The 111,730-nt window shown below is 35.2% G+C and overlaps 6 protein-coding genes, 1 non-coding gene and 1 pseudogene across 9 annotated transcripts; 5 read left to right on the forward strand and 3 right to left on the reverse strand.

The window, feature by feature from the left end:
* Positions 1–666: 666 nt before the first annotated feature.
* Positions 667–7,836, forward strand: LOC126973901 (uncharacterized). The gene is made up of 5 exons (XM_050821269.1): positions 667–775; positions 3,666–4,430; positions 5,629–5,833; positions 6,848–7,001; positions 7,602–7,836. The coding sequence occupies exons 2-5, from the start codon at positions 4,061–4,063 to the stop codon at positions 7,773–7,775; spliced, it is 903 nt and encodes a 300-aa protein (XP_050677226.1). The 5' UTR covers positions 667–775; positions 3,666–4,060; the 3' UTR covers positions 7,776–7,836.
* Positions 7,837–10,030: 2,194 nt separating this feature from the next.
* Positions 10,031–14,882, forward strand: LOC126973881 (UDP-glycosyltransferase UGT5-like). The gene is made up of 4 exons (XM_050821239.1): positions 10,031–11,314; positions 11,482–11,704; positions 13,567–13,786; positions 14,568–14,882. Exons 1-4 carry the CDS (start codon positions 10,496–10,498, stop codon positions 14,827–14,829), a joined length of 1,524 nt encoding a protein of 507 aa, XP_050677196.1. The 5' UTR covers positions 10,031–10,495; the 3' UTR covers positions 14,830–14,882.
* An 8,579-nt stretch (positions 14,883–23,461) lies between these two features.
* On the forward strand, positions 23,462–43,659 carry LOC126973746 (UDP-glucosyltransferase 2-like; annotated as a pseudogene).
* Positions 43,660–62,375: 18,716 nt separating this feature from the next.
* LOC126973747 (uncharacterized) lies at positions 62,376–67,356 on the forward strand (the record flags this gene model as incomplete). The annotated part of the gene is made up of 4 exons (XM_050821069.1): positions 62,376–62,952; positions 63,572–63,776; positions 64,781–64,937; positions 66,913–67,356. Coding segments are annotated over 4 exons (1,107 nt in total), but the record flags the coding sequence as incomplete, so codon positions are not given.
* Trnad-guc (transfer RNA aspartic acid (anticodon GUC)) lies at positions 65,559–65,630 on the reverse strand. The gene has a single exon. It is a non-coding gene; the product is annotated as a tRNA-Asp (tRNA).
* A 3,907-nt stretch (positions 67,357–71,263) lies between the features above and the next one.
* On the reverse strand, positions 71,264–90,530 carry LOC126973907 (myeloid leukemia factor). Of its 3 annotated transcripts, XM_050821277.1 has the most exons (9): positions 90,247–90,530; positions 87,986–88,152; positions 85,320–85,411; positions 84,133–84,235; positions 82,581–82,701; positions 81,277–81,384; positions 79,346–79,429; positions 77,087–77,120; positions 71,264–75,714 (listed from the first exon to the last, which is right to left on the reverse strand). In XM_050821277.1, the coding sequence occupies exons 1-8, from the start codon at positions 90,303–90,305 to the stop codon at positions 77,096–77,098; spliced, it is 759 nt and encodes a 252-aa protein (XP_050677234.1). In that variant the 5' UTR covers positions 90,306–90,530; the 3' UTR covers positions 71,264–75,714; positions 77,087–77,095. The 3 variants fall into 3 exon arrangements, with proteins under 3 accessions (XP_050677234.1, XP_050677233.1, XP_050677235.1); XM_050821276.1 differs by lacking the exon at positions 77,087–77,120; XM_050821278.1 differs by lacking the exons at positions 77,087–77,120; positions 79,346–79,429 and having other exon boundaries at positions 90,247–90,529.
* A 1,355-nt stretch (positions 90,531–91,885) lies between these two features.
* LOC126973857 (uncharacterized) lies at positions 91,886–95,322 on the reverse strand. The gene is made up of 3 exons (XM_050821204.1): positions 95,163–95,322; positions 92,238–94,317; positions 91,886–92,156 (listed from the first exon to the last, which is right to left on the reverse strand). Exons 1-3 carry the CDS (start codon positions 95,231–95,233, stop codon positions 92,034–92,036), a joined length of 2,274 nt encoding a protein of 757 aa, XP_050677161.1. The 5' UTR covers positions 95,234–95,322; the 3' UTR covers positions 91,886–92,033.
* Positions 95,323–100,306: 4,984 nt separating this feature from the next.
* Positions 100,307–105,832, forward strand: LOC126973874 (sterol carrier protein 2). The gene is made up of 2 exons (XM_050821227.1): positions 100,307–101,855; positions 104,946–105,832. The coding sequence occupies exons 1-2, from the start codon at positions 100,749–100,751 to the stop codon at positions 105,444–105,446; spliced, it is 1,608 nt and encodes a 535-aa protein (XP_050677184.1). The 5' UTR covers positions 100,307–100,748; the 3' UTR covers positions 105,447–105,832.
* The last annotated feature ends 5,898 nt before the right edge of the window (positions 105,833–111,730 follow it).

The following is a 111,730-nucleotide window of genomic DNA, read 5'->3' on the forward strand; positions in this document are numbered from 1 at the left end:
ACATGATAAAAATTTGCTTTGAAAGTGCTACCATCTATTCTATTAGGTACGCTGCAAATTCATTAGCATGGCGATCATTTTACATACATGATAGATGGAACTAGTGATAGCAAAAAACTTACTTAAGTTACTTATTTAAAACAAGACTTGACTATCGTGTGGTTATTAAAGTATCTCAGCGCATACTCCATAGGGAGTGCCGCTTGCGCCTCTCTCTCCCCTAGAGTAGGTCGCCTTCGATGAAGGCTTAGAGGGCACCTGCCCAAAGCCAAAATCATCTAGTGTTACTTGTATATAGCTGTGATTATAGCGAAATTATTGAATATATTATATTCTATTCAAGTGGTTCGTAAAAGTGTTTTTATTATAATAGTTTAGTTATCCTTACTCATTTTGAAACACATATTATTATAATACAAAAACCTCAATAAACTTACGTTTTAGCATATCTACATATGCTTATCTGAATATTTAAGAAATCTATATTAAATTGTATTATGTTAGTACCTTTATGTAAAAAGTTCTACAACTCTCTAGAAACGCTCGGTCTGTTTACATATCTGCATTCTCAATTATCACGCACACATACAAAGAGTATTACGAATTACGAATGACGCACCGACAGATGTGCGAGGGGTGAAGCTGAGGGGAGGCGGGGACGGTTTGGCATAATGATTGGTTTATATAGAGCGCGGCTGCGATTCGCCAACCAGTTTCATTCAAGAAGTAAACAAGGCAACAAATACCACTTGGACTTCGCGGATTTCCGTTATGGGTATGTTGCATATCCGTTATCCTATCTCTAAATTATTATTTCATCATATTGTTGCCAACCAAACTATTTAACGTTCCCTTCTTTATGAAACACAATATGTTATTTTGCATAACTAAATAAAAATTATGGAAAATTACCTTTTTATTTTATTTTCTGTGAAGCCTACAACTAAGAAGTATTAATTATTATAAACCAAGAATTGGGTTCTGATTGTATGGTTATTGTTATATCGCGCCATTGCGCCTCAGACAATGCCGAGTACCTATCAGATATAAAAAAAACGCTAATCCTAAAGATCCTGTGTATGGGTAATGGGACCGACAGAATATTTCAAAATTATTGCATTTCCATCGGTGCTTGATCAATGTATAAAGTTCCAAATAAATCTGACGTTTTGAAAATATACGTTACATACAGACAAACATACCTCATGGGTTATTAAAAGCCAAATGCCAAATTCCAATTCAATCTGACGTTTTACGTTCGACGAAAATCGCGTTACATAGGTAGGAACCTACGAAGCTAGTTAAACCATGTTTATAAAAGTAAATGATTATATATATAGCACTATCGATATATTCCGATATAGGTAATAAAGGGTCCAAAATTATAAGTTACCTAAAAAAAATCATGTCATAAACTAGCTTAATGATTTTTTTTTATTTTTTTTTTATCTTAGATCATTTATAAGTCTAGATAGACTATGGCAGCTTTGAATACGTGGAAAAAGATTTAGAACCAACGTCTATTTTGAGCAATTCACGCACACTAACACAAAGTGTCATACAAAAACCGAGTGTACGTAGCTTGTCATGCACACTAAATTAATATTTCTGTTTTTATCGATTGTCTAACAGCAAGAGACCCTATCTAGACTATAATAAGTCTATATAAGATTTTTGTTTTTCACGTGTTGTTTTTGTTTCGTGAATGCTGAATACACTTTAACAGATGTCACACTTCGAAGTGATCGGAACTATAGTTAAAGTTTTGATTAGATATATATTATATTCAATAGTGTATCGTAATCAATAAATGGATAAATAAATTCTATTGTCACGCTTACCTTATTTGAATAGTTAACTAATAACAATACAACTTTACTTGAACGCGGTTTGAGATAGTATTTTCTAGAATACTGGGGTTACGGTCACGGCAAGTCATACCTACAGGGTTTCCCCTCATGCAGTTATTGAAGAGGATGTAACCAGTTTAAACTGGCTCACATATTTGACGTTATATGTATTAAATGAGTATTTTGAAGCTGTAAGAACAATCTTAAAGCATTATTGTACATTTATCTCAATAGATAGGGTAATAATTTTATATCTTTCAATACCTTTATTGATAAACATTGCGTACCTAGCTACTTTTAGAGGCTATACATACCTAAATTATGATTCGAAAATTAAATCTTTCGCATACGCACATAGAGATCTAGAATCCTTTAGTTTAGATTATCTGTGAATAGGCATATTTCTTTACGCGGTAGTGACTTTCTTTTACGAGCTTGATCATTAATTTTACAGTTCAGTTTCATCAATTTAAAAGGTTTTGTAGCAAGGACTTTTCATACATAAATAAAATCGGATAGATTTTATACCCAGAAATATGAATGAGTCCGGTAAATACTGAAAATTCTTTTAAATGGTTACTAGTTACCAGTTTTAAACAATTATCAATAATCGAAAAGGCTGTAGGTATATACGTGCGTCTACGTACGTACGTATGTAAAAAAAAAGTCGATGGCAAAACGCGCCATTTTCTGAAAGTAGTTAGGTATGTTAAAATTGAGAATGAGAGTAAAATATGTTTCATTATTTAATTAATTTAACTTATTATAAAGGATATTCTTTGATTTGGTAGTAATTCCCATAAGTGTACATATTTTTTTTTTTTTTTTTTTTTTTTTTTTTTTTTTTTTTTTTTTTTTTTTTTTTTTTTTTTTTTTTTTTTTTATGGAATAGGAGGACAAACGAGCGTACGGGTCACCTGGTGTTAAGTGATCACCGCCGCCCACACTCTCCTGCAACACCAGAGGAATCACAAGAGCGTTGCCGGCCTTTAAGGAAGGTGTACGCGCTTTTCTTGAAGGTACCCATGTCGTATCGTCCCGGAAACACCGCACACGGAAGCTCATTCCACAGCTTCGTGGTACGAGGAAGAAAGCTCCTTGAAAACCGCACTGTGGAGGACCGCCACACATCCAGATGGTGGGGATGAAATCCTAACTTGTGGCGTGTCGTGCGAAGGTGGAATTCGGCGGCAGGAATCAGGTTGAACAGCTCTTCGGAACACTCCCCGTGATAGATGCGGTAGAAAACACACAATGAAGCGACGTCTCTACGCAACGCCAAATGATCCAGCCGTTCACAGAGTACTGGGTTCCCGACAATTCGAGCTGCTCTGCGTTGCACGCGGTCAAATGGATCGAGCTGATACTGGGGTGCGCCAGACCAGAGATGACAGCAATACTCCATGTGAGGCCGGACCTGCGCTTTGTAGAGCGCTAGAATGTGGGCCGGCTTGAAGTATTGCCGTGCTCTATTTATGACGCCCAGTTTCTTTGAACTTTGAACATAAAACACGTTGTGTGATACACTGGTGTGTGTAGGTTATTGTGCAAACTCGCAACATTACAAACCCTCGCCTTCGGGTCGGGCTTGTTAATGAGAGCTTGTATCACCATGATTTATTCTAAGCCCGTTAACATTTCACTCTCATTTATACTATATAGTAGGTAAAATAACTGAATTTCACGATAACTGTCTATAATAACCAACCGAAATGTAATATTCAAATAACAAATATAACATACCTACCGACGAATTAAGAACCTCCTTCTTTTTATAAAGTCGGTTAAAAATAGATTTTGTTGGAATGTTTTCAGATACGTTAAATATAAAACCGTTAAGTGAGGCCAGTGAGTGGTCTCAGGGTGCGCGAGGCAGCGCGGAGACCGCTCGGGAGGGGGGAACCGGCCCCGCTCCCACAGAGATGGCGTCCAGCTCGAGCGAGGAGCGCGCCCTCCGCCGCGTGATGGGCCGCTGGGGCGCCGAATGGTTGAGCTGACTCGGGTCAGAGTACCAGAAACCCGCCGCGCCCCAGTGGCCGGCGAACCACCCTCTGCCGCCGCCGCGGTGGGGGGTCACGCGCCCCACTTTGAGTCTCTCCCTCCAGCAATACGAGGATTTAGTGGCAAAAGCTGAGGTGCTATTGGGCAAGCTCGCTGTCTCCGAAAACTATGACTCAGTCAACAACTTCATCGCTCTCTATGACTCCTACATGGCGTCTCCTGCTGAAAACCTGGAGGAATTTTTCCCGAAGTACAACCCACCTATTCGTGCTCACAAACACACCTGTGTCGGTCTGGGTATTGAGACAATGAAACGCTTGAAAGTCCTCGAGAACGATTTCCCTGGAATATCGAAGGCCATGATGCTGGTGTCGTGTGACGAGAATATCAAAGACCTGGATGATTATACTACAGCTTCTCCGGGTCCTCAAGGTTTTCTGATTGAGACAGAGAAGGATCACGTCATGGTGTGTATCAGCATCAGGGTGAACGGCCGGCCTGGAGTGTTCCTCTCGGACCTGGGATACCATGTATCACGCGTCGTCACTGTGATGGCAGACCGCTGTTACCCACACACAGGTTCGTTCACTTACTACTTATTGTTACTAATTTTGATATGTAAAACCATTAAGTGTGCTTTTTGCACTTAGCTAACAAAATATGCAACACTGTAATACATCATCATCAGCCGGAAGACGTCCACTGCTGGACAAATGCTCCCCCAAAGATTACGACGACGGTCCTGCGCTGCCCTCATCCAACTATTCCGGCGATCTTGACCAAATCGTCGGTCCATCTTGTGGGGGAGCTACCAACACTGACTAGTATATATCTTCGAAATTGATAGCAATTATACATATCATACAATAGAAGCCTACATGAGTTAAATATTTCTCAAATGATGTTGTATTACATCGACCCAACATCACTGTGTATATTATAAAGTGTCCGAGCGAAATAGTTTCCTACCCCAACCGAAATTGAATTTTCGTTTTTTGTTGAATTTTTGGCCGAAACCAAACTACCTATATTGTTTACCTACTGAGTTTATTATTATTATTTGATTGTGGCCGATACTTCGATAGATTTTCCGCTGAAACCCAAGACTTGTGCCGAAGCTAGGTTTTATGCCGATACTTGTCGAAATTTAACATCACGGGGAGTGCTCAGAGGAGCTTTTCGGGTTGATTCCAGCGGCCGATTTCCAACACTGGACATTACGTTAAAATGAAAAATACCACCCGCAAGAAATTTCTTGCATCGCACAGCCACTTAGTGGAATCAAAGACCGGCTGCTGTTTTCCCGAGCCAATACGGCTTAGGGACCTTCAAGAAAAGAACATACTCCCACCTTAAGGGCTGGCAACGGATCTCTTAACACCTATTGTTGCGGATGTCCATCCCGTTGCCCGTTTGCCCCCTCTTATATATAAAAAAAGTGGGGCCCAGAGGCGCGGAGAATGTACATAGTACTATCTTCGCGCCTCAATAAGGCTATTGGAAACCCAAGCGCTGGCAGCTATTTCGGTCAACGGATCAGCCTAGGCTAGCTAGGATAGCTAGCTATCCAACGTGGAAATGCTGCCAGTATTCTTGGTACGCATCCCCGTAATGATAGTTTTAATTTTATCTTATCATAGTATTGTAAATAAATTTACAAGATTTATTTTGTTTGAATAAAAATAGTGTACCTACTTTAAAAAATCTTGAAACCGAATATTCAGTCGGGTTATTCGGCTCTTAAGGAAAGTTTCATAACATCTTATTTTTTCTACAGGTTGGTTTATTCAATCCGATGAGCCTCACAGCCGGAAGGAGTACAACTACCAACTCAACCTGAACAACTCCAACTACGTGGAGTGGCATGAGAGGGACACCAGGGGTTCCACCGTCAATGAACGTCTGTCACTAATCTATGTCGCCAAGCCATATCTTACTGCTATCAACGTTACTGAGAAGAGGAATTTGGTCTGGGATTTAAGGTAAGGACGAGCTATTGAAAGCTTCTCTTAGCCTTTCAGAAAAATACAGCAAATATCGTGGCAGCACGAGCTCCACATACGCTCCATGTCTACTGTGCTCCAGTGCATAAGAGTAAACGGCAAGCGTTTCAATAGTCCTATGCCCCGTGTCCCCGTGGACATGGCAAGACAGCCGTCAAAAAACTGCCAATATCTACGTATCCCTAGATAAAAACAGCAGAGAGATTTTTTTACCGGGTGTATTATTAATTGCTCTTGGTTCAGCGTGGAGGAGGAGAGCCATAAAACAAAGATCATAAATCCCGTTTTTTGTTTATTATAACCAAGCTTGTTTATCTAGCAATCCGTAACATAAAGCGCATTATGACTCGACTATTGTAAACACAAGTGGATATAGCGTCTCAAGTGGTCAGGTCGGGTTTGGCGCCAATGACGTGTTGTTGTATCAGAGGTTCAGCTCACCTGGTGATTAATGACAGTTCTAATTTAATTTGTTTGTCGTATTAATGCCTCATTCTAATGATACGAAACAGTATATTGATCTTTTCCAGTCAATTCTGATTTCCAGTATATGATAATTTCATTCAAACTTAATTTATAGGAAATGTTATTTCAAATCCCATGTTAATTTCCCTTAAATTTCATTTCCTGTAAATGTAAATTCATTGAAAATATTGTTTACCAGTTGATTTCTTATTAATTATAGTTATTCAGCACCTATAAGCACTTTACAAAGTCCCTCTCCTTTTTCCGGTTTACTACTATTTCATGTAAAAACTTTGCATTTCGATAAAAATTGTCTAAAACTAGTCATCAGTTACACATGTTCTTAAGACACTATCCCCCTTATTCATAATGGTCCGCTAACTTAAAACAGCCGCTAAGGAGTGTTTTTTCTCATTCTGATTTAGGTCAATAGAAGAAGACAGAGTGAGAATTAGCAATGCTTTAAGGTGAATAAGGGGGTATAAGTCTAACTGGTAATTTTACTGTAATTCCTTATTTTTGTTTCAGGAGTCTTCTGGCCAGGAATCCTAAAGGCCACCTAATTGCGGGTATCTACTTCCCGGTCAAGGAGAAGACTCAACAATTCACGATATTTTTCGACGGCAACAATGGCAAACAACGCAAGAAATTGAAGTTTGAATCTTTCTTACAACTGCAGAAGGTACATTGTTGATAAAAATATGAGTATCTCTAAATTCTGATCTGTAAGAGTTCCGTACCTCAAAAGGAAAAAAGCGGATCCAAGACCCTTTATCTCGGGAACGTGTGTCAAGTTGAAATTAAAACGTAAAGGCCTCTACTGTCAAGTCTACAGTCGCCTGAAGCTGTACTTGCAAGCATGTTTTCTTTTTATGACAATAAGGGACGACTCGAGCAGGACTTTCAGCTGATGGTTTTTGATACGCCCTGACTATTACAATGCAGTGCCGCTCAGGATTTTGGAAAAACCCAAAAATTATGTGCGGCGCTACAACTGCGCTTGTCACATTGAGACAATTTCACTAGCTTCGGCGCCCTTCAGACCGAAACACAATAATGCCTACACATTACTGCTTCACGGCAGAAATAGGCGCCGTTGTGGTACCCATAATCTAGCCGGCATCCTGTGCAAAGGAGCCTCCCACTGGTGAGGCGATTAATTGACAATCACAATGTAGTCATACATATAATCTTGTAAAATATGGAAACTTACTGTAATTTAATTACAATGCAAATGTAAAAAGATCGATTTAAATAAATTATTCTTATTTTCTATTTTCAGATCCCAGAAGAGCTTGTCAATGAGGTAGAGCAGTGTAATGAACAGTTGCGGCTGAGGGATGGTGAATTGCTGTCAACCCTGAATAAGCTGGCTACCATCATGGCTGACGAGGAATACGTGAAGGAGCTCCTCGCAATCAACAGTAAAGTTGTTGAGTTATCAGCGGGTCATTAAATATATAAGAGACACGTAGAGTTTAGAGTAGTTACGGGGCGGAAATAAATTGTAAAAATTATATTGATTGTTTTATTCATTACCAAAACTTTATTAAATTCCCGCTAATTTGAAAATCTCAGATAATTCTGTAAGTTATGGGTTAAACCCCATTTTTCGAAATGGAGTTTTCATCAGATCTCGACGTTTTAAGGTCTTTGGAAGCTTCCCTGACTATTCCCGCGATGGTGTCCGTACGTACTGTATGTGTGTGTGTGTGTGTATGGATGTATGTAAACCTCTTGTAACTTTTGAACGGCTCGACCGATTTTATCGTGGTTGGCTAAAAGGATTTTAAAGGTTCATAAACCTGTAAACTATTTAAGATTCAATAAAGGAGACCCTTTCATACATTATTGGGCCAAGATGTAAAAGGATGAAATTGGTGTTAATAAATAGCTTATAAATTTAAAAAGCATCACTGAGAATTTGAGGATTTTTGACAATCTAAAAGCAGAGTTATATGAGGTTTTGTAAAATTGAGGTTATGCAATATATGGGCAACAATCTATATTAAAACAGCTGATTTTTGAAATGCGATTATTTTTTTGTTGTACGATAATGATCGTACAAGTTTAGCATTATCAAAAGTCAAATAGAAAGAAGGTAAATATTAATAAAACAACGGGAAACACTCAAATGACAAATCGCGTAACAAACGATACAACAAACGAGTGATTGACAATTGACATTCTCCACAATTCTATAGCTGTGACTGTTAGCACAGATAAAAAATACAGAACGAGATTCAGAATCGACTTTTTCTTCGATCGATTTCTTTGTATTTAATATTAAGTTGATATTTATTTTTTTATAGTGTATTTTTCGGTACTTTTATTGAATCAATCATCTGGTGCAAGTGGTTTTGGGTTGAATTGTATTAACTCATTCAAATTAATCGACTATAGTTATCAATATCCCATTTTAATCGTGAATTTTAAGATAATGAAATCTTAATGTTAAGATTTCTCGTTTTCTAGATTGCGAATCAGGGTAATTTTCTATACTTTGAAATAGAAAAAAGTGACAATTTTTTTAAACCATATCTCAACTTATTACATTTTGTCCCAGAAATCCCCGTCTCCTTTATTATTTTAAGAATAAAGATACCATAACAATTAAATAAATAAATAAAAATCAATTTTATAATAATTAAACATCCATAAAAAAGTGTCAAGCACTACCGATAGATTATTTTATAATTTTTACCCTATGCATTAAATAAATACTCTATCACTTTTAATATGAGACAAACATTTATTGGTATGTATAGGAATGTCTAAAGTTTGTTGTTAATATTGCTGATAGCGCTGTAAATACAATGATTACCCTCATATAATGTTAAGCAGCCTTGCAAATAAACGCGGGAAGCGTTATACGTCCGAATTAGGTCTCCATAAACCAATCATAAGCAAAATGTCTATTTGCACAGAGTAGGGATAGATACTTACCTACCTATTTGTAAAATTTTGCATATTTTTGATTTATTCTCAGGTATAACTTTATACCAAATTATAAGGCCGTAATTAGGCACGGTTGTGTTTCAAATTATAAAATTGTCGAGGTTCACTATTAACTGCAATAATAACTGAACAGACTATCACTTAGGTGTTTGGTTAATGAAAACGACTCACATCAAGGAACTTAACTTATATTCACACCATATTAACTCGTTACATTACATAGCTTCCCCAAGCTAAAATCTCTATTGCCAACCTGACGGGCATAATAATAAAAACTTAAATCTAGTGTGGCCAGGCGAAAATATAGTGGCCGCCACAAAATAAAAATAATAATAATAATCTTTATTAAAATAAGAAAACAACTATTATACAGCCTCTTAATATATAGGCAAAATTAACTAAACACAATATAACTAATTATTATTCAAAGTCAACTTTCATTATTATAGATAACTTAGTGGCTGTCATTAAACTGATTAACCCTATCGTTTCGTACTCGTAAAAACTGTTATAAAAATAATAGTTAATTAGTTAAAACCGCTTTACACAATTAATATTGAAATATTTTATCTCGCAACATAATTATAATTCTTTTCCATACAATTATTTTACATTAATTTAGTAACACGTAGTTTACCTATTTGGATAATAGTTGTACAGGTGTTCTCTGTACTAACAGACGACGTTAATAATTGTTTGTCACTTGACTTTAAAAGTGAGTGCCCAATTTTTTGTGGATCATTCTCAGGCATTCTTGGTTGAGTTTTCGTACCGAACATATCACCAGTTAAGTAATTTTCCTGTTCCGTAAAAGTGTGAAATTCGAAAATAATCCTACTAATTTATATACGTATATTTATGTAGTGATCTTCCTAAAATGTTGTGTGAAATAAATAAATAATAAATAATCATAATTATTAAGGATAATAAATCTAATCTAATTAATCATTCAAAATATATAAAGTTAATTGATAAAAAAACACTCTTGTATATTAAAGGCTTAGTTTCAATGTTAATGCTTTTAAAATATATTATACTTGCCATATCTTATTTGCTTCATTCTTATTCTTGTAATTTACACTACTATTACCAATATCAATCACTCGATGCCCACGAGAAAACTTAATTTAATTAATCATAACAAAAAAAGTAACTTAAGGTCCATAATTAAACGGAGCCCTAGCAACTATCAAAGTGTGGTTAGTTAACGTTCTAAAGATGTATAAATTATTAATAATGACAATAATAATAGGAAGAATAAGTGCATCAAGAATACTGGCAGTAATTCCAACACCATCAATAAGTCATCAAGTGGTATTTCGCCCCTTGGTGCAGGAATTAGCTCGTCGTGGTCATGAGGTGAACGTTATTACACCCGATCCAGTGTTCACAAGTTCCAAATTTGAAAATCTAACAGAAATAGATGTACATGATGTTTCATACGACATATGGACAGAAAAGTATATTGACCATCATGAGTTCGGTGCCAAGGATTTTGTTTTGAATAACGTTTATAATCTTTTAGACGTCCACTTAAGGCTTATTGAAGTGCAGTTATTATCAAAAGGTGTTCAAGATATAATAAATAATAAAAATATCAAATTTGATTTGATAATACTTGAAGCTGTTTCCAGACCATCTTTGATATTTTCACATTTGTATAAAGTTCCTGTAATACAAATAAGCTCGTTTGGAATGATGTTGGGCAGTGGTGATATTGTGGGAGCGCCTATACACCCTTTATTATACCCAATAGCGTTAAGTCAAAGAATATATCAGCGTTCATTTTTGGAAGAAATTTATGAATCATATAAATATTGGAAAGTCATGAAAGCCTATTATAATTTCGAAAAGCAGGAACACAATATTCTTCAGAGAATTATTGAGAATGATTTACCGAATTACGATGTACTGAGAAACAATATAGAAATGTTATTTCTCAATATGCACCCTATATGGGTAGATAACCAACCAATTCCTGAAAACGTCATTACTATATGGGGTATTTATGAAAAGCCAATGCATGATCTACCACAGGTAAAATATATTGTGTAGTAGAGTATATATCAAGCAAAGGAATCAAGGAGTCATTTGATTACAATTTATAGCCGTGTTAACTGTTATCTGCTACTTCATTTATTTATTATTATTTTCCTAGAGTAATTGATTTATCGAATTCATCACTTTCTCTTTTCATCTTTAAGGACCTACAAGATTATTTGGATTCATCTAAAAATGGGGTAATATACTTGAGTTTCGGTTGTAATGCACAGTCGTCGAAATTACCCCGAGACAAAATACAAATGTTCATACGGGTATTTTCAAACTTGCCGTATGATATCTTATGGAAATGGGAGACAGACGAATTACCAGGAAAACCTCCAAATATTAAAATATCGAAATGGTTGCCGCAATCGGACCTTTTGTGTAAGTTTATTTCCCTCAAATTATATCATGTTGTGGACGAAATTTCAATTAAATATACTACATGATGTGTTTACTATATGATAGCCAAATAGACGTAAATTGGTTTTCGATTTTTAATTTTTATTCGTCCAACTTACCATATAGTTAAATAAATCAATCATGATTTTTGAACAATGTTAATATTGGACTATTGACCGCGACAACATCCGTGCGTAAGGAAATAGGATCGTTGGAATTATAGCCCACAAAAACGCGGTTTGGAGAACCTACAGCATAATCCAAGAATATATATATGAAGGTCACCAGTTGATCAACGACCGACAATACGGCTTTCGCCATGGTCGGTCGGCAGGTGATCTTCTGGTACACCTAACACATAGAAGGGCGGTGGCTATTGAAAGCAAGAGGGAAGGCCTGGCAGTTAGCCTGGATATAGCGAAGGTCTTTGATCGTGTATGGCACAAGGCGCTCCTCTCAAAACTTCCATCATTTGGGCTTCCCGAGAGCTTATGCAAGTGGACCTCCAGCTTCCTCGCTGGGCGCAGCATACAAGTCGTTGTCGACGGTTTTTGCTCGAATCCCAAGCCCGTGAACGCTGGAGTGCCCCAAGGCTGTGTGCTATCTCCCGAGCTGTTTCGTCTGCATATCAATGATATGTTGGACACCTCCAACATACATTGCTATGCAGACTACAGCACTGGTGATACCGTATACACGGGCCATGCAGGTCTCTCTCGGGAAAGCGTTGACCAGTGCCGGGAGAAACTTGAGTCTTCTATCGAGTCCTCTCTCGAGAAGGTCGCGGAATGGGGTAAATTGAACCTTGTCCAATTCAACCCCCAGAAGACTCAAGTTTGCTCGTTTACCACTAAAAAAACCCCATTTGCTGTATCACCGCGCTTCGACAACACTTCCCTTAAAGCCTCGCCTAGTATCGGAATACTGGGTCTCGAAATCTCGAGCAATTGAAAGTTCCGTGGCCACCTGGAGGGCAAAGCCAAATTGGCTTCGAAGAAGCTGGGCGTCATCAATAGAGCACAGCAATACTTCAAGCCGGCCCACATTCTAGCGCTCTACAAAGCGCAGGTCCGGCCACTAATGGAGTATTGCTGTCATCTCTGGTCTGGCGCACCCCAGTATCAGCTCGATCCATTTGACCGCGTGCAACGCAGAGTAGCTCAAATTGTCGGGGACCCAGTGCTCTGTGAACGGCTGCATCACTTGGCGTTGCGTAGAGACGTCGCTTCATTGTGTGTTTCCTACCGCATATAAGACGGGGAGTGTTCCGAGGAGCTGTTTAACCTGTTAAACAGCTCCTCGGAACACTCCCCGAACATAAATCAGGATTCATGCCGCCGAATTCCACCTTCGCACGACACGCCACAAGTTAGGATATCATCCCCACCATCTGGATGTGTGGCGGTCCTCTACAGTGCGGTTTTCAAGGAGCTTTCTTCCACGTACTACAAAGCTGTGGAATGAGCATCCTTGTGCGGTGTTTCCGGGACGATACGACATGGGTACTTTCAAAAAAACCGCGCGTAAACCTTCCTTAAAGGCCGGGAACGATCTTGTGATTCCTCTGGTGTAGCAAGAGAATGTGGGCGGCGGTGATCACTTAACACCAAGTGACCCGTACGCTCGTTTGTCCTCCTATTCCATAAAAAAAAATATACGAACAAATTGAATATCGTGTAGTCGTAAATTCTAAGTAATTTTACTTTATTAAACTACTCAACCAATATTCTATTACTCTTTTATTAAATACTAATAATCATTACTAATTATAACGTTAAGTTTTTCATTATTAATTTGTTTTTAAGAGATTATTTAAAGAAAATATGAATATATTTTCATTTTAGATCACCCAAGCGTAAAACTATTTATAACACAAGGAGGTCTTCAATCTACAGAAGAAGCCATCAATGCGGGGGTTCCTGTTATTGGTATTCCAATGTTTGCTGACCAATGGTATAATGTGGAGAAATATGTTCACCACAAAATTGGATTGAGACTTGATTTCAAGACTTTGGATAAAGAAAAACTCAAAACTGCAATCGATATAGTATTGAACGATACTAGGTTAATTATATTAAAATAATTAAATATTCACTTAAAATCGTGTCAAATCTAGTCATATTTACTTATATATTTGCTTGTAGGTACATTTCTTAACTCGCAAATCCGTCGTTGAATATGTTAGTTTGTTTTTGGTTTTAATAGGTGTATTTTATTTTTATTTTAAACCATATTCATGGTCCGATTGTAAAAAAAACTTAGGTCTGGTGAAGAAAACCACGGGTGATCGAGGGAGTAGACACATGATAGCAAAAGTTCAAAGATGCAAATGGATTAATGAACCACCTAACATCACGGTGTCGATTTTGGGTTTCAGAGATCGCGCGCGTCCTAAAAGTTCACTCTGATCTAGTACAGTACGTCGCTTCTTGCTTCGGATTTTATTTATGTTAAACTGTTAGATGTATATCTTAACAGACATGGATACTTTTACTTTGTGACTATTAATGACTTCTTCTCAAAATTCTGTAATGATGACTATAACGGCTTTAGTGGTATTATTTTAGAACACGTGACTCCCTAAATTGTTAACAAGAATATGTAAATTTCTATGTATGTAGATTTCAATGTACAGTATGTTTCGTTTGTGGCTCATTAAAGTAACCTAGAACACGGTGCGGTCCGGCTCGTCGTTCAGCGTCCATTTGTTGCGATAGGCAGTCACTTAGTGGACATCCAGTGGTCCACGAGTGGATATCGCAGAGCCCAAATCTAATCATTTTCTATTTAATATCTTTTTAATCAAGTTAGAGGTGTCATTTGAATTTAATAATTTGTTTTTCAGCTATAAAGAAAATATGGTTCTACTTCGTGACTTGATGAAGGATGAGCCGCACAGAAGCCTGGAGCGAGCGGTGTATTGGACGGAGTACGTGCTGCGTCACGGAGGAGCAAGACACATGCGGGCTGCAGCAGCCAACATGTCCAGGGCGCAGTACTACGAGATGCAGTTTATATTGACGATGTTGTCACTTGTTGGTGCATCAGCTGTTGTAGTAGCTGTTGGAATACGTCTTATGTGGAAATATGTGATGCGGACCTTATAGCGCAAACCAAAATTAAGACTTTGATTTTGTAATAAAAGTAATTTCTGATAACAGTTAGCTTTTTATTATAAAAGAAAGTTTCCCGCCATTTTAATTTTTTTTGTTCAAAGTAATCATGAAGTTGTAGCACCAATTGTCTCGGTTTTCCTTTCAAAACACGTCCTTTTGGCATTTAACGATCAATGTACTCAGCCCAATCTAAACATTCCCAAAAGTTGCACCGAGGAATAAACATACTCAACTCGAGGTATAACAAATGCGGAGAACACTCAGCGAACGTAAATGCGTGTGACTATTGGTATTGGGTAAGAGGCTCCTGTTTCCGCATTTAGACCGCTAAGTTGGGTTCATTTTGCGTGCAGTGTTGGCCAGTCATTTCAACCAGCCCAGCTCCTTCCAGAAGTCCAGAACACTTCAGGGGCATTCGCAGGCTTCCTGGAGCGACCTTGTATTTACTAAGGTTTTTGCTTGTTTTTTGGCCACCCCAGTACATTCCAGGATTGACCGTTTCATCTGCACTGCACTCAGGACTGTCCGTTCCATCGGGTGTAGTGTAGGTTGTTGGTGAGAGATTGTATCCATGACGGGACGGGCATTTGGCTGAAGGGCAGTGGCCCCGGGCCAGCCATTTGGGTCTCTGATCCCCGCTGGACGCTGGAACGAACCGCTGGGTCCATTGATCTGTTGCAGAGTTACCCAGTTGTTAGAGGCAGCTCGTTCTAAAGGTTGGTGACACTTGTATATCAGCGCTGAGTTATAAGTATTGCTCCTCAGCGCAGTCAGTACCGCCATCCTATCGGATAGAATTCGGATATTATATCGATGTACTTTCCTTCTTAGTATCGCGTTTGCAGCTTCCTTGATGGCTACACATTCGCATTATAATATGGAGCTGTGTGTGCCTAAGAGTATTCAGGTGTGTAGATATAGTTCATGTGAGAAGATCCAGTTCCGGCTACCATTTTCGAACCGTCTGTGTAAATTTTCAGTTCATTTACTCCTGACCGGTCTTATCCCTATAGTCTATAATCTCAACAGTTGAATATGAAATTCTTTTGAAAGATGATGTTTTGGGTATTCTATCACAGAGTGGGAAATCCTATCTTACTCTGTTCCAGAGATTTCCTATAAGGCAGTCTTCATTCTGACATACACCCATAGCTTCAGGCGGCGAACCGGCATTTTCACCACATGCTGAATTTGTATGTCAAGCGGTGTTAGCTCCAGAATGGTTTCTGTTGCATACATTGGCATAGTGCGCATGCATCCAGTAATGGCTGTGCAGCCCAGCTGCTGGAATCACTGCAACTTGGTTTGTATGGTCGCAAGCTCTGTCCTGGGCCACCAAGCTATTGTTCGGTAGGTGATAATTGGTCTAATGACTGCAGTATAAAGCGATCGACTATGATCAGTATGCTCTGCTAAGGACTCGCTCAAAATTATTGATGAACCAATGTTTCCGGTCTTTTATAATATGTAATATAGAGTGCTGTCTTAAAAATAATGTGAAAGCATTTTGGCGATATACCAAATCTAAGCGTATTACCAATGATCTGCCTAAGTCAATTAGATATTTGAATAAAACTGCTAGCTCTGGAAATGATATATCGAATCTTTTTGCTGAATACTTCTCATCTGTTTACAAATCTAATAACTCAACCACAGCGTATAATCCAGATTTTCCAAGTTCCAGTTACTCAATATGTTCAATTAAATTTTCTGAATATGAAGTATATAAGCACATCAACAAAATCGACATTAACAAAAGTAGTGGACCAGATATGATACCACCAATATTTATTAAGATCTGTGCGTCGTCTTTTAAAGTAAAAATGACAATTATTATAAACAAATCACTTAGTAAAGGGGTTTTTCCTTAGCTATGGAAAATTGCTAAAATCACTCCCATACATAAAGCAGGCGACAAAACTGACTGTTAACTGACTAACTGTTTTGCCAAAATATTTGACAGTATGGTTTATAATTCACTCTATAATAATTTCAAGCATAGACTTAATCTGGTTCAATATGGCTTTGTCAGTGGTTAGTCTACTGCATCCAATCTGTTAACATATTCAAATTACTTATGCAATCCTTTAATAGTAAATCCCAAGTTGACTCAGTGTTTATTGATTTTTCTAAAGCTTTCGTTCGTGTCAATCATTTTATTCTCTTAAACAAGCTAGAACACTTAGGTTTTAATGGTAATCTTCATCGTTGGTTACATAGTTATCTCATGAATCGTTGCCAGATAGTTGCATTGTATGATTTGAATCTATTCCTTTTGAACCCACTTCCGGGGTCCCTTAGGGCTCAAATTTAGGACCCCTGCTATTTTTGCCTGCATCAATGACCTTCTTGATAAAATGACATGTAAATGTTTAGCTTATGCTGATGATATTAAATTATACACTCAGGTATCAAGAATTGAAGATTGCTATTTACTTCAGGATAACGTTAATACTCTAAATGAATGGTGTTAAACTAACGACATGTCAGTAAATATAAAAAAGTCAATTTATTAGATTCACGAAAAAAAGAAACACAATAAATTTTAACTATTCCATAGATGGTACCAATTTAGTCAGGGTTGGTGTTGTACGTGATTTAGGTGTGTGGTTCGATCATCATCAAGTTTTAAACACCACTATGAAACCATCGTGAAAAAAGCAAGTAGGATGCTAGGATTTATGATGCACACATCAAAACCATTCAAGCATATAGATTCGCTAAAGATACTTTACACCTCACTAGTAAGACAGCAACTTGAGTACTGTTCCTCAGTCTGGGCATGGCATTAGAGAATTAAGTAAGAGAATGGGATTGAGACGAGCCATACCTGAGTATGAGGACCACTTGGTATATTTTAAATTTAAAACTCTTAAATGCAGGCGAGAAATTGCTGACATGGCTATCCTACACAGGATTGTGCATGGGACTTTCATGGGCAATGATTTATTAACAGATGTTCACTTTATTACTCGCAAGAAAATTTGTGTGGTACAAAGCTGTGGAATGAGCTTCCTTGTGCAGTGTTTCCGGGACGATACGACATGGGTACCTTCAAAAAAAGCGCATACACCTTCCTTAAGGCCGGCAACGCTCCTCTGATTCCTCTGGTGTTGCAAGAGATTGTGGGCGGCGGTGATCACTTAACAACAACCCGTACGCTCGTTTGTCCTCCTATTCCATAAAAAAAAACCAAGAGCAAGCCACTCGTGTGCCTTAAAATTTTTGCAACCTCTTACAACAGTGTCGCATATAATAATCCACTTCATCGTATGTGCCAATTATGTAACGAGTTAAGTAGTAATAAAAATTGTGAAACCGACATATTTAGTCAAAGTTCATATAATTTTAAAATAATAATTAAGAAGCACTGTACCATAGAACTCAAATATTAGTTGTACTTACATATTTTCAATGTGAATGTAAATACACTACTTAGATTTACAATTTTATAGTGATAAGATCTTTATTTTTATATTTCATATGTTTTACTTTGTAATCGTTTTTGTACCTTAATTAAATAAATAAATCTACATATCTTTGGAGCAAGAATCCAGGTTCTCCCTACGAGTCTTCTGCACTGCAAAAATATGATACATGTTTTTTCCAGCTTGTGATCTGTGTATTTATTCCAGAACAGCTTACTGTTCAGTATGACCCCCAGGTCTTTAACTTCCTTAGTAAGGCTTATCTCAGTATTGAACAATTTTGCTAATGTAAGATTGCTTAGCTGCGTTTGTTGGTGAAGACTATTAACTCCGTCTTTGATGGATAGAAGCGGTTAGTCGATATTGTGTGCACCATTCTTCAATTATTTTAAAGGCAGATCTCATGAGACGACATAAAACATTCTCAAATGGTCCTGTTATTAGAACGGCGAGATCGTCCGCATAGCTTACTATGTGCAGTTTCTTTTAATTTAGCTACGCGATGAGCTCGTCTACCACAAGGTTCCAAAGAAGTGACGAAAGTAACCCTCCTTGTGGACATCCAGTTGCCATCACATATCTTGTGCTGGTGATCACAGTAAAGCGTATCGCTCTGTGCCTCAACATGTTGTCTATCCACCCAGCAATTGTAGTATCGACATTGCTCAGCTAGCGCTCGGCCTATTCGAGTAAAAGGGATTTGTCAAACGCGCCTACAATATCAATAAATGCGCCTAAAGTTGATTATTTGCGTGATAGACGTACAAGCGATGTTACACAGTAAAGGGCAGATTCGGTTGACTATAGGCATGTTGTTTGATAAGTAGGAGAGCATTTTTCCTAATATCCCTATCGCAAAGTCTCTCTAAGGTCTTCATCAGAAAGGATGTGAGGCTGATTGGTGTAAACCATAGTTTCTCAACCTTATTTTGCTCACCGTCCACTTTGAGAATATGTTTTTTTCTAGAGTATTTTCGTGTATTTTTTTGCCTTTTTAGACTATATTTTTTAATCTACCCACGCCCCATCTGCGCCATCTCAATGCCCCCTAATTTTCTCTGGGTCTTCTACTGCCCCCCCACGAAAGTCTCATACGCCAACAAGGGGGCGTTATCGCCCACGTTGAGAACCTATACCTAAATTATTTGATATTCGTGAAGTCACTCTTGCCGGGCGTAGGAATAAATACTACTTTCACCTCCCTCCGGAGTGGCACGTATCGCCTATCGGTATGCCATACAAGTCCTGTATATAGCAGTGAGATGCAAGGTCAGTAACCCGGTGCCACTCCACTGTAGCAACCCAGGAAAAATCCCGTTTAGGCCGTCTGTTTTAAATGGAAGAAATCTATTAATTGCCTACATTTACTTGTCTGTGTCTACCACCCTGTGAGCTGTAGTCCAATCCGTCTGGTCCGGTGTGTTGCTACGCGACGTCTCAGCCCACGACTGGTTCACGAGTTAGGATTATTATATTGTTCTAATATTACACCAGACCACCAGAAAAATAGAATACCTTCGCCGAACCTCGGTTATACCTACTAGGTAATACTGAACTGAACGGCATGGTATGAAATGGTATGTAAAAATATGGCGCGACATATTATTAACCATTCTTAGGTTATCTATCTACCTATAAAACAAGTCAAAAAATAAGATATACAAGTTGCCTCCGATAATAATTTGTTCCACCTTACTTAAAACTTACTTTTTTTAAATACTTAATTTTTTGATACCATTTTGAATCTGATATTTTGAATGAATGATATCAGAAGTGAAACTTCTTAAGCAAAGTAATTTTTAAATCTTGTTTTATTTAAACTTAAACGTAATCTGTGCTCTAAAGTGCAGTCCATGTTATAAGAAATAATTTTCAGGATACTGTGGAAGCTGCATCCCACTCGCTGTCGTAATGAGGCGTATTTCAAGCAGATCACCGCACGAAAGTCGATGTGTGCTACAGCGAACATCGAAGATGCACTGCACTAGCGAGGCAGTCGCAACACCACCCTTTTGCTTGAAAAAAAAAAACATAATATGTACCAATGACTGGAATATAAGAAACACAGGCGTCGCGGTAAGTTAATATTTGACAACCGACCTCACTGACTCATCTACCTCGAATACTCACGTCATCTTTATAGTTAATAATATTTGGCACACGGACGAGTAAAAAAAGAAGGACTCCACGCCGTGATATTAGCAAGTGGCCACAAATACTTTTATAGTATCGTATACTTTTTCACTGAGATTAAGGCAAATGTATGCGCCGCAATTGTTTATTTTCTTTGTTGTAATTTTGTTATGGCAAATTAGAGTACAGTAGCCTGTAGAAAAAGAGAGATGCCTATAGACAACAGACGCATCGGTATCTGATTTAACCAATTTGTTATGTTTTTAAAGTGATATGAATGGCCCTCACTTCTAGAATTAATACTAGAAACAATTAATTAATAATACACAATTAAAATTTGAAAACAAAATTTTATGAACGATGCGGGACTCGCGTATTTAACAAAGCATACAAGATTTTATGACAATACGTAACTCGAACGGTTAGCCCAGTTGGAAGAGCACTCGCAATGCGCGAGAGGCTGTGGGTTCGAGTCCTGCATAGTTCATTAAATTTTGTTTTCAAATTTTATTTGTGTAGTAACAAATTTGTCACCGAGCATCGAACAGTCGCACTCAATACGCATACTAATTAATACTTCATCAGTGGTCAACGACCCAATCCCATCGCATCAAAGTTGTCGGTGTAATCCAATTCACATAATTCACATTCTACAAACGCCGAGAGGATAGTAAAGCAAGTTTAGCACCAGGAGTTCCTAGAGGATTAGCGGGGGCCCCCAGCTGCAGACCATCTCTTCCTCGGAATCTCAGGTCATGTCAGTCTATTGTTTCGCCATCACTGATTTTCATTTTTAATATCATATGTTTTCCTACGCACGCGCTTATTCACCAAGAATATGCAAAATGTTGACTATATCGCTGATAACACTGTAAATACAATGATAATTCTCATATAATTCTGAAGTTTTCCGAATGTCAAGCAGCCTTGCAAATAAACGCGGGAAACGTTATACGTCCGAATAAACCAATCATAAGCAAAATTCCAATTTGCACAGAGTAGGGAGGGATCGGTTTAAAGACATTTATTCTAATAAGATTTAACATGAAATACTTGAGAATTTCGCGTTAATATACAATACAAAATAGGTAATATGACTAAGCAGGCAAAACAAATAAAGTAAACAATTATAAAAAATTAAGGTACATAAAAATTGCTCAACAAAACAACATCATGTGGCTAACGATCTATATAGACAATAGTTGAAGTAAACTAAAATATTACCTACGGTTTGAACAATAGTACAAGTAAGCAAACATAAAGAAAATAAATACATGTTTATTTGTGTGATTGTGCAATCGAGCATTTTTTTAATCCATATTAATTATTATAATGATAATATTTATATTATTATTCGAAACAAATTTAAGGTTAAAAAATACTTAGAAACATAAAATTAACATTATTTATTAAATTTACTTAAAATTATATATAATTATTATATTCATATAGCATTGTTATTTATAATATGTGCTTTTAGTTTTTTTTTTAAATAATGCGGTACTTTTAATGTCTTTTATAGTATATGGAAGTTTGTTGAGTTCATTTTACCGTATTATATCTTGGTGGACGTAGCATTAAGTTATTAAAACTTCTTAAGTTTTTTTCTTAGGAATACTTCTTCTTTTTGAACATTAGTACTTATACAAATCTTATACTTTTATGTCCAAATTGAAAGAAACGGTAGATCAAAACAGTAGACGCGGTCTATACTGACTATTCAAAAGCGACTGACAAGGTAAACCATTCGCATTGGATTTTTACATAGATTCGGAATAAACACCAACCTTCTAAAATGGTGTGCTTCCTACCTTTCAAAGCGATGGGCGAGAGTATTAATGGATGGAAAAGAAACTCAACCATTTGTTGCGTCTTCTAGTATACCTCAGGGCTCCATTCAGGGGCCATTGTTTTTCAATCTCTTCATCAATGTCATAACACGAGCTGTAAATCACAGCGACGTTTATCTTTTAGCAGACTTTTTGAAAACAAAATTTTATGAACTATGGGGGACCTATGTTCCGTGCGAGTGCTGAGACTTGAACAAAGTATACAAGATTTTATGACGATACATCACTCGAACGGTTAGCTCAATTAGAAGAGAACTCGCACGGAACGCGAGAGTTCGTGGGTTAGAGTCCCGCATCGTTTATATAATTGAATTGAATTTTATTTGTGTTTTAATCCTATAAGTGAAGGCTATCACATTAAAAACATAACAAATTGGATAGTTAATTAGTTAAATCCACTTATTCACATGCAAATCTATTATTTCGTAACATAATTATCATAGTTCTATTCCGTACATTTATGTCGCATAAACATATTTGTAACAAGTACTTTATCTATTTGGTTAATAGAACTTGTTCAGGTGTTCTCTGCACTAATAGATGACGTTAATTATTATTGTTTGTCACTGCCTATAAAAGTGAGTGTCCAATGTTTTATGGGTCATTCTCAGGGATTTTTGGTTGAGTCATCGTACCGGACATATCACCAGATAAGTAATTTTCCCGTTCCGTAGAATTGTAAATGTAGAAAATTATATTATAACTATATATACGTATGTTGTGTGAAGTAAATAAATAATAAATAATTATAATTATTAAGACTAATAAATTTAAATAGTAATTCAAAGTAAATAAAGTTAATTGATCAAATACTCTCTTGGATAATAAAGGTTTAGTTTCAATGTTAATGCTATTAAAATATATTATACTTGCCATTTATTTGCTCCAATCTTATTCTAATAATTTACACCACCATTTTATTTCACACGCGCTCGGCATGATTTTGTACCTAAAGTGCAGAGTGACACACGCCTAACATTAAACTACTAATCCAATATCAATCGCTCGGTGCCCAGTACAAAACTTAATTTAATTGATCATAACAAAAAATTGTTATATAAAGTCTTTAATTAAAAGGAACCCTAATAACTATCAAAACAGATATCTTTTAATGATTATTTAAAGAGTCTTAAAGCCAAAGTCATCACGTACAATTAAGAAATCGAATCATAAGTTTACTTAAGGTTAGTGTGGTTAGTTAACGTTCTAAAGATGTTTAAATTATTGATAATTATAATAATAATAGGGAGAATTAGTGCATCAAGAATACTAGCTGTAATTCCAACACCATCAATAAGTCATCAAGTGGTATTTCGCCCCTTGGTGCAGGAATTGGCTCGTCGTGGTCATGAGGTGACCATTATTACAACCGACCCAGTGTTCACAAGTTCGAAATTTGAAAATCTAACAGAAATAGATGTACATGATGTTTCATACGACATATGGACAAAAAAGTTTATTGACCATCCTGAATTCGGTACTAAGAATTTTATGTTTGATAATATTTATGATCTTTTAGAACTACACGCTAGGTTTATTGAAGGTCAGTTATTATCAAAAGGTGTTCGAGATTTAGTAAATAATACAAATATCGAATTTGATTTACTAATTTTGGAAGCTGTTTCCAGACCATCATTGATATTTTCACATTTGTATAAAGTTCCTGTAATACAAGTTAGCTCGCTTGGGATGGTATTTGACAGTGGTGATATTGTAGGAGCGCCGACACACCCTTTATTATACCCAATGATGATAAGTCAAAGAACATATCAGCATTCATTTTGGGAAAATATTTATGAATTATATAAATACTGGAAAGTCATGAGAGCCTTTCAAAATATAGAAAAGCAGGAACTTAAGATACTTCAGAGAATTATAGAAAATGATTTACCGAATTACGATGTACTGAAAAACAATATAGATTTTTTTTCCTCAATATTCACCCTATATGGGCAGATAGCCAACCAATTCCTGCAAATGTCGTCTTTTTATGGGGTATTTATGAAAAGCCAAAGCATGATCTACCACAGGTAAAAATTATTGAGTAGAGAATCCTGGTGACAATTTTTAGCCGTGTTTCTGTTATTTCTTCTGCTTCATTTGTTTAATATTGTTTTACTAGAGTAATTGATTTATCGAATTCATCACTTGCTCTTTTCTTCTTTTAGGACCTCCAAGATTATTTGGATTCATCCAAAAATGGGGTAATATACTTGAGTTTCGGTAGTAATGCACAGTCGTCGAAATTGCCCCGAGAAAAAATACAAATGTTCAATGGGGTATTTTCAAACTTGCCGTATGATATCTTATGGAAATGGGAGACAGACGAATTACCAGGAAAACCTCCAAATACTAAAATATCGAAATGGTTGCCGCAATCGGACCTGTTGCGTAAGTTTATTTCCCTCTAATTAAATCGTGTTACTGAATTAATTTCAATTAAATGTTACTACAACGACAGTAGTTACTAAGACATGATGTCTTTGCTATGTGGTCACCAAATGGACGTAACTTGTTTTAGGGTTTTTAATTTGTTTTGTTTGTTCAACTTACCGACTTACCATTTTGTTGAATAAATCATTCATGATTTTCGAACAATGTAGATATTGGACTGTTGGCCGCGGTAACATCCGTTGGGTTAGGATCAAAGACGCGGTTTTGTGTACTCGTAAATTCTCGGAAGTAATTTTACTTTATTAAATTACTCAATCAAAGTTCAATTACTCTTCCATTAAATACTAGTAATAATCATTGCTTATCATTACGTTCAGTTTATCATTATTAACTTGTTTTAAAAAAAATTAAATAAAATTTGAATATATTTTCATTTTAGATCACCCAAGCGTAAAACTATTTATAACACAAGGAGGTCTTCAATCTACAGAAGAAGCCATCAATGCGGGGGTTCCTGTTATTGGTATCCCAATGTTTGCAGACCAATGGTATAATGTGGAGAAATATGTTCAGCACAAAATTGGTTTGAGACTTGATTTCGAGACTTTGAATGAAGAAAAACTCAAAACTGCAATCGATATTGTGTTGAATGATACTAGGTTAATTATATTTAATGTTCATTTAAAATTGTGTCAAATCTAGTCATATTTTCTACCGAATTCAAAAACGAGGAGGTTGCTATTCGCTTGTATGTTTCTTACCTCACAACTCCGTCGTTGAATATGTTGGTTTGTTTTTCGTTTTATTGGGTGTACTCCCATATCCATGGTCCTATTATAAAAAAACTTCGATCTGGTGATGTAATCCACGGGTAATCGAGGGAGTAGAGACAAGATAGCGTCATGGAAGCTTAAGTATGATACAAATGGTTTAATTAATCATCTACTAAACTACCACTAAACAATACTTTATAATCAAGTTAGAGATGCCATTTAAATATAATAATTTGGCCATGTAAGAAAAAGAATAGTGTATTCATAACTTTTCTTTTTTTTCAGCTATAAAGAAAATATGGTCCTACTTCGTGACTTGATGAAGGATGAGCCTCACAGCGGCCTGGAGCGAGCGGTGTGGTGGACGGAGTACGTGTTGCGTCACGGAGGTGCGACACACCTGCGGGCTGCCGCAGCCAACATGTCCTGGGTGCAATACTACGCGATGCAGTTTATATTGACGATGTTGTCACTGCTTGGTGCATCAGCTGTTGTTGTAGCTGTTGGTATACGCCTTGTGTGGAAATATGTGATGCGGAACTTAATAACGCAAATCAAAATTAAGACTCGCTAGTTGTAATAAAAGTAATTGATGATAACAGTTAGTTTTAAATGATTTAAAAGATGCCATAAGAGATGAGATTTTAGACATGAAAGATAAAATAAATGTAAATGTTGATTTAAAAGCAGTAATAACTTTTAACCTTAACTTTTAACATTCATAAGTGACATTTCTTTGACCAAAATCATTGAATAAATCACCTATTATAATTCGTTTCGTCGTCGTCCATTCTTAATAGTTTTTTGACAGCTCAGGTACTGCCACTTGAGGCCAGGTTATTCCGTTTATGCCACTTTTAGAATTCATTTTTGATAGGTAAATAATAACATTCAGAAACTGAAATAAATATAGATTTTAGGATCCACTCTTTCTTCTTACCATGTACCCGTTTAATACACGATACAATACAATTTTCTCGATAGAAAAAAATCCCGAACGCACTTCGATTTACAGTTTTTTTTCAAAACAAAGTCCATTTTAAACATGTTATAAAACTCCTTTTCTCCTATAATTAATATCACTTTATAGGTTATTAATGTTGGAATCGATTCTACCTGATCGTTTTTTTTTCATTACATTTATTTTTTTATGGATTATTCAAGTGATTTTTGATCCGTTTGTCGTTCGCCAGTGTCTCGCGGGACGTTATCGAGGTGAGACCTGCGTCAAATTATTGCGCGCGCGCTTCTTTTCTGTTCCGTAAATAGTATACGATATAAAATAGATTGTGAATTTATTATTTTGCGTTATTGTATTTGTAAGGATAAAGTTTATGTGATTATTTCTTATTAGTTATTGTGTAAATATTTTGTATAGGTACTTACAACTCTTAAGACAGTATATTTGTGATTGTTTTTTAAAATGGCAAATAAAAGAAATAAAATTAGGTGTAAATCACATTTGAAGGCGAAAAGAATTGCGAAAGAAATATGGTGAGTTATACTTTTTATTCATTTATTGCTATTGACCACAGTAACAGTATTAAAAACAAATATTACCCTCCAGTAGTGAAACGCATTCGATGTGGGTTCCAATCTTTTATAATACTATATTCTATTGTTTCAGTTCAAAAATGACTCGAAATAAAAAAGGTTTATTTGTTGGAAAAAGAAACAAGGAGGAATAGTAAGTGCTCTCTTTATTTTCTCACTCACTCTCGCTCCCTCAGAATATATAGTAGAAAGCACCTACTAGAAAGCGCACAAGATACCTAACTCTGCGCCCGTGTTTGAACTTCAAGAATATATCCCTGCCAGTATTTGTAATTACATTCATCAATGATAGCGAATATTTACTTTGGAAACACTGAACACATCAACACCCATATATTGATATGGCAATAGACGTAGTCAGAGAGATCTCGACGAATTTTGGGATGGTTCTTTAGGCAAGTTGAAATTGTGATAAAAAAAAATTTCGTCGTTCGCTGAAACTAGCCCCGCAAGTCTTTTAGCGACTCATGCAAAAATTAATTGAATATTTTTTTGCAACTTCATTTTTTTATACAGCATTATAAAGAAGTGTTTTATTTCAGAAAACCGTGTAACGATACGTCTAGTAAGACTCACGCATCTTATATAACATTAGAGCCTGTTGATTTGCAACCCTCTGCGAATAAGTAAGTTTTTTTCTGTTGTCGTTCAGAGGCATAAAAAAATAAAATTGGTTTTACGCGGTATCTAATAAACATTAATAGTAAACAAATAATTATTATTCCAGGACATCGAAAACACCGAATTATGATACTATACAAGATGTACTCCTACCAATGTCTTCGTTATCTACGCAAGAACCAATAGTACATTCTGAAACTACTCAGTAAGTTATCAGTACTGACATAACAAATACACACGTTTTTACGATTTTTATTTTTATATTATTATTATTATTATTCATGATCAACGTATATAAACTTTGTCTTGTATGACTTGTCTATTTAAAATTGTGTTCTATACCTAATTATAATAACGACGGAGTTCTAAAATTCCATGATATTTTTTATAAAATTGTTTTTCAACATCAGTTCTGTAGGTTCCACGTTATACTATCTCAAAAACTTATTTTATATTGTTACAGAGAAAATGATGGAAATGAAGGCGCATTCATAACTGAAATGTATAACAAGGAAAGCCATTTCCAACCCTTATCAGGACGGCGAATAATTGATATAAATTATTTTTTACAAAAATTCCAAGAAAATGCACGCCACATTGATCTATTTGATTGTAAATCAAGCAATTTCTGCTTAGTTGGTGAAAGAAGACATGGACTGATTTCAATCTTTAAATTTAAATGTAATATGTGTAAAGAAATTTGTTCTATTTCATCTGAAAACACCAAAGATACCGAGCATGTAGATGCTAATATAACTGCTACCACTGGAGTTGTAGCCTCTGGTATAGGTTTTTCTCAGATTGAAGAGTTATTTTCAGCAATAAACATTCCTATATTTTCTACAAAATTCTTTAATCAAATGCAAAATAAACTTTATAAGAAATGGGAAGAAACTGCATGTGAAACAATGGAAGCCGCTACCAATAAAGAAAAAGAAATTGCTATAGCAGATGGCCGGACCAAAAACGGTTATGCTGTCATAGATGTCTATGTGGATGGAGCATGGTGTGCCAGGTCATATTGTTCAAACTATAAAACTTCATCAGGTGCAGCAGCCATAATTGGCAGAAATACGGGTGAAGTTTTGTACTTCGGTGTCAGAAATAAATATTTTCTCGTATGTGCCCGAGCCGAAAATAAAAAAACTGCATCATAAGACCACTTGTGTTTCAAAAATTTTCAGGGATCGTCTAGTTCAATGGAAGCCGACATAAGCGTTGAAGGTTTCAAAAGCTCAATTTCCATGTATGGTATAATATATGGCAGAATATATATAGTAGGAGATGGTGATTCTTCGACCTACTCTAAAATACTTGTCTCAAATCCTTATGAAAGTCAAAGTTTGACGGTTGAAAAATTAGAGTGCCGCAATCATATATTGCGCAATTTTCGCAAAAAGCTAAGAGTAGTCACCACAGAAACTAAACACATATTGGCGCACCGAAAAACCCTCACAAATCAAAAAATTATGACAATGCGAATGGCAATAGTGAAATCTATTATACATCACAAGGCCTCGCAGAGTCCTAAAAATGTAGCAATATCCATTTTGCACAACGATATTATTAACTCTTTATCTCATGCTTATGGGAATCATCAACTATGTCAAAATTAGTTTTGTGATAAAGATAAAAACTGTGGCGGCGAACTGCAAAAGATTGAAAATTCCACATTTATATTTAGAATAAACGCTATTGTGTCCAACGTGGCTTCAAAGTCACGTAGATGGATTGAAGACGTGAACACAAATACCGTAGAGTGCTTCAACAGCGTTATAGCAAAACTTACTGGAAGTAAACGTATCAATTTTACTTTAAAAGGGGGCTATCAAGGAAGATGCGCGGCAGCCGTTGTTTCCTTCAACACAAAATCTGCAGTATCAACAATACAAAAAGCTATAACAAGTAACGCTCCCGGAGGTTTAGCTGAAGAAATTGAGAAGAGACGTGCGAAAAAACGAAAATTAAACATGGAACACCCAGTAAAGAAACGTAGAGTTCTAAAAGATTTAAATAAAGTGCAACACGACTATGGTCCAGCTTGTTCATTGCCCGATATGTCGCAAAAAGAATATGACAAATCAAAAGAACATTTTCTCAAAAATCTGGAAACACTAACATCTGATCGACACAAAGTAGAGAGGTCTACAATATTACTAAGAGACAGTAGCGAGTGGCTCAAAATAAGAAAAAATATAATAACTGCTTCCAACTTTGGACCAATATGTAAAAGAAAAGACACATTAGATACAGCTCCCCTCGTTAAAAACCTATTGTACAAAAAAAATTTGGCCCATCTCACATCTATCGCACATGGAGTTGAGCATGAGCAGCAAGCTATGCTGCAGTTGCAGCAGCAGGAAAATATTATCATTGAGCCATGTGGTTTATTTATAGATAAAGAATACCCTTTTATTGGGGCAATGCCTGATGGTTTAATTGGAGAAGATACTATAGTCGAAGTTAAGTGTCCAATTACAGCACACAAAAAAGGACTTTCTAATTGTATGCAAGAAAACAAAATAGAAATTTTAAAATATAATATAAATACTAAAACTACAACGGTAAATAAAACTCAAACTGGTACTATCAGATACAAGGCCAGCTACATATGTCAGAACGACAACAGTGTCTTTTGGCTTTATGGGCAGGCGAGAATGAAAATGTATACACAAAATTCATAGAAAAAGATGATTTATTTTGGGAAACTAAAATGAAACCGAAATTGATAAAATTTTACATGAAATGCTTGCTACCCGAAATCATAGACAGCAGAAATGTAGGTGGTATGCCCATTAGAAACTTATCCATGCAAGATAATAACGAAAACATTCCCCCTGATGATCAAGATGAAAACGAAAATGTTGACCCTGATGAATCACAACCGAGACAAAGCACACGCCAATTGAATGTGAACGATTTTTAGAGTAAACTGATAATGTTGGGAACTTCAAACTATTTCATACAAGTAAGAAAATTGTAGAAATTTTTTAGACTTAAAGTGTTTTTGACAAAATTATGCACATAAAACATTTTTGTTCACAATATTGTATTATTTTTAACGATTCCTATTTTTTGGCCTGATACGGCCGGTACCCGGCCTTAAGGCGAGGTTTTCCCAACACTTAGGTAAAAATTGCACGAACGTTAGATTCGATAGGTACACACGGGCGTCGTGCATGGCTGAGAACGAACCGAGCGATGCGGGTCAACGACCGCCGGCCCAGAAGGACCGCGTAATATTTTTTAAAACTTACAGTTGTGCTAGAGTACGGAATTACTGTGATAATATTTTTTATGCATTTTTGAAGTAAATCTTTTTTATCGACGTATGAGAGAAATGTTATATTACGCGCAAAATTATGATTTCAACATTATGGATATCGTATCCTTGATTCTCGAAGGTGTAGAGAACTAATTTGGGATCATTTTTGAAATCCAAGATGGCCGCCGCGCAAAATTATGATTTCAATAATTTGGGTATCGTATCCGAGGTTCTCGAGGGTGCAGAGAACGATTGTGTGATATTTTATTTCATTTATATATATATATATATTTGAATTCAAAAATGATCACAGAATCGTTCTCTGCACCCTCGAGAACCTCGGACACGATATCCATATTGCTGACATCATAATTTTGTGTGGCGGCCATCTTGGATTTCAATAATGATCCCAAAATCGTTCTCTGCACCCTCGAGAACCTCGGACACGATATCCATATTGCTGAAATCATAATTATGAGCGGCGGCCATCTTTGAATTCAAAAATGATCACAGAATCGTTCTCTGCACCCTCGAGAACCTCGGACACGATATCCATATTGCTGAAATCATAATATTGTGCGGCGGCCATCTTGGATTTCAAATATGATCACACAATCGTTCTCTGCACCCTCGAACACGACATCCATATTGCTGAAATCATAATTTTGTGCGGCGGCCATCTTGGATTTCAAAAATGATCACAAAATCGTTATCTGCACCCTCGAGAACCTCGGACACGATATCCATATTGCTGAAATCATAATTATGAGCGGCGGCCATCTTTGAATTCAAAAATGATCACAGAATCGTTCTCTGCACCCTCGAACACGATATCCATATTGCTGAAATCATAATTTTGTGCGGCGGCCATCTTGGATTTCAAAAATGATCACAAAATCGTTATCTGCACCCTCGAGAACCTCGGACACGATATCCATATTGCTGAAATCATAATTATGAGCGGCGGCCATCTTTGAATTCAAAAATGATCACACAATCGTTCTCTGCACCCTCGAACACGATATCCATATTGCTGAAATCATAATTTTGTGCGGCGGCCATCTTGGATTTCAAAAATGATCACAAAATCGTTATCTGCACCCTCGAGAACCTCGGACACGATATCCATATTGCTGAAATCATAATTATGAGCGGCGGCCATCTTTGAATTCAAAAATGATCACAGAATCGTTCTCTGCACCCTCGAGAACCTCGGACACGATATCCATATTGCTGAAATCATAATATTGTGCGGCGGCCATCTTGGATTTCAAATATGATCACACAATCGTTCTCTGCACCCTCGAACACGATATCCATATTGCTGAAATCATAATTTTGTGCGGCGGCCATCTTGGATTTCAAAAATGATCACAAAATCGTTCTCTGCACCCTCGAGAACCTCGGACACGATTTCCATATTGCTGAAATCATAATTTTGTGCGGCGGTCATCTTGGATTTATCTATCTTCCCTAAAGTACATATATACAAAAATCCCTCGTGGCATAATATTCAAAATAATATTACGTAAATTTTATTTTAGTACTTTCCGACTTACATTTACTTATATATTCCAACAAATAAGCTGTCGCATCATCATTATTTTTTTACTATGATTCCCGCTTTGTACTTGTTTGCTAAAATCTTACGTAACGTGAGCCCGAGAGACACGAACACAGTACCTTCCTTGACAGTGGTCACGGGCGTACTGCTGGCTTGAGCGAGCATGCAACCAAGGCGTCGCGTTTGGTTTATTACGAAAAAAATTAATATAAAACAAAGCGTATTGATAAATCCCACAGTGAAAACTTATAAATACTAATAAACTATCGAATAAAATAAGTTTTGTGTTTATAGATATCATAGTTTTATGATAATATAAACAATTCAAATAAAAAAGACTATTTTTCAAAAATAAATCTATCGAGATTTTTTTCGTAATCGTATTTTCGAAACAGCGATAATTTAGATCAAGAAATGAAGATAAACATGTCAAAAAATTGGAACCGTAGTATTTGTAGAAGTATTTTAAGTAGATTTTTAAAAATGTTGCTTTTTAGGACTATAGCGCCTTAAGTGATGCGTACACAGTATATCGATTGCTACGTTTGTGCCACAGATTACAAATAATCGGTAAAAATAAATTCATATATTTTGTAGGTAAGGTGTAATATTATGTTATTTAATCAGGAAGACAACAAAATTTTAAGGCTGGAACCAAAACATCAACATTTTATAAAGTTATACTTTCTTCTTATTACTTACTTACAAATAAAACAACTAAAATAATTTAATTCCTCTTATTAACATTAGCCGTCAGAATCATCATTATTCTTAATTCGTCCGAAGACTCGTTCGAGAAATTATATTAAATAGAATGTACAAGTAATTTTTTTTCATATAATTCCCTATTATATTATTACTTAACAACGGGTGTGTCAGTTCATATTTTTAAATCCTTAATTGAAATTATTGCTCTTTATTTATAACAGCTGTATTGATGAGGGTGTTTTTTCTGATTTACTAAGTTATAGACCTACATCAGTCTTACTTACTATTAGCAAAGTTTTTGAAAAAAATATTTTGCTGCAGTTGACGAAACATTTCTATGTAAATAACTTAATGTACAGAAATCAATTTAGTTTAACTCGAGGTTCATCAACGAAAAAATCTTTTGAAAGAATCCTTTTGAAGCTTGGGAAGATTCTTTTGATACTTTAGGGGCTTTTGTGACCCGACAAAAGCGTTTGATTGGGTTCACCACGATTCTTATTAATAAATTATATCATTACGGTGTACGAGAAGTCTCGCTGAATCTGTTAGAATCATATTTACAAGGAAGAATGAAATTTATAAATGTAAATGGAAAGCAATCCTCTGGTTTTTTAGCCTAAATGGGCGTACCTCAAGGCTCAATACTGGGACCTTTCCTGTTTCTGATATTGCTGATCTGCTATTTTTTATAAATAACAAGTATCATATAGTCTGTTTGCCGATGACACGTCTTTGTTTTATATAATCAATCGTCAGCAAGATCAGTGTGATGAAATAAATAATGTTTTGTTAGGAGTATAAAAATTGTTCAATATGAATAATTTATTATTGAATAAAATTAAAACAATGTTTAAAATTTACATTGCCAAATGTAAGGAAAGTACACACAAAAGTAAATATTAATGACACAGAATTGAAAATGAATGTTATTGCAGTATTTTTGGGTGTAATATTAGATTCCAAACTTGAATGAGGGGGACTCATTTACACAATTTAACTAGTAAATTAAGTTCATCAGCTATTGCTGTAAAAAAGGATACGAGAACTTACTGATATAGATATAGCAAGAATTATCTATTTTAGCTATTTTCTTAGCGTTATGTCGAATGGCATTATACTATGGGGTAGTGGAGCGGAAGTAAATAATATCTTCATACTTCATAAAAGATACTACTATACTTCATATAGCAAATGAGCCCACGAGAATCACTAAGGGAAAAATTCATATGACGGCCAATATATTTATAGCAATCTCCTGCACGACCATAAACTTATATATTATTAAATTATAACTTATACATTAAAATAAGTGACAACCATAATTTAAACACTAGAAATAACTACAAGCTTCTATGCCCCCTTCTAGGCTCTGTAAAATAGACAATTATTTTTGCATGCAATGGTATTAAATTTTACACAAAATTAGCAAAAAGTGTACCTGAATTATCAATAAAAAAAATTAAATCTTTTATTAAACACAAATTGACATGAGCTCAAAGGCTTATTACAGTATTGAAGATTACGTAAACGATATTACAGTAAACAGTGGAATTGAATAGTATTATAGTTGTTATTTTTTATGGATTTTATGGTTCATCCTTGTATTTATTTACTGGATTGTATTATTTTTAAAAGATATATGTTTAAGCTTTTGTGGAATTATGTATTTGATGATTGGTGATTGACGTTGACAAGCAATCTGTTGATTTTATGTCGATAAAATATTTTTGACTTTGACTTCAGTAATATTAATGATTAGCTCTAATTATCAAGTGCAATGTTACGTTCCCAACCAGAAATCTGTCCACCACATTTGCCCAGTTCTCGGCCGTGACGTAGGTGCAAGCATTTTTTAGTTATTGCAACATTTTATTCGCAGTGAATGGGGGAATTGTTTTTGCAACATGCCCTTTTACTTGTGCCCATATAAGTTCTATGGCGTTGTATTGGCAGTGATATGGAGGAATCCTAAGGACGATATGACCATATTCTGCAACTATTTCATCGATCACATATCGTTTTGGTTTATTTTCTAATTTTTAACATCACCACGTTTTCTTCATTTCGCGTACCGAATTCATAATTTCATATTTTTTATTGGTTTGCCTTGGCATTTTGTCAATTTGCGAGAGTGGTAGGGCACGCTATCAATTAAACTTATTGATGGTTCTTCCGATGATAGAAGAATCTTCTTTAACCACACTCCATACACCTCCTCATAAATTTTATCATGGTAATAGACTTCTTTGATTTAAATTCCAGCAGTGAATCTTGTATAAAACCTTTTGCTTACCTGCGTGGCAAATGATGAGGCGTTCGCCTTTTCTAATTGGAGGTGGATACAGCAGTGTCGTTAGTCCGGGATCTGGATACGGTGTGGTTAGCGTTGAACCATATTTCATCCGTAAGGACAATATTTATCCAATTTTAATATTTTTATAAGCAATATCTGTGAGTACCGTAAATATTTCTCTTTTATCTGATTTTTTATACGAAAAGCCAATTACTTTCAAAACTTTGGCCAAAGAAGATTTTTTAACCACGAAATAGGCCACTTCTTTTCACAGACACAATAAGTTTTATTAAAGTTGGCATTTCCTTATTCAGATAGTAGTTATATACATGAGGACGAATGGCGTCAGCGTCAAAATAGTCAACTGCTGTCACATCACGAGCTGCGTTTTCATTTTTGTGTAGAAGGCTTTTTTTGGTCGAAGTCACTCCTGCCGTAGGCTTCGTTAGTATTTTAGTCATAGTAAGACTGATAACCAACGCGGCCGCAACACGGTTCCGCACTTGCGAGACAGGTATAAGCGGACCGCCATTTTGATTTTCTTGTTCCAAGTAATCATTAAATTGTAGCACTAATTGTCTCGATTGACCTTTCAACAGACGTCCTTTCAGCATTTACACGAATAAAACTACTTACCTCAAGGTTATAAAAAATTATTATTGTTTTTTTTTATGATTTATCATAGCTCTTTTAATGAAGTTGTAAATTCATTTTTATATCGATTAAATCAGTTAGTACCTATGATGGAATTAATTATCCCTCTATTATTATTAAGTGAATTTTGTTATCTTAAAACCTATCTGTAATAGTGTTTATAATCAAATATTGGTGCAATAGCTCAGGAATGAAACGCGGGGTGGGATAACTGCAATGGTGGATATCGCGCGGGGTGGGATAAGCGCAACGGAGGATAACGCGCTCGGTGGGATAAGTGCAACGGAGGATAATGTGCGGGGTGGTATAAGTGCAACGGAGGATAATTCGCGGGGTGGAATAAGTGCAACTGAGGATAATGAGCGTGATGGGCTACTTCAACCATTTGCATATGCAGAAGGTGTGCGCACGCTAGATGCCAAAAATGCTACTGTTATCACAGTTAATGAAACATGGATCCGACAATATGATCCGGATGGAATGGAAAAACCGCCACGGTTGTTGAAAGACGAAAAATTGGTATCCAAGCTAATGGCCACTATTTTTTGGTATTGTGAAGGAATTTTGCTCATCGATTACATTTATAGGATAGATCGATATGGGATTTTTATGCCCCATTGCTGACAAAAGTGCGTGAAGTGGTATCCTGTTTTTGATGCCTTATTTAACTTAGCGCGAGTTGCAATGCGTGCCCTAGATTAAACAAGGTTTGAAGAAATTAACCACCCAGCTACCCCCCAGTAATTATTTTCTATTTTCTTATGTAAAGCAAGACCTCCGATGGTGACAATTTCCGAGGGAAGAAGAGATGACGGCAGTTGACGAGCATTTTCAAGGCAATGACGGCGAATATTTTTTAAAAGCACTTTATGGATATGTATAAAAGGAGAGGAGGCCTTCATATAAAAATATTTTTTATATGTTTTAACACCATTTTTAATACCTTAGGCTTAAAACGTTTCAGCCGCCCTTAGTTTAGTTGTAAGATTAGCTATATCAAACAGAAAGGTAGAAAAAAGGCGGAACTATAGACGGCGGCTATCAGTAGGAAGGGAGAAGGTCTGGCAGTTAGCCTGGATAAAGCGAAGGTCTTTGATCATGTATGGCACAAGGCGCATCTCTCAAAACATCGATCATTTGGGCTTCCCTATAATTTATGCAAGTGAATCTCCAGCTTAGTCACTGGATGCAGCGCAGCATACAGATCGTTGTCGATGGTTATTGCTCAAATCTGAAGCCCGTGAACGCCTGAGTGCCCTAAGGCTGTGTGCTATCTCCTACACTGTTTTTTCTTCTTGCTTCTTCTGTATGTCAATGATATGTTGGATATGCAGACGACAGTACTGGTGATGCCGTATACATGGGCCATGCATTTTCTCTTAGGAAATTGTCGACCAGTGACAGATGAAACTTATGTCTTCCATCGAGTCCTCTCTTGAGAAAGTCGCGGAATGGGGTAAAATTAACTTTTTCCAATTTGACCCCCAGAAGACTCAAGTTTGCGCATTTACTTCGAAAACACCTCCATTAAAGCCTCGCCCAGTATCGGAATACTAGGTCTCAAAATCTAGAACGAATGCCATCGCGGTCATCTGGAAGGCAAAGCAAAACAACCCGGTCTACATTCTAGCGCTCTTCAAAACACGTCCGGCCACATATAAGTATTGCTGTCATCTCTGGTCTGACGCACCCAAGTATCAGTTCGAACCAACCCGTGCAACACAGGGCTGCTTGAACCCCATAGAGGACCCAGTGCTCTGTGAACGGTTCGATCAACTGGCGTTGCGTAGAAACGCTTCTTCATTGTTTCAAGAGAGATCGGATGAATTGTGATGAATCTCCATGCGAAATTGGCGTGAAGTGGCAGCTATGTTGTCGCGTTTCGATTGGTCAGTGAGAGTCCTGGAGGTCCACTCCCTTTACCTCCACCACAGTCCCGTAGGTCTACCCCCTTTTCCTCCCCCAGAGCCCCGTAGGTCCACTCTGCTTCCCTTTCCACACCTTTTCCTGAAAAGCCAGTAACGCATCTGCAAACCCTCCGGTGGTGCAGTTTTCCATGGGCGGCAGTGATATCTTTCCGTCAAGTAATCCTCATGCCCATCTGCCCCCTTTTTCCACAATAAAATAATTATTTTTATTCAAATAGTATGTATTTCTTAAAATAGACTATTATTTCAAGATATACTTAATTCAAACCTCGAACAAAGGCCCAATGGCAAGAATTCATTAACTTGACGTTTTATTTATTTTTTAAATTATGTCTTGTTAATATTTAAAAAACTCGATTGATTTTAATAGTAAATATATTCAGCAATATAATAGTATTTTACTTTTCTTTAACATAACCATATTTAAGATGATATAGGAAAAACAATATTACTTAAACAAAAAGTAGCTTAATTAATTCATAGTTCAGTTTTTGTCATGTAATCTCTTTCTTGCAGTAAACCGACGTTTTACAATTTATATGCAAATATTTTATTTTGTAACATTATTATTGTAGTTCTATTCCGTATTTTCATATCGCATAAAATTAGTAACAAGTAGGTAAATTTATCTATTTGGTTAATAGTTGTACAGGTGTTCTCTGTACTAATAGACGACGTTCATTATTATTGTTTGTCACTTGCCTTTAAAAGTGAGTGCCCAAATTTTTGTGGGTCATTCTCAGGGATTCTTGGTTGAGTCATCGTATCGAACAGATACACCAGGGCATCTATTACGAAAATCGAAATACGTAGTTTCGGTCCGAAACGAAAGAACGACGAACTTCGATTTAAATCCTATTACCAAAGTACTTCGGATCCGTATAGTGCGGACGTAATTCGTTTCGGAACTATAGACATAAAAAAATTGTACAAAGATGATATGAATGTACATACTTATATTACCGGTAAATCGTGCCAAAACCGATAACAAATTAGAAATTTACAAATAAGTTTTTCGTTATGTTAACATGTATTTAAATAATGGAATTGCTTTATATTCCGTTTAAGTTATCTATTTAAAAAATAATCCTATTTTACTGCAAGAAAATATGCTTTATTAGTTAAATTAAATTTGACGTATCATGTCATCTATTGCATTATATTTTTATTTAGTCTGTGGTAGTTTAACATACTTTCGCGGTTTTTTAGTTTAAATTTTTTCAGAAGTAAAGTGAAAGTTATATATATGCGAGTAAGTATTATTTAGAATAGAATAGAATAGAATAGAAACATTTATAGTGGCTTTATTAGTATAATCTCTTCACAAAGTTTTTCAAATAAAGTATGATTATGGCGATAATTCATAACAATTTAGGGAATCAACCTTCGGGAATTTGTTTATTTAATAAATATTGCCGGAGTCGACGTCGCTCTCTTGCTCTTTCAAGGTTTTCTTCGTACAAGAAGACCTCTTCGTACATTAAAAAACGTGCCATTTTATAATAAAATAAAAATGTTTTATCTAAAACGAAACATATAAGTCTGTCGTTAAAAGTGACGTTGTTGTTACGACCATAACAATGTCAAACAACGAAAACGTATGTGTCGAGTGAATTTAGGAATAAGCTAAACGAAAGACAAAATGTCTAATCTCGAACTTCGTTTCGATCTTCGGATTCGAAACACTTTCGTAATAGAAAAATGTACGATCCGTCAACCGAAACTTCGTATTTCGATTTTCGTAATAGGGCTCCAGATACGTTTTTCTATTCCGTAGAAGTGTGAAATTAGAGAATATCGTACTACTATATATACGTATAATAATTATGTTGTGCTAAAGTGTTGTGTGAAGTAAATAAATAATCAAAATTATAAAGAACAATAAATCTAAATAGGGATTCAAAATAAATACCTACAGTTAATTGATAAAATACCCTATTGTATAATAATGGTTTAGTTTCAATGTTAAAGATTTTAAAATATATTATACTTACGATTTATTTGCTTCATTCTTATTCTTATAATTTACACTACCATTTTATTTCACATGCGCTCGGCATGATTTTGTACCTAAGGCTGGGCGCAAACGTTCGGAAACCGGATTAGGTTTCCTGATCAGGAATTCAGATTCGGAATTCCGTGAGGCTAGCGCAAACGTCCGCTTTTTTTGTTCGAACAAACCGAACCGTCAGGAATTCAGATTCGGAAACCTGAATGCTCTAATTACATAGAAAATATTCAACAAGGCGCACATTATTCTTATTGTTTCCGATCGGAAAAAAACCGAACGTCCGGTTCGGTGCGTTCGGTTCGTAAGAACGGAAAAAACTGAATGACGTCATCCCGAACACAGCGCGAAAAATTGTAATATAAAGTCTTTAATTAAAAGGAACCCTAATAATTATCAAATGAGATGTCTTTTAATGATTATTTAAAGAGTCTGAAAACCAAAGTCATTACGACAGTTAAGAAATCGAATGATAAGTTCACTTAAAGTTAGTGTGGTTAGTTAACGTTCTAAAGATGTTTAAATTATTGATAATGATAATAATAATAGGGAGAATAAGTGCATCAAGAATACTGGCTGTAATTCCAACACCATCAATAAGTCATCAAGTGGTATTTCGCCCCTTGGTGCAGGAATTGGCTCGTCGTGGTCACGAGGTGACCATTATTACAAACGACCCAGTGTTCACAAGTTCCAAATTTGAAAATCTAACAGAAATAGATGTACATGATGTTTCATACGACATATGGACAAAAAATTATATTGAACACCCTGAATTCGGTACTAAGGATTTTGTTTTTGATAATATTTATGATCTTTTAGACGTCCACGTAAGGCTCATTGAAGTTCAGTTATTATCAAAAGGTGTTCAAGATATAATACATAATAAAAATATCAAATTTGATTTAATAATGCTGGAAGCTGTTTCCAGACCATCTTTGATATTTTCACATTTGTATAAAGTTCCTGTTATACAAGTTAGCTCGTTTGGGATGATGTTGGACAGTGGTGATGTTGTGGGAGCGCTGACACACCCTTTATTATATCCAATAATGTTAAGTCAAAGAATATATCAGCGTTCATTTTGGGAAAAAATTTGTGAATTATATAAATACTGGAAAGTCATGAGAGCCTATTATAATTTAGAAAAGCAGGAACACAAAATACTTCAGAGAATTATTGAGAATGATTTACCGAATTACGATGTATTGAGAAACAATATAGAAATGTTGTTTCTCAATATTCACCCTATATGGGTAGATAACCAACCAATTCCTCCAAATGTCATTTCTATATGGGGTATTTATGAAAAGCCAAAGAATGATCTACCACAGGTAAATATTGTAGAGTAGAGGATGCATCAAGCAACCAAGGGATTATTTGATAACAATTTATAGCCGTGTTATTTGTTATCTGCTACTTCATTTGTTTATTATTATTCTGCTAGAGAAAGAGAGATAGAAATCAGCACTTTCTCTTTTCTTCTTTAAGGATCTCAAAGATTATTTGGATTCATCTAAAAATGGGGTAATTTACTTGAGTTTCGGTAGTAATGCACAGTCGTCGAAATTACCCCAAGAAACATTACAAATATTCATACGGGTATTTTCAAACTTGCCGTATGATGTCTTATGGAAATGGGAGATAGACGAATTACCAGGAAAACCTCCAAATATTAAAATATCGAAATGGTTACCGCAATCGGACCTATTGCGTAAGTTTATTTCCCTCTAATTAAATCATGTTACTGAATTAATTTCAATTAAATGTTACTACATCATGTCTTTGCTATGTGATCGCCAAATAGACGTAACTTGTTTTTGGGTTTTTAATTTTTATTTGTTTGTTTACCTAGCCATGATGTTTGAACAATGTAGATATTGGACTGCTGTCCGGGGCGACATCCGTTGGGTTAGGATCGTTGGAGTTATAAACCCCGTTAAAGACGCGGGTTGAAGTACCTACAGCATAATCCATAAATATTCGTACAAATTCAATTTCGTGTAGTCGTAAATTCTGAAAAGTAATTTTACTATATTAAATTACTCAATCAAAGTTCAATTACTCTTCCATTAGATACAAACCATTACTAATCATTACGTTCAGTTTATCATTATAACCTTTTTTTAAGACAACAAAAAAATATGAATATACTTTCATTTTAGATCATCCAAGCGTAAAACTATTTATAACACAAGGAGGTCTTCAATCTACAGAAGAAGCCATCAATGCGGGGGTTCCTGTTATTGGTATTCCAATGTTTGCAGACCAATGGTATAATGTGGAGAAATATGTTCAGCACAAAATTGGTTTGAGACTTGATTTCGAGACTTTGGATGAAGAAAAACTCAAAACTGCAATCGATATTGTGTTGAATGATACTAGGTTAATTATATTTAATGTCCATTTAAAATTGTGTCAAATCTAGTCATATTTTCTACCGACTTCAAAAACGTGGAGGTTACTATTCGCTTGTATGTTTCTTACCTCACAACTACGTCGCGTCGTTGAATATGTTGGTTTGTTTTTCGTTTTAATGGGTGTACTCCCATATCCAAGAAAAAACTTAGATCTGGTGATGTAATCCATGGGTGATCGAGGGAGTAGAGACAAGATAGCGTCATGGAAGCTGAAGTATGAGACAAATGGTTTAATTAACCACCTTACGTCACGATGTCGAATTTGGGTTTCAAAGTTTGTGCGCATCGTAAAAATTCACTCTGACGATTTTTACTCAACGCGCCAAGAGAAGTATAGCATCAAAAATATTTGCTTTGCAAACTTTAAACTTCCCCTTAGTACAGTATGTAGCTTCTTGCTTTGGATTTTATTTATGTTAAACTGTAAGATGCATATCATAACATACCTGTATACTTCTACTTTGTGACTAACAATGACTTCTTCTCAAAATTCTGTAATGATGACTATGATATGATGATGATACGGCTTTAGTGATATTGTTATACATGGTTCCTTAAATTGTTAACAGTATGTTAATTATGTAAAGCTCGTTTTATGTAGATTTCTATATAGTATGTTTTGTTTGTATCTCATTAAAGTAACCTAGAACACGACGCGGTCCGCCTCGTCGTTCAACGTCCATTCGTTGCGATAGGCGGTCAATTAGTGGACATCCAGTGGTCAATTAGTGAACATCCAGGGGTGAAGGAGTGGATATCGCGTTGTCCAACTATAATCATTTTCCAATCTAAAATAAAAAACATACACAATACTTTATAATCAAGTTAGAGATGCCATTTGAATTTAATAAATAATTTGGCCATGTAAGAAAAAGAACAGTGTATTCATAACTTTTCTTTATTTTTCAGCTATAAAGAAAATATGGTCCTACTTCGTGACTTGATGAAGGATGAGCCTCACAGCGGCCTGGAGCGAGCGGTGTGGTGGACGGAGTACGTGTTGCGTCACGGAGGTGCGACACACCTGCGGGCTGCCGCAGCCAACATGACCTGGGTGCAGTACTACGAGATGTAGTTTATATTGACGATGTTGTCACTGCTTGGTGCATCAGCTGTTGTAGTAGCTGTTGGTATACGACTTGTGTGGAAATATGTGATGCGGAACTTAATAATGCAAATCAAAATTAAGACTCGCTAGTTGTAATAAAAGTAATTGATGATAACAGTAAGTTTTAAATTATTTAAAAGATGCCATAAGTGGTGAGTTTTTAGACATGAATGATGAAATAAATGTAAATGTTGATTTAAACGATTTCCACTTCTTTTCATAAAGAGGTTGACCGAGTGGTGATTACTTTTAACATTCATAAGTGTCATTTCTTTTGATTGTGTTCACCATGAGATTTCTATTAATAAATTATATCATTACGGTGTACAAGAAGTCTCGCTGAATCTGTTAGAATCATATTTATAAGGAACAATGCATTTTATAAATGTAAATGGAAAGCAATCCTCTGGTTCTTTGGCCTAAATGGGCGTACCTCAAGGCTCAATACTGGGACCTTTCCTGTTTCTGATATTGGTGATCTGCTATTTTTTATAAATAACAAGTAACATATAGTCTTGTTTGCCAATAACACGTCTTTGTTATTTATAATCAAACGTCAGCAAAATCAGTGTGATGAAATAAATAATGCTATGTTAGGAGTAGCAGAATGATTCAATATGAATAATTTATTATTGAATAAAATTAAAACAAAATGTTTAAAATTTACGTTGCAGCAGTATCGTAAATCCAGGACCAGGATATGGTATGGTTAGCGTTGAACCATATTTCGTCCGTAAAGACAATATTTTTCCAATTTTGGTTTTTTTATAAGCAATATCAGTGTTAATATTTTTCTTTTATCTGATTTTTTATACGAAAAGCCAATTATTTTCAAAACTTTGGCCAAAGAAGATTTTTGACCACGAAATAGGCCACTTCTTTACAAAGAAACAATAAGTTTGAATTTCCTTTTTCAGTTAATACTTACATATTACATTATTTACAGACAATCAAACATATTCTAATTACTAAGAAGTATATCTAAGAGGTATGTATAGTCACACTGTACAGTGGTCGCAGTGCATATCGGAACATACCCTGAATGCCTAGTGTTTGTGACGCCTGGCAGAAATTTCTAGCAAAACTGGTTCGTGTCGCTACATCTGCTCGCCTCTATTATAATTCGTGAACTCAATATTCAATAAGCCCAGAGAGTGAAACTATGGTGTAATATGAAGTAATAACAACAAACATAGTTCAAAGGTGTAAACTAAAAGCTCATAATTTTATTTGATTATTCAGAAGTGAATCCTAAAACAAATCTACACATATTCTCTCTATACCTACATAAAAAAGCAACGTGACCGATTTAAAAAAAACTTCATCAGTATAATGTTAAATTTATTATTTGAGTTGGACTTTTATAACAATAAGTCCTTTTCACCAGTGAGAGGCTCCTTTGTACAGGATGCCGGCTAGGTTATGGGTACCACAACGGCGCCTATTTCTACAGTGAAGCAGTAGTAAAAATTACTGTGTTTTGGTCTGAAGAGCGCCGTAGCTAGTGAAATTACTGAGCAAAGAGACTTAACATCTTATGTCTCAAGGTGACGAGCGCAGTTATAGTGCCGCTCAGAATTTTTGGGCTTTTCATGAATCCTGAGCGGCACTACATTGTAACGGGCAGGGCGTATCAATTACCATCAGCTGAACGTCATGCTCGTCTAGTCCCTTTATTCATATAAAAAGTCCACAAGTCCATTCACATTATACACACATAACGATCGTTAAATCATTTGCTGTTATAAATTAAAAGTAAAATTACTAGTTTAAGTATAAGCCAAACAAAATTCCTTTGTTCACTTCAGATTAGTGTAGATTTTCTACGAAATACGAATCATATATCAAACAATTGCCGCGTGTTGATGATAGAGGTCGCGTTCTGAGCTGTCATGCGCAGTTGTCATGACAATGGCGTTCATTGCCGCACACGTGACCTTTAGTGCGGGGCGCATGTTGTCTGAAAACGTTAATCTATATATGCTACTATGCTTAGGGCCGATTTTTCAATCCTCAGTTAAACAACTAGATAAGAGAAATTCGACGGATAGCGCAATTTCGAATTTTTCAACAGGCAGATAGAAGTTATCCAACGAATTAAGACTATATCGGGTGATTATATTTATCGGCCCCTTTGAGAGCCGGTTAAGAGCTATCGGTGGGATAATTAGGACGTGTTTTTAAGTTTTTTAGGCTGTATTTGTAGATAAGTCATTCCCTAGTTATAAGTGTATTATCTATGCTCATGTCAAAAGATCTAATTACTATCATCTTTTGACGACTACACACGTAATTTATGTTATAACTATCTAATATAGTAGAAATTATAATATAATGGATATTTTTGAGACAGTTGACGACTTCGCGAATGAAGAAGAAATCCATTTCCTCAACAACAACGTAAAACAATTTAAAATTGAAATAAACTGAACAAATAAACGAGTTAATTAGAGATTTGTTGTTATTAATTGTTGTGATAAATGTCTAATGTCAAACAAGCATCATTTGACCTTTCTCTGTCTTATGCGTTAAATAATATATATGTCCATCTCGCTTGTACGTATGAAGTGTGAAGTTGCTTCGACAATACTACAGACATTCTTTGGATAAAAAGCGATTGAAAAATTCAAAACTTTTAATCGTTAGATAAACAGTAAGTTAATTTTATTCTCTCGATAGTTATCTGGTGATTTATATGAAGATTGAAAAATCGGCCCTTAATATGGTATTTATAAAAATCAGTCGCAGTCTCAGGCCAGGCCCACATATATTCATTCATTTATACTTTAGTAAAACGGCGTGAGTCAATTACAATATGAAAGTAGGTAATTTTGTTATTTAACAGTATATACCTTCTTATGTATAAAAATAAAACATTGATATAAATACTTCTTGAGTACAGTCGTTGTGAGCGAAGTGATGCATTTACACCACGCATAAACCGACACAGGTTATGTCAATATATTATTTATTATAATTTCGCTAAAAATTAAAGCTAACAATTATTAGTGTTAATAGATTAAGTTAATATTTATCAACATTTTAGAACTTTTGACTAATGCTAATTGCTAGCCTAATGAGTGTTTATTTAAATGTTTAAATAAAACTAAATTAAATGCTTACTATTATAGCCACTTTTTACATAAGGTAAATTTACCTTTTTTATTATTTAATTATTATATTTACTATTTTATTTAAATGTGTAACACTCGCGTTAATCACAGAAAAAATAATATGTTTAGATGTTCTTCATATTGAGCTGATAACAATCACCCTAACAACAAATTGAAAACATAAATTCATACGGTGTGTATTTGTAATGTAAATTTCTATAGATTATTATAAGGATAAATAGACTAGTCTCATTTCTTTAATATATCAGAACTAACTAACTTGTAGATAGCTGTTTGGAAACCTTAGCAAATTACAGTCGTATTTGATTTACATTATCCGACAGTAATTTATCGATAAATAAACTCAACAAAGAGATCGATAGCACGCTGCGCCTCACTATTTTCTTCTGAAATAATAACTAGTCAATACGATACGGGCCCGATAGAGTACAGAGTGCTACAGAGTACAGTCACCGCTGTGTGCTGACTGCAGTTTGTCTGTTGTTGTCGACGGAGAAGTGTCTCGTCGAGCGAGTAGCGGGTGAACCGGACTGTTTTTTATTTTTTAAATTTGGCGTCTAGCCATTGTATGGGTGAGTTATTTTACTTACTATTTTATAGTACCTATTTATGAGTAATTTTTATGATATTTTCTGTAATATTGGTAATAGCCAGTGTATAAAGGGCCAGAGAAAGTATTGCAGGAGCAATAATAATATGGTGAAAGACGACTGTCGTTGAGTAGAAAACGTTTTATGTTTTCTTTATAACGTAATAAATTTATATGCCGGTTAACTATATCAGCTCTTAGGACTATAATGGTAATGGTTTTATTTTTAAAACACTAAACGCAATTATTTTATAAGAATTTTCATACAAAAATCATAAATTAATAAAAATATCTATGGTAAGCTGGGACAATTTCTAATAATATATACGAAGGGTTGTATGGGCTAGATTTATTAATAATTATGGTTTGAAAATAGCCTAGGCAAAAACAATGGCCATGTGTCAATACCTAACATATTGAGTTATAATTATTGTCAGATTAAATAGCAAAGCCAACTCAAGGTTCTATAGAACATTGTAATAGTACAAAAAAAAACAAATTTAAGTCTTCCACTTAATTTATAATGTTTATTTAAATACCTTGAAACGTAATTGAAACATGCAGTCCTTTCACTTTCATTATCCCTAATTGTCTTGCCATAAGCCATAGGCAATAATATTTTTTTCTACTTGTACCATTACTAAAAATGTACCTACATAATTAACTATGTGTTTTTTTGTGTTCTCTTTGTTCTTCTTTCTTTTAAATTTATAGAAGGGGCTTTTCAGAAGAACCCCTAAAAATACTGAACAAGTTTTCTTTAATTGTGATTTCAATTTTAATAAATTTTGTATAATACTAAAGTAAGTACCTATTTAGATCATTACTAATTACATTAATGTTTACGTGCATATTATGCTTGAATGTCTACGGCAATACCCAGATTAGTAATTTGAAATTTGGAACAGCTTATTCATAACGGAAGGATGTGATAATTAACAAAGAATGAACAATGGTGTTTTTGTGTAGAAATATCAACCTTTATGGTGGCGAATGGTCCTTTTTTATGGGCCTTTGTTCAATGAAGTCGAAGGAGTATTCCATTTGAATAGAATTACAGCCTTCGATCATTTATACGTCTAGATAGACTATGACAGTTGTGAAAACGTCAAAAAAATGACATTAGATCTAGTTAGTAGCCTCTATTTTGAGTAATTCACGCACACTAACACAAAATGTCATACAAATCGCGAGTGTAAGACGTAGCTTTTTATTCTGCGCCTGGCTTTTCTAGTCCAGTCATTATAGTATGTTCACCTCGGAATTCGAGATACCCAGCTGTAAGTCTGTAAATACTTGTATATTGACGCCCTAAAAGTTGTCTCAAAACCTACATATGGTAGGGTGTAAGCAACTATTAAATTTCAAGGTCAAAGGTCACAAAAATCGTTTTTTTTTGCTCTTTTTTTGGAAATGTCTCATTTCCTATGGGTTTTTTGCTATTTGTATTTATTATCAATATTGTAGAATACAAAATTCTCTACAAATTTTATTTCCAAAAATTTTTTATACGGTGAACCGTTTTCGAGATAGAGGGCGGAGAGCGCGCGGTCACAGCATCACTTCAGGTCAACCGGTGCCTCCGGTCGAAAACGCGCCATATAATATAGTTGATGAACTATCGATAAATCAATGATTATAAATATTTGTCAATTTATATTAACTATTATATTATATTTTATCATTTTCTTTCGCATTTGAGGAAGAAAATTGTTCGGCCCAGAGATTATTAGAGAGTGGAACTCAAACCTTATTGGCAGTATATAATGCTCCGAAATCGGTAAAAATTCTCGATCATATTCGTTATATGCATTACGTCAAGTCTACAAAACTTAATAAACCTGTGCAGCTTTCAAATATTCCACCAACAAGTGCAGCTGCTCATCAACATTTCAACCGTGAATATTATCAAGTTCAAACTTGGTTAGGGCATGATTTAGAACCTTAGCCCAACCCCATAGGGCTTCGTTTTAATCATTACAAATAGGTATTTAAATAGTTTTTTTTGTAATCAATGCAAATTTTAAATTAACGAAGTAGTTTATTTTTTTAAATTAGCGGCCATTTTGAATTTCACCATCTTAATTTGTAAAATTGTTTATAAATCGAATATTGGTATAAAATATTATTAGAAGACAGTAGACACGTATAGGAGTAGATAATGTTCGTTAAAGATAATCTTATCCAACTTGATATTACACAGCTATTATCAGATAACAGAATCTATCTGATAATAAACTCACTTTTTCCACTTTTTTTAAAAGTTGATGTCTCTGAGAATTATTTTTAATGTCCATTAAATCGCTGCCACCGCATCGGAATTAAATTATAGTGCGCTGAGAGAGAAGAAACATTTAAAAGTTGTACAATATAACTAATATTAATATTCTAATTTAATATACATATAGACTTCATAGCATTAAAATGCGTGTTATTTTATATTAGGTTTATGCATTAAAGTTACTTTTTTATAATCTATCATTTATTTGACCTGACGTTTCGTGACCTTTGCAGACTCGCCTTTTCAGGCAACTGCCCTTGACAGGCTGGAGTCGAGATTTAACGTGTTAATCCTTTAAAAGAATATATTAAAATAAATATTAGTAAATTGTTAAAGACAATCTAGTCACAGGTTGTTTGTTGTTTAGATAGCCTGGTATTCTCTTTGTTTTTAATAATAAACAAAAAGGATACCAGTGTGTGGAAAGGAAACTGATAAAAAGATAAAGGAAACATAAAAACTAATAAAAAGATAAAGGAACAAAGGATAAACGAAACTGAGAAAACGCATAATGTTTTTTTAATTTGCTGGGTTTGATAATAAAGTATGGGTGCTTTATTACTTTACTAGCTGAAGCCCGCGACCTCATTCGCGTAGATAAAGGGTTTTTAAAAATAATAAGCAAGTTTGAAGATTATCTAATTTTCTATTCCAGTTCCGGTTCCCGTTTTCGCTCCTGTTCCCATAACATATTATATAAATCTTATTTCGAGGAAGATTGCTATGGCAAACTAAACTATTGGAATAGTTATAGCTCATGGATGTGCATTTCAATTTTTCACAAATCCCGCGGGATTAATGGATTTTTCCGAAATAAAATGCAGCCTATGTCCTTTCCCAAGCTCTAGTCTATCGCTGTACCAAATTTCATCAAAATCGGTGCAGTAGCGGTCCGACGTAAAAGCGTAACAAACAAACTTACATTTACATTAATTATAATATTAGTAGGGATTTAAGTGGGTTTAAGAGAACATATTTTGTTCTAATACGGAGATAAGAGAGTTTATTGTTAGATATTTATTCATTCAGAAACAAACAGTCATAATATACATATTATTACTAGCTGAGACAGCAAACGTTGTATTGCCGATATTAAAATCGCGATACAAAAGTAACTGTTGATTGTAGATGGGTGAAAATTTGAAGTTGTATGTATTTTTTAATGCTGACTCATAATCAAACAAATTTAAAAAAAAATCAAAAACCACCACCAGACCACCCTTAACATTTAGGGGGATGAAAAATAGATGTTGTCCGATTCTCAGACCTACCCTATATGCACTCAAAATTTCATGAGAATCGGTCAAGCCGTTTCGGAGGAGTTCAATGTTTAACACCATGACACGAGAATTTTATATATAAGATTTAGGTTGACAAAGAGATGTTAATATTAAATTAGACCTAAAGTTTCCTTATTTATATTTTACCAGCTGACCCGACAGTCACTGCTCTGTCAAAAGAAAAAGTCCAAAGCCATCGGAAATGTGTAATCTTATTTAATTAGTTAAAAATGAAACAAAACCGTATTTCTGAATGATAATACCCTTCATCTGCCGTTCGTTGTTTGTAGTAGGCAAGCCGGTGCGCGGGAGGGTTGTATCGCTTAAAACAATTACATGGTATAAAAGAGTAAAATATCTAACTTATTTCAAATAACAAGATTAATATTGTATTTGTATAAACAGCTGTTACATTACCGCTTTATTGCCAATTTTTACAAGTATTAAGATGGATATAGTATCTTTCCCTTAAGATTTTCTGTAGACCTAAATAAGATACACAATTCCATCATAAATTATTCAGTTATATCTCAAAGGGCTTAGACAGTGTTTTCGTTAAGAGCTCCCAGACGGCTTATTTTATCTGACACCTCTAAAAATATCGTTAAAATTACAAAAATGAAAACAAAACTTAAGAAATTGCATATACATACTAAAACCTTCGTCAAGAACCACGCTATCCATTGGTGAAAGAAGCATGAAACCGGTGCTGTAGTTTTTGGGTTTATCGCGAACAGACTTTGTTTGATAATATTATGTAGTGATGACAAATTAAGAATACACGAACAGCTGAGAAAAGAAAATATATAAAAATTCAGAAAGGTACAAGTTCAAAACTACATTTCAAAAAATTTTGTGTCGTCAGCATATAAAAGTATGTTAGAATTTTTTCTATGATCACTGATATCGTTAAAATACAAAATAAAGAGTAACGGTCCCAAATGGGACCCTTGTGGGACTCTAGAAGGTATAGATTTATAACGCGATGTATAACCCACCTAAGGAAATAACTTGAGAACGATTCTCTGTGTAGTATTGTATCCAACGAAAAAGATAGCTGAGTATACCAAGGCGATAAAGCTTCTGTAATAAGGGCTTATGGCATATTTTGTCAAAAGCCTTAGCGAAATCAGTATACACAGCGTCAACCTGTGCGTTATCATCTAAAGCAAGGTATGTACAGGTGACTGTAGTTGTGCTAGATTTTGCAATACAGACCCTGTCTTGGCTTTTTTTATGAGAAAAAGTGACGAGCGGATCATGAAGTTCACCTGATGGTAACATGTCCTGGCCATAATAATGCTCAAGATTTTTGATAAGTCACTTTGAGACATGTTATTATGACTATACTATATAGAGCTCAGTAAATTCACTAGCTACGGCGCCCTTTAAATCAAAACACAATAATGCTACCATTACGGCGTCGCTATTAATCACATCAGGTGTAAAGAGCTCGGCGCGACACGTGCGAACATTACGTAACTAATGTGGAATAATAAATACCTAGTCTAGGTAACTAGATAAGGTATTAATGGCTATATTTTTATTTTTGTTAAACATTTTTTATTATTTATTAATTTATATTTACTGCCACTTGGAATTCAGCTCAAATACCTATGATTCAAATTTTAATTTACATGTTTATCGTTCACGATAACTGCGTTAGATTTCACGTTCCTATACACGTGTTTGATAAGAATTTTACACGAAAAACCCACACAACGCAATCTACCAATTTTCCGAACTTACGTCATCCGTAGCGAAACATACACGAGCATGAAATATGAGCTATAGAATTTCTTTTATGTAGAAATTCTTTTTGCTTTCTTGAGTGTAGGGTAAAAGAGGGTAATGGGGGTCACTTAAGCGAGAACTCAAATAAAAATCCAATTATAAACAAACTATTTATTGCATCCGCCTTTAAACATTATTTACTTAATTAACTATTATTAGAAATGATTTTCAGACACTTTGGATATTATTAAAGTTTAAAAAAAACAGATTTGACTCCCATTACACCGACATGGGGGTAATGGTAGTCACCCTGGGGGCAATCGGAGTCAAACAAAGTCTAGCAGACATAACCTTCAGCTGAGTCCCACCCAGTGCATTCCGCGTGAGCCCATAGCCCACATGAGTTGCATCTGAACCACATCTCAATGTCTCTTCCAAAATCGTTGCACACCAGGCATCTGTTTCCAGCATCTTCTGCGTCGTCATCTTCATCGTCCTGGCATAAGTCGTCAGTGCCAGCATCTGATACAGAAGTTTCGTTACTTTAATAAACAAAACAATATGTCTCACAATATACATACTAGAGCGTATTGACAAACAATTAGGTGTGCGAGACAGAACATGAGAACATCTGTAACGGAAATACATCAAGATAGAAAAGGAAAGCGAATCTAATCTGTCACTGTAACCGAATTTGAATGACATGTCGTGGGCAATCAGCCACTCTTGAGTCTTGGCATTAGCTCTTTAGTTTGGTCTGCTTCATGTTTTTTTTTTATTTCCTTTATTTAATTATCTTAAAATTAAAGTTATTATATATTTCTAATATATTATAAAATTCTTGTGTCATGGTGTTAAACTTTGAACTCCTCCGAAACGGCTTGACCTATTCTCATGAAATTTTGAGTGCATATGGGGTAGGTCTGAGAATCGGACATCTATTTTTCATCCCCATAAATGTTAAGGGTGGTCCACACGTTTTTTTTAATTTGTTTGATTATGAGTCAGTATTAAACAATACATACAACTTCAAATTTTCACCCATCTACGATCAACAGTTACTTTTGTATCGCGATTTTAATATCGGCTATACAACGTTTGCTGGGTCAGCTAGTTACTTATTTAATAAAATGCTCGCATGATGCCTTTATTTATTTACGGTATGTGTGGATTGATGCATCTACTGTACTCAATAACTCCTGTGTTTATAATTATTAAGTAATTTTTTTTTTGACTTACTCGTGTTAAGTCTTTTAGTTTTTGAGGTTTGAGTATTTTTGTTGCGTCACTTTGCATATATTGTAATTGAAATGATTTATAAATTGCATTAAAAATAAGAACTTGTAACACTTTGCTCACTCCTCTCTGAGGAAATCTGCCTTCTGAATGAGCTGTATGAAAAAAATTACATATTTGATTTACCTATGAAATAAAAATATTTTTGATTTGATTTTGATTTGAGTATTTAAAATATTAAACAACTAGCTAAGACACACATTGACAAATCAAAATGTGTCAAGGATTGTCGGGCTGTCAAGGTATCATCTAAATACAAGTATATTCTATGTCTATGGTTATTCCTGAAATTTGACGAGAGATCTCGTCAAATTTCTACTTCGCTCTCAAGACTTAAGATGTAGATAACGTCTGATATATAATAATAGAATTATCTCTTCGTAAACAGCTTTAACAGTTTTCTTCATCTTCGTGACGTCAAAATAATGACTTCAACCTAATGTCATTAATTTCTCATTAAACACACGTTCGGAATCCACAGACCCAATTACGTGTAATATATTTGCACGTGTGGGTCAATGATAGAGTTGTCGTCACTCGTCAGCCGATTGCAAATGATGGCCTTACACAACGAGATGTTGGCTCACGTGTGGAGTGTGGCGATGGAAGGCCATTGACACAGTAGCCCACATCTTGTTTCGTTGTCTCGTGCAACAATACGTGACGCCAAAACTGGAACGGAATTATGATCTATTACAATATTCATTGTTTCATTTCTGTGCTGTTTATTATACCCAGGGTTATGCACACGTTATACCAAGACTCATTTATAAAGGCAAAAGTCGGCCAAGAGCGCTTTGATACGTAATTTAATAGTCGATTGTTACGTAGGTCACACTAGAGGTTTTGTGTACTTAACTTAAAAAAACAACATGTCATAACCAAAATATTTAAAATACGCTTTTCAAAATACTCTCTATTACACTTTAAGCATTCGAACCATTTTTTAATTATTAAAACAGGAGGACCACAGATCTGAAGGCATGTTTTCTACGTGTTGATTGAACGCTATTACTGCCTCTTCGGAACTGGTAAAAGCGAAACCTCTCATCAAATCTTGGATTTTGGGGAAAATACAGAAATCACAGGGTGCTAGGTGGACGCTATGTGCAGGATGGGTAATGAGTTGTAATTTTTCGGAAGCTAAAAATGACTTAGCCGATTCTCCTTATGACCCATTCACATGATTGCTGTTTTGTTTCGGGTTCAAAACAATAAATCCGGTGATTAAGCAAGGTGCTTCTCTGCCAAAAAGCATTTTGAAGACGAGCGGCACAATTTTGCGGAGTTAAACAATTTAAAGAAAGAAAACGAAGAAAGAAAGAAAAATATTTCACTAACTCACAGGATACAATTAATATAAAAAGGTAAAAGTACAAAACAAACCGAAAAAGAACGTATTTAAATAGTAATTGATTTAATATTGGAGAGTTCCTGTGCAGTGAAGGAAATGGCTCACCGACTCAGGATTATCTGTGACACGGCCGTGGCTACAGCACTGATTTTTATTGGAGATATACAGTGCGCTCGACATATAATAAATTCCTAATGATTATATAAACATAAATATCAATACAAAAAAGTCGATAATAATATATTTAGATGTTTTAAAATAAATCAAATCAAATCATCTTTATTTGCAAGATAAGGTAAAAATAAGATGTTGTTGGCTTATAATTAAGAGGTGCTCTTATCCTAACCCATAAGGCATGCAAACTTATAGTGGAATACATAGTCAGTTCACGTTTTAATTTCTGTAACAATTATAATATACTGTACTATACTAAAAAAGGTATACATCCCAAACAAACTTAAATTAACATCAATCATACAATAGTTATTATTTCATAGGCTTATTCATTTTAATTTATAATATAATCTCATTAGCTACACAATGATATTGTGTTCAGTTGAAGTTAATTTTTATTATTTACTATTTTATCGTCAAGAAATTCTTTTAATGAGTAGTATGCTTTTTTTATTAAGTAAGATGTAAGTGACTTTTTAAAGTAGAATATATTTTCGCGCTTAATATTGTCAGGTAACTTATTGTAAATTGTTGGTCCCATGCAAAAGATGCTGTTTCGATACAACTCTGTTCTGGACTTCAAAGGTCGTAATTTGTTGTCGTTTCGTTTCGAAATAATTAGGGTTTCTTATTTATTGATGTTATTCTTTACCATAACTGCTACTTCATAAATATATATTGATGGCATGCTAAGAATATTTAATTTAATAAAGTGAGGTTTACATGATTCTGTTGCTTTTAGTGAGCAGACAGATCTGACACATTTCTTTGAATAATAAGTAGCATTCAAAGAAACAAATTTGAGAAAGTTAATATTTTTGTTTGGAATATTCACGCTAATTATGACAAATTAGATTACGCTTTGTGTTTAGAAAATGAATAGAAATAGAATCTGGGCTCAATATTTCAGAACAACTTGAACGGAATTTTAAATCAAATATTATTAATACTTATCTAGTCGAAGTCGAGATTTAACTAACTAAGATACATGTTAAATAAATATGTAAGTATATGTATTACAAACTATATAATATATATATATATATAAATATATATATATATATAAATATATATATATATATATATAAATATATATATATATATATATATATATATATATATATATATATATATATATATATATATATATATATATATATATTACTAAATGATCGGACAGCCTGGGACTAGATTGTGATTGTTTTATAGCGACTGTACAATATTGTATATTTTTATTGAAAAGAGCGCAAAAAAAAGAATGCTGGGAGAGTTTCTTGCGCCGCTTCTTCTCTCTCAGAGCGCCATTTGTTTCCGAAGCGGTAGTAGTATCTAGTAGTATAAGAAATGACATCAAAAAGAATTCTAAATGAATCAATTTTGAGAAAATAAATGCCTTTTATGCCTTTGTACACAATGACAGTAATAAATAACTCGTCCCCCAGTGAAATTTCCAATAATAATATATAACTCTTAGTAAAAAGGTATGATCTAATCAAGTACACAACTCAAGTTGTATGCATGTTCATATTACAAACATAAAGCGGGTTGCAGACCGAAAACTAAGCTATACCAAACCTTAAATAAGGAACCCAGGCTAAGCTAGACATAAATAGACATATCAATTAGACAGTCTGGTATGTCTAGATTACTTATTTCCTCCACTATTCTTTTCCATATAACACCCTTTTTTTAACAATTTTAATAAATTGCTCCGTATTCGCTACAAAACAACCATGACAAAGGACACTGGACAGCTCGCGTGAGGAGAAGACGGGAGAGGCTTAGCTTAACTCATGTAGCTGCACATTGGCATGCACAACTTAGCTTCGCATATTTTAGTTAGCACACTTATCTCACTTCGCATAGTTTGCGGTATGCACACAAGTATGGTAAACTGCGTTAGCTATGCGAGCTAAGGTAATAGTTATTTATGCAACTGTTGTGTAATAAGGGTTATTAAAACACGAATGTGGATTTATCATTGATAATAGTATCACATGAGTGTTTTAATACCTAATTATCAACAGTTGCATACAATACTTTATCTACACCCAGAATATGAATCCTCTATAAGATTCTGAAACAGTTAGCTTACTGCTAACATTAAAACACCAGTCCTAGTAGTAACCTAATATCATTCATTACTGTTTATATACTAATAAAGTAGGTAAGTATTAATGAAACACTTATTTATTTTTGTAGTAATTTACATTTTGTATAGTGCAATAATTAAAATTCACTCGAATATAATGTTCATTTGCAGCGTTTAAAATGAATCGCTCATTTTTTGTAAACAAAGCAATAAAAAAATGGCGGCGATTCGAATAACCTTTTTTTTTTACGGCGCGCGACGTTCTGGTAGTGTGGAACGCGCGTAAACGAATATGTTCTTTTTTTGAAATTCATACAGAGACCACGCATCGAGCAATAAGAATGTGGCTGTCTGTTGAAACTCTTTGCGCATGAAGGGATAAAAAAACAACATAGGAGTGTTGTTATGAAATTCAGTACAACATTACAACTCTCTTTTGGATGATGTAATGGTTATTAGAACATTGGGTGGTTTAATGTTGGCAATAAGCTTTCAGAGTCTTTAATAGAGGATTTAAAGCATGGGTGTAGATAAACTAAACTAACTATGCTTAGCTCTTGGTCTGCAACACGCATAAGAATGGCTAAGAATATTACGAAGTTATGTTTGCATTAACGACTAATTATCATCAAATAATGTTGAAAAAAAAAAAAAAAAAAAACGGTTATATTAATCATTAAACCGAAATTTTGTTCATTTTAATTGGTTTCTTAATTACCTACTGAAGTAATGATTATTTTGCTGCCATTACCCGAAACTAATTACTTGCGATGTTTCTTTATCTTAAATGATTCAAAGTAATAATTAAATACGGCGTTTCTTTTGTCTTTAGTAAGCCAAATTAACAATTTTCTAATGTTGTTTATTTTGTCTTGAGCTCGCAACTGGCAATTATTTACTGTAGGTATTTCGTTTGTTTTGAGTGATCCACTCCTCAACGAAGGTATTATTTCTCAATTAGTAAACCTTAGATTAAGGATTGGTCTCCGCTGCGTTCCAACTAGATACCGCACAGAACTATAGCTTTATTATTACGGCAACTATTAGATGTGCTTGGCATCTTGACACTCAATGGCATCTTTCAAACTGTGTAACATACGCTTCGTGTTATTTTACATGAAATTAATAAAATGCAAAATACTTACTGATGATATGTGATTCTAGTGTCTTTCTTATTTCTTGTAGTATTATTGTATAAAAGTTATACCACGCAACCCGGCATTTTAGTTTCAATTATTAGCAAAGTTTAACAGAACATGTGGCACGGCAACGTCACACATTGTTCGAGACTGGCACGGGTACGCCCACTTGGGCGTAGTATTAGCTGCTGCACTTTACGACTACGCCTGCTGTATCTAGTTGAAGCGCAGCGGAGACCCGTCCTTAATCTAAGTAGTAAACCTTATATTTTTATTTCGTTTTGAAGAGCCTATATAATATAGGCCTCAAAGAGAACAGATCATTCTGGTAAGGCTTTTGTTATCCTCATAAATTTTCTTAATTTCGGACTTATCATGTTCTATATTGCTACTTCGATCAAACTGTGCACTGAACAAATAATAAAAAGGACAATTAGCTATTCGCCGACCAGCAATCTTATCAGCGTAAGGCGCTCCGTGGTGATCAGTTTACTCACAGCAGCTACCGACTGCTCTCATTCACTATTTCAGCTCATATATAGCTTTAATTTAGCAGTAATTTAAGACGACACTAAATGCCAACGACCATGAGCGATATTAGTTCACGGCTGCCGGCCCGCCATCAATGTAACAAAGCCAATATTTTCAAAATTCTTGGGTGCAAAACAGTTTATATGCTTACAATCCTCGTTATTCACTACTAATCTGAATAAATGAACCTACACAAAAAAGTACAAGCTATAAGAATAACTTTTCTGAGAGAAGTACCAAAAAATGCGTCACGCCATGCCAAAAAACTTGTTTAACTTCAAAGAAAAGTAGGTAGTTCAAAAAGGCTCGGCAGTGTTAACTATAACCGCAACAGCAAGCATTAGCAACCTACAAATAAGACTTAAGGATATGTGTTACAGGATTAAGTAGTGTTCATAGCTCCACATGCTATACTTTCACCACAAAACTTGTCTAAAAACACCATGTTTGCGTGTTTTCTGCTTACTCTTCGCCCTAATAAAGTCATAGTTCCAGTACCGGATTGAGCAAACGCGGGGCCCTCAACAAACTATTTCAAAGAGCCCTTGATCTGTATTGGAACTTGTCGGTTAACAATCTAACGTGGATTGTCTGCAGGAAAAGTTGTAGTTTCACGTTTTTGTGACATTAAATCAATTTAATATACCACATCTTAAGAGCATTCGCTCAAAAAATTACGGTCAGGCAGAGATATTGACAAGGCTTAAATATACGGGGCCCCTTTAGGCGCGGGGCCCGTAGAAATTGCTACTGTTTCTTCGTGGTGAATCCCGCACTGCATAGTTCAAATTAGCACAATTGTTCCCTATCTAGTATGACCGTTCACAAACTTTATTTTATTAATTTTATCACACTGTTTGTTTTGTGTTACGAATACTCGCATGACTATTGTTGTCAAAACAAGCCATTGCGCTGATCCGTGTCACATTTTTAACAACCGCATGAATGTTCCATTGTTTATTGTCTCGTGTCTCAAATAAACTAACAATATTAAACGCTATTACGGAGAGACTATCTCAGTTGTATGTGCTGACTTTTACATAAGCTGTGACCGAATATATGCAACTATTTGCAGTTAATTCAAGTGTCGTGGTAATTTTTCTGTTGTTCTTACATCTGTTTCAATTCACAAAATGATATTTATTTGAATTTGCTGATTAAAGTTGTCCCTTTTTTCCTTTTATTAAGGGATGAGATGAGAAGGACGTTCTGGCCGATGGTTATTGATACCCATCCCATTACAATGCAGTGCCGCACAAGAATATTGAAAAACCCAAAAATTCTGAGCAGCACTACAACTGCTCTCGTCTCCTTTGCCCAGTAATTTTACTAGCTACGGCGCTCTTCGGACAGACACACTATAATGCTTACACATTACTGCTTCAAGGCAGAAATAGGCGCCGTTGTGGTACCCATAATCTAGTCGGCATCCGGTGCAAAGAAGCCTCCCATTGGTAAGTAGTAGGTGTGTAGTTGTGGATTTAAACTACATTTCGGATACGATTTCCGTGAATTCCGTTCTTATTGAGATATTTATACTTAAGACTTAAGTAGAAGAGAAATATTATGTGACACGTACGCCCGTTTGTCCTCCTTTACCTTAAAAAATAAACAACAGAAAATACGATTAGTAGAGAATTTTGCTTTTAGAATTAGTGAACAATTGTTCGATAAATAAATAAATTATGCTGATGTTCAAAGGTTGAATTATTTCGTTATCAGAGTTAGTCAAATTTGCACTTTTACAACTCATTCGAAGTCAATAAACTATTTAACACCGCCCTGTCTGTACTGTGTACAGAGTCAAAGTACTGACGAATGAGATCGTTTCCGGCATAAATTTTCACAAAGCGCATTCCTGTGTGACGTCACACGTACCTAAATATAACCCCACCGTCTTTACGCACTACTAGACTGGAAATATAAGACAACTAGCTGACCCGGCAAACGTTGTTTTGCCATATCAAGTATAATTCACGCGATAGTTTTATAAGTAATAAAATATTGCCTATATTATAGCCTGTACATCATTTTGTTCTATTGTCAATAGTTTTTGCAGCGCACGCAAAAACAGGTTTTCGATTTTACATTTTTTTTATGTGTTACAAAATAGCAATTTTATTACGGATCCCTAATTTTGAAAAAAAAACATAGCCTATAGCCAAATCAGATCAAGTGCTGTTCGCCTTCCTCGATAAATGGACTACCCAACACTGAAAGAATCATTCAAATCGGACCAGTAGTACCAGAGATTAGCGCGTTCAAACAAACAAACAAACACTGCAGCTTTATAATATTATTAGTATATTAGTATAGATTAAATGCAACCGTGTCCTTTAGCGCGGTACAACACTTTTTTATGATTGAATATATCGAATTCGTTCGATCGAATTAAAAATGCTTCAAAAGGGTACAAAACTTTCTTTTTTCCCCCTCTTTTTATGACATAAGGGTAAAAGGGATGGCAGTTAAACCACGCCTCTATAGATTCAATTTATTTTGAATAAATTATGGACATATCGTCTCTCAAAGAAAAATTTAAAGAAATAAATATTATGAATTATTGTTGAATTTATGAACATTTAATATACGTTCACAAAAATCGTCACCATTTTGCTCTAAATGGTGATTTTCATTATTATAACACTAGAGACTCTAGTAGGCTTCATAAGATACATAATAGCTTTAAGGGTAAACGTATAAAAGTGTATACCTACTTTTATAATAAAGTCCCAGCCACTGTTCAGGCATTATCTATAAATAAATTAAAAAGTTATATTAAAAAAATGGCTCTGTTATAAATCCTACCACTCCACATCTGAATATCTAAGTGATCCGACAGCCTGGGACTAGATTATGATTATTTTATAGCAATTACACTACAATATTGTATATTTTATTAAAAAGAGCGCAAAAAAGGAATGATGGGAGAGCTAGAGCGCCATTTGTTTCCGAAGCGGTAGTAGTATCTAGTATATTAGAAATGACATAAAAAATAATTCTAAAGGAATCAATTTTGAGTAAATAAATGCCTTCTATATAAAGACAGAGTTATTTTATTTCAGAGCGTGAAAAATTGTCGTTAGTCGTGTCAGAGAAGTGGGAGACGCTCGCGAAGAGCGATCTGGCCAGTGACCAAGCTGGAGACGATGTGCGACTCAACCCAGGGGCGGAGGCTGAGGCAGCGACCCCCACGGTCGGCCGCTGGGGCGCAGAGTGGCCCAGTTGACTCGATCTGCTTCAGGGCGCGCTCGACTCGCCCGACACACACTTGACCGCGCCGCTTCCTCCCGCACGATGGGGGTCCGCTAGACACCCTCTCCAACTGACCCGCGAAACTCACGAGCTCCTCGCGACGAGGGCCGAAGCGGCGCTGAGACACCTTCTGGTCACTGACAACTACGACTCAGTCAGTAACTTCATCGCGCTCCACGATGAGTTCGCCAAATCAGATCAAGTGCTGTTCGATGTGTTCGAAAAGTACGCGCCGCCGATAAGAAGTCAGAAACACACGTGTGTGGGCCTGAGTATCGAACTGATTCGACGATGGCGGGTGCTGGAGAAGAATTTCCGCGGATACGCCGGCGCGACGATGCTGGCGTCATGCGAGGAGGCTGTGGTCCACGTTGAGGAGTACGTGGGGGCGGGGCCAGGACCGGATAGCGTACCAAACGCAGAGAAGGAGCACGTGATGGTGTGCGTCCAGGTCGCAGTGGACGGGAGGCCGGGAGTGATGTTGGCAGACCCCGGCTACCACGTGCCCAGGATAGTCACCGTGATGGCCGACCGGGCCTACCCTCACACAGGTACCTTCAAAATATATTTATTTTAACCAGTGAGAGGCTCCTTTGCACAGAATGCCGGCTAGATTATCGGTACCACAACGGTGCCTATTTGTGCCGTGAAGCAGTAACGTGTAAGCATTACTGTTTCAGTCTGAAGGGCGCCGTAGCTAGTGAAATTACTGGGCAAATAAGACTTAACATCTTATGTTTCAAGGTGACGAACGCAATTATTGTAGTGCCGCTCAGAGTTTTTCAAGAATCCTGAGCGGAATAGCATTGTAATAGGCAGGGCGTGCTAATTAACATCAGCTGAACGTCCTGCTCGTCTCGCCCATTATTTTCATAAAAAAATATTATCTTAACATAACCACAAACTGTAACCCCCTAACTGTCAAAAGTTCCAAGTGTCGTTTCTAGTTACTAGTGTACAAATATGTGAGAGTATATTTTATTAGAAATAGTTGAGGAGGCAATAGGCACTTACGAACTACGAACACAGCACATAGATATAGAATATAGATTATTCTTCTTAATTTCTTACACCTACTAGCCTGCCCTAATCCCGACATTACATGAAAGAACTAATATACCAACCCAAAACATATTTCGGCGTATAATTCAATTGGTTTTATTCCACCAGGCTGGTTCCTCCAATCAGATGAACCACAGTGCCGCAAAGAGTACGAGTACACCTTCAATGTCCAGAACAGCGGCTACGTGGAGTGGAGAGAGCGGCAGACCAGGGGAGGAAACGTTAAGCTGCAGACATCCCTGGTGTACGTCGCCAAGCCTTACCTGGACGCGGTCAACGTTACCGAGAGAAGGAACCTTGTGTATAACTTCAGGTTAGAATATACAAAGAGAATGTAAATACTACGTAATAAGAGGTGGGACTGCCTGAGTAATAATTGAAATTTAGTTTAGTATGAAACGTGCAGTCATTTGACGTTAGTTTGAAATATTAGTAATTACAGTTTCGCGAATGACCACGAACAGTTGCTTAAAACGTAGTGAATTTCAACTTTATCCGTTTTTTACAAGATTATAGCCGTCATCTCTCAATCTGTCAATGACTGCACGTTTCATACAATCGAGTGAATCGCTTTTTTCTTAGAGAGTTTCGCTAGGCTGAAAATGTGCTTATTTTTTTTAATCTAACTCAAGGTATTGAAATAAATTAAATATAGCCAACTAAGCTATTTAGAATCGTGCATACCAATATAACGACTAGCCGAATGCCGTTTTCACTGATGTATTGCGGCAGGCTCCCTTAAATAGATATAGTATGTGTTTGATTCCAATATATTCGCAAATAAACATCTAAGTTAGATAAAATAATAATATGCTGTGATCTACAAACACAAAGCCGCGGGTGCTCGCTAGTGCCTATACGTATGACTTTTCTATTAGTAAAATCTTAGTTTAAGGGACTGTTCCACAATGTCGAAGTAATGTTACAAATAGACTATTTGCTACTTATCTATTGAATAAACATCATTTGCGTTCCACAATGTACAAATTGTGTTCCAACAAATCTACCAAGTAGGCGCCATTTAAATTATATTTTTATGGATGCAGTTGCATATCACCAGTGGGAGATACCTTTGCACAAGATGCCGGATAGATTATGGGTACCACAACGGCGTCTATTTCTGCCGTGAAGCAGTAATATTACTAAGCGGAAGCGTTATTGTCTTTCGGTCTGAAGGGCTAGGCTATTGAAATTACTGGGCAAACTAGACTTAACATCGTATGTCTCAAGGAGACGAGTGCAATAATTGTAGTGTCATAAATAACAAAAGATATCATACTTATGTCTTATTCTAGCCTTTGTATGAACTTTTTTTAGGAGCCTTCTGTCCCGCGACCAAAAGGGTCATCTAAAGGCCGGGTTGTACTTTCCCGTAGACGGGCGGGGCAAGGACGCCGTGTTTACGCTTTTCATCGACAACGGGGAGCAGCACAAGACCAAGTATAAATTCAACATGTTCACAGATACAGATAATGTAAGTACTGGCTAAAATATCTTATTTCAAAAAGTAAATAAGTAAGTCTTCACCCCTACTCTGTCTGTACCAAAGAGAATGTAAACACTACGTTTACTCTGTACTAAAAGCAACATGTCAAGTGAAACAGCACCTACATAATTCTGACAGCGGGGACTGTCCGTATGTTGGCCATTTAGAAAAAATATGTCCCTTCGTAAATATAATTAGTGACACAATTAGATTATAAGTTTACTAACAATGGATACCAGTTATCTGAAAATAAAAGTTTTACTATTATTTATTATTATTATAATTCAGTTTGAATCTGAAATGATTTTTTTCTATATGTAACAAGCTTTGAGCTAAAAATTTAGAAAAAAAAAGGGGTGAATTTTTTTTTATTGCCAACTACCTTAACGTTACATAATACGTAAGCAAATTTGTAAATTGAGAAATATTATTATATAATTTTATTTCATACTAAAAAATAATACATTTTTATTTCATACTAAAAAATTATATTTTTTTTATTTCATACTAAAAAATTACTTTTTTTTTATTTCATACTAAAAAATTTTTTTTTATATTTCATACTAAAAAAATACAAAATAATTTATTTTAAGGCGTTGGAAAAAAAATCTCCACGGCGGGGAATCGAACCCCGGTCTCCCGCGTGACAGGCGGGGATACTTACCACTATACTACCGAGGATCACATGCATGTTAATGAAATTATGGATCATATTAGTGAAATAAAACACCTAATTTAACAACACCTAGTTTAACACATTATAATTAAGCTAGGTTCATATTGTTGTGTTGGGAGCACTGGCCTGTATAAATACCACTGGACAGGCTGTTTCATATGTTTGACAGCAATTTTTTGTGCCTATTTGAAGCGCCACTCGCGAGCGTCCAGAGAACTAAATTTGACGTATAAGTAATACAAATGGCTGCGAAGGAACGTACAATACTCTGAAGTATTTTCGCATTTTGAATTAATTTTGTTCCGTGTTATTTATACTTTAAGAATCAACGTAATAAAGTACACAATTTTTTTGTAAGTTGTTTCCCACCATCTATCGATGTTTGCTGAGAATATCATCACTAGTTTTAATACCGCAGACTCTCGCTACATAGCCAACTTAGCTACATAGCGATTTACACTAGGGGCAGTTGAGGCAAGTGCCCAGGGCGGCAAAATTTTGAAAATTAAAAAAAAAATTTTTAGTCTTCTCAAGATTGCTCAACTTTAGATTGCGAATATTTAATCGACCAATTCGCAATTCAAAAAGTCAGACGTGTTTGCCTGTGAAAAAATTAATGTAATATAATTATTATGAGTCACCCTTAGTGCCAAATTTATAATTGTTAGAAAAAAAACAAATATTTATTAATGTTTTTAGAATATATAACATATAATATAGTTTCTGCAATAAATAAGTTTTAATTTCAAAATATCTATCAGTACCTACGTCGGAGGTACGACATGTAAAAATATTCAGTAGGTAGTTACCGACCATGTAGCAGGAAATAGGTTAATCAATCAAGAGTTTATTGAGCGCATGTATCACATTATCACGTCATTATTCTTTGTTTTCAATTACGTTACCACATGTTTACCTTAGACACTTCCTGGAACTAAGACGAGCAATGTTTACTCTGAAAACTATAACTCTATGACGCTTTGTTTAGCACAATTATTTAACGACGGAAAAACTGTAATAACAAAACATAAATAATTCTACTCCACATAAAATTTAAACATAACATCGAACGAATGCCAATAACGCTCTCTTTTCTCTTACACTCAATTTCGTTCGCGCGTTAGTTTGTTTGAAATAATGATTAGAATGCTTTATTAATTCTAGTCTTACTTGTTAACAACGTAAATTAATATCAACTGTTAGTATTAATTAATTAATTACCGATTTCGAATCAATTATTTTGGTAAAATTGACAAAAAATATAGGACTTATTTTAATTATCCACAGATACCAGAATCGGTCAAAGACGAAGTGGAACGATGCAACACCATGATGAATTATAAGGCTGGTGAACTTCTTGGCATAATCTGCAAGTTAGCTGAAGTGCTCGCCAATGAAACATTCGTCGACCAACTGCTTGAAATCAACGAGGAAATCTGCCGGCTGTGCCTCTAATATTCACAAAATGGCGACCAAAACAAAATGGCCGCCCGCAAGCGCAAAAAAGCCCTAATATCTAACATTTTCTTTACAATATTTTTATATTGGGAATTGGTATATTAGATAGTTGATCACATTTATTTAATCTAGTTAGTTGTTGTAGATGTTTTTGTCATATGCATCTTCATTGGGTGTTTTTGGTCATTTTATTTTAACATGATAAATTAAATCTGAATTTAAATTGATAATACCTAAATACTCGTTAATTGGATTAAAATTTTTAGTGATTTACTGTTTTTTTATTTTTTTACCCATGTAAATTCATGCGGCAATTATAATTTATTGAAATGAAATCTCTGCTCTTTCTCGTTTGCCCCCCTCTTATATAAAAATATTCAGTCAATGTTCGTTATCTTCCCTACTATTACACAGGGTGTTAGAAATCCTGTACTACATCTTAAGACGTAGAGGTATCAAGTAAAGAGAACGTATAAATATTGATTTTCAGGAAATGATCACATAAAAAAAGTGAAAAAAAAAATTATACAAGAGTCGCCAACTGTTGAACATCTTCTATGATGTTGAGAAAAGTCATGAGAATAAGTAAATTGTGATTTGCAGTGACTACCGTACCATGAGTAACTTAGCCAGGGCGCTTGCTTGCGTACCATCAGGTGTTCGTATTTAGGCAACACAAAATTAGTTGCGTGTTTTCATGCGAGACAGGTTTTCAACACGGAGTTGTCACATCTCAGACAAGTTCTTTAAATCTAACAAGTACTTTCCTAGTAAAAACCACATGTGTCGTAAATACCAGTGGGAGGCTCCTTAGTCCTTAACACAGGATGCCAGCTAGATTATGGGTACCACAACGGTGCCTATTTCTGCTGTGAAACAGTAATGTGTAAGCATTATTGTGTTTGTCTGAAGGGCGCCGTAGCTAGTGAAATTACTGGGCAAATGAGACTTATGTCTTAAGGTGACGATTCGGCGCAATTGTAGTGCCGTTCAGAGTTTTTGGGTTTTTCAAGAATCCTGAGCGGCACTGTATTGTAATAGAAGTATCAATAACCATCATTTGAACATGCTGCTCGTCTCGTCCCTTATTGACATGGCTAGGCGTCAACATCTTATCAGTTTTTACTTTCCCGAAAGGGTGGTTTTGACTTTAATAAGTGATGTCATATCGTATTTTGAATAAAAATATCTATTAGAATTTGACTATACAATGCTTTTATAACAACCCTTGAATATTAGGGTGAAAAAAAAATATCCCATCCAAAAAAGAAAACTCTAGCCTTTTTTTTCAAAGTTTATCTACTTTATTACAGTACTTAGGTGTCATTTTACAAATTAAATTTAAGGTTAAACCAAAATTTATAGTTTTTTGGTTCGTAAATCTTGATATGTCTTGTTCAACTCCAAGGTTGTGGCTTCATCTTCAGGATCTAATTTTACAGTTGATATTCTGCTCAACCCCAATAATTGCATATTATTAGGATATTGACTTGAGATGTCGCTCTATCAAATCTAAACAATTTTAAAGTACACTTTAGAAATGAGAAGTTGTCTAGATGTGCCATTTTGTTCGATGACTTTTTGCCATGTTCCCGAATTACTGTAGAAATTTTAGGACTTCTGATCAAAAAAACCCGACATGTAGGTAGATATAGTAGTGTTCTCTGGATGTTAACCTGGCACTGACTAAATCAACAATTTCTATCTCAACTGCTTGGTTTATTCTCATGTTTTTGGGTAGTAGAAAACGAATCAATGGTAGGGATACCATTCCTTCATCGATACTGGTATCGAATCAAAGTATCGATACCACATTCGATGTATTAAATTATTGTTGATACTTGTGAGTACTCAATACCTACCTACTCATAAAATTTTTAACAAAATGATTACATTCATAAGCGAGGCTAAGACAGATACGCAAAAGAGAGATAGAGAGAAAAAATTTATAAATTTAGAATCATTTATTATAATTTAAGTTAATTAAATAAAAAAATATGAATACTATGTAATGCCTCAATTTTTCTTGACGAATAGGGGCGCGGCCGCAGGCTGGCTCAGGTCTCGGGCCTGAGGCGGATGGCGGCATTGCGAAACCAATCAATTCGATACTTGTAGTCAGTATCGAGAGTTGCTAATAATCGATACTGAGTACAGGTATCGAACGAAAGTATCAATTCCTACTCATTAGTAGATATTAATTCGTCCCTACCCGGCGGTAAAATGCTTATAATGAACAATATGTAGGTACCTTAATCCTACATATACACAGCATCGCCTTATTTCGAGTTACCAGTCTGTGAAACCAGACCGACTGAACCCAACCTATTTAGGACGTTATTTTCGTACTTGATTCCCTTTCATCAGTTATCAATCAAAAATTACGACTCAATAAAGAATCGCGAATAAGTACGTAGGTAAATGGTTTATTAGGTTTCTTTCAGTTTATGTGTGGCAACCTAGATATAAGAGCTTCTTGTGTAGGTACCTTGCTTATTTAAATGGGTCAAAACTGTTTCATGGTCAATTTATGGCCGTTCCCAATATACTATCTACAGATAGACTTAAATTACTACCTTCTACTGTCAGTAATTAGCTGTTGATAATATGAATCTGTCCCAATATACCCGATAAGTCATACTTATCGCCTTATATTGGGACGCGTAAATTACGATTTCCAAACAAATTTCTATCGCTGGTAAGCTATACGACGTCCCATTGACAGTCAGCGTGTAGGTACGGATAAGGTGAATTACCTTCGATAAGTTCATTGGGACAGAAAAGTCAACGATACTTAGTTACGATTTTTATCTCAAGTAACAGATAGACTGAATATTGGGAATGGCCGTAGTTAGTTATTATCTTGCACCTTTTTAAAAAATGGCATCCATTTTATCTGTAACAGGGCGACCAGAGCGAGGTGTTTCTTTGTGCTTGTTCTCGTTGAGTCACGAAATATCTCACACAGTATAATATTCAAGTGTTTACGTACAAAACGCCGGGCAGGTTCAGCGAAAGTAGCGGTTATAATAATAGTCTTTATTAAAAGCTAATAAACCCAACACAACGTATACATTTAAATTAAAAACTAAATAAAAATTGCCGATGGCAATAAGCTTATCATAATTCACATTTTGTCCTCACTCGTAATGATCAGGCAAATTGGTCGTAAGTACCTGATTTATCAGTGCTATTTTTTGTTCGTCTCCCGGTGCACTGAGTGCAGTGCAGTGCTTGAAAATGGAACAGTTCAGATCCTCCGCCAATGTACTGAGAATCTCGTTACTAGAGGTACGGAAACGATTCCAAAAATATGCTGTTCGTGATCTTATGATCGCGAAGAAGTCTGGTACTACGGCCTTAGTGAACACTTCCGACGCGCTGCCGTACCGTGGCAACTTTATCAGGATACGATACGCGTCATTGTATTGCACTCTGATGTTGTTGACAGCACGCCTGGTGGACTTGACCCAAAGTGGACGTGTATAGAAACAATCAATATGCTCTAAACAATGTCACCTTTACTTCGTCACTGCACTTTGCGAAGCGACGTCCGAGCGTGTTGCAATATATTATGTTGTTATAACAAACCTATGATGTTGGTTGTGATACACGTGTTTATATATAATCTTAATTTTTTTTTAAATCATGAACCCAGTTCAATACAAAAAAATTGATCAGTGCTGCTGATGGCTTTTCGCCGGATGATAGTTCAAAGTAGCGATGACTATCGGCGGCCACCTCAACCACCTCGTACCAAAAATCTTAATTTTTCTCTCTTCTTCTAATTTAGAACTGACAACACAAAAAAACCCACAAAAATGGAAGAATATAGGTTATTTTTTAAAGAAAATAAGGGACGAGAAGATCAACACATTCAGCTGATGGTAACTGATACGCCCTGCCCATTACAAATGCAGTGCCGCTCAGGATTATTGAACCCAAAATTGTGAGCGGCACTACAATTATTGCGCTCGTTACGTTAAGACATAAGATGTCAAGTCTAATTTTCCCAGTAATTTAACTATCCCCTTCAGACCGAAACAGTAATGCTTACACATTACGTACTCACGGCAGAGATAGGCGCTGTTGTGGCACCCATAATCTAGCCGGCATCCTGTGCAAAGGAACCTCCCTGGTATATATGGACATATAAAAGGTAATACAATAAAACACCTCGCGATGTATCTAAATTTATTTACTCTATCGATCACACAAATTCCAAATATCGGGTGGCTTACATCTACAATAAAGCTGAACTTACTAATTGTGAAACAGACCAGTGATGCAACCAATAAGAATAATCAAATTCAAATTAACATATTAGCGAAAAGATATAAGCTACACTCATAAGTGATTTGGTGATGCGATCGGCAGTGTTATATTAGATAATATAATATCGATTAAATTTAATAAACGAATGCATTAAATTCTATAAAACTGAATTAGCTTCTAAATACTTATTAGTTACATCACTATAGAAGACCTTATACATTAGCGTCCAGCACTGGTACTTTTCGAACGCAATCACATCCGGCCTTACAATAAAAAAAAACAATAATTTAGTTACTACTTGGTACTATGGTCAAAGTTTACATGAAACTTGAACAATTCTATTTAAAGTTTTCAACAATATGACGAATTCATTCTTGATTCATTTCATCTGCAGTCCCCTTGAAAAGGAGATCCGGAAAGGTCTAGAAACGTCGGGTTAAATAAAATAATAATAAAAATGTATCTTTTACGCAAAAATCTAATGGAAAAACATTACAATTACACGCGTCAATCAAAGAAAATACTTTTCAATTACATTATTGGCGAAACAATAATAGGTAATAAAGTTGAATCAGTTAGGAGTTGTCAATATTTTGTACCTCTACTATCTTATTAACAAACACAGTGTAAAGTTACTCCAAGCCAATGGAGTGAATTTGTTTTCTAGCAAGGTAGGCACTCTAGATCAAACTTAATTTACGTTCATAACGAGATAGGAACTGGCTTATTGCCTATATCAAAGTTTCTCTACCTTATTTTGCTCACCGCCCACTTTGAGAATATGTTTTTTTTTCTAGAGCCCCCCATCTTAATTTTACTTCCATCTGTCGCGAAATTAAAACAGCTATTGCCACGATTATATTTAAACGTAAGATATTATATTATAGTCGTAAGATAAGAATATGACCCCTATCCTATTTCTGAGTTTAAAAAGAAGAATGAAAGAAGAATTTTTCAGTGGGAGCAATTAAAACGCATGCTTAGTTATATTGAGGAATATTTTTTTTGACATTCAAAAGACATGAATTTATGAATTTTTAGATTTTTTTTTTAATCTACCCACGCCCCATCTGCGCCATCTCAATGCCGCCTAATTTTCTCTGGGTCTACTGGGGCTACTGCCCCCCGAAAGTCTCAAACTCCCACAAGGGGGCGTTATCGCCCACGTTGAGAACCTATGGCCTATATGATATGCACGCCCCTGCTCCAAGCTTAAAATTACTTCTCCCTGTCTTGTCATTCTGTAGTGACAAAGGTAAAGATAAAGGCAAAAAGTTTTAAATTTGGAATAACTTTATTCCGCGTTTGTTAATAACACAACCAGAGCTAGTCACCGTTTAGGTAATGATGTACATGATGTACTGTTTAATTACACCTGTCAAAGCTAAAGAATAGTAGATGGACCTTTAGGATAATATTACTATAAAAAAATAAAATTATTTCGCATCAGAACGAAACCAGATTTACAATTAATATTGAAAACTTTAAAAGCTCATGGAGAAATTACAGTTATTTCCAGTGGAACAATTACTGTGGCATAATATGGAAACTCAAGGTGTGTCAAAATTTCTAGAACATTTTTAGCTGGTCGCAAATTAGTTCCTCTACCAAACATAATAGTTGGGGATGAAAACAATTGTTGCATATGATGCAAAAATTATGTTTTCATATAGAAACTTAAATAGTTGCTGATAAAACAACTATTTTTAGTACCACTGTTTGAGAAAATTAAATATGATTTATAGATTTTTAAATAAAGCACTGTATTGTAATTATAGTATTATTTTACTAGCAACTGCGTTATTATAATCAGTTATTACTAATTAACTACTATAAATACTAGCAGGCCAACCAAGCCCGTTATATAAATGTTACAAATTGAATTAGATACAAAAAAATCTAAACCTAAACTCTAAAACTAGCTTTAACTAGCTCTGTCACGATAAACGCTTTGTCATTTTGCAATAATAATTTAAAACAGACATATGTAACCTTGTTGTTAAAGCAATGGAATATATAACTGTAAAAATTACTTCATTGCATTGATTTTATTTATCATTCAGATTGTATTTGATAATACACTTTACCCCCTTAGAAATACAATACATATTCAAACTACTAATAAATTATTTTTATAATTAATTACGATGCTTATTAATCTAAACATCAAAGATCCTAGCGTCAAAGACCACGAAAAAAAGATTTTTTTATCTGAACCCGTGCTTTAAATCATCTATTAAAGATTATAAAACAGTTAGGTTATTGCCAACATTAAAACACCCAATGTCCTAATGACCATACAATACATCATCCAAACGAGTGTTGTAATGAAATTCAGTACAACATTACAACACTCGTTTGGATGATGTAATGGTTACTAGGGCATGCTTTTTTAATGTTACCTGTAAGCTAACTGTTTCTGAATCTTTTATTGAGGATTCATATTATGGGAGTAGATAAAGTCTTGTATGCAACTGTTGATAATTAGGTATTAAAACACTCATGTGATACTATTATTACAAAACACACATTCGTGTTTTAATACCCCTTATTTCACAACAGTTGCATATATAACTATTAACTGTGTCAAAATTATAATGGAGGGGTTATTCAGCCTGCCACTACTAGATTTTTTGATTTAGTCAGTTAAAGATGTCATAGGCCATTTGCAAAATAATGGCTCATTGTTATAGTGGTTATAATATTATGTTATTGTAATTGAATCGTTTTATACCAAAAAGATTTATTTATTAATTAGAATAAAAATCGAGTCATATTTTTATTTAATTAAGCTTTCAATTCACACCAACCGAAACAGTGCATGGGCAGGTTATTTAAGTAACTGAAAGTCTGTCTGCCTGTTACTCGATTCCGTCAAAATAGTAAAAATAGTCTGAGGAAGAAGAAATTTGTTAAGGCTACCGAAGTCCAGGTTAAATAATATATCATATATAATAATATTATCATAAATTTGATTATTTTTCTAATTTAAAAAAATACTAAAAGCCACGGTCGTGACTAGACAATGTCAACAAATGCAAAGCATATTTTTTAATAATACACGCACAAGAATCGAAATAGTCATAGCACTTTCAGACAAAAATATATTATTACTTATTTGTATTGATAAGAATGAGACTCTATCTGTTAGACTGTGTTGCTACCGACCTACAGATACCGCGCGAGTTGAATGCAGAGTTCAGCAATGCGATAGGGCTGTGACCTAATTATAATTGATGACCATAATCATGAGTATATCGATAAATTTATACAATGCTATAAGTTTACCATTTTAACCTAGTAATTAAATCTAAAATTTTTGTTCTGCCTTTCTACACACATCTCTAAAACATTTTTCGCCATTTGTCGTGCTTGGCCATAAATCAAACTAGTTTCTTTTGCAACGGAACCTGATGGACTCGGATAAATCATTATTAAATTTAAAAAAAACACGGGCAACTTTACGACAACTGTCAACGATGGCACAGCACTACACTGCAGGCGCGCGAGGTGAGTCTTGCGGACAGCGGGGGAGATGCTAACACTCTTTACCTCAGGCCCCGACTGCACTCAACTCGTGCGCTATTTGTATCCAGTAGAGTGCCATGACTGAAGCCTCAACAATCGTCGTATTTTGTTAACTATATTAATAAAGTTGTTTAAACGCTTGATAGATAGATATCTTCATAGCACGGTTGTGTTGGTACGGTAAAGTCTCGGCAGACTCCTTTACGGCTGATACGTCGAGTGGAACGCGATCAGAACATATTGATTGTATAGCGGTCGCGTCAATACTTCTGGATGGGATAATAGTCGTCTTGTGGAGACCCGACGATAGAATTGTGATAAACTCGCTACACGTCTACACGTAGCGCTTAAGTGATGTATTTATAGCCATGTCAGTAAGCACAGTAATAAAATCAGCCAATTAGTAAATATGTCCTTTGCAAAATAAATACACAAATAGGCTGACTTTGCGTATGTACCTTTTAAATAGAATACTGGAGTGTGGACTAGACGAGCCATTTGACAACGACCATTGCTACGAAAACACACCAGACGGTACGCCTTCATATTATTATGTTCAGATCTAAAGTCATACTAGAAAATTAAAAATTGAATTTCTTAACATAAAGAACTTAGATTATAACATTAAAAAATAATGGAAAAATACAAAAAAAAAAATCATCGTCAATTGAAGCATCCTTAAATGCTCGCTAGTCAGTTTGTGGGGCAAAGTCCGTGTTGTGTGCGATCGTGGTTTAGTTATGTTCGGCGTTGGACTGGCGGTGACTCTTGTGGTGCTTGCGGTGTCGTTGTGGATGCGAGCCTCCATATACTTCGCGAACGCCAGAGCTGAAAAAATTCATCGTAGACACCGATTAATACTTGTATCAAACATTGAACATTAAAAACCACCTTTTAGGTCGCCACACACGTTATCCGTTTGCTAAGGCTGAGATCTTAGATACTTATATACGTCTAGATAGACTATGACAGCTGTGAACGTCGAAAAAACAGACTTTAGAACTAACCTTTATTTTGAGCAATTCACGCACACTAACACAAAGTGTCATACCTAAATCGCGAGTGTAAGACGTAGCTTGTCACGCACACTAAACTAATATTCCTGGCCTGTAATATTCGTGTTTATGGTAGACTTAACTTCATTAAGTCTACCATAACCACGACTTAGGAAAAACTCAAGACTATAGACAGACGCGTTAACACAACAGCTGTTGTTCGACATTTTTAAAATTCCCGTATACTGTCATACAAAGCTGTCACGCATGTAAAGATGCGTTTCATTTCTCATACCAAATTTCCGAAATTTCCGTCCAGTTCATAAAGTATATATATAGGTCATCAGAGTTTCTTCGCCAGGCGGTTAGATAAAGACAAAACGACTCTCATATATTATATTCTTGATAATGTAATGTATGTACATACGCACATAGGTGAATTTACTAGAAACTGTCATAACCATAGTGTTAACATCAGGAACAGTAATTAACTTAGAATGCCTACTACTCGGCTAAGTCGGCGAGTTCTTTTGTGGGGCGATGTATATGCTTTTACAACAAGATCTCAGAAAATGTTCAAATGAAATGTATTACGAAATTCTAAATTGTTAAAAAACGTTTGTGTGGTGAAGGTAACAATAACAAAAATAACTTTCTTAATGATACCACAGAATGGGAATGGAGCGACCGCCCTCAGGCGATTAAATACTAAGTTCAATTGCACTATATTACTTTGTAACCATATTTTTTGTAAAGCCCGCTGAGTTTGTTGCGCCCGTTCTTCTCAAGTCTGAGGTATTCTTTTTGGAATGGGTGGTAGTTTTTGACTTTCAATAAGTGATGTCACATCCTATTTTGAATTAATTAAATCACAATACATTAATATCAGCTTCAAACTCTTCCCAAAAATATTTTGATATAAGTTTTGAATATCAAAATAAATAAATACAAATATCAAAATGGACAATTTTAACACCAAGTACTTTTGAGAATGTTATTAAAAAAATAGGTACATTTTGATTGACATATTGAAAAAAACACAAACTGTTTTAAATACATGTGATAAAAACAATTTATCATACAATTATTGCAGAATCTAAACAAAAAATAGCGCCTTTACAGCCATGCAAACACGTAAAGCGCAAACCGAAACCATAGCATACATATATACAGCATAGACAGTACCATATATAATATAATATTACTAGATTATATTAGTAGTATCTCCTCCTCCAATATCTGTAATGAAAACAATCTTTTTGCAGCGTTGATACCAATGATAAAACAATATAAAATAACCAGAAAATGTAATCAGCGCGCGCATTATATGACTCCAAATCGTCACAATTGGGGCGCATTTTGTCAGTTATAAACGATTTTTTCTACACCCATGCTTTAAATCCTCTATTAAAGATTCTGAAACAGTTAGCTTATTACCAACATTAAAACACCCAATGTCGTAATAACCATTACATCATCCAAACGAGTGTTGTAATGTTGTACTGAATTTCATAACAACACAACATTTTTTTTCGATCCCTTCATGCACAAAGAATTTCAACAAACAGCGACATTCTTATTGGTCGATGCGTGGTATCTGTATGAATTTCACAAAAAGAACATTATCGTTTACGCGCGTTCCACACTACCAGAACATGGCGCGCCGTAAAAAAAGTATTTTTCTTGAAAAAATGAGCGATTCAAGTTTTGACAGCACACCGCCGGATATTTTAAACGCTGCAAAATAACATAATATTCAAGTGAATTTTAATAATTGCACTATACAAAATGTAAATTACTACTAAAATTAATAATTATTTCATTAATACTTAATTTATTTGTATATAATTAGTAAGGGATGATATTAGGTTACTACTAGGACTGGCTGTTTTAATGTTAGCAGTAAGCTAACTGTTTCAGAATCTTTTAGAGGATTCATATTCTGGGTGTAGATAAAGTCTTGTATGCAACTGTTGATAATTAGGTATTAAACCACTCATGTGATACTATTATCACCCACCCATATAAACCCACATTCGTGTTTTAATACCCCTTATTACACAACAGTAGCATAAATAACTATTACACAACGATTGACACTGTCGTATTATAGCTGTATTTTTTTCTCCTAGTGTTTAATCATTCAATCAGTAAGTGTCCGTCGGGTGAGCGGGACAATGTCGGTAAGTAGGTACATTAACGTATCTATACTATCATATCATTGATCGATGCACTATTATTATCAATACCCCAGTCACCAAGCAGTGAAATATTCGGTCATTGAACTATTATTACTCGTTTCAAAGAATATACAATAGTACGGAAGTCTCACTCCGCAAAATCAATTAAAGAAATAGGGACTCTTGTGGTCATATTATAAAGTGTAAATTAGATCGCACAGCGCTACTACGTAAATTTTTATTCACCTAGAAGTTGCCTCTCTTTCTATCGCGTGACTCTTATCTCTTCTTACGACATTAGCGTTGATATCTTAACCTAAAACTGTACCTACCTAGTATAAGGTCATAGGTTTAAATCAATATTCTTTCGTTGTCAAACCTACATGAGTTAGGCAGATAGTAATGTATATGTATGAAGACCATGACATAGTCAAACCTACTTAGTATGGGAAATAAATAGGTAGCTATCATGAAATGTAATTTCATTATAATAATAATCACTTTAAATTAGATTGTTTTTATATGCTTTGCTTTACTTATGTTCCTCAAATTTTAAAATATCGGCCGGATTGACGTTGACGAGCAATGTTTTGATTTTATGTCAATAAAATATTTTTGACTTTGGATCTGTAAAGTAGGTGACAACAAAGCTCGCGCGTGCGTCACTGCTCGCTCGTGAGGCCCTACTGGCTGGTCTAATCTGTAGAGGCTACTGCGGTAGCCTCTACAGATAAGACTTATTTATTAGATTACTAACGTTTTCGATACCTACACGGGGAGTGAGACAGACTCGTGTCTCTATCACTCGCAGCACACCGGAGTGTTTTATGTTATTAAATGTATTTTATATGTTTTAATCGCATTACTCTCATTATTATGATTGTGAGGATCTCAATGCTAAGGAAATGTTTAGATTGTTTAAGAAATTTTAAAATAAAGGTTGCATAATTTGTGTAAAATACGCAATGAATACCTACTGTATAAAGAAACCTCCGCCTGGTAATCTTCTAGAATATTCTCAAAATAGACACTTACAAAACCTAAGAACCCGTCACAGGTCACACATTGAGATAATAAATGCTAACTCTTGTTAGTGTGTAAAATTAATAATATAGATTTTATTTGTTATTAGATGTTACACTAACTAAAACAAAATTCAATGCCTTTTAATAACTTCTGTACTTCAAATAGATATTAAGAATATACTATATATCATTAATAAATGCTGTAAATTCGGGATACTAATTACTGTAATTACACATGTGTTAGAGTGGTGGCAATTACCTGGAGGAAGTGGCGAGAGGACTGGCTGCTGCTCGGATGGGTCGCCGGGCGCTCGGTCGGCGATGTCTTCGGATTATGTCGTCGCTGTAATAGTGTACCACTCACAACCCACTACTCACTACATACTACTTAAGGAGGGTAGATGGAGAAAATACACTGGGCGCCATTTTAAAAACAAATGTTGTACACAACAAATGAATGTACTTCTTATATAAACATAATATTATTTATATTCTACTCGATATTCAGCCCTTTAAATAACTACACTCAAATTTAAAAAAAAATATGAAGAAATTCATGTAATTTCAAACTATCAAAGAATAGTATTAGACAAATTCATAAAATATTATATTCTCGTTAATTATCGATATAATTTCCCTAATGGTAGGTAAATTAAGCATAAACTTACATTATACAAAATTGGACATAGTTTTTCTTTGATTTGAGAGGTAGAAATGGGCAAAAGGCTCACGTTCGAAAATGAAAACGGTTCGAGAATACTTCGGCCAGTATAGGTAATTGATTCCTCAAAGTGGTTGTGAGAAGCATAAGGATTAACTACTTAGAAAAGAAAACAGAACAATGATAATTTTCCATTGTTGGTTATTTTTATAATTTTTTACCAATGACAGACCCAATTAAGAATAACTTGTTATAATCACTGGCAAAAACTCATGTTTGTTCTGTAAATGTCAAGATGATTTTATAATGACTTTATCATTAAACATCTTAGTTGCCAACAAACGTCAAACATAAAATAACTAACTACCCTCCGTTTAATATAATACAGAAAATGATAAAGCTATATTGCAAATAATAATTGCTACATGCTCAGCTCTTCAAACAAATATAGATAATAAATATAAAATTGCTTATAATTTAGCTTAAGCACACTACATAAAAACGACCAATACATATTTAAATATACTCTGGAAACGGCTCTAGGATCTATATTAAGATAAGAGAAAAAATCGGTTTTAACCAAAAAGAATATTTTTGAATACAACTTTATTTGATGTTCTTTCATTGTTCCTATATAGTCCAGGACTTGAGAGAGCGCGAAATTAACAATTAAAAAAAAAATAGGTAAAAACATTGTATAAAGACTTGAAAAAAAAAAAGGTTGTTTTTTAATATATTTTTCATGGGTCAAAAGTTTCTAAATTTGAGATTTTTCGAACCTTTAAAAATTCATATCTCTAAAAATATTAACTATACCGTGAAATGTAATAGGACCTTTTTAATTTGTATTTAAATAAAGAATATAAAAAAAACCTCCGGTTAAAAAATAACAATTCCTTGCAATTGTTTAAACAATTTCGCTTTAACCAATATGCCACGGGGCTGCCCCATGGCAACATGCATTTATATCATCAGTAGGGCAATTTGAAGAGGATCGCATAAAAAAAGTTTTGGTGGACTAGTTTTTTAGCACTCATGCGCCGATTCAATGTTCTCGGCTTTGTACTGACTAAAATATATAGTTGAATTTATACTACAATAATTATTAATAGCATCATTAGTCTCACCATCTAAACAACTTTTAATAATTTGACTACAATACATAAACTTTTGAATTTTTGTATTCTCAAACTAGCCAAGTTGTTATTAAGATTATTATATGCTTAAATAGTTAATACTTCTAGATAGACTGTGACAGCTGTGAAAAGCTCGAATAAAATAGCGGCGAACTGTTACCCTCTATTATCGGCAACGCACGCACACTAAAACAAAGTGACGTATAGGCGTATATAACTGTCATGCACACTAAAGTAATAAACATGGCCGGTTGTCATGCGCTGCCTAAATTATCTAAGATCTTATGCTTAATAGAGATATTCGCTACTCCTAATTTTTCCAGATCGGTACCCATTGCATCTATTTAATGCGGTATTATACATCACTAAGTATTGTATAATAATATTTCTTACGCGTTGACAGATGGCGCGGGCGGCGCCGGTAGAGCTAAGCGTGTGTCGGCCTGCTGCAACGGCATGATGGCGGGGCGGCGGTAGTTCCCCGCACGTTCCTGGAACTCTCTACAGTAAAGGAACAGATGATGTATTATTAACTTAATATAAATAACAGTTATTTATGCATCTGTTCTGAAATAAAGGATATTAAAACACTAATGTGGGTTTGTGCGTGTTTTAATACCTAATTATCAACAGCATACAAGACTTTATCTACACCCATAATATGAATCCTCTATAAAAGATTCTGAAACAGCTTACCGCTAACATTAACAAAGCCAGTCCTAGTAACCATTACATCATCCAAACGAGTGTTGTAATGTTGTACTAAATTTCAATACAACACTCGTTTGGATGATGGAATTAGAATTACTGTTTTAGAATCTTTAATAGAGGATTTAAACCATGGGTGTAGATAAAAGACTATTTACAGACATTATTTTCAAGATACAAGTTTTAATAACTAATTGTGCCCTATATCTTATTGGGTTGTCTGGAAGAGATCGCTTCAAGCGATAAGAGGGAAGCGCAATGGGAGGCATTGCGTACCTATGACTGTAATTAGCATAAGATCTTTTTAATAAATTTTTATTTTTAAGTCTGTATGGTATGCAATAAAGACGTGTCTATCTATTTTATTTTTACTTTTATTTTATTCGGGAAACAAACAGTAAGTACGTAATAAATTAAAGTAACCACATAAAAAACAAAACGTAAAATATAAATCATTAACCAATAAAAGTTTATACAATTAAATAGTATGTACATAGAATGATGCGAGCAAATTATTTGACACACTTTTTACACAAATTATCTTGCGCCAAGTTAAGCATATATAGCCTGTGTTACAAGACAGTGATATATTTAATACAACATACTTAAACATACATATATTCATATTCATGTATGTTTATACATGAATACATTTAAACATCCATGACTCGGAAACAAACATCTATAAATGCTTGCACCTACCGAGGATTCGAACCCGGGACCTCTAGCTTAGTAGTTAGGATCGCTAACCACTCGGCTATACAGGTTGTCGAAGCATTGTTAAGTTTCAGTCTGAAGGGCACCATAACTAGTGAAATTACTAATTATAGTGCCTCAGAATTTTTGGGTTTCTCAAGAATTCTGAGCGGCATTGCATTGTTATTAAGATATAAATGTCTATTGACAGGGCGTATTAACTACCATCAGTTGAACGTCCTGTACGTCACGTCCCTTTGCATAAAAAATATATCTGGTAGTCCATCTCAAACCTGTCAAACTGCTCCGCCTCATCCTCCTCAATGTTGATGAACTCCTGCCTCTCCTCCGCATCTCCTGAGTAGTAATTCTGTTCACGTTCAATCACATGGGCCCTCTCACCGATGTGATGTCCTGAACACAAATAAAAACATAATAATGGTCAATATTTTCATGATCTAAACAATTTGTTATGTTTTTAAAGTGATAACTCTCATTTTATTTTCCTAATTTTATTTGTGTATTTAATCCCAGAAGTGAGGGTTATCACTTTTAAAAACATAACATATTGTTTAGATTTGCAAGAGTGACATCTCAATTCTATTTCTAAATATGCAAATATTGGGGTTGAGCAGGTTATCAACTGTAAAGTAGATTCTGTAGATGAAGCCACAACCTGAGAGTCGAACAAAGCATACAAGATTTTTTCAATGATACGTCACTCGAACGGTTGTATCATTTGGAAGAGCTAATAAGACCTTAATATATAATAAATTAGCTGACCCGACAGACGTTGTTCTGCACATAATACATAAATACTGTTTTTTATACTACTTCATAACATCAAGAATTATTTCGTAAATATACTCCCTGTTGTTAAAATGAAATTGTTTCACAGCAGAACTGTCAAATCGTGCGTCAATAAAAACTCTCAAAGAAAATATGTCCATCAAACAACAATTATGGGAAAGAAAAATAATTATGGGTCCCAAATCGAAATTAAAAGTATCCTATCTCTCAAGTTGGACTAAACTGCACTCCATGAAGTAATCCACATTTAAATCCGTTCAATAGTTTAGGAGTCCATCGCAGACACACAACGTGTCACGTAATTTTTGGTGCAGCCCTGAGAATGATGGAAAATTCGTGAGCGGCTTGTTATCTATTGGGCCCTAACTGAAGTGTTTTTAAAAAGCAAGAATGCCACTGTTCAAGCCGGAGAGTTGTTACAGACTGATTTTAATTCGTCAAATCTTAAGTGCTAAAATCCAATCAATTAGAACATGATACTTGATTAGCCTATTGCTTAAATACTAAGGTTGGTTACGCCAACGTAACTCGCCCCTAGTGCCTTTTACTTATTGACTCAGAACCATAGATAATTAATACACTATATACCAGAGATAGATGTGCCACTGATATTTTTATTATGTAAAAATCAGTGTACCCAGGCCAAGAGATGGCGCTGTGCTATTTTTATTACGCCCGTAGCGTACCGAGTACCGACTACCATCGCTAGATAGCGCTCATTACTTTTATATATTTTTTCTATTATTGTAGATTGTATTGATTGCGTATTGCGATACTAATTAACATTGAAGTTTGTTCTTTATTTGGGATTGTGGAATTTCAATGGTGTGTTTTACTTTGATTACCACACGATTGATAAGTCTTGTTTTAATAAGTAACTTAAGTGTGTTTTATGCTATCACTAGCTCCATCTATCTATCTATCATGTATGTAAAATGATGGTGGCAGCACTTTCAATGCAAATTTTTATCATGTGCCAATGTAGGGAAGTTGCACCCCCCGTGCTCAGAACTGATTATATCAATCTCAACTTACCAATGGCCATCTTCTTAACACCGGTGCGAGTGTCCTGGTGTGTCTTGCGCACCTCTTTCACGCCGTTGGGGCCGATCTTAGTACTGCTGGATGAGCTGATGATCTTAAATCATAACAAGAGATGAGTGTAACTATGTAGGCCATTGATTTAACAAAAAAAAAACCAAACGTGTAATTTTGTGTTATATAATATGCTGTAGGAACTTCTCCATTTTTTTCATTGGCATAATATTATCAGACACTGTTCAGGCATAATCTATTAAATATCCGGACGACCGAGCCTTGCTTGGATTTTTAAGAATGTACAAATTTGAACAAAAAAAAACTAATACGACATCTGGATTCGAACTGGGGTCTTCTGCTTTCCAGATCAACCCAATGTCCCATCTGAGCTGTTATAGTCTTGTATACAGTGCCGAAATTTACCTTTGTATTCTAATGTTATTGTAGCTGTTTCTCATTAAGACATCTACACGAAAGCTGAATATCTAAGTGATCGGACAGCCTGGGACTAAATTATGATTATTTTATAGCAATAACAATGACAGTACAATATTGTATATGGAAATGAAATGAAATGAAATTTATTTATTGCGTCAAATACAGTATACATTATAGATCTTAAATTTATTGTAGTGTCTTTTATTCGGCTAATTTAAATTAGCATGTAAAAAGTTTACATGTAATTTAAATCCTTAACACTATAATTTTTTTGTAGATTAACCATTTAAACAGGAGTCCAGTAAATCGTTTCTGTGGTAAGCTTTTTATTTCTAGAGGAAGATGATTAAATAATTTTCTAGACATTGTGTAGCTACTATTTGGGAATAATGTTGTTCTGGGACTGTGGCCATAAACCAGTCTATTCGGTAATCTGGTGGAATGAGGATTCAATATTGAGGTTGAGCAGATTATCAACTGTAAAGTGCTCCTGTAGATGAAGCCACAACCTGACAGTTGAACAAAGCATACAACATTAAATTGCACCTCTTCTTCAATATCATAGCTGCATTTGTTTCCGAAGCGGTGGTAGTGTTAGAAGTGACATAATTCTAAGAGACAGAATTCTAAAGGAATCAATTTTGAGAAAATAAATGAATTTTATCAACCGAGCAATGTTATATTAACAAAACTATCTCCCATAATGATTAAATAACAAAGTTTCTGATGAAACTCTCTATGCTTACTTGTGGTTTTCCATTAGGTCCACTGGACATAACAACAGTACTACTGCTGAATGAGCTTCCTGCATTCACATTGCCATCACCCAAGTCTGAAACTATTAATTTACATTAGTTTTAAATCTGCATGCTAAAAACAGAAACTATTTACTCTATGATATTTTGTCTTTTTATTCTTCTTTTTTATTTCTTTATTTTATACACAAAAAAAAAGTATTTTAAAATTTACTTAAATTTAAGTACAAATATAAACCCATTCGGATTTTACCATGTACTACACTCGTCACATGTTATAAATAACTAAGAATATACTATATGACATTATATTTTATATATTACAATTAATAACATTAAACACTTATTCTAATTTTTACAAACTTATTATATAAAATTACAACAAACCTAATTCTTACCGCATGCTTATTTACAAGTACCCTTCAATTTACTTATGTTTGTGTATTATTGTTCTCTGTTGAGGGTAAGGTAGTTTTATTACGACATATACAGGGTGTTTGTGTTTCATACTTATCTATTTATTATGTAATTATCAAGATTACGAGGTAATCTATGGTAACGAGTTGTCACTTTATCCATGATATAAGAAAATTGTAACATGGTTGTTACTTGTTAATCTGAATGATGATGTCTCGTGCTAAGCTAACAATTCGGCTACTTGTCTCATCTGTAATCTGTGTGTGTCATAAAAGAGAATGTATGTTTGTATGTTCCCTAATAACTCCTAAACTATTCGACCGATCTCAATGAAATCTTTTGTAATAGATTCGTTGAAGCTCAAGGAACGATCCAACCCACCCACGCATTTACAATATCTCTCGAACCGTTTATTGGCAGAACCACGTCTGTCGGGTCAGCTAGTATAATATCATTTGCGTAATATAAGCGATCTCTGTGTTTTACTTAAAAGAAACAAACATTACATCGTGTAATTAATATATATTCAACACCCACACTCAAAAAATGCATTTACTAAACCAGACACCAGTGGCATGCAGAGGAGTATCAGTTGACAGCAGATTCTTTTTTTAATGACAATAAGGGACGAGACAAGCAGGACGTTCAGATGATGGTAATTGATACGCTCTGTCAATTACAATGCAGTGCCGCTGAGGATTCTTGACAAACCCAAAATTTTGAGTGGCACTACAATTGCGTTCGTCACCTTGAGACATAAGATGTTACGTCTCATTTGCCCAGTAATTTCACTAGCTACGGCTCCCTTCAGACCGAAACACAATAGAGCTTACACATAACTGCTTCACGGCAGAAATAGGCGCCGTTGTGGTACCCATAATCTAGCCGGCATCCTGTGCAAAGGAGCCTCCCACTGTGTAACCATTATTATGTTACTCAACATATTATGTGTCAAATTGACGAGCGCAGTTGCGATTCACCTCAGATTTTTTTTTATGGAGGACAAACGAGCGTACGGGTCGCCTGGTGTTAAGTGATCACCGCCGCCCCCATTCTCTTGCAACACCAGAGGAATCACAGAAGCGTTGCCGGCCTTTAAACACCTTCCTTAACGCGCTTTTTTTGACGATACCCATATCGTATCGTCCCGGAAACACTGCACAAGGAAGCTCATTCCACAGCTTTGTAGTACGTGGAAGGAAGTTCTTGAAACCCGCACTGTTGAGGACCGCCACATCCAGATGGTGGGGATGATATCCTATTTTGTGGCGTGTCATGCGAAGGTGGAAACAGCTCTTCGGAAGATTCCCCGTGATAAATGCGGTAGAAGACACACAATGAAGCGACGTCTCTATGCAACGCCAAGTGATCCAGCCGTTCACAGAGCACTGGGTCCCCGACAATTCGAGCTGCTCTGCAATGCACGTCGTCAAATAGATCGAGCTGATACTGGAGTACGCAAGACCAGAGATGACAGAAATACTCTATATGTGGCCGGACACGGCCGCGAAATTGGAAATCGCTGGAGTTTTCGAGGCCCAGTATTTCGATTTTAGGCGAGGCTTTAAGGGAAGTGTTGTCGAAGAGCGGTGATACGACAAATGGGGTGTTTTTAGTGGAAGTCTACTTCTGGGGGTTAAACTGTACAAGGTTCAATTTACCCCATTATGTTACCTTCTCAAGAGAGGACTCGATAGAAGAAACAAGTTTCTCCCGGCACCAGTCGACGATTTCCCTGAGAGAGACCTGTATAGCCCGCCGTCTTCATGGCAATGTATGTTGGACACCTCATTGATATGCAGAAGAAACAGTGTGGAAGATAGCACACAGCCATGGGGCACTCCAGAGTTTAAGTGATTCGGTTTCAAGCAATAACTGTCAACAACAACCTGTATGCTGCTCCCAGAGAGGAAGCAGGAGGTCCACTGGACTCATTGAACAGGGCACAACACTTACCATAAGGTGAACTCTCATCTCTTCACTCATCACTCAGCTCCTTTAAGGATTGGTATTTCCTTTTACAGGTATTTAAAAAAATTATGATATATATGGTGAAAACGGGTCCACAGTTGAACAGGACAGGAGGAGATTATTATCATCATATCGGCAGACTTCAGACAATATACAAGGGTGCAAATAGAAATATATTGAAACTTTATCTTCTCTAAATCCCCAAGACTTTCTTCTTCACATCTCTCTAAAAAAGACAAAAAAGGTTATGTCATAATATTACTCCATACCTGAGAACAATCGGTTGAGTTGAGGCATAGCAGGCATGAATGGCATCAGGGAACTATCGTGCCTCGGCCCCATGATTGATAAGGGTCCATCATTGAGCATCCCAAATGGATGAGTGAAGAGGGAATTCATCATGCTGTTCATTCGATGGATGTTCCTCATGTGGGATCTGGAAAAAAAACAATGGAGGCTAATTTCATGAACATCTATTGCAAATCAATTAAATTCAAAACTTGTCGCTATAGCATAGTGAATATTTATACTATTCATAACATGTATAGCCGAGTGGTTAGCGATCCTACCTACAAAGCTAGAGGTCCCGGGTTCGAATCCCGGTAGGTGCAAGCATTTATATGATGAATATGGATGTTTGTTTCCGAGTCATAGATGCTTAAATGTATTTATGTATGTTTATATGAATTTATGTATGTTTAAGTAAGTATATTGTATTAAATATGTAATTGTCTTATAACCCATAACACAGGCTATGTCATGTAAAAGTGTGTCAATATTATTATATTCATTCTCAATATGTAGAGTACAAATATTATTCAACTGTCAAGTAATGATTCTTTATGATACGTATATGTCACCATGAATATGATTGTATCTCATTAATTATTAAATAATCTTTGTTGTGGGAGTAATTCTCTTTACTACCTCTTCAGTACAAAGTTTACAACTTTCAACAAGTCAACTTTTAGCTACTACATCCCTACTAATATTATAAATGTGAACATAAGTTTGTTTGTTACGCTTTTAAACCAGTGCTACTTGATTTTGATGAGATGAAAAACTGGAATAGTACATGAGATAATCTTCAACACCAATCTTGCTTATTATTTCTAAAAACCCTTTATCTAAACTGACAAAGTCGCGAGCATCAGCTAGTAGTATTATAAATATGGACAAACACTCAACATTACAATTACTGAAAATGTAAAACATCTTTTTTAATTAAACCCAATATTATGTACATGATTTAATAGTTTAATATGTTGATATGAGAGCTCAAATTCCACAAAGGGTTGTGGCACCTTGCTCAACAGCACTGCCATAAAATAGTATATTATAAGAAAGATAAACCACCCACTCTGATCTCAATTTATTAGGAAAGATGAAACAACAATACAATTATAATTAAATACTAAATATATTGACAAAAAAAACTATGGCAAGCCATAAGAAATATAACAAACACCATTAAATCTAAGACACCAGCTTTCCCACTATTTGATAAAGCAACAAACACAATGGTGACTCAATCAATAATTATTTCACTAAAACAGAAAAATTCCTAGCCATAAATCAAACAGCAATGGCCTTATCCATGTCTCTGTGCATGCGAATTATTTGAAAATATAATTGAAAGAGCAGCTATTAAAACCTCAAGTAATGAATGTGCCACTCGTATTGATAATATATCTTGATTTGAAACATCAATTTATGTTATAAGAATATGAAACATTACTTTTAAGAATAGGCCTACAGGCAGTTGTTATTTTACAAACAATACAAAAAATGCTCTCCCAAGTTTCCTTCCACCACTTTTAGTTAACAAATCACTTCCATACAGTGCACTCAAAGATTTCTTTATAATAAATAAATTATTCTTTATACATGAATGCCCTATGAATAGTTTTGGTTGTAAACACACAGTAAAAAAACTGATTGAAAGGAAAACTATATAAATAGATTGAAATATGATTAGAAGTTGTAAGTTAGAATAAATAAGAATATAATCAATGTGTAAAGTTTGTTTTTATTGTTTAGTTTTTTATAAAGTAAATTTTGTAGATTTGAATTTGGAATCTCTCATTTGACAATTGGATGCAAAACTAATTTACCTACTTAGTTTAGACATCTATAGAGTAAATATTAGCACTGATGTAGGTAAGATAATATTTCATTGACATGATTGAGGTAATAATAAATTTACAACTTTAGTATTATAAATTTATTACTCAATTTTATAAGATGGCACCTTTAGTAATAATATATGTATTTCTATGTTAGAATAAGATTTTGTTGTTGCTACTGGATAATTTTACTGCAGAGTTAATTAGAAACAGTGGTAATTAACCACAACAGCTTTTATACTCAAAATTTCCATGACGATTTTTCGCCCTGACTTCAGTTCAAATATTATAAGTATATCCCTGGATAAAGCAATTGATATTATATAAGCGTAGTGCTATACATTTAGTTACAATAACCAATACTAACTGGTTATTAGAGATTAATTTTAATACTGAAAGCATACCCGAAAAATGGATCATCTTCGACGTCCGCCATACCCATCAGTGACCCGAAAAGAGACATAATATTCACTAAATGAAGATTGAATTTTTCTTGAAAAATTGCAATTTACGCTGATATAAAAACCACACTTATTGAGTTAAGCAAATAAAGAAAACAACGTGGATCGTTTGCTGCTGAAATCGAAATCTCTAGCAAATCCAAAGCAAATCTTTCAAGTCTTGAGATTTTCAACAATCCCCACGGCACATTCAGTCAGACTTCACTTTAGTCTTTCACAGTTTATCAATTTAGACAGCTCTGAGCTCTCACAAATTGTACAGATAACACACAGATAACAGAATTCTAGTCCTAGTCTAGTCACAGGCTAGTGACGAACTCCATAACGTGTGAGCTAATTAATAATCGTGTTTATTATCATAATTATTAAAATCAGTATCAGTTCTATTAACATGGTATTATTTTCAATTTATTACTTATTTTTTAATAATTTGCTATCTATGTACAATTTAAGAGCCGGACTTTAGCGTTGCGCAGCGCTGCACACCACGGCACAAAACGTCTTAATATTATTTCTACTTTCAAGTGCGCAACTGCGACATGTCACCTCATATTTGATGCAAGTCATTACGTATCTACCGTACGCAAACCGTACTTGCAATTTGTCTTGAAAAATGAATGAATTTCCCAGAACTACGTATATTAATGACTAGCTGCCCCGACAGACGTTGTTCTGTTTATAATTAAAAAAAAAACTCTTGCGGGTAAAATTTCGTAAACTCCGTTCTTAGCTGACCTCCACTCGGCGAAAGGAATATTCCTGCCAAATTTCAAGTCTCGCCATATGGTTCCAGAGATATCGTGATGAGTTGGTGATGAGTGACTATATACGTGGAAATCTTTTATATATATATATATATATAGATATACAAAATGAACATTAAATGAATAGTGGTGGTATTCTTTTCTTCTTCCTCGAAAAGTAGTGAATATAAGCAAAATACATAGTTTTGCTATATCTCGAAAGGTTTAGACAGCAGTTTGGTTGAAAGCTCTCAGACATTTTTTTCCAACAACTCCAACAAAATATATCGTCAATGTACGAAAAATTTATGCGAAAACTAAACAAATTATATACTAAAACCTTCCTCAAGAAGCACTCTATGTATTGGTGAAACAGCATGAAAATCGGTGCTGTAGTTTTTGAGTTTATCGCGAACAGACGTGGTGGAGGAGTTTTATAATATATAGTGATACTGTACTTAGGTACACTAAATAAGTATTCAACATATATTATGTAAACTATGTACTTAGTTATAAAAATTGTGCAACGTTCGCCCGGACTGTTCAACCAACACCTATTTGTCGCCATAGCGGTGCACTGGCTTGCAGGGTGTGGGCAGAAAGCGTCTTTAAATCTGTACAGATGAGCGAGGCTACAGGGTCCCCCTGCAGTGTAGTCTCGATACATAATAACTACAAGCCCCTTATTCCTTTAAATCATCACAACCAATACCGGTCTAGGTACCTACCTGGTAAAACGTACATGTAAAATAATTTAGCTGATTTTTATACTTTGCCGTCTTTACGTTTGTAACAGACTATTCACAACCAGAATTTCGAAAGCAATAAAATAAAATCAATTGAAGTAACTTTGTTTTAATATAATTTGTTATTTTAACATCAAGACAAACACTAGTAGTATCACATTAAATTTTCACTAACACGTCGGACTAGATACTGCAAAACAAACGATATTAAAATAACACATGCAATATTGTATAAACAAATCTAGAAGCGTCTACGCGGAGATTCGGATCCGCCGTGAAAAGTCCAAGCAGCGGATATCGGATAAGACGTGAACACCATATCCTGAAGTCCATTCCGAACTTTACGGTTATTGACTGCTACATCCTGTAAATAAAATACAAACAGTTTCGTTAAGCTTATTCATAGTAGCTACAATGAACTATATAATGCCATCTAAACGCGCACCTTTTCAGCCAAAGTGTCTACTTTATTATTTTGTGGAACATCTCCAATCTGTGCAATAACATGTTCAACTTTGTTTGTCAATTGATCTTGTACGACATTAGCAGGAGAATCGCCTCCGACTTTTTCAATCGGTATTCTATTTTGGTGCTGTGTTTGAACTTGGGGTACATTCAATTGTCCAGTTGATTGCGTAGCTCCTTGTTCCTGAATCGGCTTCACATTTTGTTGAGTGAAAGATTGTGAGCCCCTATACTGATTATAAATGTGCTGCAATTGGTTTCTACTTGGATTTCTACCAATCTGTTTTGCACCCATAATAGAAGTCTTACTCACGGTAGACTTAACATTACTAAATTTGGACTCATCTGTTCTATTTCTTTGAATTGGATCTGGAGATAAGGTTTGTGGAAGATTAGGTAATGGCTGGTGATACAAATCTGCTGGCAGCATTTCTACGGGCTGCCCCAAGGTATTGTATGTAGCGTTACGTTCAATTCTTTCCATACGTTTAGATGTATCAACAGGGTAAATAGGTTCTTTATTTTGGGTGAGTTGAACCGGGAAACTTTGCGGATGCATATTTTGCCTTGCTTGAGGTATTGTAGAATAACCTTCATATAGTGTCGGAAGATTTGGTGTCATATGAGAGGCTCCTGTATTTGGGTCAACCCTCTGCTGCGAATTATTCTGCCAAAGTGGTTTATTGTTCTCTGATATCTTATTTTCTTGTAGTAGTTGTGCTTGATCCTTATTAGGTAATTGGGTATTATAATATATTTGCTCAGTATGTTGCGGCAATGTCGTAGTGGTTAAATGTTGTAATTGGGTTGGCACATGTTGGGCGTATTGATTTGTATTGGACGCGTTCTGTGTATCGCTAAAAGGTTGTAGATTTTGTTGAATCTGTTGTGCTTGTAGTTGACTTGAATGAAGTGCTGGTGGGTTCAAATTTCGTTCTGGCTCCATTTTTTGTTGGGAAGTATCATAGGATGGTGCTGATGCCATATTCTTATTGACATTTGAGTGGTTGTCAATTAAATTATGCATCATTTTATATGCTTGTTGTTGATGATTTGCAGGGTTCATTTGAATAGCAATTGTCATTGGATCGAAACCTAAGTCACCTCCCAAGCCTTGCGTTACTCCTGGGAACATTTCATTAAATTTATTTATTCCTTGCGTGTGCATTCCATATGGTTGTTGAGACATTGGTCGTTGTTGTGACCGCATTTGCTGTGTGAGATTATTTGGTTGAATATTTTGTGTTAGCTGCCCTGAATTACCACTTATATTTTGCATGCCATTTTGTGTATCGTTTCCATTCACGGTGTAAGGCATTTGCCCAGGTATTTGGCTCTGCGTAATCGAGGCCTGTTTCATGTACTGTGAAGAATCTGGAATGCCAGATGCATATATTGTTTGTGGGTTCATATAATTACCAGGATTCTGAGAAACAGCATTGGGCTGTAAAGTTGCATTCGGTACTTCTTGGATATTTTCTGTAGCTACATGAGGAGCTTGAGATGCTGACATGTTTTGCTTGTAATTATTCGATACTTTATTGACCATTTGAAGAATTTCAGGCCCCATGCCAGGCATATTTTGGGAAGGTTGCGCAGTCCCATTAATTGGTGAATTAGTTATTCCATTATTGTTACTTAGATTTTGATTACCTTTGCCTAGTGAGGTGACCCCTGCTCCAGCTAAACCAAACTGTTTACCTATGGGTGAGTTCATTATGGTATTATCGGGTGTAATACTCTTTAAATCATCGTAAACCTCTTTTACAGTTGGTTGCATGAGATTTTGGTTTAGATAACCGTAAGTGTCAGCATACAGTTTAGCAGGATTACATCGCCCCATGCAGTGGGCAGGTGCCTGTTGATAACCATACGGTTGTTGATTAGAATACGGCTCACCGGATTCAGCTTTCAGATTATAACCATACCCGTGGCCGCGGCCACTGCCATAGCAACAACTATGTCCGCAACCTCCACATGGTTGATGACCGTTCATATTACTATAGCTTGTCTGATTATTGCTCTGGTTAGAATTTCCAAATAAATTTCCAATACAACCACTGCAAAATGAAATATTAATTTTAATGAAATATCTTGATAAGTCATTTTAGAGTGAGTAATAAAGAATCAGAACTATAAAGGGATAGTGCATATTCAGTATGGAAGTCTTCCTCTTTTAGATTTTGGCAAACGTTATAATATACGTTATATTTATCTGTATCTCAAGAAATAGATAGTAACACACATACAAAGTGATACAAATAAACACCAATTAGAACCAATACAATAATTACAAAGACTTAGCAAGTTTTATATTATTAAATAAAAAACTATTCTAGCCCGCTAGCAAATGAGAAAATTCTATTACTAGAAAATAAATAGCATTGGATTTTATAATTTATGTAAGATACTTCTTAAGTAAAATTTATATTTCTCTTATTTATTATTAATTTTTTTATGGAAAAGGAGGACAAACGAGCGTACGGGTCACCTGGTGTTCTGCCGCCCACATTCTCTGGCAAAACCAGAGGAATCACAGGAGCGTTACCGGCCTTTAAGGAAAGTGTACGCGCTTTTTTGAAGGTACCCATGTCGTATCGTCCTTGAAACACCGCACAAGGAAGCTTAATAGTACGTGGAAGAAAGCTCCTTGAAAACCGATCTTATATTTTTTTTTACCGACGGGCTTAGTTTCATAGCAAGGAATGCCGTAACTGCGTTGGAAATCATTGTTATTTTTGCTACGACTTTCTTGGGCACTAATCGGTAGGCGACTGTTGATTCGCATTAATAAGCTACATTCATAGTGATATTTTGTCGCTCACTAGAAAAAGTACTAAGTTCCAATATATATAGAGTTGAGAAAAATAAGTGAGCAGTTTCTTGAATTATAAAAGACTCTTACCAATCCGCACTCTGCAATTGATTTACTACACTTCCCAACTCACTTAATATTCTTTGTTTATCTAGTGTCATTTTTAATAAAAATCTTGAAAATTTTAATAAAAATCTTGAAAATTTTAATAAAAATTTTGAGATCAAAAACTAAAATGTAAATGGACTAAATAACTAGATTATGTACCTACTTCAAAATTTATTTTTTTGTCATAAATTTTCTATTTACTTAGTTTTTATTTCATGCCAGTTATCTTTTATTGCAATTGAAAATAAAATAGGTTATATAATAAATAACAACCAGCTACGCTATAAATGCCAATACTTGTCTCTATGATTATAATAAGGCTGGACTCTCATGAATAGGTGCAGCGTGCAATGCATGTAACAAGTCTCGTGTGATTTTTTTTATGACATTATTGTTGGCCCTTATGGGCCTAGATGAACAGGACGTTCAGCTGATGGTAATTGATACGCCCTGCCCATTACAATGCAGTGCCGCTCAAGATTCTTGAAAAACCCAAAAATTCTGAGCGCCACTACAATTGAGCTTGTCTCCTTGCGACATAAGATGTTAAGTCTCATTTGCCCAGTAATTTCACTAGCTACGGCGCCCTTCAGACTGAAACACAATAATTTAGTAAGCATTACTGCTACACGGCAGAAATAGGCGCCGTAGTGGTACCCATAATCTAGCCGGTATCCTGTGCAAAGGTGCCCGTTAAAGGTGCAGTGAAGTCCGGTCAACTGTGAGTTCTACAGTCGCCTACCGATTAGTGCCCAAGAAAGTCGTAGCAAAAATAACAATGATTTCCAATCGATATAGCAAGGAATGCCATATCTGCGTCCGATGATTAAAAAATGTTGAATTGACAACGATTCCGTTTCAACATTGTTGTAGTTGATTCGACCCAATATTTAAAATCAAGATACCATTTTGCGCCAAGCTATTCCTACCAGTCAAAGACTCTCAATAACTTAAAGTTGGTCGCTAATATGGATTTGGAGGATTTTAAGTTTCTGTGCTGTTTTTTCTCGTAAGCCGTACCTTGGATATAATAATAATGGAGTGTGTGAGGTCTCGAGTGGCGTTTTAATTAATACGAAGGTGCAACAAGAAGCAAACCACACCAAAAAACCCTCAGTTTTTTCTAGTCTCTCGTTTAGGAAAAAGTGGCATCCATTCATTATTATGTAGATAATTTCGCGGATGGCTTTGTCCTACTTTATTTAGTGCATGATTCCCTACACTTGCTGATGAATATATGACAGAAACAGTGTAGGTAGTTGGGCGTATTATGAGATTTGGTTTTCATTTTGGGATTCATATTTATCTGCACTGCTTGCTTGTGTTTTTGACTGCTTTCATTTATAGGTACCTCAAAAGGAAAAAACAGAACTCTTATAGAACATCTTTGTAGTCCGTCTATCCGTCCGTCCATCCATGTGTCTGTCAAGACCCTTTATCACGCGGTGAGGTATTGAGTTGAAATTAAAACGTAAAAATTGTAGTATATACTCAAATTTACAGTTTCTACAAGCTGTGAAAAAAACAAACATGAAAAAATCAAAAATAAACAAAAAATGATAAACCGTTAATGCCACAAAAAATGTATATTTTGACACTTTTATGGGAATAAATATTTATGGGTATTTTCCGTTGACCTAGAATTATGAAACTTGGCAAGTAATACCGTCATATACTACAATTATAGGAAAAATCTGAAAACTATGGATTTGTAGATCATAAAAAAATTCTACAGAACCCTCGCTGGGCCAGCTCGACTCGCACTTGTCCGGTTAGAAAGACGAAAAAGGCTCCGAGCTAAATATAGAGCGAATACGACCCGCCGAAAAGTGAGGGATGTTTTTTGAGATTATTTAAATGGTAATGCTTCAGTACCTTGGCAAAAAATGCTTAATAAGCAAGCTGAAATTTGAAAATGCTTTCAATAGCTAATTTAAATAATCCGAATAGAAGACACTACAATAATTTTTACATCTATAATGTATACTGTATTCGATGTAATAAATAAATTTCATTTCATTTCACTTCATGAAAAATAAACTATATTTCAATTATTTTTGAGACCTGTTACTTCAAGCGAACTGTGTGTAATATCGTCACTCGCAGTCACAAGTGCAAAAATATGTGTTACGTAATGACTGGATATTAGCAAAGTAACTTGCTGCTAGAAATTCATAATATATTATTAATTGTATTTTCATTTTTAATGAAACAAATACTTAGGACTCTATGGGTAGTTTCTATCCATATATTACGCATTTCGGAATATCTGTAACAATCACTAGACTCTTATGACATTGATGCTTAATACAGCTCGTCCTAAAGTCCACCACTTATTTTTTCGCAGTAGGTACGTATATAAAAAAAGTGTGTGTGTACTGTGTACTTATCTATGCACGCTAGAAGTTATGCTTCTTTGTAGCAAAGCACTCTGTTACTTTTGCATTACAGTGATGCGCGCGCATCTTAAGATTTCACTCTCATATTTTTTTCATAACGTGCCAAAAGAAGTATAACTTCAAAAAAATAAGGAATGACGCAAACGTCAGAAAATATTACAAACCAACTTTAACCTGTTACTTTTGTGTTACAGTGATGGACGCGCATCTTAAAATTTCAATCTCATAATATTTTCATAACGCGCCTAAAGAAGTATAACTTCAAAAAATCCTGTATTTTGATTTACCTTCCTATCTTTTTAAGGTTAAAGTCTTCTTCGAAATAAAAAGATCTAATAAAAACATTTGTTTCAAATATAATTTTCTTTGTTTGTGTAATAAGTTTTAAAAATTTACAGGTATAATTTTAAACTCACCCACATAGGCAAAGTTCTTTGACGATACTCGTCTAGCATCACCTGTTCGCGAGGATGGACCATTCAACTTTTGCCCTGTCATATTTTAGGGATGGGAGTGACCCGCCCCAAGACGCTGCAACAAGCTATACTAGCGGCACGCTATGATGGCCGTTTTGACATATTATAATAGTGATGTGAAATGTCAATTTATTCTCGAAAAAAATATAATCAGATCTATTACTTATTGTTGCAAGTAGTACCTGATTAAAAAGGTTTAATAAATGTTTACTTAATATATTTGAACGAACTGAATATTGGAATGAAAATGAATATACATGCTTTATATGCACATAAGAAACGTATGAATACAAAAAGAGACCAAAAAAAGGTGTAACAAAAGGCCAGATTTAATCAGATTCGTCCATACTGCTATTTTCACTGTCGTCACTGCTATCATCACCTACATTAATTATAAGTTCGTTTTCTAAAATATTATCTATGTTCACATCTCTTTCATAATCTTCCCTTATTAATTTTACAGTTCTATTCACAACATTTTCCCAGTCTCCTTTAATCACATGTTCACAAGCTTCTTCTGATATTTTTGGTGTTGTCCATAATTATAATAGATGGTTCAGGGAGGCTACACAGCATTGAGGTAACCCATTCAGTAAACTTTTCTCCATTAATTTCTTCATGATAATCTCCAGTAGTTTTTGACGCAAAAGCTATGAGTGAACCTTCGGCAAACCCGTTGATGGTTCCGGCGTGACAAATTATAGGTCGTGATCCTTTTCCAATAGGAACTTTGTACGTAGATGCTGCAGTGTCACCAGTCCAAGAACGGTTTACAGTATGGTTAGCATTAAGCCATGTTTCATCGAAAAACACAACATTTCCCCCCCATTTCCCATTTTTCAATTTCTTTCACTTGCCGTAATATACTATATCTTGCCATCACGATTTCAAATCTTTTTATCAATATTTTGCGTTTGTTACATTGTTTGTATCGAAATCTAACGGTCTTCAAAATTTTCGTTAAAGAACTTTCCCCACCGAAGAATAATCCAGCTTCCTTCAGTGATTGCACTAACTTTGTTCTTGTTGGATACTCCTTCCGTAAATAGTAGCCGTACACATGTCTTCGGATGGCATCGGCATCAAAGCTACCGATGAATACGACTGGTTTTGCTCGTTTTCTCTTTTTTGGTGTGTGAAGTTTATTTTCTTCTATGCCTGTCTCGCCATATTTTCTTTAGTTATTGGTCTAACAGTTCGTTGTCCAATATTAAGCGCATCAGCTACGCGTTCTACCACTGACGTTATAATGACGTAAAATTGGTCCTCCATTTTGAGATTCACGATCGAAATAGTTACAAAGGCGTATAACGAACTCACGTGTTTGTTTTGTTTAGAACAGTTCTCTGCGTACGTTCGGCCGTATCGACGAAATCCACAACAAAAGGCGTAAACAGAGACCAAATTAATGAGCAAGGGTCAACAGTAATACAGTATCAATATCCGAAATCCAAAGCCAGGTCAAAACTATATCACAATCGCAGTGCACTCACAATTTGTACTTTTCGAAGCAACGTCAAGTCGAAATTGCTTTCTTTTGCATTGAGCATCAACGCGAGTTTGCCGGAGGTTGTAGTTGTGCTGGCCAGCGATCGTATTAGATATCATTTTAAAAAAAAAAATAATTTCGAAAAACAAATGGTGTGTTTTGTGGTAAATAAGTACACCAATAATTATAATCTTATAAAAATAAAAAATAAATGTTCGCGAGACCCTAATATGGTTTACAAATCAATTTAATAAATAAATTTTTTGTCCTAAAATTATACATTCGATAAATTTTTATAACTAACTGCACGTCACTAATGACAATAAAGAACAGTAATTTGCTCCTTCAATGTAATTTCAGTTCAATTAAATTTTTGTGATATGGCGTGTGGCTGCACCAGTCGGGCGCAAATTATTTCGCCAATGTCGAGTGAAATTGAAAAGACACGTTATGAATGGAAATTTTGTATGAATTTAATTTTGATAATTTATAAGTGGCAGGTTTTTTGAGTACAGCGTTATTTTATATTATTAATTAATACGAAACTTCATAAGTGGACAAACGTCCAAACGGCCATCATAGCGTGCCGTGCGTAAAGTCAAATGTGAAGCCGATGCGCTCTTCAGTGTAGAGTCTACACTCTACACTTACATAATGACATTTGGCAAGTTTCAGGCTTATGGACTTGCTTCCCTTGCCATTAAATAAAGTAAAAGCAAGATTCAACTTACTGTCAGTGTCACGACGTAAGACGTAGAATTATTTTAGAACGATTCAAGTTCGACAATCTTTGGATTCGTTATTCGACTATAGAATGCTTGGAAAAAGGAAAACACTGAATTTTAGATAAATAATTGCGTGGCAACTCCGGTCTCCGACAGTGTGAAGTAATTGGTTGTTGTAAAACTACAGTCGAGTGTTGACGCCCGATCAAAGTTCAGACTTCAGAAGCGGTTGCTACTTGCATTATAATTTATTCCAGTATTTCAATCTTTACAGTTCACTTTCGTTACAATTTTGTATAAAATTGTGGTGTTTATTTTTGCTAATATAGTAAAACGTTAGCCAGCATTCAGCTGGATAATTTTCTCTTTTGTCTAATTAAGTTATAGTTTCTGTTGCCTTATCACTTAACTCACAACTGTAAAATACAGCGGTCACCAGGGTTCAACATTTATAGCTGAGGTAAATATAAAATACCATTATGGGTAGAAAAGTATACGTAGTTGGTGTTGGAATGACAAAATTTGTAAAACCTAGTCCTGATAGAGACTATCCGGAACTAGGAAAGGAGGCTGTAGAAGCTGCTTTAGCTGATGCTCGTATCAAATATGGCGACGTACAGCAAGCCGTCTGCGGTTACGTATTTGGAGATTCCACTTGCGGGCAGCGCGTTTTGTACCAAGTTGGGATGACTGGTATACCAATCTACAATGTCAACAACAACTGTTCCACTGGCTCCAACGCCCTTTTTTTGGGCAAACAACTAATAGAAGGTGGAATAGCTGATGTAATTCTTGCTGTTGGCTTTGAGAAAATGGCGCCAGGTGCACTGGGCGGAGGAGCTTACACTGACCGAACAAATCCTATGGACAAGCATACCCTGAAAATGGCTGAGCTTGCTGATTTAACTGGGGCTCCAATGACTGCACAATACTTTGGTAACGCTGGTTTGGAACATATGAAAAAATATGGCACAAAAGAAGTCCACTTTGCCAAAATTGCAGCAAAAAATCATCGTCATGGTATGAAAAATCCCCGTGCCCAGAGTACTAGGGAATACACTGTTGAAGAAATTTTAAAGTCACGTAAAATATATGGACCACTTACAAAACTTGAGTGCTGTCCAACAAGTGATGGGGCGGGAGCTGCAGTTCTCATGTCTGAGGATGCTGTCATCCGATATGGATTACAAAGCAAGGCTGTTGAAATTATTGGAATGGAGATGGCGACAGACACTGAGGCAGTTTTCAAAGAAAATAGTCTGATGAAAGTAGCTGGTACAGATATGACTGCTCTAGCTGCAGACCGCCTATACAAAAAGACAGGAATATCACCAATGGAAATTGATGTTGTTGAGCTTCACGATTGCTTTGCCACCAATGAATTAATTACTTATGAAGGGCTTAGGTTATGTGGCGAAGGTGAAGCGGGCAAATTTATTGATGCTGGTGACAACACCTATGGGGGAAGAGTTGTTGTGAATCCAAGTGGTGGACTTATTGCCAAAGGTCACCCTCTCGGAGCAACTGGGCTTGCACAATGTGCCGAACTAGTCTGGCAACTACGAGGTGAAGCTGGTGATAGACAGGTTTGTTTGTGCACAGATTTAGGGTAATCTAGGTTTGGGATACAAGTATGTATCTGCATTGTCCTGTTAATTTGCAAAATATGCTTTTGTTTGCGTCATAGAAACACAATTTTCCTTCTTGGTTGTGAAACAATAATTGTAATTAATTAGGTATTTATTTATTTCCTTATGTCAATGCATATATTTGTATTATGTAATTGAAACCCTCCTTTGCAAATTATAATATAATATTATATAATATATTATATGAAATACTGCCTGTGACTTTGTCCGCACGGAATTGTAACAATTCCATTTAAATTGGGCAGCTAATTTTATTTTTTGGAATACTTTGCAAATAATACACATACAAACTGCTGTAGCTAACTATAAATTTTAATACATTTTTATAAACTATTATTACCATCCTTTTCTAAAACATAAAAATATTGTGGGTTTGATACTTGTCACATAAAGTTGTGAAAAATATTTTTTTCTTAAAGAAGCTACTCCTGGAGAATATGCCTTTAAGAGTTCAAATTTTTTTACTTTCATCCCTTATTTCAACCCAAAACAGAAATTTCAACAACGCTAGAACAAATATTTATGTAGGTATGTTTAAACCGAATTAAAGAACTTTATTTCTCATTAAGACAGTCGTCATGTACATGAGAATTCTTATCAAGTACCTAAATACTCCACTTTTCATGGTGGCATAATGACAAACTTCCACCCCCTATTTTAATCACTCCAAACCTCTTATTCAAGATAAAAGCCTATGTCCTTTTCCAAATTCTAGTCTATCTCTGTACAAAATTTCATCAAAATCGTTTCAGTGTGTTAGATGTGATAGCGTAACAAACAAATTTTCATTGACAAATATAATATTAGTAGGGATAATATACTTAATATGGTCCCATAATAGGGTTTATCTAATTTTTTGCTACAATTATGTGCATTGTTACACCATCAAGTTTAAAAATTGAAAGCAATTATAAAACAAGCTACTTAGCCTTGCTGATGTGATGTGTTGGTCAATAAGTATATGTTATGTGATGTTGGTTTAGATTTCACTTGTCATAATTAACAATTAAAATTTGGTGTATCAAGAAAGATCTAGAAGTTACCTCTAATCATTAGTATTACAGGCAAACTAAAACATTATTTTGCTTAAAAAAATCGATAGTCATTTATAATTTTGCATTGGGAAATATTTTTTGTTAAATCATTTTAAATCTCTCAAAGTAATTAATATTGATTAAGAATTAAATATTATTGAATATTCTAACTGCTTATTTGCCTACTAGATAAGTGATTAATTAGCCTGATAAACATTTATCTTTTATATTATAATAATTCAAAGCTGTCTGTATGTTTGGGTGCAGTAATTATTTATTAATTCATAAAGTTTTACTGGGTAAGAGCCTAAACAGGCTTCAGTTTTTTTTAAACACACATCACAAATTATATTCTTTAGTTGCTTAAATAGACAATGTTATGTTCTTTGCTACTCAGAGACCTATAACCTGACTACTTTAAACCAGCACTTAAATCTCTGTTTGGTTTGTATTTTTGTATTATTGACTATTTTTAGTCAATAATACAATAAGATTAATTTGAAGTTTAACAATAAAAGAACTAGTCTCTATTGAGCAATAACAGACATAATAATTCTTTTTATGCAGCTGAAGAACTGTTTGCTTTTCAATATTGGCTGGTGCACTGCCATATATATGCCGATGTTTTTGTGAAGAGTCAATGTACACCCATCATGTTATTGCAATGCGCTTTCCATTTTCCTGATTCATATGCTCATTTATATCACACTCATATGGTGAAGGAAAACATTGTGGCTACATGCACTTGCAAAGATTTTAAAGTTTTATGAAATTAACTAACTCACATTGGCTTGCAAGAGCTTGAACCCAGGGTATTTTCACACAGAATAGGCTATAATATAATTCGAAGTCGACTAGCGGATAATACTTCAATAATTCGCTAACATTGAGGGACTCTTATGGGTTAACTCGGCCAGATATGTCATACATGTTGTAACTAATTTATTATTGGACATTTTATTTACAAACAACCTTGTGTCTTCCATTAATACAATTTATAAACCAAGAACAAACATAAACTTGTAATGACTACAACTCAGCTAAGTCAATTTAATAATTATTTTGTAAGGCTATGGATATGCTACTATGCTTTCTGAATGATATAATGCCTTGGAAACAGAGTCACAACCCCCAGGGTATTTAATGAATAAATTTTATTTATAAAACAGACCCACCGAGTTTCTTGCGCTTTTTTTCTCCAGTATGAGATATATTATCTCTTCAAATTTATAGTTAATTTTGATGTTTGTTTAAGTGATTTTAAAATACTATTTTGAATAAAATAAAAATTTGGTTAGCTTAACCAAACCCATTGCATCAACCTAATCATTTCACATTATCAGAACTCTTGATAAAATGTACACAATTACAAAGGCTTAAACCTTAATCTTACTGTCTAAATGACATTGTTTTAATAAATTCTGTTTAATACAGTAGTGTTATAATTATAATTTTATTATTGTTCAAGTTGAAAGTTATCTGTGTGCTAAAGTATGTTGCCCTCTGACTGAAAACAAATAATAATCTAGATAAAGTTATTTTGAGATTGATATTTGTGTCAATTTTAAATGACAGTGATTATATAACAACCACACAGTTCTTATACCATTATATGTACCACAACAGCACCTATTTCTGCCGTGAACCTGTAATTTGTAAACATTACTGTGTTTTGTTCTGAAGGGTGCCGTAGCTGAAGTGAAATTACTGGGCAAATGAGACATCTTATGTCTCAAGGTGACAAGCGCAATTGTAGTGATCAGAATTTTTGGGTTTTTCAAGAATTCTGAGAGGCACTGCATTGTTATGGGCAGGACGTATCAATTACCATCAACTGAACGTCCTGCTCGTCTTGTCCCATATTTTCATAAAAAAAAACAGTTTTTACTTAAAACAAATGTTGAATTTGTTTTATGATGTCTTTGATGTCACATCTATGGAATCATTTTAAATAAAATATGTGCCACAATATATTTTTTCTTGTATATTTCAGGTACCAAGAGCTCGTTTGGCTCTTCAACACAACCTAGGACTCGGAGGTGCTGTTGTAATCACCATGTATCGCAAAGGTTTTGTCAATGCGTACCCCAATCAGGTTGCTGCCATTGCAGGCAATGCTGAAGATTTCAAAGTGTACAAATATATGAAAATCTTAGAAGAAGCCATGCAAACTGATGAAGATAAATTAATAGAAAAAGTGAGAGGTATCTACGGTTTCAAAGTCAGGGGTCCGGGTGGCAAGGAGGGATATTGGGTCATTAATGCTAAGGAGGGTAAAGGAAAAGTCACATATGACGGTAAAGATAAGTGTGATGTTACATTCACCATCAATGATGATGATGTAGTCGATCTTATTTCTGGGAAGCTGAATCCTCAAAAGGCCTTCTTCCAGGGCAAAATAAAGATTCAAGGTAACATGGGACTCGCAATGAAACTCACAGACTTACAACGTTCAGCCGCTGGTCGAATCGACAGCATCCGTTCAAAGTTGTAAACATTCACAACTGGGTTTTACTGAATATGGGTTTCGGTTAGGTAATGGGCATTTTGTAAATAAATATTTCTATACATTAGAGACTTATTGGAATGATGTTAAGTCTAATCAATGTTATTAATATCAGATGACGCAAATTCAACTTTACCATATTGATTATAAAAACAAAATATTTTATTTAGTTAAATATAATGAATTACATGAAGAAATGTATGAAAAGAATTTGTGTAGGTATAAGTAAAAACACAGGTTCTTGTTTCTTATTAAAATATGCGCACGATTCCAGTTTTATTTACATACAATTGAAGTTTAGACATTGCTGTAAAATATTTAAAATTATGTTAATGTTATTGAATATTTTATGAATACAGATATATTTTTCATTACCTATTGTGTTTCATTTTTGTGTAAATATGCTATGATAATATGAATGTTAATTTACGGTCTGTAAATAATGAAACGACATCACATACGAAGGATGTAGGTATAAGGAAACAACAAGAATAAAGGAAAGATAATAAATAGTTACCTAAGTACTACATACATAGCATTATCCTTCCCTGTTATTTCGCAGACTAACACTTTATCAAAAGTGATCTTATGGCCTAGCTGGCCAATTAATTATAACACACTCCCAACGGGTACTTTTAAAAAAGCGGCCAAGTGCGAGTCGGACTCGCCCATGAAGGGTTCCGTAGCTTTAAAAAAGTGTAGCGGAGTAAAAAACAATATGTTTTAAACCTCAATATCATTTTATTTATTTATCACGTATATTTTTGATGAAAAAAAATTTTTGTCTTAGTATGGGGAACACCCAACATTTTTTTTCTATTTTTGTGTGTAAATCGCATTAAGTTCAGATAATGCATCTACTTACCAAGTTTCAACAGTGTAGTCCTTATACTTTCGGAAAAAAGTGGTATGGACGGACAGACAGACAGACATGACGAATCTATGTGTTCCGTTTTTTGCCATTTGGCTACGGAACCTTAAAAAGCGCGTACACCTTACTAAAACAACGCTCCAGTGTTTTCTCTGGTGTTGCAATAGAATATGGGCGAAGGTGATCACTTAGTATCAGATAACCCGTACGCTTGTTTGTGCTCGTCCAGAAAAATGGCCGTTAGCATGGCATGCATGTTAGCATGGCATTAAGTCCTTGAATGGCGACCACGTATCGGACACCCCCCAAAGTGGTCAAGATCGCCGGAATACATTGGATGAGGGCAGCTGAGGACCAATGGTGGAAATCTTTGGGAGAGATCTAGATGTTTTATCAGCTATAATAAAACACGAGACTTTGTTTGTAATTATACAAGATTCAACAACTCAGGGCGTCGTAAAAATTTTACATAAAGCAATTAGCATATATGTGTAAGTATTTTAGAGTTCAAGATCAATCATATGGTATATATTTATTATTCGTAGATTTATATAAATGATTTTGTTTCCATGTTCATGATGATGATATAAGTGTAAGGATGTGGGTTTTAGGTAGATACTAAACTACCCGCATGTAGGTAGATTTTATAATATTATCCGAGAGATAGCTATTATAATCTTCTAATAATAAAATTCTCGTGTCATGGTGTTCAACTTTGAACTCCTCCGAAACGGCTTGACCGATTCTCATGAAATTTTGAGTGCATATTGGGTAGGTCTGAGAATCGGACATCTATTTTTCATCTCCCTAAATGTTAAGGGTCCACACGATTTTTTTTTTACTTTTTTTTAAATTTGTTTGATTATGAGTCAGCATTAAAAAATACATACAACTTCAAATTTTCACCGATCTACGATCAACAGTCACTTTTGTATCGCGACTTTAATATCGGCAATACAACGTTTGCTGGGTCAGCTAGTATTATTATATAAACAAATCTTGGCACACACACACGGTTATAAGTATAATATTATTATGTATTAAGCGGTATAAGTAAGTGAATATTCTCGTTAACGAAAACCGGTTTTCACATGACCAACTTGGACCGACGTATTGACGTAGGCATTATGCAATTATGGTGACGAGTTGGTATTGCAGAATTACGAATCCTAATTATCTTATGATCACGCAACCAAAGATTAATTCAGTATAATATATGTATTATGATCTACCTATAGTAAGTAGGTACCTTAGCTATTACAAGATACCTACATCGATTGAAACACTATAAACAAAGAAGAATAGGCTCTTATTTATAGCACACTGTTGAATATTACAGAAACGACGCCAGAGATAGAGACTGCTAAGTTCAATCTCCGGAATTCTTTCGACAGTGGGTCACTTGAGGTTTGACTATTATCCGGATCGTATTGCTAGTGGGTATTCAAACTCGTGTACCCTTAGAATTATAATACTATCATAATCAGGGGCGTGCATTGGTTTTCTAGTAAGGTAGGCACTATTAGTAGTAGGCTATATTTAAATAGTCGTAGTTGCGTTGTTGTAGTCCGACAAAACTAGGTTTTGAAGTTTAGATATTGAAGTTATATATCGAATATGCAATCAGGAGACTACCGTAGCTAATTAGGATCTAGCGTAAGGAAGCAAATTATGAGTGGATGTTCAATAAAAGTTTGGTTATAGAATTACAGATCCAAATTGATCTAAATCAACTTTAACATGAGTGTTATATTTATGTAGGTCCTTAACGAGGCAGGCACTGCCTAATTGCCTATATGGTATGCACGCCACTGATCATGATATCCATAAAATTTCTTGCTATAAAATTTTATCTTTAGTGTTATCACGTAGATATCATTTAAATAACGTGGTGCTGGTAAGTGCCGAAATATCTAGAACGGTTGATAGAATGCTACGCAGTAAGGTGCCTTTTTATTCACATTCTACTTTTAGAGCCAAATGGTATTGTATATACCCACCGCGATAGCAAGCATTCTGATGGAAGGACGCTAGTAGCTTGGACACTCTGGCTCCTTCTCATGTCCAAGTTACGTCAGTTGGTACTGGGGCTGCTGCTTCGACTGCCGAAGACAGCAAACGTCGCAAATATTTCGGACTTGTGAGTCACTTTGGTGTCGAGACACTTGGCCCCTGGGGCCCAGAGGCGTGGAGAATGTACAAAGTATATAGTAGTAAATCTTCGCGCCTCAAAAAGGATACTGGAAGCCCAAGCGCTGGTAGCTATTTCGGTCAACGGATCAGCCTAGCTATCCAACGCGGAAATGCTGCCAATATTCTTGGTACTCTTTCACGTTGTGATAGTTTTAATTTTATGTAGTCATAGTATTGTAAATATAGTTATAAGCGCAGTGTCAGTAAGAGTAGCACAATGTTCCTTATTTCCTATGATTGGTAGATCAGAGATCGTGATTCTGTCCGATATCAACACAGACGAAGCCGAATCATCAGCTCAAATTCAAATATTTTGTGAATAGAATATCACATCACTTATTGAAAGTCAAAAACTACCCATTACTACCCATTCAAAAAATAATGCCTCAGACCTGAGAAGAATGGCGCAACAGACTCAGCGGGCTTTTTTTTCATCAAAAAATATGTTTACAAAGTAATATTATACGATTAAACTTATTGTTTAATAGCCTGAGGGCGGTCGCTCCATTCCCAATCTGTGGCATCATCCTCATGTTCTACCTACCATTCACGCTGGAAGATCAAAATGCAAAAATCCACACGCATCATGTTGATGGCATCCCCAATCGCGCGATTCACTATTTATTTATTTTATATTTTTTTTAAAGCAATATTTCACCTTGTAGAATGTTTAGTAGTAGCAGTAGAAGACAAAACTGAACAATATAAAGATTTTGCTTGGTCTTGAGCATACTCCCATTTCAAAGGTCGGCAACGGCAAAGGCCAATTTGGCCTTATCTTTCTGAACTGAACGTCGCTCGATATCGAACGGTTACCTACCTCACGTACTTATGTATACAATTGTTAAAAACAAAACCGCGGATGCTTCCGATAGATACAATTACAAACCTATATCCTTGGCCACTACTATAGTGAAGGTACTGGACAGTCTGCTTGACAAACAATTAGCCAAACACCTTGAAATGCATTCACTGAAAGTGCTATCTTGTGTCCCAAGCAGACTGTACAGTATTATTAAGAAAAAAAACACCTATTTTTGCCTATTTCTTGGACTTGTCGAAGACTTGGATGTTATGATTTGTTGTGGCATAAGTTACAAGCTGAATCTTCTCTTCTACGTGAGGATAACCCCACGTAGTTTGTATAAATCAATATTTAAATATTGGTATGACAATCAAAGAAACTGTGTACGCTGGAATAGTTAATTATCAGAGTTATATTGTTGGGAATGTGGAATGAGGCAGGGAGGATTAACTCATCGTTGAACTCAGCAAGACTATATATGACTAAATATGTCATATTGTCGAAGCCGAAAAAGTGAACTGATGGTCTTCAAGGCAGCTGGTTTTTCCTATCCATCCATTCCTTATGTTTCACTCTATGAAACTCCTCTGTGTAGGGTGACAAAGCTTAAATACTTAGGCCACTGGGTCACTGAAGATCTAAGTAACAGTGTCGACATCGATAGATCCGTAGTTCCCTGGCTATTCGCTGTAACATGCTGGCTACTAAGTTTGCACGGTGTACGAAATCAGTAAATATTACACTTTTTAAAGCATATTGGCAATCTTTCTACACCTCTGGGTCGACTACACGCAGAGGGTATACAGTGATCTACGTGTGCAATACAATAATATACTCAGGCTACTGCTCGGCTTGCCGTGGCGTTGCACTGCATCAGGAATGTTGGCAGAAGTTTCGCAGCTATTATAAGAAAAAGTTGCTCTTCTGTGCTCGCTCGATTCCGCGGCAGTGTGTCTTCGCAGATCGGTGGGAGTCCCCACTTTTACAAAGGTGGATGTGGCTTCACACCGATATTACATACTTAATTCTCATTTACCTACTATTACTAAGAAAGATATGGTCGGAAATACAGATGTTTTAGTAATTCAGGTGGGTTACTCTTATGTTTTTATCGACTAGATTGAACATTAAAAACTGCAGCGATGTACTCCATTTTGGTTGGTAAATATTTGTTGTTTGTGGATTATTACTTATAAACACGTATAATGTTGATAACACACTTATTATTCAACTTATAATTTTTTTATCTATATGTACCCTTATCTGTTGTTGATATATACTGTGTTAAAATATTTCTGTATGATATTTGATACGTATATGTAGTAAATACGGAGACACCACTTAAAAAAACCTCTGAGATTAAAGGCTTCAGTAAAAAGAACATTAAAACCCGCACTTATTTATTGTAGTAAACTAAGGTAATAAAACTTTAATAATTTGGTGCGTAATTACTTTTTTTTTACTTTATTTTAATGTGTCTCATTCCTGACAATAAATGTGTATAAAATTATGTTCTCACTACTTGATACCAATGGACGCCTTAAGATATATTACGGGTTTTTTTTCATCTGTATAAAATAGCGCCAGTGGGTGCAGTTATAAAAACAATTTTTATTATCATAATGTTGTTTGTGTAATTTTTCACGGACATTATATCATAAATCCAAGGCTTATTGCGTACTTATTTAACAATAAAAACTACTATTACACTGTAATAATAAACTTATATTAAATTTCAAGCTGTTCTCATCTTGCCAAGTATTTATACGGTTTTATTATTCTGACGTCAGTTGGATAGTATATATATAGTATAGCATATTCATGGGCACAACCTTGTAGCTCAGTGGGAGGCTCCTTTGCACAGGATGCCGGCTAGATTATGGGTACCACAACGGCGCCTATTTCTGCCGTGATGCAGTAATGTGTAAGCATTAATGTGTTTCGGTCTGAAGGATGCCGTAGCTAGTGAAATTACTGAGCAAATTGACACATAACGTCTTATGTCTCAAGGTTTCAAGCGCAATTTTTATTTTTTCAAGAATCTTGAGTGGCACTGCTCAGCTGAACGTCCTGCTCGTCTCGTCCCTTATTGTCATAAAAAAGCGTTAATTATCCAACAGCAAATTGCTTTTCGAAACGATCTTGTGTATTATCAATTTCCATATTACAAGTCTGCTCCGGAGACAGTTCTGGTAAACGTTCAAGCTGTTCTGAGACCGATCTATTATGACAGACAGAACTATTGTTGGCAATAAGCCTGATATTGTACTGGGAGGTCGGTTGGAGCGACGGGCATTCATTGTTGATGTAACCATTGTGAGAGAAAACCGAGCCGATAGTAGTTTTCGTAAAGGTCTTATTGCGAAAGGTCTCGACCAACATCTGAAGACAATTGTAAGAAAA

The sequence above is a fragment of the Leptidea sinapis genome, chromosome 30 (assembly GCF_905404315.1).
Source record: "Leptidea sinapis chromosome 30, ilLepSina1.1, whole genome shotgun sequence".
NCBI lineage: Eukaryota > Metazoa > Arthropoda > Insecta > Lepidoptera > Pieridae > Leptidea > Leptidea sinapis.

Coding starts and splice junctions, on each gene's coding strand:
- LOC126973901 (XM_050821269.1), top strand. CDS start 4,061: ATGGCGTCTCCTGCTGAAAACCTGGAGGAATTTTTCCCGAAGTACAAC. Junction 4,431..5,628: donor CCGCTGTTACCCACACACAG/GTTCGTTCACTT, acceptor TTTTTTCTACAG/GTTGGTTTATTCAATCCGAT. Junction 5,834..6,847: donor AATTTGGTCTGGGATTTAAG/GTAAGGACGAGC, acceptor TTTTTGTTTCAG/GAGTCTTCTGGCCAGGAATC.
- LOC126973881 (XM_050821239.1), top strand. CDS start 10,496: ATGTATAAATTATTAATAATGACAATAATAATAGGAAGAATAAGTGCA. Junction 11,315..11,481: donor CAATGCATGATCTACCACAG/GTAAAATATATT, acceptor TTCATCTTTAAG/GACCTACAAGATTATTTGGA. Junction 11,705..13,566: donor GCCGCAATCGGACCTTTTGT/GTAAGTTTATTT, acceptor TTTTCATTTTAG/ATCACCCAAGCGTAAAACTA.
- LOC126973907 (XM_050821276.1), bottom strand. CDS start 90,305: ATGTCTCTTTTCGGGTCACTGATGGGTATGGCGGACGTCGAAGATGAT. Junction 82,702..84,132: donor TGTTAAGAAGATGGCCATTG/GTAAGTTGAGAT, acceptor ATTTGTGTTCAG/GACATCACATCGGTGAGAGG. Junction 75,715..79,345: donor CCTCTCGCCACTTCCTCCAG/GTAATTGCCACC, acceptor GAATTTTTTCAG/CTCTGGCGTTCGCGAAGTAT.
- LOC126973857 (XM_050821204.1), bottom strand. CDS start 95,233: ATGACACTAGATAAACAAAGAATATTAAGTGAGTTGGGAAGTGTAGTA. Junction 94,318..95,162: donor CAATTGCAGAGTGCGGATTG/GTAAGAGTCTTT, acceptor TTCATTTTGCAG/TGGTTGTATTGGAAATTTAT. Junction 92,157..92,237: donor TAGACACTTTGGCTGAAAAG/GTGCGCGTTTAG, acceptor TTTTATTTACAG/GATGTAGCAGTCAATAACCG.
- LOC126973874 (XM_050821227.1), top strand. CDS start 100,749: ATGGGTAGAAAAGTATACGTAGTTGGTGTTGGAATGACAAAATTTGTA. Junction 101,856..104,945: donor GTGAAGCTGGTGATAGACAG/GTTTGTTTGTGC, acceptor TGTATATTTCAG/GTACCAAGAGCTCGTTTGGC.